Source organism: Carassius carassius, chromosome 21, assembly GCF_963082965.1.
Source record: "Carassius carassius chromosome 21, fCarCar2.1, whole genome shotgun sequence".
Taxonomy (NCBI): Eukaryota; Metazoa; Chordata; class Actinopteri; order Cypriniformes; family Cyprinidae; genus Carassius; species Carassius carassius.
Window position 1 is genome coordinate 14,829,171 of NC_081775.1, and position 144,179 is coordinate 14,973,349.

Sequence of the window (144,179 nt, forward strand, 5' to 3'; positions counted from 1 at the left end):
ATCTGTATCTTAGATGAAATGGGCAAAATCACCACTTTGAGTCTTTAGGGAACAAAATTGTTAGAAAGAACCTTTTCAGATATTAAAACTGCAATTGTTATTTCAGCTGTTTTGGGTAGTAATTTTAGTTGTCTTTTTGAAATGTCTTTTTAGTGACCTACTGTAATACAGAATAATGCAGTTGATAATGTTGATAACCCTTTACAGTTATATCCTATGTTAACTTTAGCTACTGCAATAAAAATGAATACTTCTACACCATTTTTAATTTTGGTTAATACTAGTGTTAAAGTTTAAGTTGCAATGATAATTGAACCATTAATAAAAGTGTATTTATAAACTACAGTAACATATTATGTAGTACTATTATATTATATTATATTATATTATATTATATTATATTATATTACCCTTTTCACTTACTGTGATAAGTTTCCACATTTATTAATATTGTAAATTTAGCATTTATAAAATAATAATCATTATTTAAATATGTTATATTTGTGTTATATTACCTTGACATTAAATTTCAGAAAACTAATCAGTGCTGTCTGGGTCTTTGAGGGAGTGATGTCACTTTTGACATATTTCTTGCTTCTAACCACTGTAATCAATCTCTCCATATTTTTTCCTCCTTTGGAAAGTCAAATGCTATCGTAGATTTTTTTTTTCTTTTGCTATTGGAGCAAATGGAGAACGCTGAGAACCCTGCAGTTGGAAAAGGGGTCCATTACAGTATATATTATATTATATTATAATGTAAAAAGTAGATTATATAGTACTCAGAAATGTTTTGATAACACATTATTGTAAAGGGTTACCATGAAATTTATATATAAGTTTATGTCAGTTTGAGATATTATTTTTAAAAGAGAGCGTTTTCGGTAAGCCCGTCCCCTCGAACGCAGATAAGCCAATGGCAGTTGAGCATCAGTTGCACGGGGAGCAATACTCAGACATCTGTAGGTTTCAGCACCATAGAGAAACATTGGAAGATCGGAAGCTTGCATCGGTTTGATGGTGTTTATGCTACAAAAATGATAAAACGATGTATCAACTTGTAACAATGATTCCAGGTATCCTGAGAGGATAGGCAATATCATTTTTTCTATTACATTTTCTAAACCCAAACAAAATAGAGCAAAATGTCCCTAAGCATTCAACCCCAATCCCAATTAAGACAAATTTTATTGTTGTCATACTCTCATTAAGTTACAGTTTTCATCTGCTCAAGCAGAACGTTAATGTCATCTTGTGCTTCAGTAAGGTATCTGTGGCTAAAACTGAGTAGGGAACGAGACACTGCGTCCTCTAGGGGGCGCTTTGGGGAACACCTCGTCGTGACCCGTTTCTGAAGCATACATTGAAAAAACACCAACTTGTTGGCCGGCGACAGCCTCCGACGTCACTACCAGCGCGACTATAAATCAGCACCGGGAGAGCATGTCATTATCTTCTTCATCTGAAGCTTGCGTCCGAAGCATGGCAGGGAGCTAGAGGACGAAGTGTCTCGTTCCCTACTCAGGGAACTATGGTTACACACGTAACCTAAGACAGTTCCCTTTCGAGGGAACTTCGAACTGCATCCTCTAGGGGGCGCTTTGGGGAACAGTATACCCATGCCGCCATGCTGAGGGGAGTGCAGGCCAGAATCATGGCGAGCACTAAGTACCAACTCTACCATTTCCATGGGAGTTGCCCCTGGGACGTTTAGATGGCTGTCTGTGACAGTACCCCTTACGGCCAAAAGGCCTAAGCTACACACCCAACTTAATTGTTAGGGCCTCGGCCCAGGGTAGAGCTGAAGGCTTGGAATCAGGAAAGATTCCTTTAAAAGGATACGGCTAAGAACCTAGCATTTCTACCAAGTCTTGCCTGTCACACAGGGGCTAACGCTGGCTTACGCATAAGCTTGCTGAAAGAGCTGTCTCGACAGTTCTCTAGTAGCAACACCCTGTTTAGATAGGTATCCGAGGATACATAGGTGGAGTGGCGCCCAAGATGAATGGGGCTTTTACCAACTCAAGAAAGGGCACGAAGCAACCGCGCAAACCTCTCACCATATAGGATTTTAGAAAGAACGCAGAATACTAGCGTGCGAACTTACCACAGTGTGGATTTCAGAAAGTGTGCAAAGATTTCACGTGCACACTTACCATAGCATGGATTTTCAAATACTGTTCTAAGGAGGGGCTCTCGTGACACTCTGATAGAGCAGCTCATAAATGGAATGTTGCATCTCAAAACGGTATGATTGAGAGTCATCAACTTGATCTATGTCTCATATGACAGGAGAACTCAGAGTAGCGCGCTCATAGGCGACCCTTTTTTGGAAAAAGGGGAGCGCTGCTAAATTACCACGAGAATCACCCAAATAGCTCCTCATGTTGAGGGAAGCGATGCTTGAGGTGTATAAACAAATACACACTGGCTGAATGGAGCCCAAGGAACCAAGGTCTAATCATCTCAAGAAAGGGAACAAAGCGGAGCGCATAACCCTTATCGTAAAAGATTTCAGAAAGTTTGCAGAGTCTTGCGTGCAAACTTACCACTTGTGGATTTTTAGAAAGTGCGCAAAGTGTTCACGTGCACACTGACCACCATGTGGTTTTGAGAAAGTACACAAAGCTTAGCGTGTGTACTTAGAGGTTCCTAAGCATCGCAGAGGCGCTGAATCTCACGGGAGAGGTAAGCTCAATTTTACAAACCTCGGGCGAGGGGAGCATCACCTGAGGTAGCATATACAAGAAGACTTCTGTAACTGCCACCTCCACTTCCCGGTAGATGCGACAGCACCCCTAAGCGGCCAGGAGACCCCTCGGGGTGACCTGGCCGGACATCCATGAAATTCCCTGCAGTGTTGTGCCAGGCCTGATGATCAAGGAGGCTCCCACAGAAACCTGTGATCTCAGCCGCCTAATACCGGAACATGAAGCCGGATGGCTGGTGCTGGCGAGTGTTTAGTAAACACTGTAACTGAGCACTGCAAAGGAAACTCACAGAGTTTATTAGTAGACACGCAACCACCAGCAATTAAATACACATAAGTATATACAGAGAGGGTTACTCACCCATCCTCCTGCGCCGGAACCCCGCTCAAAGGGCGCCTCCTTTTAGTCTGGACCATCCGTCAGGTGGTTGCTATGAACATAGAACCATAAAAACATTATAGGTCCAGCATAGGAGACTGTTATGCGAGAGGTTTCAACCTAACCTCGATCAGGTGGAGAGCTGGTGGTTACAGGGGAATTAGGAAGGGGAGGATAAAAGCAGAAGTTAACCCTCTAAAGTTGATTAACGCATATACGCATTATGAGGCTATTTTCTCCTGATAACCCCTTAGACTCCAGAGGGTTAAAAATCCCCAAAGGGAATGAGTAGATACCTCGGTATCACTCCGATTCGGACGAGGACGCTGCCTCGTCTAGATCATACCCCTTAGGTTCTGCTTACCTCCTCGTGACCCACGATTCCGCAGGTGGGGGAGGAGCGCGAGTTGCGACACTAACCTTCTGTGCCCATCTTTGATCCTCAGATCGAGACAGGCCAGGACCCCTATGTTGTTCGGGCTCAGACCTGGATCTTCGTGAAACAAAGGATCTGAAAGCAGCAGAGTGTGCCTTCGTCTCCCTGAACTTCACAAATTGCCGTCTCAACGGAAAAACCGAAAAGTTCAGAAGGTGAAACCTGAGCATCGAGCAAAAAGCATTTTCTTTCCTCCCGATGTCTGCCATGTTCATCCACAGATGTCTCTCCACTGCCACCATGGCCGCCATAATCCTGCCCATGGCGGAGGCGGCCTGCTTGGTAGCATGGAGAGAGATCCGTGGTCCGGCGCAGCTCAGCTACCTTATCAGAAAAAGGTCCCTGTCTCTATCCAGGTCTCTTAGCAGATCAGTCTGATATGCTTGAAGCATCAGCATTGTGCTGTAATAAAGCCACAGCCTGACCTGCTACTGCGTATGCCTTGACATTTAAGCGAGATGATTTTCTAAAGGGGCTTAGATGGCAATGAGGGAGATTAAGAGAGGATGTTTCCCCTGCAGAAAGAAAAAATTTCCACAGATAAAAATACTTTATAAATTATTTATTAAAATTTTAGCTCTTTCTACACGGGGCATTCCCTTATAGCCGCTTTCGCGCATCACCTCGATGTCGGCAGATTACTTTCATGCCAAAACCGATGGATGCGAGAAGAAAACGGCATCTTTCATTTCTTTTTAATCTCTGTATGGAAATCATGCACAAATGAAAGGCTCACCTGAGCTGGAGGGCTATGGTCAAAAGGTAATTTTCATCAATAACCTCCAACAGCTCTACATACGCAGGGCAGGAGAATTGAGAAGGCTCAGCCTCAGCTTCTTTATCATCCTCAAATATCTCCTGCTTTTCCTGGGTAAAAACCAAGAAGAGCACTAACCTCAGTATCAGAAAGTGTTAAAGATATAACATCATCCTCCCGAGGCTCTCTCTCGTCCGTCGCCCTTTTTTTTTTTTTTGAGTGCGACAGGGAAAGTCCCTCTTTAAACCATTCAGACAGATCCACCTGTATTCTCACAAGCTCATTCCCTTCCACGCCTCAGCGCGGACAGGTCCTGAACCGCGGGAAGCAGATGGCTGCCTTTTTTTCCCTTTTCTTTCAGAAGAGAGACGAACGAGAGCGGAGCTTTTTCCATTGAAAAAACGCTCACAATGACATCGCGTGCGTTCTCTTCACCCAAACAAATGACGCAAAGATCACGTGTGTCATCGAGTGTCAAATAATGCCGACATGGATGCACACATCGTCTAAATGCTTGCTAGTTGTCGCCATGATAAACAGAGAAACAAAGAACCCTTACCGGTTCTTTCAGATGCACGCTTCAAACAAAACAGTCAGTGAAGATGAAGAAGATAATGACGTGCTCTCCCGGTGCTGATTTATAGTCGCGCCGGTAGTGACGTCGGAGGCTGTCACTGGCCAACAAGTTGGTGTTTTTTCAATGTATGCTTCAGACAAGAGTCACGACGAGGTGTTCCCCAAAGCGCCCCCTAGAGGACGCAGTTCGAAGTTCCCTCGAAAGGGAACTAACGTTACAGGGTACATAACATACACAGTTTCACCTAATCTCATGTTAATCTTGAGTACCTATAGACTAGTACTGCATCCTTCATATATCCAAAAAGTCTTTAGGTTTATCTTATGTGTAAGAAAAAAATACAGCTTTCCGAATCTTTCTGGAAAAAGTTGACCACCTGGAGGCGTGCGGTGGGCGGAGCTATAATACTGATGTTTCGTGTTGTTTCCATTAACATATATTCACTTATGTGCTGATTTCCAAAAAAATACAGAAATCTGATGCAATTGTACTTACACGAATGGGGTCTTTTATCACAGGGACGGCTCCATGTTTTAATAGCAAACGTTGTGCAAATCCAGCGTCGACTTGGGCCTTGTTTATAAAACATTCTTCACTCAAATGACAAAGGCACTTGCTACACTCCGTTGCTGCCCTGGAAAAAAAAAAACTAACTGCATCCACTGTTCATGTAACGCTGGGTTCTTGGGGAAGCTGAACACGGTAAACTTTCCCTCACATCCAAAAACGCACTTATTTGGAGGCATTCTCGAATAAATCCTACGCAGCGCTGCCGACAATTTTGAAGCATGTTGATGTGCGCGGTCTCGCTCTCCTCTGGCCAATGTGTGCTCGGGCACGCTTTTCCGACAGAAATGCTCATATAAGGAGTTCCGCTCTATGTTCCGCTCTTGTCTACGTCATTAGATCCACAATCTAAAAAAAACAGCCGAAACTTGTACAAACCCGGAAGTAAGATTTTCGGCACATAAATTTTCAGTCATTCTACTAAATTATTTTTTTTAACTTTGGCCATGTTTAGCATGAGAATCCATCTCTTTAACACTGTGAACAACTCTGAATACACGAAACACCATTGTACCACCCCCCCCCCCCCTTTTTAAAGTTAGTGAGTCCATGCTTAAGTACAAACATAAATAGCGGACTGTTCTCACATCATGTATAGAGTAAGTCAAAAACACAAATTTCAGTGCTTCTCCATATAAAACTGATTAAATATGCACAATAATTTAATCGTACCCTGCGATACATGAACAGTGTTGATCCTGCATATTTCTCCTGCTTGCATTGTGATCTGTAAACTCTGGCTTCAAGTTACCCACCATATTTATTTTCAAATATTTTATTTATCCCTCCATGGAATATTTAATTTCCACTTGAATGGTGGCCTTTCTATGTCCCAAATTTTTTAAAAACATTGTGGGACAAGGTTTTCACGCTGACAGCTTTCACTGTAGGAGAGTGAGCAGCTCTGTTTGTTTGTCCGAGGGAGCAAGGGTGCATCAAAAATGCAGAAGCAGTTTCAGTGGGAATTCTGTAGTTTCTCTCCACTTCCAGGCAGAGAGTACGTCACTGTGCTGGTCCTGGTCCAGCTGTCATGCATCTGGATCCGGGCCAGGTTCAAGAAGTTCTTCATGGTCATACTTTTCACTTCAGTGTGGGTCAGAGGGAGCTGGAGACACTTAGAGATGCAGCATGATGGAGTATGGATCTCTCTGTTCTGTGTATGTCAGAGATGTAATGTATCTAAGACCTTCTCAGGACACTCATTAAATGTTGTTAGATGTTTCTCCAAAGGTAGCACCTGTTTCCGATTTTTCTTCAGGTGATGAGTTGAATATTTTGCTTTTATTTTCTTCAGAATGTCCATCTTCCAACTTGTTGGTGTTCTATGACTGAGCGTGATAAAGCTCCTGTTCTTCTGCCAGGATCAGGCCCCATTGGCTGTTATGCTGATTCAACCGGGTCTGTGTAGAAGCCAGTTGGAAGCTGTCAGTATTGTAGTAGTACTCTGTGTCTAAGGTTTTCCCCACACAGCGGGCGCCCATTTCCTTGAGGCAATGCTCTGTCTGTTCTCCCAGCTCATACTCCTTTACTGATGTCTTCAAAAACTCATTGCATTTAGAATCATCTGTTTGAATTTAGTTTGTCATTTTCACTAGTGCCAGTCAGAATCTGACATTTTTAATTGTATTTGTCTGACTGGCTTGCAGTATGACGGTGTACTGTATGTGAAAAACAGCAATCAAATTCTGTTATCTAGAGGAATAATTACAGAGAAAAAAATAGAGCTCCTGAATTACATTTCAGTAATTCAGAATTACAGTAACTCCACCATTATACTTTGCTCTAGTTATTTTAGTCTTATACTTATGTGACAATAGAGGGGTAAAAATGATATATTTGCACATTGTCCATACTGGTAATGGGCTTTTAGGTTAGCAGAAGCTTAAAGCTAATCAAATATGATTGGAATAGAACAATTTCAACTCAACAAGTTAAATTAAGTAAATAATAAAAATCATTATTATTTTCATTTTCAAAATAAACCCCCTTCAGACTGATGTAATACTCCTCTGTAGTTTATGTCAAGGTACAAATATTATTGTCAGGATTTGTTTTATGAGTATGACTGGTTGATTTATATTATGCCTTACCTGAAGCAAAATTTAAGCACATTAAATCTACTGTAGTGTTAAATGCAGTGTTTATTGTATCAAGCAAGTTACCTTACCTTACCTTACCTTTGTACAACCAAACAACAATCCACAATGTTTTGTAGGTTACAGTTTGGCTGAAGTTTTGCTTTTTTTACTGTATGTTGTAGTTACAGTTTGTGTGTATGGTTACTAGGGTTGTGATGGTGAGGCAATCTTCCCAACGGTTAATCGACATGTGACATCACTGGTAATACCGGTATCAGCATGGGGGCAGGGGCATGCCCTCTTTTCCTCGCTTTCCTTCGTTACGAAATAGCTTGTAAAAGCGGCATATGCATTTTACTTTCACTTCCAAATAGCGGCAAACAACGTGTAACCAATTAAATGAGAAACAAATCTTTTTTCTACATTGAGCAGCCACATTCAGTTTTTAATTGTAGTGTCTGTTCTTTTACTGAACTAAATGATTTTTATTGCTAAAAAAAATCTAAACAACGGTGGGGTCAGTGCCGCTGTGGGCTGGTGTTGCAGCTTAACACCGGTATCACCGTTAGCACCGTCTATCACGGCAAGCCTAATGGTTACAATGCACAATGCATTGGAACTTAAAAACACTAACTTTTTAACTTTCTATTCATCTTAAGAATACTGAAAACATGTATCACTGATCACTGGTTCCAATAGATTTGAATACAGCATTGATAAGAAATATTTCATGAGACAAAATCAGCATATTCTAATGATTTCTGAAGGATCATGTGACACTGAAGACTGGAGCAATGATGCTGAAAGGTCAGCTTTGTTATCACAGGAATCAATTGCCTTTTAAAATATTAATACAAAAAAAGCTATTTTAAATTGTAATAATGTTTCACAATATTTCAAACAAATGCAGCCTTGGTGAGCATCGAAGTCTTTTACGGAAATAAAAGTTTATTTTAGAAACATTAAAATAAATATTTGGCATTCAGAAGCAAGCCGTATAGACAAGTACAGCCAAATAAAGAAATGCTGTCATGCCTGTGCAGGGCTCTAGACTAACATTTGTGAGCAGTGGCACTAGCACCAGTAGGTTCTACAGATGGTGGCACAAGAAGCAGATTTGGTAACGCTGGGGGGTGATGGTGGGGGTATTAAAAACACACAGTCATAAACATACTATACTATTGGATTGCATTAACAAGTGCATTTACTAAAGAATATTACACATTTATTTTTTGGTAATACACATTTGACAGTAAAGCACTGAGCTTGAGTTGGGAAGTGTACAAAATGTACTTTTATTTAAAACAGTAAAGTGCAAAATCTATTTTTATATGAAAAAATAATATATTGTACGCTCATTACCTGTACTATTATTCTTTTATAGTAGCCTTTTATATCGAACTGACAGAAAAATTCAGCGATTTTTAAAGGAAGTATTGTGATATGGATAGATTATAGTGATTTGAGTGAGTCAGTTGCAAACTGAACAAGTTTGTTTTTCAAACCAAGGCACTTAGGGACTTTTCTTACTTCATACACATGAAAAGTGCATAACTTTGACAAAATTAGATTTCTTGATTAATATTTTATAATAGAAATATATGAATAGTAAGCCAGTAAGTGCTCCTCTGTTGCCATCTACTGGTTATAGTGGTAATTTGATGTCTTTTTTTAAATGTTATTTTAAATAAAAATATATATATATTTTTTGTACAAACCCTGAAATGAATGACGTAACATAATTCGACTATTTCTGCCACAACGGCATGGTGTAGTTATCATTACTAGTTCAGATTTTGTTGCATCAGCTCTGTTTGATCTGTTTATAACAGAACTCTGTGAAGAAATTAAACACTTCTCAGTAGATCTTACAGCAATGGCAAGTTAAAACACTTCACACTGGATCTCGCAGCGCTGTGCTGTAACAGTGTCGCGAAATCAACATTTGGTTGCAGTCTGGAGCCCTGCCGTGGATAGCAAACATCAGTGCTAACAGTATTGACTGAATTCTTCACACTCAATTACACTAGTTAAATGCTGCTGCTCTCAGGTAAACAGTGAGTTTATCTTTAAAACAGTATAGAATAATATTTCATCCATGTTAACAATTGTTTAATAAATCATGAAGTATAAAAACCTCTCAATTTATATATGTCATTGTGAAAATGGGGAAACTAACATTGATGATCTGCTGATGATAAACTTTGTGGTATAGTCACAACTACAGTACAGACCAAAAGTTTGGACACACCTTCTCATTCAAAGAGTTTTCTTTATTTTCATGACTATGAAAATTGTAGAGTCACACTGAAGGCATCAAGGGCTATTTGACCAAGAAGGAGAGTGATGGGGTGCTGCGCCAGATGACCTGGCCTCCACAGTCACCAGACCTGAACCCAATCGAGATGGTTTAGGGGTGAGCTGGACCGCAGACAGAAGGCAAAAGGGCCAACAAGTGCTAAGCATCTCTCGGGGAACTCCTTCAAGACTGTTGGAAGACCATTTCAGGTGACTACCTCTTGAAGCTCATCAAGAGAATGCCAAGAGTGTGCAAAGCAGTAATCAAAGCAAAAGGTGGCTACTTTGAAGAACCTAGAATATGACATATTTTCAGTTGTTTCACACTTTTTTGTTATGTATATAATTCCATATATAATTCCACATGTGTTAATTCATAGTTTTGATGCCTTCAGTGTGAATCTACAATTTTCATAGTCATGAAAATAAAGAAAACTCTTTGAATGAGAAGGTGTGTCCAAACTTTTGGTCTGTACTGTACACCCTGATGAATGGTTTGTATTTTAATAATAAAATCAGAGTTTATTGAGATAATAATGACCATAGTGTCTTTCTTCCTGTTATCTCTCTTTCTTTTTCAGTATTACTAAAGAACCACTGCTTGGGATGGCCTTCACCAACCCTACCATGCAGATATTAGCCATGTGAAAGATCTGGAAAAACAAAAACAAAATGGGTATGCAAATCTATACATATTGTATTTAAGTTATTGTTTTTATTAGTTGTTGTGCAAATAAATGTTTGCTAATTGGGTCATATAACGAAATACCATTTTGATATTTGATGAATTTTGTGTGAAGTTTTAAAATACTAATTTATTATTTATTACTAATTTATAAAAAATCTTATAGCTGAAACTGCTCTTTCATAACTTGAGCTGAATATGCTGAGGTCATCTCTTCTAGTTTGTTGTTGCTTTACACAATTTTCTCTGAATGAACACAAAGGGTGGCACAGTGTTATTTTATTATCATTGAGATACTGTTATAGTTTTTATTAATAATTTGAATTAGTTTTTAGTTTTATATTTTCATTTGAAAGTTTTAACAATTTTGTGAGTTTTTTTCATTTTATTATTATTATCTTTTTATATTTCTATTTTTTTTTTTCACTTTTAGTTCTTTTATTTGAGTACAGCAAGTAAAAAATAAAATGCTGCTTTGGCAAGTAGTAACAATTATTTTATTTAAGCATTTTTTTTACACCAATAATAACCCTGGGGTGATGAGTCATACTTGGGGAAATAAAAATAAAATCCTACAAATAATAAGCTACATCTGCAAGTCTCCCTTTTATCTGAACAGGCTATGATGTTAGCTTCTCCTGTTCATTTCAGAATACTGCTGGCCCTGTGCTTTTTTGGTAAAAGTAATACATTTGAGTGCTTTATTTTAATGACATGGTTATTTAACATTGTACAGTAAACAATGTTTGAAAATGTTGGATGGCCATTTACTATCAAACTGAAAATTTGGATCCTAAAGCTCCACTGTTTTTGAAGGTAATAATCTGCAGTTATTCCCTCTGTTATTCATGCAGTTCAGTTCTGGACTGAATTAGGCCATACTGAAATAGTTAATAGAACAGTACATTGTAGAGATGCTCTGCAGGGTCTTTTCATGAAATAGCTATGATGGATATGATTTCAACAAATAATGGCTGGCAGAATGTAGGGCAGAAGCAGGAGTCATGTTGAGGGGAGAGATGCTGCAATTTATAGTGAAGACCTCCCTCTGCTGGCAATATTATACATTACTCCTTAGAATGAGTACCGGTAGATCCCAAATACAGCAGCACAGCGTGTTAAACAATAATGATGATAATAAAAAGACAGTATTTTATTTGAAGTCATCATTTCTATTTAATAGGTTTAATAAAACAAAAATCTAAGTTGCCAAATACACCAATTTGGACATAAATTGTGAACCTGGACCACAAAACCATATTTGTAGCAATAGCCAAAAATACATTGTATGGGTCAAAATTATTGATTTTTTTTTAATGAAAAAAATAATTAGGATATTAAGTAAAGATCACGTTCCATGAAGATATTTTGTAAACTTCCTATTGTAAATATATCAAAACTTAATTTTTGAGAAGTAATATGCATTGCTAAGAACTTCATTTGGACAACTTTAAATGTGATTCTCTCAGTATTTAGATTTTTTTACACCCTCAGATTCCAGATTCAAATAGTTGTATCTCAGCCAAATGTTGTCCTAACAAACCATACATCAATGGGAAGTTTATTTATTCAGCTTTCAGATGATGTCTAAATGACTGGTTTTGTGGTCCAAATTCTCAAGTAAGGTGTAATGTGTGTGTGCTTGTGTGTTCCAGGGTTGGCTGAGAGGTCGTGTGTGGCGGTGAGCAGCTGAGGTCGGCTGTGATCTGGGTCTTCTCTTCTGGCTGAGAGCATGTACAGGAGGAATGGACTCCCTGCCAGCGTCAGCATCACCTCCCGCCACACACAGGTACTAAAACACATCCCACATCCAAAGAAATAGGGATATTGAATAATGAATATTTATTTAACAAAATATATAAAATGTCAGGCCTTGCTTAAAGAAACCATTTATGTCCCAAAAGTGGAATGTGCTAATAATTTGTAACATTAAAGAACAAGAAAGAGAAAGCCTACCCATGAAGCCATCCACTCTTGCATTCATGATACAGACACTGTGTATTTAAGCTTGATAATTAAAACCCATTACCATTTAATGGTTTGGGGTTGGTAAAAATTGTATTTATTTATTTATTTGGAAAAATAAAAATAATAAAAACAACAGTAATGTTATCTTTTTGAAACAGAAATCTTTAGTAACATCATACAATTCTTTACTGTCACTGTTGATCAATTTAATGCATCCTTGCTGAATAAAAGTATTTATTTCTATAAAAAAATATAATAAAGATAATAATCTTATCTCACTGACTTCATACTTTTCATTGGTTGTGTACACATTGAATAGTAATAGTCTGAAATGAGGGCATGAATAAATCTTCCAGCAATTAAGAGTGCACACAGAGCAGATAAGACATTGAGAAGATAAGACTGAGATTCTGCATCAGTACGGATATTACGCTGGATGGAATTGGGGAACTTCAAAGGGGATCTGTCAGGATAATTTGCTGAGAAGAAACCTCTCTTTTCATCGTGACTGAATCTTTCCTTCTCTGGCCTTTGTTATGTGATGTGTTTTTGTCTGGCTTTAATTAGAGTATGTGCTGGATTGGCACATTGCCTGTTAAAAGTGATTTGGTTGCATTCTGATCCATTTTTACCATCTGTGCTGAATAATCAAATGGAATGATATAATTCAAATGGTCTATGGTAATTAAACTGATTAAATTTCCACAGGAAGAGTGCAACTGGCCATGGCTCTTTGGCAAGTCCATATGGATTTTATAGGTGTTTGAAATATCAACCCTGATTTTATGTTGAGTTTTTATCTTTCCAGCCTAACTGTCTTCCTTATGTGTCTGCAGGACAGCAGTAGTTCAGAGTCCCTGGATGGACGGAGTTTGGACTCTGCCAAGAGCTTTGACGCGGTGGTGTTTGACATGCTCAAAGTGACACCCGAGGAGTTTGCTGTAAGTTTATAAATGCTCCACTGCTCCAGAGTCAAAATGTGATACTGCATTCATTTATATATATATATATATATATATATATATATATATATATATATATATATATATATATATATATATATATATATATGTTAATGCAAGTACGAATTGCTTCAGTTGTATAAATGACCAGGAGTTGTGATAAAACCCCTACACTTTTATGCACCCAAAAATATGCAAAAATGCTGCAGGGCTGTGAACTCCATGAATCGGTGCTATTTGAATGCAGAATTCTTTTATATCATCAAAAACTCAACAATCCAAGGCAAATTTTAGTTTGACATATACAACAAATATTAGAGGGGAAGTTTAGCAGTTAATAGAAACATGAACTTAAGTCTTTTTCTCACATAAAACTTGTCTCTTCTGAATTCTCTTCTGAATTTTGAATTAAAAATCTAATTTAAAATCCACATTTGAGTGATGGTTTAAGGTTTTTAAAATTAGTTGATTATAGAACATTAATATTTTAATAATGCCTCATCTGTATTGGTAAAAAAAAGTAATTATTTTCTAGTGCCACTCAGTGAGGGTTTGGCATGGAAACTGCAGTGATTTAAAACTAGGAAAAAACATATTTCAGGTGTTTTTTTTTTGTTGTTGTTGTTTTTTTTTTTGTTTTTTTACAAATGGATCACTTTTAAATAAAATGCGCACAATGGCCTAATTATGAAATTTCATCTTTCCATCTCACAAATGTAAAATGCCAGCTTAAGGGAAGCATTTAATTACCTATTCATTAGATATGGCTTTTTTATATTTATAGAAAGCCACTATGCTCTATTAAAGATGCATTAAATAACTTCTTCCACTGTAAAAAAAAAAAAAGAAAAAAGAAAACATACAAAAAAAAAATTTCACCCCACAAGAAATCAATAGCACTTTTATAAAGTCTATTTAAAACTCCCAGAAACAAAAAATCTACATAAATGAAAATTACTTACTGTGCCTTTAAAGTGCCACATTTAAATATGTTAATGTAATAGTTCACCCAAAAAAATGTGTTCTATGCATGAAAAAACATCATACAGGTTTGGAATGAGATGAGGTTATTAAATGATGATCTTTTATTTTGCAGAGTCAGATCACTTTGATGGACGCTCCTGTATTCAAAGTGATACAGCCCGAGGTGAGACAAATATCCATGGCAACTAAATACACACCCTCTGTTTTTATCAAGCCACACAGAAACCCACGGCTGATCTCATGTGCTCTCTGGTACTACAGATTAATGTGACGTGGCAGTATAGCAGTGCATCAATGACACACACACACACACACCACGGTACCCACAGCATCTAGCTCCACATTTTTCCATTACTTTAACCAGAGCCTCTCCTCTGCTCTGAGTTACAGAGCCCTCAGTACTTTCCTTAATTAATGTTTTATGTGAAAACGACAATGGAAAGGCGCTCATAATAGATATGATAGGTTTGGACAAGGATCAGTGATCAGAGAATTGCTGGGTTTTTCCACTGATAATGAAAACAGGTCTGCCAAGGCATTTAGCAGTTTATCGTAGGTTTTGTGTAGACCGCTTTCAGTGTGATAAATGTTCATTGACGTTAACTTTTGGCCATGTTAGCTGTTATCCAGATCTTGCGCAAGTGTTTAGTTTCGACGTTATCTTGCCATGATCAAAAGATGGTCGTCTGGCAGGTTCAGGATCCTTTAAAGCAAAGAGAGAGCCACTATCAATATAACATGTAGCAAATTATAAATATGATTTTTTAAACCACCCAGATGAACTGATTTCATCACAAGACACATTAATCAAATGAAAAGAATACATAACATGAAAAATTGGGAAAATATGACAGTTTTGTCTCACATTTTAGGGTTAATATGAGTGTGGTGAGAAAACAATTTTGGTGTCCCCATTTTATCATGAAGAAATATTAACCAGGCTTCTTCCAGGTCTCTCCAGACATTCTACCCAGTGATGGCGTAATGCTTGAGCAGAAAATTGTTTGGCAGTCTGTTTGGCAATTACTCTTAACCAAGCTACTTTTCTTAACGCTTCACGTCTGGAATCGTTTGATTCCATTCATGGTGACCTTGGTGTGAATTTCTGGCTTTTTTCAAAGATATGAGCAAATCAATCTTTACATTTAGTAAGAGTCAGGATTGTTTGAACTTTATCCAGAGTATATGTGAGCATAAGTGAAGTGAGTGCCATTATGATGATGTCCATTGACCTACATCTTTGTGGTCCTTCGTTAACATGAGATCACCGGCTCTGTGAGCTGTGTGCACTAATGAGTCATTGTGGATTTGAAGTCATCATTTCTCAGTGACAGCCACAGACATTCTAGATTGGATTTGTTTAGAAAGTCCATGGGTTTATTTTTATGTATTGATTTTCCACGTGGCAGCATTAATAGTTAGCATTATGAGAGTTTCAAGCATTGCTGTGTGATTGATTCTGGTGAACCTAGCTTTCCATGAATAAAGGCCTGAGAAATCAGTGAAAGAACGTGCTTAATCAAAATCTGATTTATTTTATATATTTAATTATACACTACCATTTAAAAGTTTACAGGCAGTAAGAAATTATTCAGCAGGGATGCATTAAATGTATTGAAAGGAACAGTAAAGAAGATTTATTAATACATAAATGTTGTTCTTTTGAACTTTCTAACCATAAAATAATTTGTATCACAGTTTCTATAAAAATATTAAGTAGGACAATTGTTTTCAACACCAAATCAGCATATTAGAATGATTTCTGACACTGAAGACTGAAGTAATAACTGCTGAAAATTCAGCTTTGCCATCACAGGAATAAATTACAGTTCAAAGCATGAGATGTTTTTAATTATAATAATATTATTATAATAAAACCGTTAACTATATTTTTGATCTTATAAATGAAGCCTTGGTAAGCAAAAGAGACTTCATACAATGTAGATCCTCTTTAGGAACTCGAGCTGTGTCGAAGGACGCTTTGAACACCCTTCAGCATGACCGCCTCTGAACCATGTGTGTAAACAGTCCAATGTATGGGCGAGACGTCACGGACGGGTGACATAGCGACTAGGAAGCTTAAAAGCACGTGCTGTGAAACCGGTGTCAGCTTCTGTCAATCAGCAAGCGCTCTCTGTGTTTGTGAGTCGCTGTCTTTTTGTGAGTCTTGTTTAGTGTTGTTTATCCACTTCAGTGCAGTCCTTTCACCCCAGAGAAAGGGCGCGATGCTCTGCCTGTCTTTCTCAGAGGAGAATGTGTATATTACATCATTTCGGTTTTTGATGTGAATCTTTATACACCAGACCATGTTTACTCATCTGATTGTTTGACTCAATTTAATTCTGAGGAATAAAATGAAATATTTATCTGACTATGAGAAGTTAAATATACAGGGGCTCTTGGGATAAACATTTCTTGAGTAGAGCACATTTTTATCCCTTTTCCTCTGAGGAGGTTGAGGCGTTTAGCAAGGGCTGCTGGGCCGGAGCAGTCCCAACCCTACCGTGTTCCAGCCCCTTATGTGTCATTCTCGCTGGAGAGACTTCATCGTAAACGTCCTGATGCCTAAGGCTGAGGACTTTTTGAGGGCCAGCTCCCTCTGGGGAAGAGCAGTGTACACCACATTACATGGTGCCCGTCTCTTCTCAGTGCCCTCAGGAGATCAGTCTGTCAACCCTGCTGGTGTTTCAGGCCGCAGCGGGCTCCGGTGAGTGCTTCCATCAGTTACCGCCCTAGAACAGCTAGTACAGTCATGCCCTGGTAGTCCACCAGGAGCACCAGAGGCCAGTCTAGGGAGACTGGTTGCCTTAGGAGATCACGTTGTGGTGTGGGAGCTTCTGCCAAGTGTGCTTCATTGGGTCCTGTCCCGAGCAAGCAGGCTTATAAAAAAAAAAAAAAAAACCCTGATAAAAAATTCTCAGCTCTTTTCAACATTAATAATAATAATAATAATAATAATAATAATAATAATAATAATGCTTAATGATTTTTTTTTTAATCAGTGTGTGACTGGAGTAATGATGCTAAAAATTTCAACTTTGAAAGTCAGCTTTGATTGTTCCTAATAAACTGTTTAACTGCACTCGCAAGTCAATACTAAATTATTTTGTGGGATAATTAAATATATTCTAAATAAACTACAAGCATAAAAATATATACATTTATTTTGTCCTCACATTTTTTCTTGTAACTCTTCCCTCTCATTCACAAACCTGACTGAACGGCTCATTATGCAGCTCCATTATGCAGCTCATTATGCGGGTCTTTGTCTTCTCAGGTGTAAATCACAACATAAAGAATGATAGTTCACGCCCTCTCGCATAGACCCTTTGTACACAAAAAGTGTCATAGAAAATTTAAATGTAATTTTATTAATAAGATTCGGGAGGAGCGCGTCAGATACTTAGCCTAATCAACACAGGTGGACCATAATCAAGTAATCAATCCCATAGTATAAATATCGCTGACTTACCTCTATCCATTGACGGTTTATCAGCATGCTGGTTCGCTTCGTCTGTCACCTTACCACAGACCCAATTTTCGTACCAACGAAGAGAGCTACACAGGAGATTTATAAGACCTGCTGCTTTTGCCGGACCCGAGATCATTTGTACCCAGCCAAACACGGCCGTTGAGCAGCATTAAGCGTCATCGTGACAGCTGCTCTCATCGCCAAGCCACACGTCTTGGCCAATAGACCGTGCAAGCTCCAAGCTCGCCTTGCTCGACACAACGATCGTGCCGCCCGAGACCGAGCTCTCCCCGAGCGCTGGATTGCAGCAGAAAGAACCCAACCAACCCGGGTCGAACCCCAGTTCTCACCGCGGCTCAGCCTTTCACCCCGGCGTTCCGGCCGAGTGGCAGTTTGAGGCCGCTTCCTCTAGCGGCGCAGACCGCGCAACGTTAAACAATACATTTTCAGGCGAAGACGCTAAAAAACAGGTTCTTCTTTTTCTTCATTGGATTTTTACGGCAGTTAGCATCCAAGTGTTGCATCTAAAAGCAGGTTCGCGGCTAAAGTTTGTTAAACGACGTCATGACGCAGTTCCGTCTTCTTCTGCGGTTTTGGCAAACCAGCGTAAAGGTGCATTACCGCCACCTGCTGATCTGGAGTGTGGATTGCGCATAGATTTGGACTACAGATACAAACGTTCCGTCGGATGATGATGCCACTTTTAACCACGAAGCAAAGGCATTACATTCGCCTTACCGCGCACGTTTAAACCTCACGGAAATGATACAGACTTAAGTTCCATGAAGGAAAGAGAAAAAAAAAAAAACGCTCGTAAGTCTCTGGATAAAAGAGTCTCTGCTAAATGCTTAATTTTAATTTTAAATTTTAACTTCTATGCAAGTTTTCTGGTAGGAAGAAATAATTTAGGGACCTATTTCACCATTCACCGGTGTGATCACTCAAAATTCATCTAAAACGCATCCGCCATAGTGTTTCAACGCAGGATAGCAAGTGTGAGTAAAATAACTGCCGCCTTTTAAAGTCCACATGAAATCAAAATTTACTATATTTACTTTGTTTGCCTAAATTTGATCGTTTTGTGCTGAACAATTCATCCATGCGAGCCAATCCACTCAAAAAAAAAAAAAAAAGTTTGCCTTCATAATCTTTAATCAAAATCTGAAAATGCCCCTCCCCTCTGCATTGGAGGACCTTCACCTATGACGTAGGCTTGAGGAATTTGGTGTCTGCTTAATCTGTAACCACGCCCCTCAAACTGACACTGACAGTAGACAGGCTGCCTGTGTGCGGCGAGCATTGACAGCGCGTGAAAGGAGAGATGGCAAGGAGGTGCATTTTTGTAAATGATCCTCCGTGTGTTCCTGTTCTCATCTTCCTCCTTTTCCTGCTGAAAACTAAATTGCGGTGATTGAGGTGGCGAGTAATCCTCAACAACCGATTGTAAACTTGCATTTAGATCTGCCTCCATTTTTTGAATTAAACACCTACTTATCTAAATCCAATCAGGTGCTAGTTGGAAAATAAGCCACGCCCACTACTTTCCTCATTTATTATTCCGTTTCTCTCGGAAATACGTCACAACACTGGAGAAAAGTCGTTTGCAACTTCCGTTTCACGGGGACTTTAAGGACCGTAATACAAAAAAAAACAAAAAAAAAAACTGGCAAGTAAACATCTTTAGAAACCACTTGTAAGCGAATATCACATAACTGCCATTAACCCATTTGCTTGCAAGCATCGCCAACCGCCCCAGTTTATTATCGTTCATTTTCACAGCACGTTAAACATCACTCTCTTACTTGATCTGGATAAACCCTGCATCAATTGAAAGCCAATTGACCAATATTTCGATAAAACATCATTTCAGTGACAGTTATTCAGTAATTATGCCAGGAAAACGATTCCTATTCCTGAACGGTAAACGTCGAAGTGTTAGCTCGTGGACAAACGTTGATCATGGATCTAGTCAGAAAGAATCATGAGCAGAAACTTCTTTATTTTGGGTATGTAATTTCTGTCTCCATGCCAAAAAATGGGGGGTGACTGGTAAGGGGTTAACGTTACTGCTGTAATCATGTCTTTCGGTACAACGTCCTACAAGACTAAACATGCCTCATCATTTCCAAAAGCCTCTGTTTCCACAGTCCATACTACAACGTGAAAACAGCGTTCCAAACGTATCCGCTCGGGAGACCGTCTAAAGAGCCCGGAGGCCAAACGAGAGGAAAGATGCTTTTCCAACAGGAACCTAATAACGTGGACAAGGCTTGAGGAATTGTCAAATCAGGCAACCAATTGCTGAGCTGGTGACACAGTAGGCTACCCATTCATTTTTAGCTTGCCCCATCAAATGTTACTAACCCTTTTTTACTCTTCCCACAGCCAACATCTACAGCAGCCGAAGCAAGTAGCCTTGCACGTACCTCCTCACTGCCGCAGCAGTGTCTGCTCCCGCAGGAGCCTTTCCTATACCTCATCACTGCCGCAGCAGTGTCTGCTCCCGCAGGAGCCTTTCCTATACCTCATCGCTGCCGCAGCAGTGTCTGCTCCCGCAGGAGCCTTTCCCGTATCTCCCCACTGCCGCAGCAGTGTCTGCTCCCGCAGGAGCCTTTCCTATACCTCCTCACTGCCGCAGCAGTGTCTGCTCCCGCAGGAGCCTTTCCTATACCTCCCCACTGCCGCAGTAGTGTCTGCTCCCACAGGAGCCTTTCCTGTACCTCCTCACTGCCGCAGCAGTGTCTGCTCCCGCAGGAGCCTTTCCCGTATCTCCCCACTGCCGCAGCAGCGTCTGCTCCCGCAGGAGCCTTTCCTATACCTCCTCACTGTCGCAGCAGTGTCTGCTCCTGCAGGAGCCTTTCCCGTATCTCCCCACTGCCACAGCAGCGTCTGTTCACACGCACAAAAAAAAAAAAAAAATTCCGCTTATAGGTATGCCATGCATCCTAGGTTGCGGTGACAGCATCATGTATCGACAATAGCCAAGACGATATTAGGCCCATTCTCCAATCAACGTTTTTTATTATAATTATTAGGCGGCCTACCATAATATGGCTATCAAACCGCTCCGTTATCCCATCTCAGCACTGCACTTCACGCTCGCCCATGCTCTCAAAGGATGACGTGAGCCTACAGGTGGCAAAGAAGTCTCCATCCACAAATAGACATGCATCGTTTGCAGATATAAGGTATTCCATCGTACTTTAACAGGTAAATCCGATACGTGCCATATTTTAAAGGAGCTCTCACTAACGGAGTTTAATGCCACAGTTACATTAGAATGCATCTCATTCTGGTCTCAGGGGCGGCGCGTCGGTCCCATCATGAGGCATGTGGTCTGGAGCGCGTATGACCAAGGCATCATTTCAACCGAACTCACTTCAAATATATGAACTTACCGGTTTTTGAATACCTTATATTTAAGGCATTTGTTTACGTCCATATTAGGGTTAAATCGTTGGACTTTAAATGGAATCTACTATAGTTAAAAAAAAAAAAACAGGACAAGCGAGATGACAGTAGTGCCGACTACATGAACTAGCAGTTTTAAATATAGTATTTTATATTTAATGCCAGTTTGTCAGTACGTCCGAAAAATATATATATATATTTTTTTTTTCGATTATCGGTGATTCCATAGGCTTTTTCGTGCACCTGCATGGTTAAAATGGCAAAAAGTAAGCTCAGACAAGTGTAAAGTATCTTTCTCTTACTCCACCCATGCACGATTACATCGTCGATATGTACCATCGATCTCATGTGCTGACAATACGACAATTCGACAACGACCACATCGCCGATACATGGCACCTATTTGGGGTACACTGGCACAGGAAATCCAATTTATTTTTGCACGCTTAATTTCGAATACAATGACTGCACCAAGATTTTTCGGACTCATTATCGGAAGCAGCTTATTGGATTTGCTAAACAATTATTCAAGTAAGCCTCACAGCGTCTACCCTCGTAGACAACCAAATCCTCCTTAGTATCGAACTCCCTGTCAGGCGCTGCCAGAGTGCTCCCGTTTGAGCCAACCTTTGCCTTCTCCGTTCAACTATCAGCAAAGCTTAGTCGTATGACATCGTCCCATGGTTTCACAGACAAGGCTTAAGCTAGTCCCAGACTAAAATACATGTTTGAGCTGTCTCAACTGAAAATATCTTGCTCCGACACATCTTAAAATATGCCAGTGTCATTGTTCTGTGTCAAGATGCACACCTGTAAAATTTTCCTCTAAGGCATTTCTGTAAAAGTTGCTTAAATATCTTAATTTAACTTAGGCCTAGTCCTGGCTTAAGCATAACCCCGTTTGTGAAACCAGGCCCGTGAGTATTAAACTCCTGTCAGATGCTTCCCCGCTTAAGCAATCTTGGACTTTCCATCCGACCACCAGCGAAGCTTACCCGATTAAAAAGCCAGATTAACACCGGATGCCGGCCATAGCCTCCCGGCCAGATAACCTTACCTTTTTTCTATCCTATGGCCGGCAAGGCTTCTCTCTTCGATGCCAGGAGTTTGAGCTCCCATCGGATGCCGACGAAAGCCTCCCGGCCAGACAACCTCACCTTTTCCATTCTGCGGCCAGCAAGGCTTATCCGTTCGTTGCCAGGAGCTCACACTCCCATCGGACGTAGGTGAAAGCCCCCGGCTACCCTTTTGCCATTCTGTCTTACGTACGGAGAGGTTTACCCATCCAATGCATGGAGTCAAGGCTCCCATTGGACGTAGGTGAGAGCTTCCCGGCTAGACAACCTTACCTTTTCCGTCCTTTGGCCAGCGAGGCTTAACCGTTCGATTCTGGGAGCTAAGCTCCTGTCGGCCGAAGGTAAGAGCCTCCCGGCTGGACAACCTTTCCATCCTTGGCCAGCGAGGCTCACCCGTTCGATGAGAGTGCTCCCATCGGACGCTGGCGAGAGCCTCCTGGCCAGCCAACCACGACCATTCCACGTGGTTTAGGTTACAAAACCTACAAGACGCCGTCGACAGCCTAACGACCACACAAACTTACCTTTTCCATCCTACGGCTTGCGAGGCTCACCCAGTTGTTTTTGGGGAACAGGAAGTCCCCGTTGGATGCTGGCAAGAGCCTCCTGGCCACCTATCGTTACCTTTTCTGTCACACATCCGGAGAGGCTTACCCGTTCGATGCGTGTGCTCCCTTCGGACGCCGGCGAGAGCCTCCCGGTTAGACAACCTTACCTTTTTCCTTTTCTATGGTCAGCGAGGCTTACCCGTTCGATGCGTGTGCTCCCTTCGGACGCCGGCGAGAGCCTCCTGGACAGACTTGCTTTACGTTTCCATTCTACGGTCGGCGAGGCTTACCCGTTCGATGCGTGTGCTCCCTTCGGACGTCGGTAACAGTCTCTCGGCCACGCAACTTCCCTTTCCATTTGACGATAGGCGAGGCTTAACCGTCCGGCGCTACGAGTCTCGTCCTCTCGCCAAATCCTGCAAAAAAAATAAATAAAAAATAATAATAATAACTCGGCTACCCTCAGCTACCCTCACATCTTTTAACCCCGCCTGGCGAGGCTTACCCGTTCGATGTTCTGGGTCTAATGCCCCATCGGACGGGTTTTCCTTTCCACTTTCCCCGTCCGGCGAGGCTTACCCGTCTGATGCGTGCGCTCCCTTCAGACGTCTGGCGAGAGTTCTCCCGGGCGGGCCTATGCTTGCCGGCCGCAAGTGAGTCTCATCCATCTAATGCCGTGAGTCGGGATCTCCCATCAGATGTCGCCAGAGTCCTCCTTGTCGGCCAGAGAAGACCGAGAAGACCCAAACGTCCGTCATTCTGAGTCTCAATCTCCTGTCGGAGGCTTCATGGGCCCTCTCGGTCAGCACTAGGCCCTTCACCCACTGAATAGCAGGGGCTATCAGCCAGTAGGGCCCGTACGCCGACACTGTGACCTATTCCGGTCGAGGCAACTCGGGTCCTCCCGGTCGGGCACCACAACCACGCTGCTCCTCCTCATCGGCCGGTAGGGCTCACCGTTCCAACGCCAAAAAGCTCCAGTTGAGCATCGGCTCGAGCCCTACCGACCGGGCGCCAACAACCACGTAGTTCACTAGCTGCAGCCGGTAGGGCCTACTCTCCAAACGCCCAAGTCGCTCCCTCCGGAGTACGTAGGCCCTTCCAACCTGCCTACGAGACGACTTCTCAGAAACCAAATCAGCCCCCGCCAGTACTCTATGCTTTTGGGGGGGCATTCTCTAAACTGGCGGCTTTCCTCCTGTATATTTGCTTTTTGGGGAGTACTCTAGGTTCGGGCCATTCCCAAGCTCGGAGCCCTTCCCCGGACAGCATGCCAAATACGCATTCCATACCTCAGCTAATTATATGTAAGCGTGAACTATTGAAATGTAATTTTATTAATAACATTCGGGAGGAGCGCGTCAGATACTTAGCCTAATCAACACAGGTGGACCATAATCAAGTAATCAATCCCATAGTATAAATATCGCTGACTTACCTCTATCCATTGACGGTTTATCAGCATCCCTCCTCCACCCCATCTCCTCACTTCAAGTTCACTTTATAAATAGACGGGGAAGGGGGGGTACTCTAGGTTCGGGCCATTCCCGAGCTCGGAGCCCTTCCCCGGACAGCACGCCAAATACGCATTCCATACCTCAGCTAATTATATGTAAGCGTGAACTATTGAAATCAATATATTGTTTTCTGTGAGTGAGTAAACAAGATGATTTTCACATAATTTAGAAAGAAAAATTCTAGGCGACAAGATCCAGTTCTCAAAAGTCCCGGGAACCAATGTTCTGTATGTGTTTTATGCCCTTATTCAAGTGTTTTACCATTTTTTTTGTTTTTCACTAACCACGCATAAACATTGTTTTCTCAAAAACACAATCATGTACATACATGCTGCTCACATATTACTATAGCCCAGTTTGTGCTGATTACAGTGATATTAGACTTTAGCCATTTAGATGTTTATAAGTAACTGAAAAAAGCACAAATGTCAGGGCATGACAAAACTTCTCCAGTGGATGACAGTTCGACATCGAGATGTCATTCTCGCTCACATGAAAGACCTTGGGTTAAGACTTAACACCAAGAAAAGTGTGCTTTCTCCAGTACAGAAAATGACTTGTCTGGGCGTGGTGTGGGATTCAACCACAAAGCAGGCACATATGTCTCCTGCCTGGAACGAGTCGATATTCACCAATAGTCACAAGAGTCAGAGAAGGCCAGTCACTCACTGTTGAGCAGTTCCAGACTGCTGGGTCTGATGGCAGCTGCGTCCAACGTGATAACTCTTGGCCTGCTGTTCATAAGACCCCTGTAGTGGTGGCTAAAGACCAAGGGGTTCTCCATGAGGGGAAACCCGCTTCGCATGCTCAAGGTCACCTGGAGGTGCCTACGTGCCTTAGACATGTGGAGGAAATTTTGGTTCTTTTCTCAGGGCCCAGTGCTGGGTGCTCCTTGTTGCTGCGTAATGCATCCCTCACCGGTTGGGGTGCGGCCATGAGTGGCCCCCTGCCCGCGTTCTGTGGAGTGGTCGCCATCTGACATGGCATATAAACTGCCTGGAGATGCTGGCCGTGCCTCGAGCAATAAAACCCTTTCTCCCAGACCTAAGAGGTCACCATGTGTTGGTGCGCACAGACAACACAGCAGTGGTCTCTTATATCAACCACCAAGGGGGTTTGCACTCACGGCGTTTGTTCAAACTAGCGTACCAGATCCTTGTGTGGTCCCATGGCAAACTCCTCTCGCACGTTCCTGGGCATCTGAATATGGGAGCAGACATCCTGTTGAAGCAGGGACCGAGGCCCGGGGAATGGATGCTTCACCCAGAGGATGTGAAGCAGATATGGCGAATTTTTGACCAGGCTCAGGTGAAGTGTTCTGCTCCCGTGAGTTATGAAGAGAGTTCGCCAGGATGGGGTTCGTCTGCTGTTAGTAGCCCCATTCTGTCCAGGCAAGTATGGTTCTCGGACCTGAGACGGCTCTCCAGGGGAAATTCCCATCAGGAGGGACCTCCTCTTACAGGCGGAGGGCGTGCTGCCACTCAGATTTGGAAGTTACGGGTATGGCCCCTTAGGGGGCACAGCTCGTAGCTAACGGTCTCTAAAGCGAGGTTGTTGAGACCATCCTCCAATCCAGAACTCCCTCACGAGGAAACTGTTTGCCTTGAAGTGGAAACTGTTAGGCCCAATCCCAATCCTACCCCTTAGCCCTTCCCCTTTCCCCTGTCTCGATTCTCTTTTGGTTGGAGGGGTAGGGGTAAGGGGAAGGGCCAGATAGCCCTTCAAACTAAGATTTTTTGGGACCACACTTAAAACGAAGGAGTATGAATTATCTTGGCAACATAACTGCTACAGCGAACAAAAAGACACATAAATGTAAACTTTTTTGGCATAAATAAAGATTTTAATGAAAAGTAATCATTTGTTTTATGTTACATTTAATTGTGAGTTCATATTAACGGTCATGTTACTCAAATAAATGTCTGCAAAAAATTGCTAATATTTGCTAACGTCATATCATTACAGACTGCATGATAGTGCCACAGCATATGTCTGATCAGAGCGATAACTACCCTCTTGGTAGCCAGTCAGTGGGCAGACACCCTCTGGTTACATGTTTCTCCTGCGGTGCGCTGAGGCCTACTGCCAGAAGAAGCTTATGCTAAGGGGTGGATCAGGATTAGTGGTCGACCGATATATCGGCCGATATTTGTGATTTTTCAATTATCACATCGGCTGATAAGTTTTTCTGCTTGGCTGATGTGTTCGTGGTGGTACTTTTATTCTGATGGCGCGCCTGACGTATTTTGACGGCTGGGTGTACACAGCTCACATTCTCCCTCTTGTTCGCCGTCACCATTAACAGTTTTGTCTAATATGGATAGAAGTCTGTCTAATAATCAGATAGAATGGTTAAACAAAGGAATTAATGTATACAAAAAGTATAATAACGATTGCTTTTATATTATTAGTAGTAGAAAGGCAAACATTATAATACTTTCTCGTTTACCATCAGCATTAAGCAAATACGCATTTATATATTTTAAACAAATCTATAAATTACTAATGAACTTTTAATTTCACAAACCTTGCAAACTTAGTCAATACAGCTGTGAGATCTTGTGAAGTGTACATTTTTATTCAGCATGATTGTGTTCTCTGTGTGATAATCGGTCCGTATGAATTGAATGCATTAAACATTAAACTCCTGATTTCAAATTATGCTGCGCTTTATGCATTCACCCGCTGTCATATTCATGTCAATTTCTCTGTGTGCTGTATGTAAATATATATATCGTCTATCGGCCACCCTTTCTTTTTCTTCAGCTGTGCTTTTCCACACTAGGCAGAGATTTGAATGTCTGGCGGTGTGGGCATAGTCGTTCCCAAAGTGTCCTCTGATGCAGCTCGAGTTCCTAAAGTTTTCTATATATATAGAATGAGGGAAAATTATTCATTAACATGATTTTTAAAACTGTTATTGCTCTTCTCCCAAAACATCTAAATGAAAGGATATGCCCTTCAAACTGCAAAAAAGCAATGCAGTTAGACCCTTGTGTAGTTGTTTGACATTTCTAAAACAAGGTCTGGATTAGGTGAAGGAAACAGCAGAGAAGCATATTACCTCTTCCTTCCCTGGAGTCTCTTTAGTCACAGGTGAAAATTAAATCTCCATACAGCTGACAGTGCTGTCATGTTGATCTGTTTATACTCAAGGTGTTGCCAATGGTTTTATCGCTAAAAATGCCAGTTTTTTGACTCAGAGCAATTTTAATTGATGTTAAGGGGAAATTATCTGATTTGTGGTGCATGAACTTGTTTTATGTCAAGATAAATCTTCCATCTTTATTCCTTTAGACATGTTTGCATCTCAGCAGCTCTGCGCGCATAAATTGTTAAGCTGATTGGTTTTATAAAAAGTAGCAAAACATCTCCCATGTTATCCCTTCTCTGATGAAGACTAGAGTGTGAAACACATTGAATTAATTTGCTTACAGCAGAAGTTCCCACTGGAAAAGAGCTAATTTTAAAAATGCTGAGTTTGACCTCCTCAGCCACTAATTCACGATTTGTTCATTACACACAGTCTTTCCAACCCTGACATATTTGACAACGAAAGTGGGTTTGTTATTGTTGAGGCCTTTGCCTGTAAGTTTCACTGGCCTGTGGAATAACTATTATAAGTAAATTTTTGCGTTTGACCACATGCACATACATTCATTCATCAATATTTCAGCAGCATGCTTCAGGAATTATTGCGGATTCTAAAAGGAGATGTTCCTGAAGTTGACACGGGCAACTTGATTAATAGATTTCAGATGTACATTGGTTCTATAACAACTGCTAAATTGTTAGTGCTGTGTGAGTTATGTGAGCAGACAGTGTCTCTTTGTATAAAGTAGTGTTTTGTACAGTTGTTTTTGGATACAGACCTTTTGCAGAAATTGATTAGAGTCAGAATGAAAGATAAAATGTGAAAGTTTGTATGCTTTTGTCATGTGGAATCAAATTATACTTAAAAATACTTTGTTACAGTACTTAAGTATTTTTTGGGAGTATCTGTACTTTACTTGAGTTTTTATATTTCAGGCAACTTTTACTTTTACTCCACTACAATTCCTAATTAAAATGTATACTTTTACTTCGATACATTTCCCCAAAGTATTCGTTACTTACTACAAAATAGTCAGAAGAACACAGACTCCAGGAAAGCAGGTTTGACGAATCCGTGTCTGGCGTTTACAAGTTAAACTCCTATAAATAGCTTTGCTCACATGCAAACAAGTGCATGCCGCACACAACTGCGGATGATTTAACTTTTCCACTCAAGTCGAGGCTGGGGTGTGCGATATACAGTACGTTTGCGATAATATGGTAAGTGTTGTAATTATGTGCAACCTGACGTTATCATGTAAGCTATATCACCGAATCACACTCAGAGTGCACTCACATTAATTTATTAGTCTATTAAAACTCAATATTCCAGGCATTCTAAATTGTAGACGGCAGTAATTCTTCTGTATGCTTTTTATATTTATAGAATTGAATGTAGTCCTAGTTAACCGTTTTCTGCAGACGCATAATAACATCCATGTCCCCTCTGAGATACATAAACTGTTGGCTAAATGCTATTTCAGATGCAGATTCCAGAAATGTTTTCTTATGTTTGAATAAAAGACACTAAGCACCGGATGAAGTGCTTCTTATTATGTATCTTATTATATATGTACTTTTACTTTCAATACTTAAGTACGAAAAGTATTTTTTAAATCTTAAACATACTTAAGTACAATAAATCTAAAATACTTTAAGACTTTTACTCAAATAATATTCTAAACGGTGACTTCAACTTTTACTTGAGTATGACTTTCAGGTACTTTATACACCACTGAACATATTGTAACTTATAATAGTCAAATAAAAGTAAAATGAAGTTAAACCTTGCGCTGCACTTGGCTGTGCACACTAGAGGTCTTCACAGTGCACCCGAGACCCGTCGACCCCGGACCCGACCCGGGACCCGTACGGGTTCGGTAATAAAAAATTGTAATAAAAAACTGAAATATGACTCTTTTGGGTGCAAAAAACTAGTAATAAAAATGTATAACCCTGTTAAACTGAACTGTACTGCAAATATACACTATTATTCAAAAGTTTGGAGTCTGTAAGATTTTTTTAATATTCTTGAAAAAAATATCTTATGCTCATCAAGGCTGCATTTAATCAAAATACAAGAAATGTAATACAGTTAATACATACTTGCTGAATAAAAGTATTATTTTCTTTAAAAAAATAAAACATTGCTGACCCCAAACATTTGAATGGTGATGTATAACCAAACAAGTCCTCTTGCATTATAGCTATGCTGTGTCCCTGACGAAATGTGTGGCTTAAAGTGATGACTTAGCAAACAAACCTAAAATATTTTGGTAAGGTGCTGTACCCAGAATGAACTGCTTATTCACATGGAAAATCCACTCCACTCTGTCCATGTGGAAACTGAAATGCCTTCGAATGTTTCCATCTGCTTTTAGTCTGCACAATACTATAAAAGTGCTAATATTCATGGCTCTGTGAACCTGAGGAGGCTTAGAACCATATAAAGTCCCCATGCAAAGCTGTTCTGTTGATGAGATGAAAGCAACAGATGTGTTGTTTGTTCTTTGCATACTTTTCTCACTTTATTCCTATAGTTCATTTAGAAATGATTTCTAAATTCAGTCAATACAAGGATGGTGTATACTACTATAGGTCAGTAACAAATACAGTATAGTGAAATATGTAGGAATTCTCAGTAAATGCTAAAGTGGAAAATAGTGTGGCGTGTTTTGGGTTTTTTATTATGTGGGTATGCTAATTTTTTATATGAAGGAATGGTGTAAGGCAATGTGTAATAAAGAGCCGTTCAGTGTGATTTCATTAATATCAGTGTAGTACACCACTATTCAAAAGTTAAAGAAATTAGTACTATTAGTAAGCAAATGCATTAGATTGATCAAAATGCAGTTTTTTACATTTTATATTCATTATATACAAAAATATTAAGCAGCACTACTGTTTTCAATGTTGATAATAATAAGACATGCAAATCAGCTTAGAATGATTTCTGAAGGATCATGTGACACTGAAGATTGGAGTAACGATGCTGAAAATTGACAGGAATAAATTAATTTTAAAATACAGTAGTCTACATTTGAAGTGGAGTGCGTTCTTGTCTTAGGACAACTTTGATGAACGTTTTTTTATCCATTTCAAATGTAGACTACAGTATATTCAAATATATTTGAATTGGAGTGCGTTCTTGTCTTGGGACAACTTTGATGAACTTTTTTTTGATCCATTTCAAATGTTGACTACAGTATATTCAAATATATTTGTCATTTTAAATAATACTACGACTTCGCAATATTATTGTATTAAGTTTTACTGTATTTTTATAAATGGAATCTTTTTCAAAAACATTAAAAAAAAAAACACCAAACATTTGAATTGTAGTGTAGATAAAATGCAAGCATTAGACTTAAAGTATTAGATTTAAAAAAAACACTGTTGAAAAGTTGAATTTGATTATTTGGTTGTTTAGGAGCTGGCAAGCTGTGGATGGAACAAGAAGGAGAAGCATAGCCTGTCACCCAACGTTGTGGCCTTCACACGGAGATTTAACCAGGTAAGCAATATTGTGCTAGTCAGTGTAGCCAACAGGTACGCTTTAAAATCATTTATTAAAAGCTTAATGCTGCGGTTCAAGACCTAGGTCCATTAGCACCACCAGAAATAACTCTTATAATAGAGGTCAGTGATGTTATTATACTGAAAGAGGAACATTGACACTGTTTTAGTCCCGAATGCACTGGTAATTTGACACATGGTCAGCTAGAAACCTCACTATATAGCTGATAAAGTATATTTTATGTAGACTATTTTAGAGCCTGCCACTAGGCTCTGTGTTTAACACATGAGTCTATTAGAGTGAAACAGAACTCCATTAGGTGTCCACTTTTACAAGCGCAAATGGATGCATGTTGCTTCAAATCACACAAAATGTATCTTTTTACTGGATATTACAGTTTTTGTAGCACAAACAGGCACCTCAGATAAAAGACAAATCCATCATGCTTGTCCATTTAGCTATTTTAACTAACAGCTGCATTAACTCCTTTAGATAAATGAATACACTGCACTGGACACATCCAACGAAACATTTTTTTCTCCCTTTTTTCCAGACTAATGCCAGCCACTCTTCTTTGTGTACTTCAGTTTTTATATGTGGCATTAAAGGCATTTGAAATGGTCAATGAAGTATATTATATATGGTACTTACACATACAGAACTGATGTTTTACAACAGTGGATTGTAAACTTTCAGACAAAGCACCGATTTTGACAAATGAAAACATCCAAGTACCACCTAGTCAAAAAAATGTTCCTTGAGTCCCTGCATGCTCTTTCTGCACCACACACACATCCTTACACACATTATAATGACCTGACCAATTCACACAATTTTATTGAAAATCCACAACACTTCCTTTATTCCCATTTCTGAAAATACGCCTATAAATATCCACTTAAGAAGGTCAGTGTGCAGTAGGAATGAATATGATTTTTATTTAAATGGCATTTGATTTTGGCAGAGCTTAAATGTCTTGGAATGTTGATGTAAGTGGTCATTTGAGGTCTGCAATTAAACTTGTCATTTCAGTCTTTTTAATGTCATAATCAACAACCAATTTCTTCTATTTCCTGAGTGAATAAAGGAAAGATTCAGTTTTGCTTCTTAGATTCATTTGACTGATGTTCTGGCACTTGTACGTAAGAGAAGACAGCCTTTCTGGGAAAAAAATTAATAAAATTCAAATACAGTTTTTCTCATAAATCGATGATTTCCAGTATTTTTTTTTCATTCATCTGTTTAAGTTCATTTTTAGGAGTCTATTAAAGTTTTATTTTGAGATCTAGTGTGTGCTGCACATTTTTTGTCATTGTGGCTGAGAACGTTTTTTTTTTTTTTTTTTTGTCATCACAGCAATTACTTAACATATAGCCATAAATGATATGTGTCCATGTAGTTAAAAAAAATCATAAAACAAAAAACAATTAATTAATCATAATTTTAAATCTAAACTCTTATTCTGCAGAGATAACCATGATAACAGTGCATTGTGGGACTCATTTTATTCACCTACTATATTTTCCTCTCTTAGGTCAGTTTCTGGGCAGTGAGGGAGATATTGACGGCTCAAACATTGAAAATCCGAGCAGAAATATTGGGCCACTTCATCAAAATTGCCAAGGTGAGACATTCTTTGTTTTTTTACTGTTCCTTCAGCCAGTGCAGCTTGTTTCCTTTATTTACCGTTAGTTGTTTTTTCTTTGTCTGTGTTGCCATGGCAGAAATATAACTGACCCTATAACTTCCAAGTTCAAGTACAGTCATTTCTAATTATTTGTATTCACATCTGAATTGCGTTTGGTATCCTAGTAATTATCCTTGGCACTGGCGTTACTATAACTGATGGTGTTTTATTAGAAATTCAAGCAAGACCAGTTTTCATGGGCACTTTCAAGATTTTTCCTTTAACAATGGGCAATTTTAATGACGTTATACAAGCCTTGATGGATTTAAGCCTTCTGTTTTAAGTCAGTAAGAATGGTTAGAGACATTGCAAAGGAGTGGTGAGTATTTATGGCATAAAATAAGGATGAGAACATCATATAAATGACTTCATCTGACTGTGATCCATCTTAGACTCAGTTTAACTTATAAATCTGTAAAGTGATAGTAACATGGAATTTAATGCTTTTGACTTTTGTTTTTATTTTTAAATCAAAATAACACCTTATGTGTTCAAAATTAAAGGGATACCCCTCCCCAAAATGAACATTTAGAAAATGTTGTCATTAATCACGACCCCCATGTCGTTCCAAACCCGTAAAAGCTCCTTTCATCTTAGGAATACAATTTAAGATATTTTGGATGAAAACCTGGAGGCTTAAGACTTTCCTGTAGACTGCCAAGTAAGTTACATTGTAAAGGTCCAGATAAGTATGAAACACGTCTTCAGAATAGTCCATCTGCCATCAGTGGTTCAACCTTAACGTTATGAAGTGACAAGAATACTTTTTGTAAGCGACGAAAACAAAGATTACAACTTTATTTAACAATTTCTTCGTCAACAGTCTCTCCATAACACAGTATTCTGCGTATGTGCTTCTGTATCAGCCGCGCCACAAGGATGTGCTGTTTTCTTTCAAATCAAAGCTAGATACAAGTAGAAACGGTGCATCCTTGTGGCATGGCTGATACAGAGATTTTTTTTTAAGCTTTAATTTTATAAATTTAAATATATATATATATATATATGTATATATATATATATATCTATATATATTTCTTTTGAAATAATACTTCAAAAACTTTCCAAACAATCATATGGTTATCTAGATGCTTTACTTGTCGTTCGTGCCAACAGTATCTCACACACACACAGAGCCACAGGCTGCTGTGAATTCATTCAGTCTACATGCTCTCCTGAAACTCAATGTACCATGACACAGGAAAACCCGCTGAACGACTTCTTATGTTTAAACACTCACCCTGCACTACCTGCCAAACCTGAAAGAGCTGTGTGCCCTGCTACCCCTACATGCCCCAGTAAGCCTGAGTGGGCTACACTAACGGTTATGCTGATGGATAAAAAACCGAAGCAGCATTGCTTTTTCTCCTACTTTCCATAAAGGTGGTTGACATATAATAGTTTACAGAGGTCAGCCTAGTGGAAAAAAAAAGAATGACAACAGACCAGAAAACACACTGGAACAAACAAGTAAAGGTCTACATTGGTGTCTTACATGAGGCATGCAACTAATTGATGTTTATTAAGATTGTGTGTCTTGTGTCTTTATAGAAACTCCTGGAGCTGAATAACCTGCACTCTCTGGTGTCGGTGGTCTCTGCTCTTCAAAGCGCACCTATCTTCAGATTGAGCAAGACCTGGGCAGTAAGCAAAACTGCAGATTTGTTTTATTTTATTATTTTAATCATGATCTATTTATGACTTTTGTTTATGACTTTCTATTTTATGTACATTCTATTTAGTCAATAGTTAGGACTGTTCATTTTTTTTTATATATTTATCCATATGTATTCCAGTTGAAATAACATGAGCCATATGTTTATACTGTAAAATAATATCTATGTAATAAATAGCAATACATTGTCATAAAAATAAGTTTTTAAGATCATTATAAATATGATTTGTATGGGTATTTACTGTTTAGTTATGACATCATCCCTAATTATTATCATAAATTCTGAATTTGTAATATAGTATCAGAGCATAGCCTGTACAGCAGAAGAATTGTCCATATCTTATTTAGGAAGACACAAGGAAAAAACTTCTCATTTGATATTCTGTTCCCTTACAGGGGATTTATTGTGCATAACCACCAAATGCTAGCTGTTTTGCTGCTTTATAATTTAGCTGACAATGCAGTGCTTGTGTTTATTTCTCTAGAGAGCCCCAGTGCTCTTGGATTTCCATTGATCTTATTTGCAGAGATGTAGATGAGAAGGTCGTCTGAATGCATGGGGACAGTGAAAGAATGAGCCCATTGGATCCCGTTCTGAACATTTAAGTGGCTTGGAAAATTTTGAAAGAGCTGTTTCTGAGACCTTGTTTAATGTTGCCAAAGCTTTAAATCTATTTATAAGTATATGCATCACCACAGTTTGAGGTCCAAAACCTCTTGGCCTCTCTTCTCAAGGAAAAAGGAGAAAGACTAAACTATATATGCTGTACAGACAACACTTACAACCAGCCCTCAGTGAGCACAACTGAATAAGCTGGGTATGCCAAGATACTTGTAAAAAGCAATGTGCATCTTATCCACACTTACAGTATAAAGAATGTTCTATGATCATGGATTAATATCTCATCCTCTTTCTAAGTATTTTTCTGTGTAGTCAAAATGTTATGGCAGATATGCCATTCCTTTCATATTATGCATAAAATCATGTTCCATACTTAAAAGGGCTGACTACCTAACATGAATGTTACTTTGAGAAGCATGCTATTAAAAATAGGTGTAAACAGATAAAAGTCCCAAAAAGCTGAATCCAGGAGTTTTTAAGGTAGTAAATGACTCTCTAAAAGTCAAATGACGCAGTTTATGTATTCACAGTACTTATTTTGTTGAGCGATGTCGGTGGTAGTGTTTAGGCTCACTTGGGGCCCTTAATGATTTGGGATGCAAGCGGGCTCCAGAGTTGACATTCCACATTGAGCCACAGCACTTCTGCAAATTGAGAAAAGATGGAAAAAGAGGGAGCATGTTGTTTATAAGTAATTGTGGCTGGACCGTTTGTCTGATACCACAAGCCCAGCTCTCTTGCCATACGTTTAGCTTTGCCCTAAGGGAATTTTGACAATTACATTATTAAATAGAATATTATGTATCATTTTAAATTATGTACTTAGTTCTATTTACATTTAACAACAAATTTTATTCAATTTGTTAGTGTAATTCATTGATGCTATGTATATCACAACACCCAATTTAAAAATAATATGCCAATATTTATGCATATATTTTAGATGATCAGTATAATTTTTTTTGGTTTATGCGAGACAGAGAAACTGACATACAGTTGACAAACCGACAAAGTGCAAGTCATCTTTAAAAAGCCACAGAATATAGTCAGGGTTCTTAGCATTCCAAAATGCTTCAGGTCTAACTAGAAAGATTGAAATGTCACATGGCCAGACACTGTGTGCATGCACGAGTTACGGGGGTAAATTCTGATTCATTGCAGTCCTGTTTTAAGGTTCTAGGACGTATGGAAAAGCAACCATACGTCCTAAAACCCTGAAGCTTGAATTGGACAAAATGTGCACACTGACCTGTGGTCCTGGTTTTAATTATAGATTGGAGCATTTCATTTGTTGTACTTATCATAATGAAAATGCACTTGCGTGTATTTGCTGACAGTTTTGCCTGACTATAATGACTGTTTTCGGTCTTTCTCTGCAAATGGTTTCTGTTTCACTGCTCATGGCACAGACTGGATTGAGTAATTCTTTATGTCATTTGTTCCAGCCAATTTCTGAACCGCTTGACTTCGAGGCCTTGTTTCCACTTATTTGAAGATTAACTGCTGATTTCCCAGTGGGCATGCAATGAATTAGGAGGAATATGGTGCTCACTGGTACACATTTTGGAACAGATTATGTACAAAGATATAGATTTGATATGCCTTTATCATATATTCAGCAATTTTAGGTTTATTGGTTTGTTCTGCTTTATACATGGAAGCAGTGGGGTCTGTCAGTCTGAGATCACTTTAAAAAATGACTTTTTAAACCTACAATAACCGAAGGATTAAATACTAATCATTAATAAATAAATAGAGGAAAGGTAAAGTTGTGACATTAAATGTAAAAATAATAATAATAATACAATTCTGCAATTTGTTGTTCCCTAATCAAATAATTTAGTGTCATTGATATGATTCTGTCAATTGTACTTCTTTTGAAACTCAAGAAACTCTAGTTAACGGTTTGGACTTTCCACATTTTAGAATACATTAGTAGTCAAAAAAAGAATTGTAATAACACAAACACTATATATACACACAAACATACACACAGTAAGATATATGTACATTTAAGTCAGAAGGTTTGTGAGAAATATGGCTTGCATACATTTTTTGTATTTTTATCACATACCTGATTATGATAATCAGTTATGAACATTTATTGATTTTTGTAATTATTAATTGATTGATTTTGATATAGTATCAGATTATAGCCTTGACACCACAAATTATTGTATTGTATTTAGGAAGATTTGGAATCTTTATTTGATTTTGATTTGATTTGATTTTATATTTTAAAAAAAAGAAAGACAATTTATTATTCATTCACTTTATTTTGGTATTTTTGATTTCTAATTCATAAGTAATGCATGATAAAAAAAAATCATTGTGGGAGTATGAAGTCAAAAGAAAGTATTAAAAGAGCTGGAGGGCTTGTTCACAAAAAGAAGTAAAGATGTAAAGCTATTGGCAGAGAGATAGACTGGATTGGTTGACAGTCAGACAGATGGTCTCTTGATTAAAGTGTGTATCTCAGCATTTTCTCTGTCACAAAATTAATACTTAAAAACTGTCAAATGCAAGAAAAAAAATTGGCTTTGGCAATTAAATAAAACCAGTTGGCCAGTCATTTTATAGGGAATTGCAACAAAGCACATAGTGCTCCTTTTCTATTGCATGGTTCATTCTCCTACTTCCATTTACTATTAGCTGATCCTCTATTCTGCCCTTTCTCCCATCCTAAGTTACACACAAGAGACAAATTACAAATCCAGCTCTTAATATTGCACCTATTGCTGAGAAGCTCATCTCCATCAAATTCAGTCTAAGTGGAAAGTTGCTCAGTGGTGCTCAATCATTGCAGCTGCTGATGTATGGAGGCTTTCACTGCTATCTGGAACGGCTACAGAGCACAGGGCTGACCTCCATGAACTGTGCTGTAATCAAAGTCAGCCATGTGTTACTGCAAAATAAAATAAAGATGTTAGTAGTTTAAGGAATCCCTTCACTTTTATCGCCCTCAAAGGGATTGTTTAGCACTGTGTATGTGACTATAGGAATGAGTAATGCCACTGTGGCAGACGCTCAAGTCCTGCACTCAAGGAAGGCCGGCTGCTGCTGTGGTCGTGGTGGCGGGTGATGGAGGCTTGATAAAGGAGATCAGAAAAGACTTTTGTTTTGGCATTTGATTGCTCTAAATCAGGCAGAAAATCACTAGTCTTGTTGCCGAGATGGTACACACACACACGCACATGGAAATCACATTCAAACATGTCAGTGGAGTTACAATTTACCCTGTTCATAATTTGTAATTGCTTTGTAATTAGTTTTTCCTTAAAATATCATAAGCAGTCTCCCTTAGTACTTCTTCAAATCTTTGTCATAATATTATCATATCCACATCAGGCTCTCCTCGCGATTCTTACTTTCCTGCCATGGATGATCTCAGCACCGTTTAAAATTAACTGCAGTTCTTACCACTTCCTTTGTTGAATAAAACGGGGGGGAAATCAGTTTACTGTTCCTCTGTTGCAAGTCCAAATGAGAAAAATCCAAGTTGTGGTTCATTAAATTCTTCAGGTTCATTTTAGGCCAACATCTAAATGATGAATGATGAATCCTGTCAAATCAGCTTTCCACTCCCTAACTATTGTCTGAGTATAAATGTATCCACAAATCGGGCTCATTGGAGTAACTTGGCTGGCAAATGACTAATATAATCTAATTATTACAGTCTTTCAGTTTCTTGCAGATGCATGACATTTGAATGTGGCATTCAGTTTCTTTCACTTCATTCAGTTTCCAAATGCCTCCCTATCAGCTGAAAACTTAAAATCTTAAAATTCATGCTTTAAAACCCATTTTAAAATCAGACATTGCATTACCATAGAAATGGAACATCATTATCATGTTATAAAATGTTTTCGATCACAAATTATAAAAAATGTAGTTTGGATTGTGCACTTTCAAGTCTATGTTCAAAAATGTGAATGACAGTTAAGGGGTTAAGGAAATATTTCACCAAGAAATCATCATTACTTCACTCTATTTTTTGTTTGTTTTGTTTTATGTTTTATTTTTGTGTCTTTTAGCTTTGCTTTATTTATTTATTTATTTATTTATGCTTTGCTTTGCTTTGCTTTGCTTTGTTTTTGCTTTTTGTTTGCTTTGCTTTGCTTTTTGCTTTGCTTTGTTGTTTTTTTTTTTGTTTAACTTTGCTTTAGTTTGTTTTGCTTTGCTTTTTGTTTTGCTTGTTTTTGTTTAGTTTTCTTAGTTTTTTGCTTTGCTTTGCCTTGTTTTGGAATAGTTCACTCAAAAAAAAAATGTGCAAGACACAGAGAGCATTATACACACAGAGTTAAACAATATCTGAACATTAATAAGGGAAAAACAGTACTGTGTGATTACATCTCTGGAGACTGTTGAAAAGTCATCTGCCAACAGTGTGGTTTCATGGACCGTTACTTGGATTGTTGGACAAAATCTCTCACCAAACCTACAAAAGAGTGAACTTCAATATGTGTATCTGTCTAAAACAAGAAGAGCATGTTGAAGTACTTTGTTGAAATTTACTTCAGCATTTGATGTGATAAATCCATGTGTGATGGAATTCTTCAGTTAATGAGCTTTTTCTTAATCCTATAACAGGAGTTTTGCACATGGTCATCCCCACCGCTTCAATATCACAAGTGCTGTAAAGAAGCATTGGGTGAAATTATGCCACTCATAAAGGCATTCTAGACACTGAGCCTATTTATTGTGGTCATGTGCTTTCTATAAATGAGAAATATACCCAGGGCCTGGAGTTTGGGTGCTGAGTTCTGGGAAGTGATCCTTTAATACAATTCTATTAGTCTTTCAATGGGTTGTGTCTTGTTTTTCACATTTGCAGACAGCTTTATTTAGATCAGAAGTCTTAGTGGTGCTCCCCTCTGACAAAATTTACAAAACGGCGCCTCCACAAGTCCCCCATTCTAAAGTTAGTTGCCAATTGGGAGTAACTCTGTTTATTTTACATAGGCAGTATACTACTGAATTCGTTATACTGAGTATACAGTATAATAAATAAACAAAGGCAGAGCTGAGATGAAAAATATGTTCTATTATTAATCCATTATGAAAAGTTCACCAAGTTAAAACAAGAATATTATTATATAGACTTTAAAAGACATAACTAGAACAGTTTTGTCTGCTTGTATTCAATTGTATATGTTTATTTGATATTTTCATTTTTAAATATTTTTTTCTTGTTCCTATCATATATATATATATATATATATATATATTAGTGGTTTAATCTAGATTAATCTCACTGTGATCTTGAAATTAATCTAGATTAAAATGGCTCATTCGAATTCTGCCGAAGGCATTCAGAATATGTGTGCTCCCCAAATAAAATTGACAAACAGTAAGTCTTTGAGAAGGGGTTTATCAAGCTAGGTGGTGCAATAGAAAAGGGGCTCATCTCCTGTTTCCAAAATGCATCACAAAGTGCTTGAAAAAGCTGTAAACTAATTCCACATTGCACAAGGTGCAAACAACCTTACGCCTGTTTCACACATACTCCGTTCACAGTGCGTATGCGTTGCATATTTTTTTACGCACCCATGTTAACGGATTCCAGTTGTGTACCAGGAGAGTTGCGTCTGCAGCAGTGCAGCGATCGTTTACGTACCGAGTAGCGAACTGCAAACGCGTCCTGTGTGAAAGCACATCGAGTCCGTGCTGCACCACATACGCACTGCAGACGGACTGCATACGCACTGCAGACAGAGTATGTGTGAAACAGGCGTGAGGAGGGCCGTAGCTGGGGTCAGCGGGGACTGGTGAAGGTTGTACCAGTGGACCCTGTTTGAAATTGTTTAATTTGTATGTTCGTTTATTTTTATTTATTTGTGCTATTTACACAATGTTTCAGTTTTTTTCAAGTTTGTAAGTGTCAAGGTACAGAAACCAAATAATTAAATGTAAAATAGCACTGGATAGTCTTCAATGTAAAGATGAAATCTACAAGCAAACCTACATTTATTCACACACCTTCAACATTTCTCACATTACAGTTTTGCAATATATATATAAAATAATATCTGGTGTCTGAATAATTTTTGGTTTGACTGTTAAAACTACAAAGTAATTCAGTCAAGAGCAGTGAGTGATTTTCATTTTCATGTTCTTGGATTAACATTACAGCAGCCAGTAGCTAAATTAGGCGTGGTCACTTTAAGAGACGATGAACGTATCCAATATAATACACATCCCATTTTTTTCTTTAACTGTTTACTTTCACTTAAGAAATAACTGACAGTTTTTTCTTGTATAATTTCCAAGGTGGATATTTTGACATATTTTGTATGTATTTGTCGGCACAAGAGCAAAAAGAAGCAAATTCGGTGTTCGAGTGTTTTGAGACGCCTTTCTCTGCGTGAGCCCTGAACACCAGAACACCGCGAGTACTGAATTGGGCTCTTTCACATCTTTTTGTTTGTTCAAACTGCGATTTGTATTTGTTCGTTCAGGTGCAGGAGGGACTTCGAGGAGAACTTCGCAGAAGAGAGCTCGGTTCAGTGTTGCTGTCCGTGATACGCGGCTCTCTCTCTGCGCACCGAACACAGCGCACGAGTAACCAGCTACTCTGTTCAGCTTTTCTGCGTCTTGTGTTTGGATGCTTTAATGTTTAAATCGACAAGCGGTAAGGCTTAAAACACGTGAAAAAGATAAGCTTTCGTGACGATGCGCAGCAGTGGCCCGTCAACTGTCTTGAGCATCTTTTTTAGGCTGGCCTCAGCCAGTCGGTTATATAAAATATCAAGGTGCAAGTCATCATAGCTTGCTTAATATAGACCCAGCTCCCAACCCAAATTTGAGAATAGATTAACGGCGATATTTTTTTTATCGCCCGATAAGAGTCTCCCGTTAACGCAGCATGTTAACGCCGAAAAAAGACCCACCACTAATATATATATATATATATATATATATATATATATATATATATATATATATATATATATATATATATATATATATATATTTTTTTTTTTTTTACTAAGCACTTTGAATGCCTATTGATTTAGATGTTTTAGATTTAGACATCCATTAGCTGTTCCTTATTTTCTTAATAAATTAAAGGTTCATTCCTTATGTGCTTTCTGTTCTGAACAGCTGATCAGTCGAAAGGACAAGGCCACCTTTGAGAAGCTCGACTTCCTGACGTCAAAAGAAGAGAATTACAACCGCATGAGAGAGTACACCAGGTCCCTCAAAATGGCCCCCTGCATCCCCTACCTAGGTAAGTGTTATAAAAAAGATCACATCTGTACTTGGGTTAATGGTATTTTTTAGACTCCATTCCCTCATATCATGACAACATCCAGCCAGAAATGTCTTGAGAGATTTACTGTATTTATAAATTATTTTTTATTGTGGGGTTGTTATAAATAAGACTGTAAATAAAGCTGAAGATGCTTCATTTGAACAGAAGAATAATTTGGGTCAGGGAAAGGAATGAGTCATGGCCCACTGAGCTTAGCCAGGCTTATAATGTTGACTCATTCAATTACTTCATAATAGCTTTTACTTGTGATGAGGTTATTTTAAGTTGTGTGAGCAGCTCATTATATTTTTTTTGGCCTTGTCTCAATTGCACTTTCTTTGGTGACCAGCAGAGGGTGTTTCAGTATACCACTCTGGTTCACTGATGATTGAGAAATGTGCCATTTCCTGTTTTAGGTGTCAGCACAGAAAAAAAAAAAACCTTCATCAAATCATTTCAGGGTTTATTAGGATTCCTGTTTAATCTCAAATATCTTATAGCTTATGAAAGTCAAATAGCTCTTTGACTTTCTCTCTAGCCACTTCAGTGGCTTTACATGGAATGTAGAGATGGAAAATACAATGAAATCATATTGTAGCATTTATTTCCAAATTGGTAGCCCCCTTTTCTCTCTTATGAATAGATGTCTGTCAGAGACTCTCACTGGATGTTGCAGAAGCCCAGTGAACGATTAGTTACACACACATCAGTCTCCTCTAAAGGCACTGACAGCACTTGAAATGGATGTCTCCCTCAGGATTGTGACTCACGTGGGAAACAGGATCCAGATTCTTCACTCAATTACGCTCTTCTGTCTTAGTCATCTGAAGCATGGTCCGTATTACTAATCCAGCTGTTAACCGAGAACTAGACTTTATCAGAAAGGGATCTGGAGGCTTTACCTTTAGGAGGCTTTTTGGATATTTGGCTATCTTTTTTTGATTAGATGATAAATTTAAGGTGTGAAAGTTTGATTTTAAACCACGTAACAGACAGTTCAGTATCTCATTGCCACATTTTTGTGTCCCAAGCTCATGGTCACAGAGTTTTCCAGGTGCTCTTGTGTCATTGTGTTATGTGAAGAACTAAAAGACCAGTCAGGAATAACTTCAGACGGCTGTAACTCAAATTGTCTCTTGGTCTGTAAATTGTGGGCTGGATCTTTTCTAGAGGTCTGAAATGCACAAACAGACTGTCACTGTCATTTCTAAGAAGGTAAACATGCGGATAGAGCTGACGCATGCAGTCTCGCTTCTCTCAGCCGCACACATCTTTCTCATTAACTGATTTTCCTTTACATAACACACATTGAGAGTCTGCTTCCACTTGGGCAGTGTGTCAGAAAACTGCGTCCCACTCAACAGAGGGCTTTCTCAGACGTCACTCAGCAGAAACCACTGTACCTGGTGCCGGTAGCTTGTGGTTTAGTTGCAGTGTAACATATTCCTATTTCTGAGCAGCAGGCAGCTGAAACCGCAGGGACGGAAAGACTGTCTGACGTGGCTGAGGTTGTGCAGGCTGTCACTTCAAATCTGTCAGTTTTCACTGTACTTCTCCAGTGGCCCTTTCCATTTCCCACTGGGACAAAGGAAAAAGGAAATGAAATGGTTTGGGGTTTTGTCAAACACTATTTTAATTATTTTTGATTTAGTAGAACTTGCATTATTGATTTTACTTAAAAAAAATAATAATAAATAAAAAAAGATTGATTCACAGAGTTGCAAACTTTTAAGTTCAGCTTGGAGTGAGATTTTTTTTGGGGGGGGGGGGGGGGGGGGGTGAATTACTTTTAGCACCATTCTGAACTTTGGTTAAATTTAGTATTTGCTTGCATTCATTGTGTGTACTTAAACGAGTCTCATTAAAATAAAGGATGTAAGTTATTAACTTTTTTTTAATTACACATATATAAATCTAATGTTTAATCATGTCTAACTATTTATTTTAATGAAATACTTAAAAATAAGTAAGCAGGTATGACCTGCAATATTCTAGATACATGTATCCACAAAATGACTATAATTTGCTTCTTTGCTTTGGAATTTAAAACTCTTTTCTCTATGTTAACCTTAAATAATACACTAATTGTAATATAAGTAATAGAAATATTTGAAAAGGAGGCATTAATGGACCATCATTATTGCACAAATAGTATTTAGTGCCAAAAGATCTTCTTAAAAAATTAAATAAATATTATTGACCTAAAATATAGAACACCTATTTAACTAAAAAATTGTTAAGCAGTATGGTCACATTATAAGTAAGCAAAACCTGAGGGTTAAGAAAATCAGATTAATGTTGCCTCTCCATCAGTCTCCAGAATAAAATTATACTGAAATGTCATCTACGTGATAATCAATGCATAATATGCTGTAATGTTTACCCCAAAAATTCTGAATGTACCTGTTTAGTGAAGCTGCCATCTATCCAACTTAAGCCCATTCAAATGCACTGTCAACACTGGTTTGTTTGGAGAGCTCCACGAACCACGTGACCACGCGGCAACGCCGGCGAGATCAATGCTTGACGCAATTCTGTTTCTCAATGGCTTTGGCTTTAACTGAAGAGCTACATTTTATGATTTACTCCACATTAAGTGCGCCAAAACGGTATTTATTGTTTGAATTTAGTCTTAAAGCTTACAACATTTGAAAGCTGAGACTTTGTTCCATATCGCAAGTTGGGTTGCCACTTTGGCGTGAGATTTACATGGACAGAGTGAGAGCACGAGACAGTGCCTAAAAGCATGTGTCTCAAGCCAAATGCGTGGAAGTTGGCAACACTGGATACAATTGGTTTGTACTAAAATAACTCCTGAAAAGACGCATCCTGTTTTACACTTGGAATAGAAGTGTATGGGGAAATTGCACAGCATCACATGTTGAATAATCACACCTTATTGTTTGAAAAATGTATCATGATACTGTTTCGAAAGTACTAAAACCATAACTTACCAGCTTCACTAAAAACAGAAATTTAGAGTTTAAAAGCTGTTAGCCTTAAAGGGATAGTTAATCGAAAAATGAAAATTCTGTCATTCTGTCATATTTTTTGATGAAATCTGAGAGCTTTCTGACCCTGCATTTCTGATATTTTTGCAAATGTGATCTAAATCATTAAAAAAAAATGCAATCATGTCACACATATCTAATGACCTGGAGATTAAATAACTAACAAAACCAAATTCATTAATTATTATTTTTATTAATTTAAATCGAAATGTTAAATTTTTTATTTCTCCGGTACAATCAAATTCCAACCATAGACGGGACAAATTAAAATGAGTAATTCAGCAGCAAGCCACAGATACTCAGTGTAGCTTGTTATATTTAAATTTGTATACATTTATCTAGTCAAAGAGCAAATTTGGTGTATGTAGCATTTTTGAATGAATTGCTTGTGCTTTTCACTTTTTACTTTGGCTCATAAACTTGTCAGGTCAATATGCAGCAGAACAGCTACAGCTATAGTAGACCGATGTTCACTCCATTCACAGACAAAACCTGTAGCTGTACATCCTTTATTGCATCAGTTTGACAGTGCTTGGGGAAATCAGTTACACTTACAGTATATTACAAATGACACATTATTTTCAACAATATTACGTTTATATGTACATAAACATGTTGGATCTTCATTTGACACCAACAGCTAATTTACACAGTAAATACAATTTAGATGGAGCAATTGATGACTGTTTTAAGATGTATTTTTATGTTTAATTATGCATTAACTACAGCATTATATGAATTTTAAACATGATATTCCTGAAATAACTTATGAGTCATTCATCTCATCAGGAAATATGTTATCATAGCTTTGAATAAACTAGAAAAGCATAAGCTATTTATCACTGGATTGGATGTCCTGTGTCTTAGTTGTAACAATGAATGAGTACTGATCAATTATTTATATATATATATATATATATATATATATATATATATATATATATATATATATATATATTATGGCCTATTTAACAAAATAATTCTAAACATCAGACATCAGATTCGCAATTGCACTGTATATTTAAAGATGAACAGGTTTCACTTGATTTGATCGAACAAGAGTGAAAAAGAACATCATGTTCGTGACTTCCTAGTGACAAACATTGTAAGGGAAACTGGCCAATTTATCCCACTGCAATTTCTGTGTTGTAAATAGCTTTCTTTTGTAGTCCATGTCAATTTGGTGCTCCTTCTCAATTACATCAACCAAGACACTGTTTGTTGCTTTGCCACATATCTTATTTAACTATGTTACATAGGAAGCTAAACCACAATCTTAAGTGAACTGCACTTTATAGGGTGAATGGCAACCGTTGGGGAGCAGTTATCTGTTCATTCCCTGTGTTTATGCGCTGCTCAGTGGAAGGTGTTGGGGTTGGGTCGTATCATCATCACAACCTTCTTGAGAGAGTAGGCGCCTCCTCTGAATTCAGCCCAGTACACGCCGTCCTGATAGCGGCTGCGGTAGTGACCTCCTCTGTACCACACACCATTCAGATTTGAATGGGCACAGGCATTATACCACCAGCCTCCCTTTTGATAGTGGGCACAGTTGCCTGAAAAAATCAATAAATAAATCACATTTTTTGGTAAGATGGGTCAATACATAAATTATAAAATCTAATAGTTAAATTTTACTGATACCTGTGTATACATCATGATCTCTGTCCAGAGTGGTGAACTGCTTTCCGTTGTGCCAAGTTAGGGAGTCACCGGCATTGCCATGGTAGCGGCCCACCCTGAGCCTATAGAAGTCGCTTTCAGGTTCAAGGCGGAAACTTGCGTACTCTGCAAATGTCTTGCGTCCAGACCAGTCCTCTAAGGTGACCAGCAGCTTGTAGTTCCCTTGACTAGTTATCCAGTATATGTTCTCCAGACCCAGCCAATACTCTCCATCGATGTTTCCAAAGCCTTGCTGTAATAAAACAGAGGAGGGCCTGCCATTGAGTATTTGATGGACCAAGTAAAATATTTATTTTAGTGTATATTACTTAGTCTATGTTATTTTGTTGTGTCCTTGAGGCTGAAAAATGACATTTGCTTAAGGGTTTGTTCTTCTCTAGCTCTATTGCTTTACTGGTAGGCCTTTCATTAGCAGGCACATTCTTTGCACTAATAAGCATCTTTTTGAGCCACTGAAGCACTTGTAATTCCAGCTTTCCTTGTGTTTAATACTGTATCTGCAGGGCTTTGAAGACCTGTTTGTTTTGTACTTGGCAAGGATTCAAATGTATTTTTTTTTTTCAAATACCCTAAACGTACATTGATTCTGTTGCATACATAAAGCATACATATTAATGTTAAGAGATCAAGTAAGTACGTTTTTATTTGCATTGAGGCATTTCTGCATGGTGTGGTAGTTTCTGCTTGGCATACGCTCCTCATTAAACCTCTTTAAGTGCGTGGCTCTGTATGTTCACTGCCATACGACTTAGTTTATGTGTAGAGTTAAAGGTGTAAAAGGTAAAACATAAGCAAGTTGTTACCACAGAAACATTAATTTACTTGTTTGTTGAATTTACCACCATTGGTAAAGGAAGGCATGTATCACATCTCTGTATGTTCAATTGTACTGCTCATTTACCCTATTTTTACATTTATCGACCAAAACGTCATAAACATAGTAATTTATTATCCGAATTGGCTCACCTTATATGTCTCCCAGTTTCTGAAGAAGTTGACAGAGCCATCCATTCTTCTCTGGATGACGGTCCAGCCGCCAGGATCCTGTCTTTGATCGCACCACACCTGCATCAGCTTGTTGGTATTCTCCGGCTTCACCAGGTGCATGCCACTGTTAGTGTGACTGTCCTCAAGAGCCTCCAGACAATCCTTCCAGGGACCTTGACAAAAAAATAATTGAAAATTTACACCATACAAGATGTATCCCCTGATACTACATTCTTAGAGATGCTGTATCTTTTTATATAGAAATCCTCCTGTCTGTTGCTGGCAGATTTAATATTTGGAATATGACACTGTGATGGACAGGAATACTCTTTGGCTTGAAGGGAAATTCAGGTGCAAAGCTTAAGCAGTTGAATAATCAAAGGAAGTCATACTCAGGATCCCCTTGTATGCTTTTCTCAGTTGCATCTACTCCCGCTAAGTCTCTTGTTCTTCTGTGGCACAGCTGGAAAAGCTCTTAACGTAAGAAGAGGATTGACCTTGGCTGCCATTCTGGACTTGGAAATTGCCTCTGCTGTTCCAGCCAAACATAACGCTGGCACGGATGCCAAAGAAAGGCCCATTTGATAAATAATGCAGTAGCAAGTAGATTAGCAAGCACTTCCAAAGTTCCCTGGGCATAGAGCAGTGTTTTTATAGGGACGTGTCAAAAATGGCTCCAATTTTCATAGTTTTCCAATGAGAACCAGAAGAACATCCATAATTTAGCTGTCTTCAAAATCATTCCCTGATCCAGATTTTTTTTTCTCTGATCTTCTTTTTTAAACTGTAAACACAGGTTGATACTCACCCTAGTTGGGGGGGGGGGGGGTCATCTTAAACCAGACTAAGCTGGTCGTCTCCTAGCCTGGGCACTAAACCAGCTGCGAGGAAGACCAGCTAAGGAGAACTTCCCATGCTAGTCTAAGCTGGTTTGGTGTTTGTCTACCAAATGGAGCAGCACAAGTATGCTATTAATGCAAAACCTTACTAGTGAAGCTGATTAAAACCATTAAATTGGCTTTATATGATGATCTTTTCAGATGGAAAATCAGTCAAACTTAAACAAAAGCTGAGACAGATGATCTCGCTTGTTCCATTATTTTTTGTGTATTTTAACCATGCTTTCTTTACTGTCAGATCTGGCAGACAACCTTTAAGTTATCTGACATCTCAGCCTCAAAGCACGTCTGAGGCCATCTGGTTTACTTACAGTAGTCTGTAATATTTTAGTGTTTACTCTCATCTTGTAGCTTATAAAAAGTAGGCCTCATGCCCAACGGCTGGCCCTCACTCACAGCCACTCCAACCCCTTCAGGACTCTGGATGGTACACTTACAAATGAGATGGCTGGCAAGACTTTGTTCCAGTCACTTTCACTTGTAACATACTTCACACTCTTATAATTTAGATATTTTTGGCTGCATTTCTGATAACAGACCCCAGACAGCTGGTTACATAGCCTCCAGTACACAGTCCACTAAGCCGTTTTGTGTCTGTGTTTCTGAAATCTCTCTGGCTGGCTGATTTTCACTGCATGCCAGAATAGGAGCCATCACACTACCTGACAAATTTAAGATAACAACACAGACGGGGCTCATTAGCCTCTTACCGTGAATAAAACTGAATCCGTTCCAACATTCCCTATCCCAGGAACATATAAAATAGCTATTTTTATTGGGTCATTAGGTTTTTTTTTTTGTTTTTTTTTCATCTCAAGGGACAGATGTCTAAATGTGTTTAGTCTATGTAATGCTTGTTATTACAGTATATTGTTTCATATGTGTTTATTTATTTATTATTATCAGTAGTAGTAGTAGTAGTAATCATATTATTAATAACAATAAATAAGTAAATAAAGAATAATATTTACATTTTTCAGGATTCTTTGATGAACAGAAAGAAATTATAGAATAGGAAGAAATTATTGAAATTAATATTAATAAAATGTTTTAAATTAATCAAAAGTAATGATAAAGACATTTATAATGTTATAAAAGATTTCTATTTCAGATAAGTTCTGTTCATCAAATTCTACTCCGCTGTTTTCAGCATAATTATAATAATAATTATGGTTTTTATTTTTTTCATTTTAATTGTTTAGCAGCAAATCAGAATATTCAAATGATTTCTGAAGGATCATGACTGGAGTAAGGATGCTAAAAATTCAGCTTTGGAATCACAGGAATAAAATACATTTTAAAATGTAGAAAACAGTTATGTTAAATAGTAAAAATAATTAAAACTTTGACTGTTTTTGCTGTATAAATGCAGGCTTGGTGAGTAGAAGATACTTATTTAAAAAAATCTTACAGTTCAAAAACTTTTGACTGGTAGTGCATATAAAATATCTTAACATTTGGTATTAATTATTGATTTAGAAAAAGTTTACTGTTTCTGTCAGACCTTTGACCCTCACTCTATTTCTATTATGCAAATGTAGTTTTTATTCTGTATTAGAGGATGTATCAGTGTTTTGTACTAAATTCCAGGCACATTTTGATTGACTGTACATGAAAAGCACCTCACTCCACATTCTTTGCCTCATTATCTTGGAGCCACCAGTGTCTTGCTCTCCCTTGGAGAAGTCTGCTTGTCAGCAAATTAGAAACTCCTTTTAAGCTCCCTTCTGTTTAATTGGTTGTAGAACATTTTACACCATGGAAACTTGCCACTTAATGCAAAATCAGTGCCAAAACAACTATTTAAAAAGAAAAAAGTAAACAAAAGAAACTGAGACAGGAACAAAACAGAATAGCTGAAAACAGGTTCAAAGGTACATTATTTGATTCATTTATTTCTAATTAGAACAGTGATATTAATGAGTAGATGACTCATTTTTAAATTCCTGTCACATTTTCTGTTTTACAGTGACAATATTTTGGTTTACTTGTTCAGGGGGCTTTATGGAGAGACGTTTAGACAAAGGCAGGACAAAGGCACAAGTGGACAAAGTTTAGATTAGGTGTATATGAGAGATGGAATAAGAGACTTTCTGAACAAAAACATTCTAATGGCCAACTGTGGAAAGAAAATCGGCTTCACTTAAAATATTGTAGCTAACATTCACAGAGATGAACGAGGTGTTGAACTGGAGATGAACACGAATCCATCAAGTGAAGTGAACTTTAGAGGAGATATGGTAGGAAGAAGGGAGGAAGAGGAAACCGATTTTCAGTGGTGTGGGTCGTGTTAAAACAACTTGGCACATCCGTCAGCAGAACATTTCTCAGGAAGCCCCAGACCTGATAGAGCTCAGTGTTTGTGTGGGATGTCTGGGTCGCGCATGTCTGGTAAAACTGGAATAAATGACTTCATTTCAACATAGTCCTGCTTCCCTCCCTCCCATGTTCTTTCTCCAGTTATCTTATCTTCTTTTTCATCACTGGAGCTTTACTATCACAAACCAATTCTGTTTTTGTCAGATCAAGTGTATTTGTGCAAACAGCAAAAAACACACACAAAAATTTTTATCTTTTAACATCCACTTACAACTACTTTCATATACATCTATGGTTCTAAAATTGGATCCTGTGGCTCATTCCTTATCCCATTTCCAAACTTAGTCACTGTCAACTTTTCCTGACAGTCTTCTTTCCTTTACTTTTTTTTACTTTTTTTGTCTTCTATTCCAGAATCTCTCTATTGCCTTCCAGAGCTCTTTTTCGTACTGTAGTCCTATTGTAAAAGCTTGACTCTCATTGAGGAGAATTTGTGTAACCTTTCTCTATTAATGCAGGCAGACCTAGCCAGGAAATTGCTCATGTCACCAGATGGAGTGGAAATATATCAACTGAAAGATGCCTTTTTCATTTTCGCTGTCTCAGTTTAAATAATAAATAGACCAAATATATATGTTGGTTTTGGGGTGGATGATATAAGCAAATCATTATGATATTTTTATAATATTGCAATTCATTATGTTAAACACATCGAAGAAAAGTTTTTAAAAACTGCTGAAAATAATAAGGAAAGTTCATTTGGATTGAGATAAAGAACAGTCATGTTCATTGCAATGAAGTATGGGTTTTCATTAAAAACCAGTAAAAATCAGTATTTTGGGGAAAATAAAGCTTTTCTGCATTATTTATCTAAAAAAATTAGGCTTTTGATTTATTTCTCATTTAGATCATTAAAATCATGTAAAATGAAATGTAATATTCAGTCTGAAATTGATGAATTTTATTAAGTCAGTCATAAGTTTTTGTTGTCCATGTTTAACAATGCCACCCATGGGCATGACTCAACACAAAATATTGTTTATGATATTCATCATGACCAGATTAACAAACTAGATGTTGGCATTTCAAAGCTGAGACAACAACAGATTCTTTATTGTCACATATCTGTGTGGGAGCTGCTATCCAGAGAGAATTCGAGATTAATTACTTTTGATAGGCAGTGCTTAATAATGATGACTGTAAGAGAAAATTGGCACTGAAAACCACACACGAATAAGAGTCATCAAATGGAAATATCACGCTTTGAATTATTTAATGTCAATAACTGTTAATGTTACTTCTGACATTTCTGCACAAATGTTTCTATTTTAAGGTCTTTTTAGGCCTCATTATAAATGTCTGTCATTTTCGATCAATTTAATCTGTCTTTGCTGAATGAAAGTATTTACCCCTTTTACAGAAAATTTTACTGAGCTCAGACTTTTGAAGGGTACACTTGGTGTATGTTGGCTTTGTTTTCTTTAGGAAAGTTTTGTAAAGCCTATACTCCATTTCCTCAAAATGCAAGCATTTTATTCTCATTTCAGTTTTTCCCTTCAAATAGTACATGCAACACTGGAGAAATGAAGCTGAGACTCACCGGAGGGTTTATTTGTGGTGGACGGGCTGTGAGTTCCTCCTGGCATGGTGGGAAGAGGAGCAGGAGGCACTTTGAGGTTCTGATCGCTCTGGATCTCGTTGGTGATCTGGTTGTTACGGTTAAAGGTTGTTGGCTGGAAGGGTTTATTGAGGGGTGGTGAGGGTCTGGGTTGCGGTTGAGGTTGTGGTTGGGGCTGAGGTTGGACTGGTACCCTGGGTACTGCAACCGGCGGTCCCCTCTGACACTGCGCCTCAAGAAGGGCAATGAGCGCTGACTGGTTATTGGCAAGTGAGGCGAGGTGCTGATACTTATGCTCCAGATCTTTATAGCGGTTTGTAAGCTGCAGCATCTCGGAGGTCTGGTTGAGGATCTTGTTCTCCAGTTGAGAGAGCTCCAGCGCGTTGTCCCTCTTGCGGATGATCTCATGCAGCAGCTGCATGTATAACTGCGTCACTCTGGAATTCATATTACGGGATTCCTTGCGCAAAAGCTTCACCTCATTGACGATGCCGCCGTCGACTTCTACAAGCTGCTGTAGAGTCTCGATTTGTCTCTTCTGCTTGTGCAGCTCAGAATTGAGGAGTTCCAGCTCCTGCTTATTGACACGGTTCTCCAGCACGGCCTCAGGCTCCTTGGAGTTCACACAAATGGCTCCCGTAACCTTTTTCTGGGGTACGATGAAGGTGTAGGAGCACTTGTCCTGCACTGGAGGCTCTGGAGCTCGTCGTGTGCGAGAGGTAGACAGGAATTCAACCTCTGGACCTTCATCACTGCTGTCAAACTGCTGAGTGCTGCCCTCCGTCCCAGGAAACCCTCCACTCGCCAAGAGCAACACCAGCCATACTAGCGCAGGGACATCCATGACCACACGCACCTGTGAATTATATGAGTGGAGAATTTTTTATATTTTTTTTATTAATTTATAAATATTTTTTAAACAATTTCCCAGTGCATTTTGCAATGAGTTTGCCACTTCAACCAACAGAAAGCTGCTCGGCTTTAAATTGACGTCTGTGTGAGTTGTGCTCCAAATATCACTACACTATTGACAACAGATAATGGATTTATTTAATTTTTATTTATTTTTTTGCCAGAGAAACTGAAATTTTAACCGTACCTTAAGAAACTTACCCATGTCTTTTAAACTACATTTAAAAAATGTTTTTTGTGGACATTCTTGTTTCATTAAACCTTAGGTCAAGCATATATCATTCACATCACAACAATCAAAGTTGCCTTTGTGCATACAATTCCCTTAAATCGTTTTGGAAGAGTCAGAACTTTAATCCTTAATATATTTACTTTGATATATTTTCCCATCTTTGAGGCCTATGGGAGCCATGAGGCTAATTTTCCCCTCTATCTGTCTGAACATGCCTAGCTTATCCAAACTAACACAACCCCAGCTGATCTAGACAGGAGATCTGGCACCTCACTCAACATCTGTCACACCAGAGAACTCATTACAACAGGAGTCAGTGAGCTACCCCCGTTTCTAACCCAGCCATGGAAGCTCTTGATCTCTTGGGACAGATTAGTTTTCACTGGGAGTAATGATCTGGTGTTCCTCCAGCACTGATGGAGAAGCAAACAGGAGTGTGGCTGACCCTCACAGCAGGGAAATTATGAGGCTCAGTAGACCCATATTCTGTAAGTTTTTGGCCCCACTAGAGCTTCTAGACTTGAATCTCACTCAAAGACTTTCACAGCATCGTCTCCCTCATATGTTGTCTTGGCAAAATGTATTTATTCTAGTTATTCAGGATATCATAAATGTTTCTCTCTGAGATGTTGTGTTAAATTGTCTGATTCATTGTTTTAAATCAGTCTATTCAGGAAGTTCATATAAATGAACATATTCCAGAAATTCACTGCTTTGTTCAACTTGTGTGTGTGTGTAAGATATTTGTATTTAAAAACTGTAATAATATTAATATTTTGACATAACTTTGATTTAATTTTTGTTTTTATTTTAAATTTTTAGTAATTCTGTTGCACTTTTGTTTTAATTACCAAAAACATGTTTTGAATAATTTTAGTAAACAACACTGTTGCCATAATCAGGCCCGTTTTGACCACCCACACCTCATACAAAAACCATATATCCCGTTGAACAATGGAGCTGCCCCAGTTGCAGGGTGACAAAGAGTCTTTAATTCTGCTGAATGCATTGTTTGGTCATCATGGGTGTCCTGGCTGGACTCTGCTTTGGTAAGCTGCCAAATGAATGAGTTCTCAATGACAGCACTTGGTTATCTAAACATTGCCACAGGCTTGAACATCACAGAGGGAGAATGGAAAATCTGATGTAGCTCTAGTTTATACAAGCACTGGGATTTCACTCTGATTATAAGCAAGTATTATATAAAATGCATTGTGCAAGGCATGCATAAACCGTGCCCCAAAAAAAAAAAAACATTTTGATTGAATACGTTAATTACTCTCTTATAAAGACAGTTGTTTTGTTCTTGAAAAAATCATATTTTTGAATGAATTAAGTAGGTGATTCAGTGACTCACTTATAAAGACTGTCACTTGTTTTGTTCATTAATGAATTAGAAGGTGTGAACAAATCATTTGAAACAGTGTTTCTGAATGAATCAATTGAGTGAATGATTCAGTAATTCACTCATTACTAAAAAGAGTCACCGCTAATGCACAAACTGAAAATCTGTCTGTTGTATAATAGAGCAGTTTCATGAGCTCTAATTATTAATGACCCAGTTTAGAAGAACGATTTAGCATCTTACATTTCATAGATCTCTTTTACTCCAAAAACATGTCCACCATTCTGTTCTTCCAGCCTGTTATCATCATGGCAAAAGCTGACAGCAGAGTTTTTTGGGGGAATTATCTGGAGAAAAGGGGATTGCAGTTCTCATTAGTTGAATTTTATAACATATTCTGGGAGGACAGCCACAGGGGGGTTTGGTTCAGTGTTAGCGCTAATGGATGGATTTTGACTGGATGAAACATTTTTACCACTAGTATTAACATCTCTGCTTGTCAAGCTGACTCTCTGAGAAGGATCGATGTGAACAAACTTTGTGTTGTTTATTATATTGTGTTTGTTTATGCACAGTAAACACAATAACAGACATTTGCAGATGAAGTCAGCAAATGCACAGAAACCTGCAATCTGTCTGTCCACATCATGACTTCACCAGTGTGTCAGCATGGAAATATTCATCTAATAGCCAGCTTGCATTGCAAGTCTGGTTGTCTCTTTCTATTCATCCCCTTCTTTCTCCTAAATGTAACGGGACCCTTCATGTTCTTACTGTTTAAATACATGAAAGATGATCTAAGATCTGTTTACACAGTATCAGTCTTATTTGTGCTGCCAAACTATTTTTGTGTTTCCTGCCACTGATATTAAGTTACATACTCTTCACAGAAAAAAAAATAATAATATGTAAGACATAAACCTCCTGCAGTTTTCTGTCCCATGGAAAACTTGTCATTCTCATGTCCCGGTTCTACTATCTGGACATGTTTGATTAAGACTCTTCAGCTGTGTTCCACTCATCACAAACTGCTTTTGTCTCTCTAATCTTACTGACAGATTAAATAAACAGACAGAAATTTTAAAAGCTGTTGACTGACAAGAAGTATCTATAGACATCTATTGAAAAATCAATTTAAGCCAGTTGCTGTGTTTTGAAACACAGTAGCTGGTTTCTAGGTAGTCTAAAGTCAATATCAGATAACCTCCAAGCAGGTTATTGATGTTTCACAAACAATTCTGACAACTTAAAACTGCTGTGACTAATAGCTTGACTAGTAGCTGGTCCAGAATGATTCACAATCTAATGACCAGCTAGAAGTAGAAACCAGTTTCCATGTTCCAAAACACAGCTACCATTATAAGTTGGATTTTCCAGGAAAGGCAGTAAATCAATCAGATTGTATTTGTTTCTTGTTTATTTAAATGATCTGGAATACTCTATTCTGATTGGTCAATCACTGTGTTCATTGTCAGATATCTCCTAATACCCACCATTGTCCAAAGCAATGCTGTATAAAATCTGCAATTCACAATTCTGACTGACCAGTTGCTGCATACAGTGTTAGATATTTCTTAATATGTTTCTCATATTACAATATGGACTAGCTCTCTCTTGTTTGTTGTGATTGTAGCATGATTTTTGTTATCAACTGTAGTACAATTTAAAATATATTAAAAATAGAACAGTTGTTTTAAATTGTAACTTTATTTTAAGGTCCAAATCTCACTATTAACAAACCATTAACTGACTTTTGCCTCAAAAAACTCCTAATTTGCTGCTTATAAATAGTTAGTAAGGTAGCTGTTAAGTTTAGGTATAGTGTCGGATTAGAAATGTAGAATATGGTCATGCAGAATATGTGCTTCATACTGTAAGTACTAATAAACAGCCAATCTGTTGATAATAGGCATGCTAAGTTAATAGTGAGAATTGCTGCCTGTACTGTAATAATATTTCTGTTTTCACTGTATTTTTGATCAGATAAATGCACCCTCGTTGGGCATATAAGACTATTTTCAAAAATGTTTTAAAAAGTCTTACGACTTCAAACTTTTGAACTGTAGTGCATCAATCTTGTGTGAAAAACATAGTTTTTCTTTCTTTTTCCTGAAAGGAAAAAATAATGATGGTTTCCACTAAAGAGTGTATTTCATGTGAGGCTGAGGAACCCCCTCCTGCCGCTGTAACAGACCAATAATGATAGGTTAGACTTGCAACTTGTTGGATGTACTGACAGAGTGTCAGACGGACGGGGCATTGCAGCAGGCAGCATCTCGTGTGAGCTAATGCTGCGGGCGGCATGCGGTTTCACTGTGGTGTGTGAGCATGTGCCTCTGTGTGTGTCTGGATTCATGTGTCTGTGTGTGTCTAGGAAGGGGAATATCTGTGGTTGCTCTGAGTGGAACATAAGATGTGTTTGAGAACATGTGATTCAATGGAGTCCCTAAGTCTAAGAACTAGGACTCCCCAACCAGCATAAAGACACAATAGAAATGCTTTTGTCTGTGGTGAAATGTCTATGTGAGTAGCAGGACAAGGGAAAGCACATTTGCCTAATCCACAGAGCTGTCATTACCCCTTTGGTGGGAACAAAACCCTCCAGAGTCTGTCCTTCTGACACGTACCTCAAGAAGTGTCCTGACAGGCCAAAGTGAAGTTTACCTCGTCCAGTGTTCCATTACAGATGTGGCATGACTCACAAGCTACAGCATGACTGAACTGCTTTTGAACTATTCCACATATTCCTCATAAAAGATAAAGAAACACCTTTTAAAAGGGAAAGAACAATAACAGATGGAAACAAGTTCTGCCTTGTTGTGCGCCATTAACAAAATACCTTGGAATGGTAGCAAACAGGATGCAGAATTGTCCTTTATAATTTGATTTTGAATGTAATTTTATTTTTATGTTATTCAGAATTACCTATTAAACATGTCGTCATATTCTCAGTGTATTGTGTTTCCAGGTATGATATTAATAATCAGAGTTTGAAACTACTTCGTTTCCATGTATGCTCTGTTTACTTACAGCGGACAAATAAGTGTTGAGCACATCACCATTTTTCTCAGTAAATATATTTGTAAAGGTGCTGTAATCCGTCCATACAAAAAATAAAAAATAAAATAAGTTCAGAAATTAAGTTGTGTGTAATAAAATGGAATTACCCAGGGAAAAGGTATTGCTTACTGAAATGTATTTAATACTTTGAGCTAGAGCTGAAACAACGAATCGATTTAATCGATTAAAATCGATTATTAAAATAGTTGTCAACTAATTTAGTCATCGATTCGTTGCTAAATAATTTATTTGCCGTAAGCGGCTTATTTCGTGCATATTTCAAATCTGCGGTGACCAAAGTGTGGCAGTAATGAGCCACCGGAGGTTTTACTCAGCCAGTACAACAGGAGAAGTAGCGAATAGCCAATAGCTGGCCTCGTTTTATGTCACGTGCTTCCCGAACGGCGTCTCTGTAGCATTCAGCAGGATGTGGAAGTACTTTATTTTGAGCCTTCAAAAAAGAAGATTAACCTGTAAACTCTGCACTACTGAACTGTTTAAGGGACCGTTCACATATCGCGTCTTTTGCGCGCTCATGTTCGTTAATTCCAATGTAGGCGCGCAGTATGCGCGCTCATAATGGAAGCGACGCGGTCGCGACGCGCCCGTTTTTCCGATACTATTGGGCGCGTGCGCACCGCATCGAGTTAAAACATTTCAACTTTTCAGAATGCAGCAAGCGCACCGCGGGTCATGTGACAAGAACTAAATAATCAGCTTAATCCTTTCCCGTAACAACGTTAAAAGCTCAGCCAAGATGAAGGAACAGCTGATCATAGCTGTATATGGATTCCCATTTTGAAATAAATTTAGTAGCAGAGCTACTGCAAGCGATTTTTAGTGCTGCAAATCCATTTATCCTTTGCTGAAATTTCCGCGTCTTCAAGGAGAGAGCACGTCATGGTTGCTTAGCAAAGGCAGACGCCTCAGGGGCGCTTCTGCACGAGCGCTTTGGAAAGGAGGAGAAAGCGATGCGCACAGTCTATGGGTGCGCCTAGCGTTTTAGGCGCGATATGTGAACGGCCCCTAAGCCTTTTATTTGTGCAGATTCTCCAGTACAATGTTGTTTGCAAATGTTTAGTCGTAAAAGCTGATAACATTGCTTTTTAACAGTTAACATTTAAAGCTTTACAAACATGTTCTGTGATCAGTTTGTCGTTTACCAGTTCAAAATTCAGTCGTGCAGCCTAATTATGACTGAATGAGAGAGGTAAATGTTTAAAGATATTTGAAATGCACTTTTATTTCTAACTATTCACTGCTCTTTTTCACACAGTAGGTTTTTTGTGTGTCCGTTTTTTCTGGACAACCTTCTGATGGATTTTACTTTAAATTGTGAGTTCCATTCAGGTTTCATGCCATTGGCACTTTATTCGAAGGATTGTTTACAATTTCACAGCATAAGCTATAAAGCTGTTTCCCAGTAAATAATAAAATACAATGCACTACAATTTTATTCAGTTTTATCCTTATTCTTCGTGAAAATATGTTCTGAAAGATTCCTTAATAAGCTTTGTTCGGGATGTTAAACTACTTTAGGAGCTCTAAGGACTGCCATGGTGAAAACATTATTTGAAATCTCCTTGTGAAATTTGCTAGAGTATGGGTCAGTGTGGAAAGAGTGGAAGAGTTTGACAAGGGATCACTAACACATAATAAAACAACTCCAGGTATATTTGTGATGAGGATATGACAATGCAAAATTATTAAAATCTCTTAAAAATCTATGCTGAATGATAAAGACCCTTTATTAATAATTTACTTTGGGGGAAAAATGGAAAAACTAAAATATAAGTACATTAACCGATTAATCGATTAATCGTAAAAATAATCAACAGATTAATCGATTATCAAAATAATCGTTAGTTGCAGCCCTACTTTGAGCAACAGCCTTCGTTGCTACTGACAGCTTTAAGACGACTTTTTTATGAAGAAACTGGTCACATACATTGCTAAGGGGTGATTTTGGCCCTTTTATTCCACACTAACGGTCTTCAAATCTCGAAGAGTCCATGATACTCTTCTATGAACTCTAATCTTTAGTTCTTTCCATAGATTTTCTATTGGATTCAAGTTAGGTGATTGGCTGGGCCATTATATCAGCTTTACTTTCTTTCTCTGAAACCAATTGAAAGTTTCCTTGGCTGTGTGTTTGTGATCATTGTCTCGTTGGAATGTCCACCCTCATTTCATCTTCATCATCCTGGTAGATGGCAGCAGATTCTTGTCAAGAATGTCTCAGTACATTTTTCTATTCATCCTTCCTTCAGTTATATGAATTTTGCCAGTGCTACACCATGATGTTTTGGGGTGATGTGCAGTGCCATTTGACCTCCAAACATGGTGTGTATTATGGCATCCAAAGAGTTGAATTTTGGTCTCATCTGACCAGACTATTTTCTCCCATTATTTCACAGGCTTGTCTAAATGATGTGCAGCAAATGTTTAATGAGCTTCAACATTTTTTTTTCTTCAGCAATAAAGCCTTGCGTTGTGAGCGAGCATACAGGCCACAGCAGCTGAGTGCATTATTTATTGTACTTATTATTTTATTTAAAATATATGTACATGCTGGCCTTTTTAAAGCTCTCCACAAATGATCCTTGGCTCTTGGACAACTCTTCTGATAATTATTTTCACTCCTCTGTCATAAATCTTGCGAGGAGTACCTGTTCGTTGCCGGTTTATGGTGAAATGATGTTCTTTTCACTTCTGGATTATGGTCCCAACAGTGCTCACTGGAACATTCAGAAGAATATAAATCCTTCTTTAACCAATGCCATCAGTACGTTTTGCAACAAAATGGTTCATGTATTTATTTTACATGAATATGAATCATGAGTAAGGGATCAAATGTATTCATCAAGAAATAAATAGGAATAAGTATTACATTATCTACTTGATTAAAATAATAATTTATCGATTATTAATAGATTGATAGGTCATCAGCTAACTAATAAACTACAATTTCTCTAAAAAGAATTTCACATCCGGTAAGTTGCTTTTCCTGTCATTCAAATTCAAAATGTTGTGTGTTGCGGCCAATTCATTTCTAATTCCAACTCATGAATTGAAAGAGAGCCCACTCTTAAATTCTGATCTAAACCCATAGCATTAGTGCAGCGTGCAGTGATTTACATCAGCTGTCATTACTCTTATTAGGTCTGACTGTTGCACAATCACAGTTTTTGAGTCATTGATTAGGGGCTGAGGGAACACAGCTGCTTGATGTCTTCTTTCAGTCTTTCCCTCTCGCTCCATCATTCCCTTGTTTTCTCGCCTGGCCTTCTCATTTCAACCTTAGCGTGGCATTCCTTGAATTCCACCCCTCCTCATTAGAGCCAAGCTGCCATACACTCTCTCTCACACACACACACACACACACACAGAGGCTGGTGAAGGCTGATGAAGTCTTCACCTTACATTTGTGCCTGTGTGCCCCTACAAATTATTTCCCGACTACAGAGTAACAGTATATAGGTTAGCGGAGCACACAGAGTAATGAGACCTTTCACATGTTTTAACAATGGACCTGCTTGTGAATCATTTGTGAAATGATGTTCCACAGTGTCAAGTTCTGTTTTAAAGGTATAGTTCACCCAAAAATGATGCTATTGTATATGTACTTAGCAGTAGGGATGTAACGATTAACCGTGAGCCAGCTGAAAATTGATTCAAATATGTGACGATTCAAATGGGTTGAGATGCTAAACAAATGGCGATAGAATTAGGGTTTAGGAGTTTATATGAATATGTCTGAGGGGAACTTACTGTCTTTAGAAAAAGTTTGTATTGTGTTTTTTCTTTTCATCTTGCCTCTGTATAATGCATATTAGAGTTCATAAGTGCAGCACTGCTTTATTTACAGCGGAAGCCAAGGAAATGCTTTAAGCGCCACCTGCTGGAAGAGAGTGAATCTGAGAGTGAATCTTCAAATTTTGAAATTATATAATCTAATTTAGATTAAAAACTGCTCATGTTGCATGTTTGCGCCATCTTTGTTTGGATCATGATTAAAATTTAGTGGTTGCCTATTTTAAAGAGCAATAATATGCAAGTGCTATATTAGTATATTTTTATAGTGTTATATTTCAATTTCACAAAGAATCGTGCAACTTTTTGTTCAAGAAATAATAAAGGGACACATTTAATTTAAAATTTGTCTTAAATCTCATTTTGTTAAAAAAAAAAAAAAATTGAATTGAAAAATCTGAATCGTGAATCAAATCATGACTTGAGTGAAACGTTACATCCCTACTTAGCAGAAAGTCGCCCTTTCCCATAAAAGTATTTAGTGACTTAAACTTTCAAGCTAAAAGTTATCTGCCAAGTAATCTGAAGTTTTCTGTAGGATTTGTGTGAGGAGCACACCTAAATTGGAGTGATAATTTACCAGAACGTTTTATCAGCTCTTATTTATTTTTTAGGTATTTTATTTTTTAGGTAGTTTTTGTGATCTCGTTATTATTATTATTATTTTTATTTATTTATTTATTTATTTATTTATTTATTTGTATAATTTATTTATTTAAGTGTCTTGTGCTCACCAAGGCTGCATTTAGTTTAACAAAAACACAATAAAGCATAATAATGCATTTAATTTTAATTTTGTTTTTTAAGTTTGAAAAGTATACAGTACAGTATATTATAATGTACTGGGAACATCTTAAATAAGCATTGTATATAAGGAAACTTTAAGCATGTGTAAATATATGCAAATACTTTAAGATTAATTGAATATTGAATTCCTGTGATTTAATAAATTGATTTTATTGTAATCATTACATGCAATTTAATAAAGGAATTAAGTGTAATAATAAAAATAACAAATATCAAAATGTGAAACTTTGTAAAGTTGTGCATATGTTAATACTTATACATTTTAGGTAGCATAAATACATCAACATTGTACCATTCAGCCTAAACGCACTTAAATATATTTGCAAACTTTACGTATGAATACCTGCAGATAGTAATGAGATCAGCCTACTAGACAGACCCTGCACCCAGACGGACCCCCAGTATGAGAAAAATAGATTGGTTTAGGTAAGAATCTATGATTTCTTTCATTAAAACATTTTCATTAATATAATAAAAAATATAAGTAGTTGCTAGTAAGAGAATACAATCAAATCCTAAATATGTTATCCTCTCTGCGAACCCTTGGAATACCTTCAAGGACCCCTAGTTAAAAATCAATTGTAGAAACAATCCTGAGGGCTTTGTATACAGTTGCAGTTATGAGCTTTGTGCATTTTGTTGCCATGGCATGCCCATCAATAAAGAGAGCACTAAAGACTAGTCATATTTTGAAAACATCTTCACCCATAAACTCTCTCTTGTTCAAACAGAATTGGGGCTGAACAAAGCCCGATTCAGAAGTCTGCCTCCGTTCCGATTACTACAAATGGAAAAAAGCTTCCTGGGGAATGAAACAGAGTCACACTAACAGTCAGCTCTCTAGCATCCTGTCCCAGCAAATCATTTTCCTCTGGGATTGGGATGTGTAGCTTACTTTACCTCCCTCCATCCGTCTTGCATCCCTCTTCTTTTCCTTTCTTAAATTCTAAAATGAAAAATTAATTCATAAAACTAAAAAAACTCCTTTCGTGCTGTTTTAAACCACTTTTTTATTTCTTTGTCTATCATTCACACCTCAGCGTGTTCGTAAACCTGTCTAGACTCTCTTAGAGCACACGGGGAATGACTCTTTTGGTCTGAATGCCCGCAGACGTCATTATTCGCGTGGCTGCTTTGTAGTCTCCGATTGTGTCTGGGACCCTCATTGATAACAATCATTGTGTGTTTATTACCAATTAACTGCCTGTTGCCACTAAAATACCCCATCTCCAAATCTTTTACTTCTGTTGTCCTCATCAAGCCCAGCAAAGATTATCTCTCAGAATTAAATGTCACCTGAGGCGACAGATGTTATCCATACAATCATGACAACAGCGGAGTGGGAGCTTAAAAACGATTACCCAAGCACATAGAACAACCCCTGATCTCAGCATGTTACAAAAAGGCAAGATTAAAAAGATTCCAAGATTAGCACATGCATTGTGGTGAGCCGGATGCAATTACACATGTTTAGAGAGCGAGCTGAGCCTCAGGGCTCACCTTAGCCTTACCAGATGATTCCAGTCTATTGCACAGCACCCTCTTGAAATCCGTCAATGTCCAGGAGAAACCGAATGAAGTGCCTCTGTGGAAATAGTCATCACAACTTGCAGAAATTGCTCTGTGGGGTTTCCTCTCGCTCGGTCTGTCGTAATCCCCCACTGTCTCACTTTTGTTAGTATGTCCTCGGTATCAGTGGAAAGGTCTTCAGTCTATAAGCCCTCAGTCAAACACATCTGTCTGTGTGGTGATGCAAAGCCTGCGAATCCTTTCTCAAGAACTCTGAAAAGAACTACTTCAAGCCTTCTTCTCCGGGAGACAGGAGTGAAATGTTAAATACATATTAAACAAACTGAAAAGTTCAATCAAAGCGTGACTGATAGCAAGTCCTTTTAAAATGTTTACGGTCAAGTATTTCAAGGAGATGTTAGAGAGGGCTTTGAAGACCTCAGAAGATCAGCAGATATGTATGTTAGGTGCTGTAGGTTTCTCTGGGTTTTGAAGGCAATTAAAGTCCACCAGCATGTTCTTCTAGCCCTCTGAAGAGTTTGTGTGTTCCCTGTCACTCTTACTGGACTAAGTCCATCACCTCTGTTGCACTAACTTTTTCTGCTCCTCTCTCTCTCCCTCTTTTCTTTACAACAGGCAGTGGATTTGGGGTTGGTCCACCCCCTCTCCACTCTCTCCTCCCCTTGGCACAAAGGGATCTGAAAGCATGAGCTTCTAATCCCCCACCCGTATTCCAGTATCCCAGCCCTGCTATTCAGTTCTCCCTTTCTGTGTCTATTTCCGGCTGGTCGGCTAACAGCTGCAACTGTTGTCTGGAGTTCAGTGATGTCACAGCAATCAGGTCCTAATTGGGCACGGATATAGGGTTAAGAACTTGGCTAGAATGAGGGGTGGAAAGATCAAAATGAGAGGAAAAGAGAAAGGGAGCATGGCAATTCTGTCTTTTTTTGGCTTTTAATTGAGATAATGAACTTCTTTCTTGGATTTATGTTGGAGTTGGTTTATAAAAAGTAATAATAACAGTGATTGACCTGTGCATCTCTGTTATTGCTGGAAATAAATCACAAAGCTACTTTTTATGTGCGGAAGTTTGGTGATGCAGTTATTTATACTGACAACAGCTTGTTTATTTCGTTGCACTACCACTGTTTTGTAGTTGTTGTTGCGGAGTAGGTCTGGCTTTGTTTTGTTTTATTGGTAACATCCCGTTTCATTTTCAGGGGCCAGTGGGTTGTGGTTTTGAATTTGTGAACAGCACATGCACTGTGGTTTGACCTGGTGGACCGGTTACCTGAAATGTATTTCAAAACATTTAAAACTTATATTTTAAATGAAGTAAATTAAGAAAAATGCTAAAAATGTTCAAAACCATTATTATTATTTATTAATTTCACATTTCCCTGCATTTAAAAGCATTTCTCCACAGTGGTCTATGGACTTTAATGAAAGCTCTAGCATGCTTTGGTGGTCCTGTTAATTGTCTTAATTTCCCCAAACAGAAAATCAGTTTGAGGGTATTTACAAGCTGTCTGATGTGGGACATTTCTCTATGGAACGTTCACTCTCTGTACGACTCACGAGGTGTTCTTAGAGCAAATGTTGAACAGAAACTGTGATTCTTATAAGGTCAGAGCTCACCTGGTTTTAGGATCTCATCTGAGATCTTTGGGGAGTTGTAATCCACACTGACTGACTGTGTATCCCATTATCATCTGTCTCTGATCAATCAAGATCCATTTACTTTAGACTGTGAACAGGCTTTCATCTTCTTTTCAGTAGGGGAAGTATAAAAAGAGTTAGCAATGAAACTTGAGAAAAATCTTGGAGCTCTGAACCAAAAGACAAATGTTCTTGAACAATTCACCACTCTTTATTTTATTTTTATTTTTAAATAAAAAGCAGTTATGTAAATGATCCTACTGTAATGTCGATGTAAGCAAATGCTGAAAGCATTGTCCAGATATATGGTATGTAGTGTAGCTTATATGTATACATATAATGGAATATATATATATGGAAATAATGTATTTTCAGTGGCTTAACAGCATTTTAAACCAGGTAATAATTCATTTTGAGCATATGAAAAAGAAAGACATTGGAAAATGCTGACAAAAGGGTAAAGTCATCCATAAATCTTTCCTTGGATTTTTTCAGCACTCTCTGAAGCAGTTTTGTTGGTGCTAGGTACAGTGTCTTGCTTTGCTTGGCAGAAACGTTCCTCTGGAACACAGCTCAGAGAATCAAACTTTATGCCTGATATCCCAAAAGTCTTGGAAATAAACAACTTTATCCTGATGTGATTTGCCGTGAAGAAGCAGTAACGGTTTGATTTTAAAGGCAGAATTGAAACATTCTATCCATATTTTATATTATTGTATCTAAGCATATTTTATTTAATTATCAACCTATCAATATATCCTTCTATTGTTCTATAATTCTATCATTCGCTTTATTGTTCATCTGTTCATTTTATCTATTTATCTGTCTTTCTCTCTGTCGCTCGTTTGCTCGCTCGTTGTATCATTTGTTCTGTCAATTGTTTGTTCATTCATTCATTCATTCTTTCATTCATTCTGTCTCTCTGTCTGTCTATCGTTCTATCATTCGTTCTTTCATTTTATCACCTAGTACACCAAACGTGAAATCTGAGTAAATGAATGTAATGAGCAGCTGCTAGATATTTTAGTTAGATGTTCAGAAATCCACAGTTACTATGGAAGCATTTATTTCTATCAGAGACACATGGAGTGGTGTAAGACCAAAAGACTTTATAAGGTAACCTCTTGAAAGTGATCTTTGATCAGAAGTGCTATTAGATGTGAACATCAGTTTTCCACATGCGAGTGGTGGGAAAAACTTCACCATGTGTTTGGGTTTTTGCATTCGTTTTGTCTTATTCACAATGCCAGTCTGCACTGTGGTCTGTATCGAGCTCTCTAATCTGTGTCATAGACTCAGTTAACTGTGTCAAATTCTTTCCTGAGGACCGTGTGCTTGGAATTCACCCAAAACCAGCATGTAACTGTGGGTTGCTTCTCTTTCCATTGCTAATCCAAAACACATACAGCAATGAAAGTAAAACATTCTTTCTATGTAACTAATCAATGCTTTTCAAAGCCAAAATTTGAGAGGAAAATCAAGAGATTCTCACTAGATTTCTGCCGAAGTACACCTGCCTAGCAAAGATATTAGATTGTTAGCGATTTCCCTTCAGGTGAGGAAAGGAAAAGACAAAGTGATCTCAAATGAATAGCTCCCAGACTACATCTCACTTCAGAAAGAAATCATCAGACTAGCATCTGTTGCTGAACACAGTGGTTCCAGTGGAGAAATAATGATGTGAAACAGGGGTTGTAATCGGGTTCAAATTCATGTCCACCCTCTGCGAATCATCCCATGATGTAAATGACATCACTTTACTAACAGATGTGTTTAATTGATACATATATGTGATATTTCCGAGCATTAGCTCATAGCCTTCCATGTTAACTAGTTAATTGTTGCTCGCTTTTAGCTCAAGCTGCAAGTATGTTTTATTAAGTATACATTTTGTAATTCAATAAATATTTTTACCAGATAATTTGGTCATAACTAAATTGCTAAGAATATTTTATTAGTTCTTAATGTCTATATAGTTTAAATTTGTTATCGGGTTATAAATAAAGGACAGGAGTCATACCATCTTCATTTTAAACTACCGTTATAGAAGGTTTATAAGCTGTTTAATACCTACAGAGTCAAGAAGAATTCATTGGATAATGTCAATTCACTTAATAATGTTTTCTGGAATACTGCAATATAGCAAACAAAACATTGTATTTTATTGCATTTCTCAACTGGAGTGTTATATCAAAATTATAAATAATGTTTGTCCTTCTAGATAATGAAATGCCTGCTGACAGCACGTTTATCTATGCAGTTACACAGAATTATATACTAAAACTGTGATTGTCCGCGGCGATAATAAATAATTTGCATAGAGTTGTATTTATTTAGATGTTCATTAGCAAAATAATGATTATATAGTAAATGTTAATACAATTTAGGGTGTTTTAAACAAGTGAATCTTGTTAAAAGTTACATGCGGTGGCCTTGCTGGAGCATTTCCTGAGCATCAACCATGTCAACCCACTGAGTGAACAGCGACATGAAAGCGGCTTCACGAGACTAATGATGGAGCAATTTTACAACAGAGAGAGAATTAAATTCAGCGCTTCTTTTTCCCAACATGCGCTCATTAATGCTGTATGCATGTTTTGCATGTCTCTTTTTTTTAATACACCTGATTCAAATAGCCAGTCAAATATTCCTTACAAACTTGTGATTAAAAAAGATAAATAATGCATAAACTAAAATGTTGATGAGGTATATATTAAAATAGCTTGAGTTGCAAGATATGCTCAACTTTTTACATAACTTAAGTGGATGAGGAGCAAAAAAGCTACAAAACAACTGATGAGAAAAGAAAGAGACAAAACAAAATATCTCAATGCTGAAGTCATTGCTATGGAGATGACCGTGACTGTCACTATAAATCAAAAATGTTTGAAATCTGTGTCCAACATGAAAGTTCTTGCCCTGTTTGCAAGCATAAGCATCTCATAAATGCAAATAAATATTGGTTTCAAGCTGTCTGGCATTTTAAAGTGGTTAGTTCATTGCATCCCTATCAAAACTAGCACTTTCTTTAATTTCCCTTTCTTTTCATCCCTGTACTTTCCATCTGTCTTTTGTTTTGTCCACTTTTGTCCATTAAATGTTTTTGGTAACAAGGCACTGTTGTACACGCCTGGGCTTTGAGCCACTTAATAGCACAAAGAGAGCAGTTTGGGATATCTTTCTTCTTTCGGTTGTGACTGGGAAACACAGAGAGTGTTAACTTAAGATAGTCAGCGGGTGGAAACACAGTTCAAAGGAAACAGGAATGATAGTACTGTAGTTTATCTTGAGGATTTGTTGCTGATATGGCCTTTTGCTATACCTGATGCAGTGTACCTTGTTCAGCAGGCACAAACACAAGGAGTGTGATGTCATCTATCTGCTAATGCCAGGTTTTGTATTTCTTCAGAAGTCAAAAGCCTGTGTGTGATGATCCGTGTTATCCAGCATGATATGAGTGTTTTAAAGAGCATGTTGTGTGCTTCAGTGGAAGTAAGGAAATCTGACCTTTTATCTAAGAAGTTCACATGGTCACTGATTTGCTAACAATTGATCAGTGACCTAACAAAATGCTTCGAAAGGAATTTCTTTTTTATTTTATATTGGCAGTTTTAGTAACACTTCAATATAGGCACCAATTCTCTTATTATAGCATTTCTCTATTATTAACATACTGGCTGTTTATTAGTGTATATAAAGCATGACCATATTCTATATCCCTAATCTTACCCAATATCTAAACTTAACAACTACCTTACTAATAAGCAGGGAAATAAGAGTTTATTGAGACCAACATCATAGTTAATAGTTTGTTAATGGCGAGAATCAGACCTTAAAATAAAGTGTGACTGCATTTTCTTTTCTCTAATATTTTAAATAAAACTTTTCAAAATCCTGAAATTGTGATCACAGGCTTTTTTTTAATTTGTTATTAGTATTCACATCTGGTGTTCTTTTTTGCTGTTGTTGTTGTTGTTGTTTTTTTAATCCTACCCCATGCCTTCATTTAAGAATTTGCAAACTATGGCAAATTAGAATTTTATTGATAACAAAAGTTAAAAGTTAATAGTTAGTTAGTAGTGACAATTAATTCAGTGAAAAAGAAAAGAAAAAACCTGTTGGTCTTGGTAATCTTTAATCAAAATCTGAACATTTTGCTTTAAAATAAAGTATTTATTTTAACAGATTTTTATATATATATATATTTTTTTTTTATAAATTGACCAAGTGATAGTAAAGACTTTATAATAGTATTACAAAAGATTACGGTTTCAAATAAATGATGTTCTTTTAAACTATCTGTTCATCAAATAATCCTGGAAGGAATAAAGAGACAGAATCTTTCTTGAACAGCAAATGAACATATTAGAATGATTTCTAAAGGATCGTGTGACACTGAAGACTGCAGTAATGATGCTGAACATTTAGCTTTGCTATCACAGGAATCATTTACATTTCCAAAAATATTTTAGTTATTTTAAATTGAAACATTTCACAATTTTTCAGTTTTTTACTGTATTTCTAATCAAATAAATGCAGCATTGGTGAGCATAAAATGCTTTTTTTCAAAATCATTAAAAAGTGTGAAACCGATCCCAAACTTTTGAACGGTATCATCTCAATATCTTCACACATATTCTGCAGAACATATTATCTAATTATTTTGACTGTTAAAGGTTGTCAGTAAGAGTTCAAAAGTTTATGGAAAAACAACTCAAAAGATGGGAAATATACAACAACTTTTAAATCCTGAATTGACCTCAGATTAGAAAAGGATCTTTGATCTGCTGTGATCATGCATGAAGGCCAATGTGCTCAAGTTTTCCAGACATGGAAAAAGTGAGCATCTGAGGTCATGGACAGTTCCTCTGAGCTCACTGGTTCTGAATACACATACATTTGTATCGTTTTTGTCAAAAAGCTTTGTTTGTTTGGGTGGTTGCAAATGATTGCAGGGCAGCAATAATTAATTCATTGTTTGACACAGATCTTGTCTTGGTTTGTTCGTGCCTGTGAAGATAGAAAGGGCTTGCAGGGTGAAAGTCTAATTATAGCGGAGGTGGACCAAACCAAGAAAATGATCCGTGACATCATCCCAGCTGCAAGAATCCAGAATCATGGGGGATGTGTATGTAGGAGTAACTTTCATGTATTTAGGCTGTAAAAAGTGCATTCATCCCATTGAAGTCTTGTCAAGCGGAGGTTGACAGGAACTGCATTTGTTCAGGGTGAACTTTTTCCATAAAAGCATTGACTTTTCATTTGCGCCATTCTGCACACATTTTACAAATGAAAGAGGTGAGGAACCACACAGATTCTGCTGGGTAAACATTAGTCAGAACAAGGCTGAAGTGTTCTCCTGTCCCTGTCACCATTGATGATGGATGTGCTTGCATTGACCTCAGGTGACTCTTTCACCCCAAGGCCTCAGAGTACTCATCCTTTTCACTCTCAAATAACTAACAACACCACCATGAAAAAAGGGTTGTTTTCAGCAACAGCAAATTGACCATGAAACTGACCTTTTCATGAAATTGTGAAAAAGATTATAATATATGTTTCCCACTTATGAAGTCGTGATTACGAGCACGTTGCATTCTTTTCTGTTAAAAATAACAGTGAACAGTGGCTTGTGAATGTAGATGATTAGTCTAAATTATTTAATCGGGAGCATTCTTGTGAGCACTGCTGCAGTCTTAGGTCCACCCCAAATGCTCTCATTGGTTGAGATGCATGATGACACCCATCCCAAGCCAGTACTTATCAACATCCCACCCCTCCTGTGACCCATAGTTTTTCTGTATGTGTATTCAGAACCAGTGAGCAACTTTCATAATAATAAAAAAACGAATGCATTAATGCAGTAATAACACGTTAACTTGCCCAGCACTAATATTTTTATTTATATATTTTTTTTTCATTTAATTTAATATTTTATTTTATTAAATTTTTTTACCCACATTGACACATTATTCCATTTGATAATATAATTTATTCTGGTCTTTGTGATTTCAAAAAACTGCTTAAAGCTATGTATCATGCACACTAAAACATGTGATACAGGGAATTTTTTAAAATGTATAAATCAGTTCATTTATAATTCAGTCCCTATCAAACAAGTAATTCAGACTTTTTTTTATGATGGCTTTTGATATATATTTTTTTTATGCAACAACAACTAAAAAACACTTGCATTTCAAAGTTTTTTGGGAAGTATCATAAGAAACAAAAAATCAGTTGTTGTTTTTTTTTGCAAGTGAGACAAGCAAGCAGAGCTGTTGCAGAAGTTTGTGTCAAAATGCTGAAGATAATAATTACACAAAGCACTACTGTTAATTAGTTTTCTTTTCTTAAACAGGAACGCATTAATGGCACAAAATTGAGATTATGTACAGTTAAATATTGATAGATGTGATTGACAGCCCTAATTATAAGTGGAGGGAAATTGCACAAATTTGCCACTCAATGCATACTTCATTCTCCCATTCACTGTAAGCTTCCAATTACATGTAACCGGCCATGCAGTGAAAATGTGATTTTAGTAGTTTATTTTGGATCAGTTTTGACTGGTATTTCTGTACATGCAGCTAAATGTCTCCATGGCTGCTTTATTAGTCTGGCTTCATTCTGAGCTGACTCAGAGCTGTCTGCCTCACCTGTGAGTAATATTTGAACACAGACCTTCCTTGACACTGACACGTTCACGCATGTAACAGTAGCCCTACCCTAAGTCTTTTTCCATAGTCTCATAGTGGGCCGGAGCACATGTGCTTTGCTTGAGATCAGGCTATTGATTCCACACCTGGCCGTCTGGCATTGAGTGGATAGAAAAGCAGGCTGGTTTGTGTGCTTGATAGTGTGCGATGATAATGGTGTGTGTTTGTGTAAGGGAAACAGCTGCAGTCATTGAGTGGCACATTCTTTTTTTAGGTTATCTATAAGGTCATAAATTTGTGTTGACTCTCCAGTGGTAATTGGAGACAAATTGCTGCTCTTAAATTCTTCTAAAATCTCTAAAAATGCATCTTAAGTGTTAAGCTTAAATGGTTTTATGTGTTCCAGTTCCCCATACAAAGTCTCTTTCACCATCATTAATTTCCTTCCTAAAGTATGCTGGCGTTTTCCTTATTTCCTAAGTTTTATTTTCCTGCTGTGCCTAACATGTTTTTTTTCCTCAAGCCACATGTGGCTGGTGCGATTTACAGTTATTTTAGCAGGCTACCCCACAGACTCCACTCCACAAAAATTGGTGAAAAAAACAACATGAGTGATATGAATCTTACATCCACTTTCCACAGTTTGAAAGTCCTGTACGGCCGTAAAATTGTCTACCTCATAATGTCTTTGTGATTGCCTCGGGGAGTCAGAAAGTTGTCCAAGTGAACATTATTGTGAAATTGTCATCACGTCTCAGGCTTCCTTAAGTCTCATAAATTTGCAATTGAGAGGAATAGCAGACTCTTGATTTTATTCAGAAGTCAAAAAAAGTCCCTGAAGATCTGAACTTTCCATATTTCGACATTTGACATCCATTTGAGGGCCCATCAGTTATATTTACATAAAGGATCCAGTGCTGGAATGTGCATTAAATGCTGATTATCTCTATTTTACTTGCAGTTTTTCCACTTCCATGCCGATGCGTCTTCACTTCGCAGCTGTCAGTTTTATACTTAAAATGGCACGCTCTTGTCACATCAACTTTACAACTTAAACATTCATGGTCTTTTATGTGTACTTCATGTAAAAATCTTGACTTACAGCTTCCATATGGATTTGTTTTTTACAAGACAGTCCTCTATACATCACAAGGAAGGAATCTATGGAAGGAAAGTATAGTGAAGCTTTTAACAGATGCCTTGCATTAAAGTCCCCAGTGACACATGCTGAGCCCACTGAGCACAAATATAAGGGGCAAAACCACTCCTGAGATAATGCAGGATAAACAGAGAGGGATTCAAAGGCGAAGGCAGATGTTTCCAGTAATTATCCAACTAAGGATATTTCCTCAGGCATTCTCTCAAAGACATCATTTTACAATGAGCTGAACATATGGAAAAATTCCATCTGCTAGGAATTGTCACTCAGGACTGTCGCTCAACATAAACGTTGTGCTTGTGGTTAAAAATCATCTAGTTTCACTGTTGAGGAAGATCGAACGTGCAAGATAAACCTCATTCATTTCAAGCCGTTGATACACTGCCAGAGCACTTTAGATGGTTTCCCTTTTCTGTAAAAATAACTTTCAGCTGCCAATAACAACCAGATCAGATTTATTTTATAGGAGGAGTTGAAGCATCAGCTATGAAAGTATATCTGAAGATATTTTCCTTTTTGTGATTGAAAAGTTTCCTTTTGACCTTTTGTGGAAAATTTAGAAATTGAAACCATGCGCTTTGAATGTGCTTGATCCATTAACAAAACACAGAACTGTTTAAGTGGTTCTGGATTTTGCCTGCTTAAGAGCACATCTGATTTATGATATTTTCTGAATATTAATTTTAATAGTGCATTAAAAGCCTGAGTTGTGTAGCAATTTTAAAGGAATAGTTCACCCAAAAATGAAAATTGGCTTAAAATGCTTTGAAGAAGTGTAGCATTACATCACTTGTTTACCAATGGATCCTCTGTTGTGAATGGGTGCCGTCAGGGGGAGAATTCAAACAGCTGATAAAAGCATCACAGCAATCCACAAGTAATCCCTACAACTCCAGTCCATCAATTAACATATTGTGAAACTAAAAGTTGTTTTTGAAAAAAAAAAATGTACCCATAATTAAGATGTATATAACTTCAACCAAAACACAGGCCAAAACAGTTGAATAATTTGGTGGACTTTGGTATGAGAGGACAAAAATGAATTATGGACTTTTCATGGTGATGGTTTAAAAATGCCTTAATAATGGAATTGTTTTCTACATACACACAATTGATTAATTTATGTAATGGAGTTTTATGGATTATTTGTGGATTATTGTGATGTTTTTTTATTTTTTATCAGCTGTTTAGACTCTCATTCTGACAGCACTGATTCACTGCAGAGGATTCATTGGTGAGCAAGTGATTTAATGCTACATTTCTCCAAATCAAAATAAATACTTCTACATTTTGGACGGCATTTTTCAAAAGTTTGTTCTATGAAACACACACATACACACACACACACACACACACACACACACAAATTATATTTGTACAAATGTCTGCAAGTGTGGTATTGGTTCCCATTGCCTTTCATTCACATTGGAAGCAATCTTTTGTAATCCACATAAAAAGGAGCTCATACAAGTTTGGAAAATATATGAACATTTGTGCTACATGGTCCTTAAATTTGAAGTGTCTATAAAAATTTGTGAGTGACATGGTCTTGATGTCTTGCGTTGATTTCTAACAGCAGACGCTTTCCTGCTTAAGTCACATCCGTGTGCTCTGTTAATGCCTGCTTGGGTTCAGGTCTGCTAGTTTTAATGCTCACTGCTGCCGGGAGCGGAGCAAGAGTGATGTGGCAGCACTGCAGGTGACATTATGCGTAACGTCATGCTTAAGATATTGCCTTGTTTGCTTGTTAACTGAAGAGGGAGGTGAATTTTAGTCAGTGACCCTCTATAGGCTAGAGTGTGGACGTCAACTATCAGCACCTCTGGATATTTAGAGGAGTTTAGTGAAAAGTGCTGATTGTTTTAGAACATGAATATTTCACAATATTTGTTTCCTAGGTTTAGTTAGGCCATTTTGATTTCATCAGGTCTTTAAGCATCATCTTTGTTCAGATTAGTTCATCTACAGTCGAAATAACGCCAGTCGGGTCCGTGCCAGTCGTCAGCTTTTCTGTTAAACAGAGTTCCATTCTGTCATGCTCTCACTCAGAACAGAAGATCCTGTGAAATATGAGCAACATGCGTGCAATGAGAACTAGCATGGTACATGTCATTTTCCTGCTGAGTGGATGACTTATTTCTGTGAGTCTTTTTAGATTTTTTTTTTTCTCTATTTGATGACAGCAAGCCAGTATCACAGTAGAGGGGTCCAAGTGTCTTGTCCCATCGCAGACAGACCAGATTATGGGACCATGTCAGTTACATACAGTAAAGATGATTTTTGGGGAATACATTTTAATATAAAAAAAATTGATTGCAGAAGTTTGGTGGCATATCTTTAGTTTAGTTTTAAGCATCAGATGTTTTTAGTAGTTGTAAGCACAGTACAGTGCAACATGGGGTTTTTCAATTGTCCTCTGTTGTCCTTTTGTTCTTTGGTGATGCAGCTTGAATATGTCAGCTTAAGCTTTGCCTGTTTTTCTGATTTCAAGCCAGGCCAAAAATTTGTGTGAGATAATTTCCTGTCTGCAGGAGAAGTCCATGGGAAAGAGATACAGATTCACAAACTTCTGGAACAAACACAGAAATCCAAAAACACATCCCATACAAAACCACAAAAATCATTAATTGTAAATCGGCTTCCTCATAGATACTGTTGAAGCTGTTATTTAAAGGGCGAGTAAATGATTTAAGAATTTTTATTTCTGAGTCAACTACACTACGGGGTTGTATACAGTACGTATTGTTTTTTTGTTTTTTTTCTCTTTCTCTCTCTAAAATAAATCTATGCTCACCAGTGCAGTCTTTAAAAAAAAAAAACAACAACAACTGTAGAAATGGTTAAATTGTAAAATTTATTTATTGTAAACATTTTCTATTTTAATATATTTCAAATTTCATATTTCAAACTTTCACCAGCCATTATTCCAGTCTTCAGAGTCATGATCCTTCAGAAACCATTCTCATATAGTGATGTGTCGTTCTTGAACGATTCGTTCATTTTGAACGAATCTTTAATGTGACTCGAGAAGAACGAGTCGTCTCGGGGAGTGATTAGTTCAGTCGCGCATGCACATTATTCTATAGGTTCTGTTCTGCTAGTAGTAATTCACCTGTCAGTCAATGCAGTCTTGAGCCGGAAAGAGAATTGATTAGTTCATAGTTCGAGTCTATCGGGTTTTTGACTTGTTCCTTAATCACGTGACAGCCACATACGCTAAACCCAATGCAGTCTGAGCCGGAAAGAGAATTGATTAGTTCATCTCATGAGTCTTCGGGTCGAGTCATTCCTTAATCACGTGACAGACCCATACGCTAAAAACATAGACAGTAAAAGAATGCAGTATATTGAGTGGGAAAGAGAATTGATTAGTTCATCTTTCTGTTCTTCGGGTTGTTCGTTCTTTTGTCCCGTGATGTGACAACATTGGCTAGAGTAATTAGTTAATTTACAACTTTCCTTACAAATGGGTGCGTAGTACTTATTATTATTATTATTATTATTATTTATTATTATTAACTCTTACAGTTACGTGATGCATTTCTGGTTTCAAATTGTTGCTTTTAATTTCTGTAATGATGGTACAACCCGAATTCCGGAAAAGTTGGGACGTTTTTTAAATTTTAATAAAATGAAAACTAAAAGACTTTCAAATCACATGAGCCAATATTTTATTCACAATAGAACATAGATAACGTAGCAAATGTTTAAACTGAAAAAGTTAACAATTTTATGCACAAAATGAGCTCATTTCAATTTTGATTTCTGCTACAGGTTTCAAAATAGTTGGGACGGGGCATGTTTACCATGGTGTAGCATCTCCTTTTCTTTTCAAAACAGTATGAAGACGTCTGGGCATTGAGGCTATGAGTTGCTGGAGTTTTGCTGTTGGAATTTGGTCCCATTCTTGCCTTATATAGATTTCCAGCTGCTGAAGAGTTTGTGGTCGTCTTTGACGTATTTTTCGTTTAATGATGCGCCAAATGTTCTCTATAGGTGAAAGATCTGTACTGCAGGCAGGCCAGGTTAGCACCCGGACTCTTCTACGACGAAGCCATGCTGTTGTTATAGCTGCAGTATGTGGTTTTGCATTGTCCTGCTGAAATAAACAAGGCCTTCCCTGAAATAAACGTTGTTTGAAGGGAAGCATATGTTGCTCTAAAACCTTTATATACCTTTCAGCATTCACAGAGCCTTCCAAAACATGCAAGCTGCCCATACCGTATGCACTTATGCACCCCCATACCATCAGAGATGCTGGCTTTTGAACTGAACGCTGATAACATGCTGGATGGTCTCCCTCCTCTTTAGCCCGGAGGACACGGCGTCCGTGATTTCCAACAAGAATGTCAAATTTGGACTCGTCTGACCATAAAACACTATTCCACTTTGAAATAGTCCATTTTAAATGAGCCTTGGCCCACAGGACACGACGGCGCTTCTGGACCATGTTCACATATGGCTTCCTTTTTGCATGATAGAGCTTTAGTTGGCATCTGCTGATGGCACGGCGGATTGTGTTTACCGACAGTGGTTTCTGAAAGTATTCCTGGGCCCATTTAGTAATGTCATTGACACAATCATGCCGATGAGTGATGCAGTGTCGTCTGAGAGCCCGAAGACCACGGGCATCCAATAAAGGTCTCCGGCCTTGTCCCTTACGCACAGAGATTTCTCCAGTTTCTCTGAATCTTTTGATGATGTTATGCACTGTAGATGATGAGATTTGCAAAGCTTTTGCAATTTGACGTTGAGGAACATTGTTTTTAAAGTTTTCCACAATTTTTTTACGCAGTCTTTCACAGATTGGAGAGCCTCTGCCCATCTTTACTTCTGAGAGACTCTGCTTCTCTAAGACAAAGCTTTTATAGCTAATCATGTTACAGACCTGATATCAATTAACTTAATTAATCACTAGATGTTCTCCCAGCTGAATCTTTTCAAAACTGCTTGCTTTTTTAGCCATTTGTTGCCCCCGTGCCAACTTTTTTGAGACCTGTAGCAGGCATTACATTTTAAATGAGCTAATTAAGTGGATAAAAGTGTAAAATTTCTCAGTTTAAACATTTGCTACGTTATCTATGTTCTATTGTGAATAAAATATTGGCTCATGTGATTCGAAATTCCTTTAGTTTTCATTTTATTAAAATTTAAAAAACGTCCCAACTTTTCCGGAATTCGGGTTGTACTTTTCCATAACACTGAATGTGGAAATAAAGAGATGGTTATGCTTAAATTGTTGATTTTTTTTCTGTCTGTTTGTTTGTTTGTTTTTGTTTAATTGTGCAGTTATTAAATCAGATTGTCTGTGAAAAACATACTTTCGTAACATATGACACTTTATAAACATTAAAAAACACTGTGTAAATACTTTTGAATTGTTGTTTATTGTTTATTTTTGTGCCAGAAAAGCTTTGTAACAAAGAGGACAACTATTCCCAAAATAATTCTTAACCATTTAAATAAAAAATTTTATGCACAAAATGAGCTCATTTCAATTTTGATTTCTGCTACAGGTTTCAAAATAGTTGGGACGGGGCATGTTTACCATGGTGTAGCATCTCCTTTTCTTTTCAAAACAGTATGAAGACGTCTGGGCATTGAGGCTATGAGTTGCTGGAGTTTTGCTGTTGGAATTTGGTCCCATTCTTGCCTTATATAGATTTCCAGCTGCTGAAGAGTTTGTGGTCGTCTTTGACGTATTTTTCGTTTAATGATGCGCCAAATGTTCTCTATAGGTGAAAGATCTGGACTGCAGGCAGGCCAGGTTAGCACCCGGACTCTTCTACGACGAAGCCATGCTGTTGTTATAGCTGCAGTATGTGGTTTTGCATTGTCCTGCTGAAATAAACAAGGCCTTCCCTGAAATAAACGTTGTTTGAAGGGAAGCATATGTTGCTCTAAAACCTTTATATACCTTTCAGCATTCACAGAGCCTTCCAAAACATGCAAGCTGCCCATACCGTATGCACTTATGCACCCCCATACCATCAGAGATGCTGGCTTTTGAACTGAACGCTGATAACATGCTGGAAGGTCTCCCTCCTCTTTAGCCCGGAGGACACGGCGTCCGTGATTTCCAACAAGAATGTCAAATTTGGACTCGTCTGACCATAAAACACTATTCCACTTTGAAATAGTCCATTTTAAATGAGCCTTGGCCCACAGGACACGACGGCGCTTCTGGACCATGTTCACATATGGCTTCCTTTTTGCATGATAGAGCTTTAGTTGGCATCTGCTGATGGCACGGCGGATTGTGTTTACCGACAGTGGTTTCTGAAAGTATTCCTGGGCCCATTTAGTAATGTCATTGACACAATCATGCCGATGAGTGATGCAGTGTCGTCTGAGAGCCCGAAGACCACGGGCATCCAATAAAGGTCTCCGGCCTTGTCCCTTACGCACAGAGATTTCTCCAGTTTCTCTGAATCTTTTGATGATGTTATGCACTGTAGATGATGAGATTTGCAAAGCTTTTGCAATTTGACGTTGAGGAACATTGTTTTTAAAGTTTTCCACAATTTTTTTACGCAGTCTTTCACAGATTGGAGAGCCTCTGCCCATCTTTACTTCTGAGAGACTCTGCTTCTCTAAGACAAAGCTTTTATAGCTAATCATGTTACAGACCTGATATCAATTAACTTAATTAATCACTAGATGTTCTCCCAGCTGAATCTTTTCAAAACTGCTTGCTTTTTTAGCCATTTGTTGCCCCCGTGCCAACTTTTTTGAGACCTGTAGCAGGCATTACATTTTAAATGAGCTAATTAAGTGGATAAAAGTGTAAAATTTCTCAGTTTAAACATTTGCTACGTTATCTATGTTCTATTGTGAATAAAATATTGGCTCATGTGATTCGAAATTCATTTAGTTTTCATTTTATTAAAATTTAAAAAACGTCCCAACTTTTCCGGAATTCGGGTTGTACTTTTCCATAACACTGAATGTGGAAATAAAGAGATGGTTATGCTTAAATTGTTGATTTTTTTTCTGTCTGTTTGTTTGTTTGTTTTTGTTTAATTGTGCAGTTATTAAATCAGATTGTCTGTGAAAAACATACTTTCGTAACATATGACACTTTATAAACATTAAAAAACACTGTGTAAATACTTTTGAATTGTTGTTTATTGTTTATTTTTGTGCCAGAAAAGCTTTGTAACAAAGAGGACAACTATTCCCAAAATAATTCTTAACCATTTAAATAAAAAATAAATGAAAATTAAGAGATACTAAAGCTACGGAGTCTAATAACCTTAACAAATGAACTTTAAAAGTACAATATAAAAAAAGAAAAACTAAATATTGCACAACAAGCTTTGCTTTTTTTAATATAATAATTTAAAATGAATATGTTTTAAAATAAATAACACTTTTGTGCCAAAATAACTTTATATCAAAGAGGATAACTATTCCCAAAATAATTCTTAGCCATTTAAATAAAAAATTAATGAAAATTAAGAGATACTAAAGCTACGGAGCCTTATAACAATAACAAATTACCTTGAAAATCACAACAACAACAAAACTATTGCACAACAAGCTAGTCTTTTTCTAAATAAATACAAATAAATAAGCTTTAAAATAAATAACACACTGTAGCTATATTTTTAGGACTTGCTTTAAGGCATGTTTGCATTAAAAAAAAAACAAGCTCCCTGACCTTGGATGGGCTGAGTCTGTTTCTTCTATCTGAGATAATCTTCCCAGTTTTGGAAAAAATTATTTCAGATGGCACAGATGTGGCCACAATGCAAAGTCTTGTCTTTGTGACTTCAGAAAGGCTTTTGTATACTGGTGAACATCTCCTCCACCAGGCCAGAGGGTCTGATGTGCGGGGTAAGAGTGGCTCTGCAAGGTAGGCCTGCACCTTTATAGCATCTGAGGTCTTAGAAGAGGGAGCAGAAGGCCTCAAGCTTGCTACCCTCTTGTCAAAGTCTTCCCAAAACATGGCCCCTGCACTGGCAGTAGCACCAGGATCTGAAGTATCCTCCTCACTCTGAGCTGGGTTAAAACTGTTAAAGCTGAAGTTATCATAACCTTAATGTTTTAAACTAACATTAATAATTCAAATTCAAAATTTTATTTGCTTTTAATGTATGTCATTATGTCCTTTTTTGAGCAATCTTCTTATACATATATTACACCAATATGTCAAGTCTGCTTAGTAAAAGCAATTATTATACCAGCAAACTCAAAATTGGAGTAAAAATGAACAAACTAGTCTATAAATACTTTTTATTGTAAGCTTGGATTATTATATAGCCTAGTGTTTATTTACCGATAGACAGTCAAAAAGACAAATTAATCAATATTTTATTTACTTATTTATTTATTTATTTATAAAATAATAACAAACCACAGAACAAACACAGAACAAACAGTAACAAAAACACAGTGACAGAAAATGTCAGAAATAGCGTATCTGTCACGTGATTAAGGAACGACTCGACCCGAAAGACTCATGAGATGAACTAATCAATTCTCTTTCCGGCTAAAGACTGCTTTGGTTTTGCGTATGGGCTGTCACATGATTAAGGAATGACTTAAACCCGAAGACTTCTTGTCAGATAAGAGATGAGGTGAGCTAATCACAGACTAAAGACGCAGGTAAAGAATGAATATTTATTTCTGTATCTTATAGCATTTTAGTTTCGTATTGTTTGTAGTGTGATCAACGTTTGCGTAAGTACTACATGTGTTGGGGAAGTAACACATAACATGTTAATTACATTTTGCTAAAATTAACGAAATGACTTGAAAAAAGATTCGTTCATTTTGCTGAACGAGACTCAAAAGTCAGAGTCGGTAAAATGATCCGAACTTCCCATCACTATTCTCATATGCCTATATGCTACTCAGAAAACATTTTCTATTATTATCAATGTTGAAAACAGTTTTGCTTATTATCTGCATCTTTTTGTGGAAATTTAAAAGGAAATAAAAAAATAGCAAAACAAAATTCTTACTGACCTCAACCTTTGATAGTGTATAGCTTATAAAGTGTAAACCTTATAAAGTTAAACTGTAAACCTCTATTACCTTTCTAAAGCCATAATTATGTTCCTTAATATATTAAAATGAATTCATTGTAAGACAACACTACAATTTATGAACTGGAAAAAAAGGTTTATGCTTTGTAGAATGACCAGTGTTTACTCAACAAGAAGAAAGTAGTTTATGAACTCTATCTTTATATGAAGGGCACTGAAGACTTCTGCCTATAGGAGGCTTTGGGCCTCAACTTATTATTGAGCTATAGCCTGTGTTCAGATACGCACCATTAGCTCCTCTGTACTGATGTTTGGGGGACATTGCTCAAGACCTTTGGGCTGATGAGAGCAGGGTGAGGTGATAGGAGCGAGGTGCTCAGTATTCCAATACTGCACTTGAAAGAGAGCCCTTGTTTGTTTTGGACCGGTGTAGCCTTGCACACATAGAAAGGGACTGTTCTCTATCTTTAGGGCTCTTGGCTGAAGATTCAACCTTGGGGCAAAATACTCCATTCACCTTCTGTTCTCTCTCTCTCTCTCTCTTCTGTTTCTACGCCCCCTTTTTAGATGATTCCCATCCTTATACAGAGCGGGATAATTGGGGCATTAATAGATGGATGAGACTCTTTGAGGGTACTTTATTTTCAAGAGCAGCTACTTGAGTCTCCTGGAGCGCAGTCTTTGTTTTCTTTCAGTTACTTTGTTTTGGCTTTTTATTTTTGATCCAAATGAGCTTAGAGAAAATTAATTCCAATGATCTAGCATTATAGAGGCACGAATAGCCAAAACACAATCGCTTTGTGTGTGTGTGAATGCAGGGAAATAATGTAAAAGTTCTAAAACATTTGTGAATATTATTAAGACTTGTTATCTTTGTTATTACGAGTTACTGTTTAGACTCTCTGTAATAGTTTCAGTGAAGCATATTAATCATTTTGATATCCATTGCAAAAACAGCACTTAAAATGACAAATGTGAAGGGCTCCTGTTCTGAATGAGAAAACCAGAGAGGTGTTTTCAACCACAGAGGCGAATGGAAAAGGAAGCAATTCGTGACCCTGTGACCTCTAACTCTTCATTTTATTTCCATGTTAAGCTTTTGGGGTTTTATGCCTTTGGGTGGCTTTCCAAAAGCTCCTTATTTTTCTGAAAGTGTGGTCTCTCTAGGTGTAAACTGCTCCCTTTGTCACCAGTCCTGTACGTTTTATGAGAGTTATGAATCAGTTCTTGTCATTAATTCTTCCATCGGGGGATAAAAATGTGGAATTCTTTTACAGAAGAGAGAACTCCAGAGGTATTTCCACTCACTGGCAGAGTATGAGCTGTGTGACATTGTCAACTTTTTATTTTGATATTTAGTAATAAATTATTAGAAAAAATCATGGTCTGTGCAAAATCCATGTATTTGTTTGACAGAATAAAAATATAAAAACTCACTGACTCAGAGCTTTGACAGATTTAACAGATTTAAAGTGTTTTTTTTTTTTTGAGTCAGTCTACACCAGTTTTTAGACTTTTCAGATTTTAGACTTACTATACATGGTTTCATACTGTGGTTTTCTTTAACTGAAGGACTTTCTTATGGACTCCTTCAGATGTGTTGTTTCAGCATGTTTTTAATTTTAAGCGTTTAAACACACATACATAATCACAAGTTCTGACTCTTTTTGGACAATGTTTGAATAGACAAACACAGTTTGAATGTGCTTGTCAAAGTGAAATCACTTGTTTATTAATTGTTAGATTTTTTTATTAATATTAATGCATATTTTTTATAAGTATACTATGTCAGTCTATGCCTTAATCCATATTTCTTCATCTGTTTTTAAGATAAGATTAGATCCATGGAATTTATGACTGAATCTGATCATATGTGTGTTTTTTTTCTTGCTGATTTTGAAAGCTAGGTAACTTCCACGTCCCTTCAGACAACTCTCTGTTCTCTCTTTCCATCCCTTCCAATTACTGATACTAGATAAACAATAGCTTTATATTACAACCCTGAGCCCTACGGAAAAATCCAGAAGTTGGAAACCTTGGAGAGTCGTGGTGTGGTGAGACGAGGCTCCAAGCAAAGCACATACTGTACCACGTTTCTCTGTGTGAGGGACTCACCATTTGTTATTATTTCCCATGTTCAGCAAGTATGGTAATACCTTGCAGATTAAAAGAAGGGCCTCAATCAACCGCAGCTTGCTTCTGCTGCCAATTTTGGGGGGTAACCAATTAATGGGGCTTTTCCATTTTCCACTATACATGACATTTTTTTAATTACTTGAATTTAGTACTTATTCAAACTCAATATTCTGCTGTCAAAATGAGACAACATTGGGACAGTTCTGTGGGACGGGAAAAACATTTTTTGAGCATTTTTGGCCACACAATGAAAGTCAATGGGGTCCAAAACAACAGTGTTGTTTCTTAAAAGGCTTAGGCTCCAGTTTGGTTATCAATATCAATATATGTTTATAATGTAATATAAGTCACCAAAGATTTAACTTAACCTCCTTTTTTCTTGCAATTTCTTTCCAACACTAAATATTTTATACTTAACTGCTGGGGAATAACCATATAGGCTTAAAGATTTACATTTGTTACAGTACATTTAGCTACATAATTTCTTAATTGGATAATTACAGTTAAATTCATCACAGAAGCTGTAATCTTATCAGGGTATCTCACAGATCTACTGTAAGTACCTCATTCATCTTGTCATGTTTGATTATATATCAAAAAGACATGTTTTGTCTGTTTTATTTAATACAAAAGGATGAAAGTTCACCTCAGGCTTGTGATGCTGATGAGTAAAGCAAAATCTCTTGACATGAATCAGAAGGGAGTTAGGAGGTTTTCTCTTTAGCGGCTTTGACACCCACCGCCGTTCTTCACACAAGGTCTGTAATGAGCCACCTCAGAGACAAGAATCTGAGAGCGCTTGGAAGAGCAAAGGGATGGAAAATACACCCCAGCCCTGCACTGTGGTCCCTGCAGAAACTCATGAGCTCATCGCTTGGCTAGACATCTGCAACCCCTTTGAACAGTAGCCTGACCACATCCTCAGGGCTCCACCATTCTTTCGCTTCTTGTAGGTCTTTGCCGCTATCGCTTTACTTCACTTCTTATAGAGGGAATGAAGTATCACTGCCTTGACAGCAGCTGAATAGTGATGCACAGCTATTGATGAGATTTTCTGATGGTTTACAAACAGGTTTCCTGGTGACTCCGCCTATCCTTGCCATTGGCCAGGCTTCCAGATGGCCAAACCCTCAAATGCACATTATTGGTTTAGCCACTGTTGCTATGTCATCATGGTTGGTATTCTTAAACAAACAAAGTAATGTTCGGATAGCACCCCAGTGTTTACACTTTTCTGGGGAATCAAACGAATGGCTTTCTTAAAAAGACACTGTACACAGTATTTTTGCAATTTTATATTATGTATATTATCGGATCATTATGGATCCTCCTTAGTAACCCGTCATCTGCACTGGTTTTAGACAATATGGTGTTTTTAGTTCACTGTAGTTTTTTTCTTTGTGCATTTGAGTTTGTAAGACAGACAGTGTCCTTATTGTTAAAGAGGCAAAAGTTTGGGGTAGGTAAGATTTTTAAATGCTTTTGAAAGACTTGCACTCATTAAGGCTGCATATTGTGTAATATATTGTGTAATTATTATATTGTATTATTATTACTATTGGATATATATATATATATATATATATATATATATATATAATATTTGTAAATCCAATTTCGACTTCAGTGTCACATTATCCTTCAGAAATCATTATCATATGTTAATTTGATGCTCAGGAAACATTATTATTATTATTGTTGTTATTATTATTATTATTATTATTATCATCAATGTATAAATTGTAGAATACTGTCTACACTTATAAATTGGTTCTTATTACTACATTTGTGGAAACTGAAAAAAATAATAATAATAAAAAATACTTTTAATAAATATATATATATATATATATATATATATATATATATATATATATATATATATATATATATTCAACCTCCTTTGATAAACAGAATGTTAAAAAGAACAGCATTAATTAATTCTAAATCCAACAAAATTTGAGGTTGTCTCAACTCAACATTTAAAGCGATAGTTCACCCAAAAATGTCATTAATCATCATTTACTCACCCTCATGTCGTTTCAAACCTGATAAATAGAAGATATTCTATTTACCATAAAAGAAGATATTCTGAATAATGTTGGTAATCAAACTGTTGATGGTCCCCGCTGACTTCCATAGTATTTCTTTCCCTACTATAGAAGTCAGTGGGGACCAACAACTATTTGGTTCTTCAAAATATATTTTTTGTTCAACATAAGAACTTTGCTAAGCTACATTTCCTAATTAATTTTGATGTGTTATAGTTTTATGAGAGATATCTTTAGATCTAAATGATGGATTATAGTGAGTTTGTGCTCTGTTTAATCAGGACATTTTTCTGCAAATAATGACGTGCCATTTTCTATGTTTCATGAAGTTACAAGCTAAATGACAGCTACATTCAATTTTTTAGCTAAGCTACATGCTTAGTTGCTGTGCAGTTTTTTGTGTGTTATGAATTCATGAGGAATACCTATAGATATAAATCAGGAGAATCTGCTCTAAAAAATGGTGTCTATTTTTCCACGATCTGAGCATGTTTTATGAAGTTACAAGCAAAATGGTGACAACAATATTTTATTTTCATATGGATGTGGGGGTGACTTCTTTTACAAAAACTTGATCAAGTTTATTTAAATCACCACACAAAAATGCTTGTTTTATTCTACTCTATGAGACCTTTCAAAAGACATGACACATGACTATCTGAGCTGTATGATGTTTCTGACAATTACATGGCACACACACACACACACACAAAAAACATATTTTGTAAATTATGAAAATGTTTTTTGCCATTTATCAGCAAATAACTCTGCACTACTTGGGAGTTAATCAAAATCTACATGCATCGTAAGGCTCAGACTCCATCCATTGTTTTGTTGCTCAAGGCGGTGGTTTGAATAATATGATTAGTAGGGAGTGTTAATAGTTGATCAAAATAAATACATTAATAAAAAGCTGAGATTTTAAGCTTTAAATTTATACCTATTTTGTGTTATTCCATTCAGGGGTTGCTTAGTAATTTGATTATGAACCCAGAGGAATTATGCGACTGTCTCTGCCACATCAAAAGGCCGAACAGCGGCAGTTGCGTAAGACTTTCATTTATAACTTCCATGAAGTGTTTTTCCCATCTGTGCGTGTGCAAGTTACGTGTTCTATTTTGCTCAGTGCATACTTGTTAATACACTTAGTATTTTTCCAGTCTCTCCGGCTGTTTCACCAAACAAAAGACTCTTTTATCTCATTATGCAATATATAAAGCTTCCTGGCCTGCGTGGCAATTTCCATAAACTCTGTATTGAAATCTCCAGACATGCCAACATAATGAGTTAGTTTGCTGGTAAGAGGCATTGTAAGCGATGTCTGCACTAGGTAGCAGTATTCTGCCTTGGAAAGCTTGTGTTTCAGGTAGTAATAGACAGTGTAATTGTCTTCGGTTGTCATCACTGTCTGTATACATTTTACACTTGGGTGAGCAGATTAAGAAGATACCAGAGTATTTTCCTGGCTCTGAAGTTGCCTGCAAGAGCCAAACCTATTATTTCTCTCTGCGCATTCACCTTGTGCAACAGTAATATGTGTTTATTTAAAATATGCTTTTGGCTGCTCCCAGTGTTACACTCTGTTCTGGATTGGTAATAGCACCATACTTGGCTGTGTAGCTCATGATAAGTGTTTTGGGATTTATTGGCCATGAATCCTGATGCGAACAAATCCAGATGCTCTTAATAAAACATAAAAGCTAACCGCACATCATCAAATGCATTAATCAATATTGTATTTCGTACAGGTCCCTCAGCAATCTGTCTAATGTTGTTGAGTTCCGGATGGCAGGTGTCAGCACTTCCTTTCTCAGTCGTCCCAGTTGTTCCTGCTCTCTGGAAATCCCCTGATGGGAAAACCATATCCCTTGAGAAAGCCGCTACATAGCACCCCGTAGCCCCACTATCACATGTGAACTCACACCTCTGGAATGTTTCTCTGCCTCTGGCCAGGCCGCAGTCTCAACACCCTTCAAACTGTTTGCTTGAAGACATGCACATTTAGTTTGTTTCCATAGCCTGCTATGAAAGCAGACAGCTTTGTAATTAAAGGCCCTGAACCACTGTGGCAAAGTGTCACACAAAATACATTTTTCCACAATTATACACATTTAGATGTTCATTCCATCACTGTGCAGATATGAGAATCTAGGAATAACATTGCTTTGATTATAATTAAACATTTTCAGAAAGGTGCATGATTGATTTTGCTGCCTGATACAACAGAGATATTGGACTTTATACTGACACCTATCGGTGTGGATGCAGCATCAAGTTCAGGACCCTATTCACAGTCTGTGATGATGCGTTAACATTGTAAATATAACACAGTTTCTGTTGGTTATTATTGATTTCATTTTACAGTAGGTTTAATTTGGTTAACATTAGTTAATGCGTTAAATAGTTCCTCCGCAGACAGTTTTTAATGTTTATCAGACAATAATTACTCAAGATTTTGCTTTAGTATAATACTCGGGACAATTAAGGCCAGATTCGGGATTCAGGACAACAGTTTAGATTTCGGGACTGTCCCAAATTTTTACTTTTTACCGAGCTGAGTGTGCGCATTTCACACATCCTCTCCGGCCTCGTTGAGTTGTTGACACTGAGAGCGGCAAAAGCGACGCATACGCTTTTCACTTGTAAAACTCAAGGTTGTATGGGTAATGTAGTCTCTGCAGCGACAGCGCAGGCAAAAGATTAAAACCTCTATTAAAACAGATGTCCAAATGAGCGTACCGGTACGCTAAAAGCACGTTCTGGGCGGACGGAAAGGTGGCGGTACGCTCAAGAGCTATATTTGGAAGTGGCGGTACTGAGTACTGGTGCGTACCGGCCCACTTAAAGCACTGGTTAACAGACTATGTTACATAATGCAAATGCTGGTGACACTGTCGTTTTTAACTTGGCTGACTGTCATAAGCCGCAAACATGATTCCTCTACACTGTCCCAGATTATATCTGGCACCACCACCTTTGTTCACTTTGTTCTGAACGTATACTACTGACTTCTGATCAAACTTTTCTTGCTTTTGCAAAAAAAAAAAAACTTGTTCTCATATTGTGTCACTGAGTTAACACAAGTCAAGTCTGCTCATTGTCATGTTCTTTATTTAAGTTTTCCAAACAGTCTGGTTCTCCTCAGGGTTTTGCAATGGGGCTTGTTTACCTGGTGAATAATACTTGACCGTAAAAGTGGCAAAGAAACAGCTGGCATTAGCAGTATTTTACCTGTCTTCTAGTAGCTTTTGGCCTCTAAATCTCCAATATCTAAGCAAAAGATATGATTTTTTAAATAGAGTTCTTTTCTAATATAATCCATCTAAGTTCTTGGAGTCGAATGGATAATAACCAGACTTTTCACGGAACCAGGTTTAACCAGAGATTTTTCATTTTTTTTGCTGCTTAAAAGTTTATTTTTGACTAAGAAAAAAGCTATTTTGATGGCACAAGAGCATGAACCACATTTGTTAGCCCTATCCAACCAAACATTTTTGCAGTGTAACATTGCCAGTCATTACCAACAAATCAGCCCTCAGCTGCTTTATAGGCACACAAGTCATTTTGCCAGTGTACGTTATGCACCAATTACTAGTGTGGTTAAGAGCACATGAAACCAGCTGCTCTGAAATGCAGTGACTGCCATATATTTATAACTTCGTATGATGTATTTTGTAATGTAAAATTGCTTTTTGAACATGTCATTGTCATGTGTAATGTGGTTTAAAGCATTGTTATTTTAGTATTATTTATATGCTATTATAGTATTTATCAATATTTTGCATTAGCCTTGAATTAGATTTTGCATAGCCTTTTTAAATTTGTATATAAAAATTTTTGTTTAAGTTTGTCATAAAGTTTGTGGGCTTTTCAAAGTGCATATTAATTTTATCCACACTCTGTATGGCTCATGTAATATGAACAGCACTGCATTCATTTCTATATTGATTATAATTACATTTATTTTTATCATGGAATTATGTATTTGTGGATTCCGCTTTTAAAATATATAGTCAAAGTTCGTGACTGGGCATTCAGCCTGATCAGTGTCCTAAATGCTTTCGATATTTATAGACCAAATCTTTGAGTCTCCCATTTGAGGATTCACTGTGGTTAACTCGCATGTGATCATATTTACTTATTATTAGTAATATGTCACAGGTGATGCATATCAATCATTGATCATCTGGGACATGTCAGCATTTATTTTAATCACCAAGGTTTTTGGTGTTTTCAGTGAAACATTTCCTCAGCCATTGTGATTTACATCATGCTTCTCTGTGAAAGTCACTTTATGTCCTTAAATTCTTGGCTTGAGAGAAACATGTGAGTATTATATTTCAAGGAGCATAAACACTGAAGTCTGTAAATGTCTTTGGCTGTAATGGTCCCTGGTTTTAGGAGCCTTAGCGCTGCGCCAAACGGGAAGAACACACTCTAGCCACACTCCCTGTTCTATTCATGGACATCAGCATATATCGGGCGACTGCTCCTGAAATCCACGGGTGTTCCATTAACACCTGCTCACCTTTAGGTCCTCTTGATAGAGATAGTTAGGGAATGAAGAGACATTGTTGTACTCTTGACAGATCACTTGGGCTTTCTTGTCTCTTTCAGGAATCGCTAAATACTCCTAAACTTTTTTGATAACCTGAGAGGTTGACAGCACTAAAATTAGTGATTGACCGCAAAGAATAACCAGCAAACCATGTGCCTCTTTCCATCAATGAGTGACAGATAAGACTATGGTTCCTTTCATGCAGCACATAGTGTATGCATTAATCGATCTCTATATATTTGGTTGTGAGTCCCGAAAAGGTACTTCAGATATAGAATGAGATTGTCAATCTCTTTTATTGCTGAACAGTGTATAAACAGAACATTTTCAGCACTCTATATTTGACTGATGTGATATCTATAATCTGCTGGTATATGAAAATTTTTCTTAGACCTTTCTGTCTTTTCTCATTCTAACACTGGCAGTCACTACAACTCTAATTTCCAGGAAATCTTACTCACTCTTCTTCACTGTGTCCCATAAAGTATTGAAATAGATTCAGAAGCCTAGAATAGACCTGGATGAAGACAAATATATAATTATTTGTAATTAGAATATATTTCATGCTAAATAAAACCATCTTGATTTTTCCCCTTTTGTTTTGTCAAGCAAACATTCTCAACATACTCTTTTTAAAGGTCCCGTTCTTCGTGATCCCATGTTTTAAACTTTAGTTAGTGTGTAAAGTGGTTGTTAGGGTATAAATAATATCTGTAAAATTCTAATGCTCAAAGTTCAATGCCAAGCGAGATATTTTATTTAACAAAATTCACCTACAAAAAACGACCCGTTTGGACTACATCCCTGTAGTTCCTGCAGTAATGACGTCACTAAAACAGTTTTTTGACTAACCTCCGCCCACAGGAATACACAAAAAAGGGGGCATGGCCTTGTTGCGCTCCGACGGAAAAGAGGAAGAGCTGCGTTTGTGTTTGTCGCCATGTCATCGAAACGCTGTTATTTTCATCTCGGAGTCCAATCACCTTTGTTTGGGCTTCCCAGGGATGCTGTACTTGGAGATTAATGGTTACAATTTATGTTTAACTCTGTTCCCGAAAATTATAATCCACATGTAAAACTATGTGCAGCACATTTTGCTGAGGACAGCTTCCTCAATCTCAATCAGTTTAATGCCGGATTTGCACAAAGATTATTCTTGAAAAATGGAGCAGTTCCCTCTTTGTCTGGAGAAGGCATTGTTTATGGACCACAACCGGTAAATGTATTTTATTATTTAAGTTGGCGTGTTTAACAGTTTCTGTAATTTATTACACTAAGGGCAACGCTGTTTAGCTTTGTTAACTAGATGTTAGGGCTGTGCAAAAAAATCAAATGCGATTTTCATGCGCATCTCGTCAGTAAAAACGCTCCTGTCATTATAAGTACATCTTCAGCACGTGTGTTCTTTTACTGTCTATGGTTCAGATCAGGATTGCCAGGTTTTCAAAACAAATCCTGCCCGTTTTTATGACTGTGAAAACAGCGGTATACCGATAGGTGAATTGTGTGAAAAATACTGTGTTTTGTCTTTGCTGACTGAAAGAAATGGTTTTTAATTATAAGTTTGTGAAAATTACTTCAAGGTAAAAAATACGTAACATTGTTTATACTATCTGCTTAATTTTGTGTACAATAAAAAAGAAGCTTTATTTAACATATTGAACATTTAAATTTTTTATTGGAGATTATCAGATAATTTTTCTATGCTTTCTTTGCATATGTAAAATCATAATTGTAGTTGACCAATAGATGCCAGCTGAAGTAGTGGTCATGAACTTCATTTCCAATTTGTTTTTACTGTTGTAATAGATTAATAGATTTGTCACTTTTTTTTCTGCATTCATTTAGAAAAACAATTATTTGCACAAATTTTTGAATAGTGATGTTGTATTCCAGAAATAGAATTCCATTTAACACTTTTTTTTTCCAACTGAAATAGAGTGCTAATCATGCTAATGACAAACTCATAAAATATTTAATTCAGTCATCAGAAAGAGGTAGTAATACACATCGGATCTGAATAATAAGGGCTGTCAACCGCAGAGATGAGCTGTTTATTCCAACACAGAACTAGGTGTCAAGATTATCCACTCCTGACCCTTTGAGCAGAACATTGACAATGTTGTACAAGTGTATGATTACAATGTGAACATGTGTGGCATCAGGTTTAGCGATGGAGTGGCAGAGCAGTTATGTATCTATTGAAGGATTTCAGTTGCACAGATTCACTTTTCAGCCAGTCAGTTTACTGATGTAACATATTACACTTGCTTCACTCACAGAGAGCATCCACCCTCACCTTCCTGTAATTTAGTACTAGTTAAGTCTTAAGGCTTGGCGTGAGAAAGCAGATACACCCCCTTGCCCGTGTAAATCACATCTTCACTCTTCAGCTATTGACTAATTGCACTCATTAACAGACTTGTAACCTCTACCTGCTGATTAACAAGTTGCTCTGTGAATCCTGTTAAGGAAACAGAATTCTAACAAACAAGCAAGCAAGAGCATTTGGGCAATGGCTCCAGGCCACCGTTTTCAGGCCAGACACTTATTGCCATTAAGTTGTGTCCCTGTCACCTGGCAATTACAGAGTTCAGGGCCCAGATGTATAATACAGTATGCCTCAAAGTACTGTAGGACATCTGTTTGAAAGTGATAAATGAGTTTGTGGAAAATGGTATGTGGATTTTGTTATTATTTCATTTTTTATGTTTTTTGTAAAGGCATCCTTAAGGGATAGTTCACCTAAAAAAACATTTGGTCATGTTTTTTTAAACCCATGTGATTTTTGTCTTCTTTGAAACATGAATGGTGAATTTATTTATTTATTTTTTATGGTTTTTTCAAGAAGTTTCTTATGCGATCTGAGGCTGCATTATTTAAAGAGTTCATATGACGTTGCTAAAAAGAACATTATTTTGTGTATTTGGTGTAATGCAGTGTTAATGCGGTTTAAGGAAAAAAATCTATATATTTTTCCATATAATGTACATTATTTTTCTCCTCTATGCCCCACCTTTCTGAAACGTGTCGATTTTTACAAAGCTCATCGTTTTAAACAATGAGGTGTGCTGTGATTGGCCAGCTATCCCGTGCATTGTGATTGGCCGAATGCCTCAAGCATGTGTCAGAAATGTTATGCCCCTTAACAAATTGTTATGCCATCTTCCGGCAGGACGAGACTCAGTCCAGCTGCTTTGCTCGTGCACGTCCCATCATCGGTTCTCTTTAGCAGTTCAGTCAATGTACTTTGGTCAGGCCGTCTTCTCCGTAAGAGCAGTTCAGCAATGGAAGACAGTGCCGGCAACCATTAGAGAGTCCTAATCATTCTTTTCATTCAAAAAGAATGCAAAAAATGGCTTGTAGAGAGCCAAACTTGTGGGCACTAATTCTTTTATGTGTGTATTTAAATATCATATCATTTTTATATGAATTGTATTTATTAACCATAATGTGTTGTGTGCAATTTTTTTTGTGTGTGTGATTTTGTACTTGTGATTATTTTTAAAGGTTGCCTTGTTTAAATCTGGCTGGGGGACTACCGATGAAAATTAGCACTTTTGAGCTAACTCGGGTACATTTACATTGTTTTAATGTTTATTAATGTACACTGTCCCCTTTCAAACAAAGAAATAACATAACATAACATACTATTAGGAGTAACTGAATAACATCGGATATTGGTTTATTTTGTGTCAGAAGGAGTGCCGGGCACGTTTATAAACTGAATAACTCAAGTAATTTGTGGATTAGTGTGTACTGGAGACGTGAACCATTTTAAACGGTTCAGTTCAATTTGGTGAACTGGTTTGATCCGGGTTAAATAGAAAGATTTGTTCACTATCCGGACATAACTTGACGAGACAAAACCAATAAAACCCATTACAAACGAGGCATTTGTTGCATCCAGTAGGGACATAATTACTGATTATAATGACTTATAATGTCTTTTTACACGTTGTGTTGCATATCGAGCTGCGTAAACATAAAACCATGTCTGCATTTGTGATCGGAGAAACAACAAGCCTACTCTACACTGCTCAAAACTCACGTTTGAATCATCAGTGGCAAATTATTTAAATATAAAAAATGTAACGTTACTTACAAGCTGTAAGTCAGAAGCGCCAGACTGACCTTGCAAAGTTGGAACTGCCTTCTACTGAAAACATTCCAAAATATGTTGATTTGGTGCTCAAGAAAGCAATTTTATTATTAATGTTAAAAACTGTTTTCCATCTCTCTCTCTCTCTCTCTCTCTCTCTCTCTCTCTCTATATATATATATATATATATATATATATATATATATATAATGTTTATGTACACACACCGATCAAGCATAATATAATGACCACCTTCCTAATATTTTGTTGGTCCCCCTTTTGCTGCAAAAACAGCCTTGACCCATCAAGGCATGGACTCCACTATACTCCTGAAGGTGTGTTGTGGTATCTGGCACCAAGATGTTAGCAGCAGATCCTTTAAAGGGTTAGTTCACCCAAAAATGAAAGTAGTGTCATTAATTACTCACCCTCATGTCATTCCAAACCCATGAGACCTTCATTCATCTTTGGAATTCAAATTAAGATATTTTTTATTGAATCTGAGAGTACTGTAATGTTACAAAGCTACGACAATACTTTTTGTGCACAAAGAAAACAATAATAACATAATTTATTCAGCAGTTCTTCTCCCTTATTTACCCTCTTCCACCATTTTGAAGAGTACCCAAGAACATAATGTAATGAGCATACATGCACGCACTGTCTACTGAACGTAAACAACGTTGATTTCATTCAGCGAAAACGCTATTTTACCGATATCCTTGCTACGTTCCGGTGCGTTGATCGTCTTCCCTAATAGACAGCAATGATATTATCACGATGACACCATCCATCGCTGATGGCTGATAGACATCATAATGTTGCGCCTGCATTGTGACCCCCCCTCCCCTTTTAATGCATGACCGATTTTTATTTTCACTATCACTTTCGAGATTTGCGATTTCGCGTACTTTGTTTATACTGTGGAGCAGCAGTACTTACCATTCATTCACTAATATATCCCACCCGCTAAAAGCTGTCATAATGAAGAGATAATCAGTGTTATACACTCGTCTGGTAGTGGTCACTATTTTATGCCAGATTGGTGTATCTATATATTTTCAAAAGAACAGCATTTATATATAAAATATTAAATAGAAATATTGTAACAATGTTAAAGTCTTTACTGTCTTTTTGGAAAGAAAAAAAAATGCTTCTAATTGATACCAAGTAATGTAGTTGTTGTGCTTAGGATTAAGGGATCTAGATGGTCTTGTAGAATAAGGCTAATATGTGCTTCATAAGTACTAATAAACAGCCATTATGCTAGTAATATGCTCATTAATAAGCAACTTGTTAATAGTTAATGGTTAATGGTGTTCCCTAATCTAAAGTGTCCTGAAACTGATAAAACAACACTATAAGTGTCATACAAGTCCATACGTCTCATGCACAATATTTATGAACAATTATTTCAGATTTTTTTTTTGTCCTGATCATCTTTAACACACTGAATAAACATACAGCTTACTGGAGAGGAATAATTAATTTGGAATCTTGGAATGTTATGCACAAGCTTTATTGACTACATTTGTTATACTTTTTTTTTTTTTTGGTCCTTTAGCATAATTTTAAAGTTTAAAAGCGACCTGAAAAGTATTTAAAGCTTCACCTTTTGTGTTATAATTTTAATTATGAAATGATCTCCCTCTCTACCCGTGTCTATAAACACTTTTTCTTGTCTGTTTACATTAGGAATTTACCTGTTTGACATGACTTACATTGACTCCGCCTACCCTGCTTCTGACAGCATCATCGAGACTGAGCAAAGAACCAATCAGATGAACAATCTACTTCGCATCATCTCCGATCTACAGGTGTCCTGTAACTATGGTAAGTTGCTTTCAGAAACCATATTCATTTTCATTTTATGTACATGTATATGTACAGTTGCATATTAATGTTCAGATCTTATTAAAAGAAAAAAAGAAATCCAAATAATAAACCTGCACACAGTGTATTGATGTGAGAATTTGAATTGCATTTTCACATTTCTTCGCCCCACAGATCATTTAGTCATGTTACCACACGTGCAGAAGTATTTGATGTCAGTGCGCTACATCGAGGAGCTCCAAAAGTTTGTGGAGGATGACAATTACACGTAAGTTACCCAAACACATTGCAATGCTCAGTAGCCTTTATTTAGCTGAACTGATTGTTTTGTGTGATTTTAGCTTTGTGTTCTGCCCTGCAATTTATTGCACTTCATAAACGTCTATGCCAGCTTTCACTTTAAACTACCCACATCTGTAAGACCCCCGTAAATCAAGACCCTCCCTGGTTTTAACACTTCATTTTGCACAGCTGCCTATACTATTTATTAAAACATGTGCTGTCTGTGGAGTTTATGTCTTCTTGGTTTGGATAAATGGCCCCCAGGCCAACCAAACACCTAATTTACCGGAGACAGCTGCACCAGCTCGGCATGACTTTATACTACAATATAATCCCTGTTTCCTTTACCTCAGGCTTCATAAACATGTGAAGCCCATAATGTATTTTCCTAGTACAGTCTTATATAATATGGTTTTCTGAAAATTGTGCTATGTGGTGAGGTATGACAAATGAATTTTATGAATGAGATTTCGAAAACAGAATTTTAAAAGTATAATTTTTTTAAAATGTTACATGCTGCGCATGTTATGAATTATGCATACATGTGGCTTTCTGCCTCTACAAAGACAAGCATAGCATTGATGTTTTCATTATTATTAAATGAGTTTTCCCTGTTTCCTCCGGAGCTTTCTTCACTCCTACTGTGTGGTCCTGTCTGTCTGTCTCACAGAAAGGGCAGGTGGTTTTATTGCGGTCCAACTTCTTGCCGTCTAGACACTTATAAAACGCAACATCAGGAATTGCAAAACTCTGGATCCCCATATTTTTTCCCCCATATATTTCCATGTCGAAATGTCAGAGTTAATTTTCAGTTAGGTGGCTCTTACAAGTGGTGTGTTGAAGTGTTGTTGAAAACATTCATAAGATATTTTATAATATTCTTTTTTACTTATAATTGTTTAACAATTATAATTGTATAAAAGTGCATAAATAATTTAACCTACAGTCTTTTAAACGGCTGTTTTGGCACCAAGTGTTGGTTTGTAATTACTCACAAATTACAAAAAAAAATTCTAAACTAGGTTTATATATACATATTGTACAATAACTTGTACAATATACAGTACATATCAAATGGTTAAGCTTCCCATGTGTCACAAGATTTTATGCTTTATATCAATTATTATATTATCAAAGTATTATTTTAATAGTTGGATACATTCAAAAAGGTCATGACCTCTGAAATGTAACAGGCCCAAATCACCATTTTAATGGGGAATGCAGATATCCTATCTTTTTTTTTTTTCAATGTCACGTTAAAGGAAAAAAAAATGTACCACTTTTGTGACAAGTGTGATGTTTTTATTCTAATCTGATTTATGCAGACAGATAAAAGACTGGACTCAGTAGAGACTGTGATATATATCAAGATCTTGAGTCGTCTCATTTTAGAAAAGCTGGATTATTTTGCCTTGGTGTAATTTTCCTCACTGAATCATTTCTGTAGCACCATTCTGACTGGCAACAGTAATGAGTTAAAGCTGTTGCTCTGGTAAAACTTTCAAACACGTTTCCATATGAGAAAATAAAGAAAGGCACATTTTTGGCAAAGCGACATAATTCACGCATCTTTTCCATGCTTCGTTAAAAAATGACTTTCCTGGTTTACTTCAGTATCAGGTGAAACTTCTCAAGTGAAACGAGGCCATGCAGAGATAAACGTTTACATAGAGTCTGTACCATAATGAAAAACATGTCATATCAAGGGGAAGCTATTCGGTCATGGTGTAAATAAAGATATTTGTAATTATTATTTTTTTTTTAATCTTCATCTGGTTCTCCAACTTCAGTTGTTTAAATATAGTTTGTCTAGTTATAAGATCACTAAAATAAAGTATTGTACAAAAGACAACTCAACAACCCAACAAAGTTACTATTTATGAAAGTGTATTTATTGTACCATATTATTAAGAACTCATATTTAGACATTCAGACAGTGACTGAGCTCCATGTGAAACTGTCTCAGACACTTTCAACACCAAAGGACACATGGCTGCCAGAGGAGGATGGGTTTGGTGGAATAGATGGGATTGCAGTATAATAGTTGTGTTTGGGGGAAGGACATCATCGTCTGGCAGTCTGTGGGGTTGGAAAACCTCAGCGATCCTGGGTCACAGTCTTAAAATCTTTAGTTCATGCTTGCAGCATGTCCTGCCATCTGGCACCGCTGTTACAAAGAGCTCTGTGGAGCTGGGCTCGAGTAGAGAGGTCTTTTTCTGAAAGCAGTACCGGTTATGTCTAATTTTTTGTTGCTAAAACCTCAAATTTTGGACAGTCACACATTAACTTAATTAGTTATGAAAAATAACATATTTCAATGCAGTTAATGCACTGACTTCACCCACAGACCTATACTGTACATCCTCTTACATTTCATACAGATGACTGTTGACAAATATAATGCAAAATCTCCATAAATGCTATTATGGCCTACAAATTAAGATATTGTGGCAAAAAATGCCCATGAATTTTTGTCTCATATTTATTACATATGATAAGCAATATCACATGAGCAGCGAGAGCAGTATCACACAAGTCCAAATGTGATTTTGTACATTTAAAGTAATATTAATATTAGCAAGTTGGTGAACTCATTCTCTAAAATGACTCGGGTATGCAGAGCATTAGCATCTATATGAACTACGCACCGTAATATTTGTGCAGACACACACACACATTACCCAGTTTAAGGTAATGTTTTAGGTTGAAGCTCAGTGCAAAAATGGAAAATCACAGCCTAAATAGCTAATGCTAACCTTAACTGGCAATTTTCACGACCCTATGTCATTTTACAGTTATCGTTGTTGCGCTTTGTTCTTTATATATATATGTTATTATTATTATTATTATAGTGTCCTTTTTAAACACAATTATTCAACTCTATGTGTGAGCATAATGAGAGAAACTTACTAAGTTTAAACCATCTTGTCAAAAATGGTGACCCTGTCCCAACTCTTTTGTACAGACTATCATTGAAGATTGAGCCTGGGAACAGCTCACCTCGGCTGGTATCCTCCAAAGAAGACATTGGAGGTAAAGTTTTTATCCCTTCATCCTTTCAGTTTACTTTCCCAAAAAAATTCCTCCTGGAAGTGGTTAACTCTGCTCTTTTTTTCTGAGTTTTGATTACCAGTGGAAAAATGGAGGATCATCAGTAATTCAGCTAAAGTACCTCAGCTGTACCTGACTGGGGAGGTGCTGCAAGGACTGCATTACGTCTGGAAGTCATTGATAGTTAGAGAGATTCTGCAGATGTGAAAGTTGGAGGGGCAATGAAAGAGTGAGACCCATGTAACCTAGCATTTTCAGGATGATGTAGATCAGCCCTCAGACGCTTGTTTAAACAGAGTGACTTTTCTTCAATTATTCCATGAGCTTATTCTTCTCAGTCTGGCAGATCAAAACCATCTGCTGTCAGAAGAGTGGCTCTGGAGTAGCCGTCTTTCTGGATCATTGTGGTCTTTGGTAACTTTCAGAAAGTCCTTTGAAGGTTAAAGTTAACTGTTGACTTAAAATGCAGAAGCTTAAGTCTTTTTCTCACAAACACTGAAGTTTGTGGCTGTGGTTCTTTCCAAGTATACATAAACATTCAAAATATAAAACACAAATTATGTGTAAAATATATGGGTAAAATATATCAGTGCCTGGAAATTACATGTTTACTGCTTCAAGAACAAGTTATTATTTTATTACTGTAACTTGGTTAAATTGTACATTAAATGTAAAATAACATAAAAAAATGTCCTAGCTAACATGAACAGTGTTTCAGTTTTATGCAGTAATGTCAGAAATTGGGCTTATGGATGAACGCCAGAGCAGTATAGAGTAGAAATAGGTTTTAAAAGTGTTTGGTCCTTGTACCTCAAGACAAGCATCTGAGGTTAATTGAGAGTTGGAATGAGATCATGGTATATGTCAGTTCCTCTCATAAGAGGCAGAGCAATTAGGATGTTTCCTGTTTCTGACTATCAGATGCTGGAGTGGGAAATTGAACTGCACTGAGCATTTTATGGTTGTAACAGCTGTGGCAGAACTAGACAAACACATCTAGGTGGAAATTGGTTATGGATTTCTTTTTTTTTTTTGTGCAACTGCAGTTTTTATGTATAATTTGTACGATGAAATCATTGTCTTTCTCATAGACTCAGAAAGCATTGTGAAAATGAACGTATATATATATATATATATATATATATATATATATATATATATATATATATATATATATTTATTTATTTATATTTATTTATTTATTTATTTTTTATTTTTGGTAACACTTTAGTATAGGAACCAATTCTCACTATTTATTAGTTGCTTATTAGCATGCCTATTATTAACATATGGCCTGTTTATTAGAACTTATAAAGCATTATTAATCCTACCCAATACCTAAACCAAACAATTAACGTACTAACTATTAATAAGAACCAAATTATTAATTGATTGAGGCAAAAGTCATAATTAATGATTTGTTAATAGTGATAATTTAATCTTAAAATAAAGAAAGTTGAAATAAGCTTTCCATTGATGTATGTTTCGTTAGGATAGGACGATATTTGGCCGATATACAAATTTTTGAATAAAAATCTAAATATTTAGAAAATCACCTTTAAATTTGTCCAAATGTGTTCCTTAGCAATGCATTTTACTAATCAAGAATTAAGTTTTGATATATTTAAAGTAGGACACTTACAAAATATCTTCATGGAACATGATCTTTATACCCTAATGATTTTCGGCTTAAAATAAAAATGTATAAATTTGACCCAAACAATGTTATGTTGGCCAACGATACTTAAGACTGCTCCAAGGTCACATTTTATTTAAGAATTACAATATTATATATTGCGTGTACTAAAACCATGTGAAACAGAATACAGTATCATCTGATTATAATTTATTAATTTGTGCATTTATTACATTTATACATCTTCGCTTATCTTTCTAAGGTGAAATGTAGAGTCAGCTGATCATAAAATAGCCCCTGACAGGTTAATCAGGTCCCCATCCCAGTAAAATCAAGAAATCACATACTAGAATTGCTAATACTAGAAACATTAACTTGAGATATCACCCACTTAGATTACATTTGGTCTGGTTGTGCAGATCATTTAATTTCATTTCACATTCATTTGAATACTAATGAAAAATTGATTAAATATTAAAATTGGATTAACATAAAATATATTGAGGTTGCCAGAGTAATCATATCTATCATATAAATGTAATTAGGATTTTCTGTTGCTAAACATTGCACTCTTGCTGTTGAATGTGTAAATAGTCTTTGGTATATTTCAGAAGATATTCATGCTGGTATTAATTTCTTTTGACACTCTTGTAAATTCTCTGTTTGGAACTTAACTGTTTGGTTTTTTGGGCCCAGATATGTTTTAAAAGCTCTAATCTGTGCGATATTTACAGCCATCTCTTAAAACTAGTCACTTCTGATTGTTTGTTTAGAACAAAGTCTGTTCTCATTTAGGTTAAGGCTGCTCTTACCCATTATGAGACTTATTAACCTACTATAAAAGACAGTGGGGCACGTCATAATTAACATACTCCTAATAATAATCCAAAGCCATTTCCAGCATTGCCACACATCCTCTTCTGGTCTGATTTTACATTGGAAAAGGCCTGCAGGGAACATTTTCACTGGCTGTCCACTTATTTATTTATTTTTTGCTACTTTGGAGTGGTATTCTTGTTTACCAGGCCGGTAATACTGTGGCTGAGTTGAGAAACTGAGCCATCCTTTTTGATACAATGCCTAAGTTTCTGCTGTGGAACTATGGGACTGTTTTTTAAATGTTAGCCTTCTGAAAGCCATAATTATCCACATGCAGCTTTAATAGGTGCTAGTAAGTATTTTATGGTTGTTAGTTTTGAATAGCACAGGAATCGGCTTTTATGATTGCAACTACATATAACTTTTTCAATAAGCAAGTAGATCTATGACTATTAGTATGTGAGTTTGTGTATCTTACTTGGAGGTGTAAGTGCTGTCAATAGTTTTAATTCTATGTGTGTTTGTGTGTGTACAGGACCCTCAGAAGAGTCTGTCTCAGTGCGGTATAACAGACGACCAACCTGTCCTGATACATCAGTGGTTGCCCACCTTCCAACACCCTCTCTTGCCCGACACAGGAAGAGCCACAGTCTGGGGAACAAGTAGGTATCACACTACATTATAATTAAAGTTCACTCCTCACAACACATATGACAACTGTAAAAAAGTACACTTTAACATATGTTTAAAAAGAGTGCTTATTTCAAAAATAGTATACATGTAATATACAAACCCGATTCCAAAATAGTTGGGACACTGTACAAATTGTGAATAAAAACAGAATGGAATGATGTGGAAGTTTCAAATTTCAATATTTGATTCAGAATACAACATAGATGACATATCAAATGTTTAAACTGAGAAAATGTATCATTTTAAGAGAAAAATAAGTTGTTTTTAAATTTCATGGCATCAACACAAGTTGGGACAAGCCCATGTTTACCACTGTGTGGCATCTCCTCTTCTTTTTATAACAGTCTCCAAACGTCTGGGGACTGAGGAGACAAGTTGCTCAAGTTCAGGAATAGGAATGTTGTCCCATTCTTTTTAATACAGGTTGCTCAACTGTCTTACAGTAGGTCTTCTTTGTCGCATCTTCCTCTTTATGATGCGCCAAATGTTTTCTATGGGTGAAAGATCTGGACTGCAGGCTGGCCATTTCAGTACCCGGATCCTTCTTCTACGCAGCCATGATGTTGTTATTGATGCAGTATGTGGTCTGGCATTATCATGTTGGAAAATGCAAGGTCTTCCCTGAAAGAGACGACGTCTGGATGGGAGCACATGTTGTTCTAGGACTTGGATATACCTTTCAGCATTGATGGTGCCTTTCCAGATGTGTTAGCTGCCCATGCTACACACATTCATGCAACCCCATACCATCAGAGATGCAGGTTTCTGAACTGAGCGCTGATAACAACTTGGGTTGTCCTTGTCCTCTTTAGTCCAGGTGGAATGGTGTCCCAGTTTTCCAAAAAGAACTTCAAATTTTGATTTGTCTGACCACCGAACAGTTTTCCACTTTGCCACAGTACATTTTTAATAAACCTTGGCCCAGAGAAAATGCCGGCATTTTCTGGATCATGTTTAAATATGGCTTCTTTTTTGACCTATAGAGTTTGAGCTGGCAACGGCGAATGGCACGGTGGATTATGTAGTGTTCACCGACAATGTTTTCTGGAAGTATTCCTGAGCCCATTTTGTGATTTCCATTACAGAAACATTCCTGTATGTGTTGCAGTGCCGTCTAAGGGCCTGAAGATCAAGGGCATCCAGTATGGTTTTCCGGCCTTGACCCTTACACACAGAGATTGTTCCAGATTCTCTAAATCTTTGGATGATATTATGCACTGTAGATGATGATAACTTCAAACTCTTTGCAATTTTTCTCTAAGAAACTCCTTTCTGATATTGCTCCACTATTTTTCATCGCAGTATTGGGGGAATTGGTTATCCTCTGCCCATCTTGACTTCTGAGAAACACTTCTTTTTATACCCAATCATGTTGCCAATTGACCTAATAAGTAGCAAATTGGTCCTCCAGCTGTTCCTTATATGTACATTTAACTTATCCGGCTTCTTATTGCTACCTGTCCCAAAATTTTTGGAATGTGTAGCTCTCATGAAATCCAAAATGAGCCAATATTTGGCATGACATTTCAAAATGTTTCACTTTCAACATTTGATATGTTATCTATATTCTATTGTGAATAAAATATACGTTTATGAGATTTGTAAATTATTCCATTTCTTTTTTACTCACAATTTGTACAGTGTCCCAACTTTTTTGGAATCGGGTTTGTACATAAGTGTGAACTGAACAGACATATTGTATATTAATAGAAATGTGAAAATGTATGTATTATAGTTTACATTTATGTTAAATGCAATTAGCTGAACTGTAGTGTGCTTTATTGACCCACTTAATTAGGCCCTACATTAAGAACTTTTTTAAAAATAAATAATTTCATAATTATTTCACTTATCTTTGAAACATGGTTAAAGGTATAGTTCACACACAAGAATGCAGATTCTGACATCATTTACTCATCCTCAGGCTATAAACCTATGAAAATCTTTCTTCTGCTGAGCACAAAATAAAATATTTTGATGAATGTAACCAAACAGTGGCTGGTGCCCTTTGACTTCTATAGTATTTTTGTCCATACTCTGGAAGTCAGCGGGGACCAGCAACTGTTTGGAGACCAACATTCTTTAAAATATTTTTTTTTTTTAATGTTTTTTTTTTATTTTTATGATCTACAGAAGAAATAAACTCATACAGGTTTGGAACAACTTGAGGATGAATACATGACTTAAAAAAAATGTATATATATATTAAATATATTTGTAATTAGAAAGTTGTAATAATGATTTTGCAGTTTAGTGCTTTTAAAATATATTAACTTCAAATGTATTATCTAACATTGTGCTTTGGTATGCTAGTCAACACATCAAAAATCAATTTACTTTAAAGAATGACAAAAGCATAATGAAATTAAAGCATAATGATTTAAAATGTACTTACTTAAAGTAAATCTTTAAATTTTATATTATTACAAAGTACACTTTGTGTGAAGTGAATGTGTGCTCTATTTAGGTTCTAAGAGGCCTTTTATTTCATAAAAGTTCCATATTTCATATTCCATAATCCATATTTCATCTGGAAGTAGAAATATACTTTAAACATCTGAAGTACACTACAAGTACATATTCAGTGCAGCTAATAGCACTTCTTTTTCACAAGGGAACATGATGCCTAATCTGATTGACTGTCTTTGTGTTTCAATTCTGTCGTCTTTTCTCAGTATGATGTGCCAGTATGGTGTGGTGGAGAGTAAAAGTGGGACATTCCCTGCAAAAGAAAAAGCTCGACACCTACTGGACGACAGCTTCTTAGAGTCTCACAGCCCTGTCAGAAACCACACACACGATTCAGTATTTACCAACGGCATCACAGTTGGTACTACAGTTTATTCCTGTTGTACACACCCTCATATCGCAGTCTTTGTCCCACTGACACAAGATTAATGTGTTAATATATCTGCGTCCTAATTCAAAGGTGTTCTCTTTCACCACCATAAAATATGACTGCTGTGTTGAAACTTGTTTGTAGTTATGATTTTTCTCCACTAGATGACAGTAGTGTTCAAGCTTTTGTTATTTAGGTGGCATATTGTCCTTTGCAAACACAATATTGGTTTATTTCTAAATATCTTTGACATCTTCACCATGGAATATTTCTGCCATTACCTTTTATTCATTTATTTTAAGAGAAAGAAAAAGATTTTGTTTTGTCCTGACCTTCATATTTTTCGGTCTGTCTGCAGGTAGTAGAGAGAGCTCTTTTAGTGATGAATTATCAAGTACAGTTGAGAGGTAAGGCAAATTATAAATCATGATTATAAAGTGGAATAGAAAAAATTGCATTCATTATATATATACACACACACACATACACACACACACACATTCTTAAATCATAACACATTAACAACATTTGCAGTTTTAATCTCAGCTGTTAACATGTTTCTTATTTATTTGTGACGCCTTTGTTTTCTTAATACAAATGAGAAACACATTCCTCTTCCTGTCCACTTTCAGAGGACGTATGTATGCCACACTTGGTCCAAACTGGCGAGTCCCAGTCTGTAACTCTCCCAGAAGTAGAAGTTATATTTATAGGTAGGAATATAGCTTTTACTTTTGTCCCTAAAGTTAATGCTGTTGTCTTTCTTAAATAATTATTTTGAACTTCTTATCTTTGTTTCCTTCTTGATTTACTGTACAAAGCCTTATCACATACTAGAGTTGTTCTGCTGCAGTGTTTTATATGACCTGAGGAAAAAATGATTTTCTTGCTTCCCCAGCACCACAGGGGCAGTTTCCAGCTATGAATGCAGTTCTCTGAGCAGTATAACCATTGAAGGACCCCTGCGAAGAAAAACACTGCTGAAGGAGGGGAAAAAACCCACTGTATGAGTGCATTTAAATTGACCTGAAAAATGTTTCATGTTAAACATAACCCAGTATTTTTGCAGCCCACTTATGATCAATAGGTTAACTTGGATGAATTTATTTGATTAGATATGGCTTTGATGCATTTATACATCACTCATTTGTATAAAGTTAAGTTTATTGTCAGTATAAACATGAAATGTATTTTAAATTTTATCTAGATTTATTTCTAGTTTGTTGAGGCTTTTACCTACTACTCTTTGTCTTTATCAAACATGCAGGTTTGATAAGTAACTTATTGAAACAAGTTTAAGTTTATATAGTTAAAGGGATAGTTCACCCAAACATCTAAATTATGTCTCATTTGGAACGACATGAGGGTGAGTTATTAATGACATAATTTTGATTTTTGGGTGAACTATCCCTTTAATCTCTATTTAAACTGCAAGAGTGTGTCTGTCTCCCGAATAATGTTTTTGATATCTGATTTTGATATTCTAGGTATTATCAAACTGCCTGAGTTTTGAGTTAGGGTTGGCAGTATGGTTATGTTCTGGGCAACACTCCACACAACTGTCCATGCAGTCATGCTTGGACAGAGCGGGGAGGGCAGCAAGACAAACCCCCCTGGGGTACAGGACAGAAACATTATATGCATACATAATTACAATTCACAATTACATTGTTGTAAACTAAACATGCCTCCAATGAAGTGACTGTAAAGAAAGAATAAAGTTAGATCGGATTACAGGTTCAGTTGGTGGAGTTGGGGTTGGAGGAGGGAGTTAATTGCAAGCAGCGATGGGATGGAAGAGACGCTGAAGAATGGGAATTTAAATAGACCACATGTGATAGGTGTCAACACTGGATTGGTACGCGTCAGGAACAGCTGACTGCCGGCTAATGCAAGCGTGACTAATGTGGCCTGACTGAACTAACGCAATGCTGAATTAATGAAAATTAGCATACATTTCTCACTAGCTAGGTAATAGTGCTGTGAGACGCACAGAGATAGCCTAATTCACACAAGCTCTTTCTTTCTTTCTCTGTGTCTCTGTCTCTCTCGCACTCTTTATAAAAACTTCATTAATAACTGCATTCGAACCATCAACGGCTCAAGCCTCCATTACCAGCGTTAAAATAACTTTTTGAAAATAGCAAAAGAGGCATTAATGATTCCTTCTACATTAATGTTCTGTTTACCCTAGTATTTATATACCTAGGGTATTTATGCTCTCCTTGCTCCTATCTAGGCAGGCTGCATGGATGGGCAGTGAGTGTTGCCCAGAACAGAACCATAACCCCAGTCTAAACTGTATGCTAATTGTAAGTCATCTTTGACATAGTGGTCCTGACAGTGAGGGACAGACAGGTAAGGAGGATCAACTAATGAGGAGGACACAGGTGAACTGACTAACATAATCAAACACAGGGAAAAACAAGGTCACAGAACACGTGAGGAATGAAAACAACAAAAGTTCATGAGAACTAAAAAGAACAGAATAAGTGTGACATGAAAGGGGAAGATGTAAAATATGTCTCTGATGTCCCCAGAGTGTGTGTATGTGAATTTTTATCTCCAAATACCCCACAGATGATGACGTTCAAAACCATTTGTAGTGCTGCCAGTCTTGGCCAGGTCTTCTTTGTTGGAAGTCTAAATTTCAGTGTGACTACCCCAGTTGATAGTTAATAAAGAAATTAAGATGGGTATTAAGTCCATAAAATAGTCACGTCTGTTTGAGTTTTTAGAGAAGAGAACTAAGTATGTCTCTTAAGCTGATTTGCACTCATATTTTCTTCATATCAGCTCTCATCCTGGAAGCGCTACTGGATTGTCCTGTCTGGCTCCATTCTCATCTATTTTGGTTCTAAAGCTCTAAGAGCAAATGAGCGAAGACATGTAAGTGATGAATTATTCTCTCAATTCAATTTGAAAGCACTTTTTTTTTTTTACTTCTGAAGTGCCATCTAAACTAGTATTCAGACTTTAACTGGTCTAATATTAAAAATAAAAAGTGTTGCTTATGATTATGCTAATTAAAATGATTAAATTATTTCAACCAAGCTACTAGGGGAAATTTCAATACTCTTTTGTAATCAAGCTTCTTGGCTTAAACTCTTTGTAATTCTGCATTTTTGTCTCAAGTATAAATCCAGGCCATGTAAAAAGATCACGCTCACAGGTTGGATGGTGGTTCTTCCAGAAAACCCTGAACATCCAAACATTTTCCAGCTCACTGATCCTGAAAGAGGTACCGTTTTCTCATGTACATTTAATTTATGTCACTATTTCATCTTGTGATAGAATAGCTACAAAATGATGTTTATGGCTATTTTTCATTTATTACTTCATACGACATGCATATGTTTGACATAAAAATGTCTTTGTGCTTTCTACTTTATATTTTGATTCAAAACAAACATTAGTTTCGCAATCAGAAAAGCTTGCATTAATTGTGTGGCATTTTAAAACTTTCACCAACTATCACTGAAATGTCATGCCACTGGTGTGAATAAGAAACTTTTGTAGTCCTTTCAACTAGTATAGCATTGTAAGCGTCAGAAATGAAAGAAAACTGGAACATTGTGAAAGATCATCTAAAAGTTGTTCCACCAGCTGTTGTTGTTTTGTTTTTTTTATTTAAATGAAGAGTAACACATGTCATGATGAAGTTTCAGGAAAAAGTTTGAATCAAACAGCATTATCTTGATGTGTTAGCACTGGCTTCATTTAGACCTAGATATTTTTATAATACAAATTATCTCCGACTGAAGGATGACCAAGTCCAGATGGTTTGTTTAAACGTGAAAATATTTGACATAAAAATACATAGATTTGATTCAGCAAATTACTTTTTGGCTTTATAAGTGGCAGATTTGCAATGAATAAACCCACACAAGTTCAATCTGTGGTTCAGGTAATGTTTACAAGTTCCAGACTGGATCACGTTTCTCTGCCATTATCTGGCACAGACATTTAGCCGAGGCGTGCAGGAGTACAAGACCACAGGTAAGGTGACACAAAAAATTATCAAGTAAAATAAATATGTGTAATTAACAGGGATATGGAGGAATGTCACAATGTTTTCCACAGATACCAGCGAACCTCATGTCCTTTGAATAGCTGCTTTTTGGGAATTGGCATACAGATGAAGGCAATACACTTAATGGAGAACGACATTGCAGAAGAGTTTATGCGAGGAGCCAGCATGTTGGACCTAACATAGTGTCATAAATGTGGCAGCTCTATCTTTTGAAACAGTCCAAAATTTCTTTCAGATATTGTAGATACAGCTGCACTGAGAGAGGATGGTTTTGTGTCTTCAGTTTAGTGATAATACTTTACAATAAGGTTCAATTTGTTAACATGAGAAAAGGAATAGTTCACTCAAGAATGAAATATATACACCCTCAGGCCAGTCCAAGATTTACAGTAGATAAGTTTGGTTCTTTAGAACAGATTTGGAAAAATTAGCATCACATCACTTTTTCAGCAATGCATTCTCTGTAATGAATGGGTGCTGCTTCTGGCCAAAATACCAGTTTATAATCCATAATAACACTTCCTTCAGTGAAAATGTCCTTCCCATGTTTAAAAATGTAAACAGCGCTTGATCTAAGCATAGTTCTATTCTGATTCAAAATGCTTCACTGAAAAAGCAATTTCATGGCTAGAGGACTCATATTTTAGCTGGAAGAAAGCTAATGTTTGTTTAAAAACGTCTCAGATTACGAATTTAACCATGGTTCCCTGAGTAGGGAACGAGACACTGCATCCTCTAGGGGTTGCTATGGGGAACACCTCGTCGTGACCCGTGTCTGAAGCATACATTGAAAAAACACCAACGAGTTGGCTGGGGACAACCTCTGTCGTCATTACCGGTGCGACTATAAATAGGCACAGGAGAACACGTCATTCACTTCTTCGTCTGAAGCTTGCATCCGGACTCAGTCTCTCGTTCCCTACTCAGGGAACCATGGTTACATTCATAACCTGAGACGTTTCCTTTCAAGGGAACTTCGAACTGCATCCTCTAGGGGTCGCTATGGGGCCGCCTTGCTGAGGGGAGTGCAGGCTAGAATCATGGTGAACACTAAGTAACAACTGTACAATTTCCATGGGAGTTGCCCCTGGGACCTTTAGACGGCTGTCTGTGACAGTAACCCTTATGGCCAAAGGCCTAAGCTACATACCCAACTTAATTGTTAGGGCCTCGGTCCGGGGTAGAGCTGAAGGCTTGGAATCAAGATAGATTCCTTTAAAGGGATACGGCTAATAACCTATCATTTTATTCTAAGTCTTGCCTGTCACACAGGGGCTACCACTTGCTTTTGCTTAAGCTTGCTGAAGGAGCTGTCTCAACAGATCTCTAGTAGCAACACACTGTTTAGATAGGTATCCAAGGATACATACGTGGAGTGGCGCCCAAGATTAATGGGGCTTTTATCAACTCAAGAAAGGGCACAAAGCCCTCACCATATAGGATTTTAGAAGGAACGCAGAATACTAGCGTGCAAACTTACCATAGTGTGGATTTCAGAAAGTGAGCAAAGACTTCATGTGCACACTTACCATAGCATGGATTTTAAAATACTGTTCTAAGGAGGGGCTCTCATGGCACTCTGATAGAGCAGCTCATCGATGGAATGATGCATCTCAAAAAACAACATGTTTGAGAGACATCAACTCGATCTGTGGAAATAATACTGGAGCACTCTGCGGAAAAAACAGAGAACTCCGTCTCACATGAGAGGAGAACTCTGAATTCAGAAAGAGAGTAGCGCACTCATAGGCGACCCTTCTTGGAAAAGGGGAGCACTGCTAAACTACCACGAGAATCTCCCAAATAGCCCCTCATGTTAAATACACACAAATACACACTGGCTGAATGGAGCCCAAGGAACCAACGTCTAACCATCTCAAGAAAGGGTACAAGGCAGAGCACGTAACCCTTACCATACAGGATTTCAGGAAGTGCGCAGAGTCTTACGTGCACACTGACCAACATGTGGTTTTCAGAAAGTACACAGAGCTTAGTGTGTGTACCTAAAGGTTCCTAAGCCTCGCAGAGGCACTGAACCACACGGGAGATGCAAGCTCAAATTTTACAAACTTCTGGCAAGGGAAGCATTACCTGAGGCAGCATATACAAGAAGACTTCTGTAACTCCCACCTCCACTTTCCGCTGGATGCGACAGCACAACTAAGCTGCAGTGCACAACTAAATCCCTGCAGTGCTGTGCCAGACCTGATGATCAAGGAGGCTCCCGCAGAAACCTGTGATCTCTGCCGCCTAATACTGGAACATGAAGCCGGATGGCTGGTACTGATGAGTGTTAAGTAAACACTGTAACTGAGAACTGCAAAGGAAACTCACAGAGTTTATTAGTAGACACATAACCACCAGCAATTTATTACACATAAGTTTATACAGAAAGGGTTGCATACTCACCCACCCTCCTGCGCTGTAACCCCGCTCAAGGGGCGCTTCCTTTTAGTCCAGACCATCAGTGAGGTGATTGCTATGAACATAGAACCAGCCAAAAACATCAAAGGGTGCAGTATAGGAGACTGTTATGTGAGAGGTATCCACCTAACCTCGATCAGGTGGAGAGCTGGTGGTTACAGGGGAATTAGGAAGGGGAGGATAAATGCAGAAGTTAAAAATCCCCAAAGGGTATGAGTAGATACCTAGGTATCGCTCTGATTCGGACGAGAGCGCTGCCTCATCTGAATCACATCCCTTAGGTTCTGCTTACCTCCTCATGACCCACGATTCCTGTCACCCCTGCCCGCAGGTGGGGGAGGAGCGTGAGTCGCGGCACTAGCCTTCTGTGCCCATCTCTGGTCCTCAGATCGAGACAGGATCGAAGGATCTGAAAGTAGAGGAGCCTGCCTTCGTCTCCCTGAACTTCTCGATCACTGTCTCAGAAGGCTAAGCCTGAGCATCGTTAAAAAAGCCTTTTCTTTCTTCCTGATGTCTGCCAGGTTCATCCACATGTGTCTCTCCGCTACCACCATGGCCACCATATTCCTGCCCATGGCGGAGGCGGCCTACTTGGTAGCATGGAGAGAGATCCGTGGTGCAGTGCAGCTCGGCTACCTGATCAGGAGAAAGGTCCTTTCCTCTATCCAGGTCTCTTAGCAGATCAATCTGATATGCTTGAAGCACCACCATCGTGTGTAATGAAGCCACAGCCTGACCTGCTGCTGCGTATGCCTTGCCATTTAGCAAGATGTATTTCTTGAGAGGGCTTAGATGGCAAGGAGGGAGATTAAGAGAGGATGTCTCCCCCGCAGAAAGAAAGCTCTTTCTAAAGGAGCCATCCTCTCATAGCCGATTTTGCGCATCGCCTCGATGTCGGCATAATGCTTATGCCGAAACCGATGGATGCGAGAAGAAACAGCCTCTTCCATTTCTTTTCGATATCTGTATGGAGATCAGGCAGAAATGGAAGTCTCACCTGAGCTGAAGGGCTGTGGTCAGAAAGATAATGCTCATCAAGGTGGCCTCACGGCGTCACCTTGTTAGCGCACTTTCATGACAAGTCCAACTTTGCCGTGTCGCAATCCATAACCTACAACAGCTCTAAATACACAGGGCAGGAGGATTGAGAAGGCTCATCCTCAGCTTCTTCACCATCCTCAAATATCTCACACTTTTCCTGGGTAAAAACCAAGCAGAGCTCTAACCTCAGGATCAGAAAGTGTTAAAGATATAACATAATCCTCCCAAGGCTCTCTCTTGTATGCCGCCAATGAGCGCGAAAGGGAAAGTCCCTCTCTAAACCACTCAGACAGATCCACCTGTAATTCTCACAAGCTCATACTCCTCTGTGCTTCAACGGCAGCGGGTCCTGGACTGGGAAGCAGATGGCTGCTTTTTTTTCTTTTTTTTTCCCGGAAAGAGAGGCGAACGAGAGTGGAGCTTTTTCATTGAAAAAATGCTCACAATGCAAGCAGATTGACATAAAAAGACATAACGTGCGTGCTCTTCACCCAAACAAAAGACGCAAAGATTGTGTGTGTTATCGGGTGTCAAATAACGCTGACAGTGATGCACACATCGTCTAAACACTTGCTAGTAGTCGCCATGAAAGATTGCTCTTACCAGATCTTTCAGATGCACGCTTCAAACAGAACAGTCAGTGAAGACGAAGAAGAGGATGACATGTTCTCCCGGAGCCTATTTATAGTCACGCCGGTAGTGACGTCAGAGGCTGCCAATTTGTCTTTTCAATGTATGCTTCAGAAACGGCTCACTACGAGGTGTTCCCTATAGCGACCCGTAGAGGACGCAGTTTGAAGTTCCCTTGAAAAGGAACTACTGTTAGTCCTATCCATATTTTTTTTCATAATACATTTATGTTAATTTATACACTCATATATAACTGATGTTAACAATTTGAAACCCTATTCTTAGTTTTACCTGCCAAACCTAAAGGTACATGTGAAATATGTTGTAAATAACATTTGCCAATAGATGACTTCATGTGATTAAGTGCCAAAATTACTACCTTTGTTTTATTAAATCACATAGAATTATGTTCAATTCATGTTAGAGAGCAAAAGTGAAAGCATTAAATCCCTGGATGATGAGCATGCATAAAACATTTATGATGGCACTTCATAACAGGAGGAGCCCTGTATGAAGGGAAATTTGTTACACAAAGGGAATTGCACATTGACACAATAATAGCATTTTAATGGAAAATTTGGATTAAACATTAAACTTGTAATGTCACAGGGATAAGGAGATAAGTGACAATGTTAATGTGGTGTAGTTCAACTCAACGTTCTGTAGTGTGTTTACTTTTGAGTGTATGTCTTGACATCATAAAGTGGGCAGGACCCAAAAGGTATATAGTTTTGGATGCTGATCAGGTTTTTTAAAGATACTGTTGTAAAATGTACATATACAAAGTTCCGGGAGATTGTGAAGGGAAGCAACTGTCTTTTTTTCAGAGACATGTATTCATTGGAGAAACAACAATGTTTTCGTGGATGTTCAGTATTTACATCTAATACTTCAGTTTAGTATTATTTTTGTTATTATTTCTTTCTTTATTTAAATGGAATACATAAAAATGTCTGTACAAATTAAAGTACATGGCAAAGTCTCGTATTTTGCACAGTCACACATTTTTATAAGGTGTAGGATTGAAGACTTATTCACTGATATTAAAGCACTAAATGTGAAGAGTAGAATGCTTTGTATATAGCAAATGTAAAAATGGAGATTATGCTTTGTTTGAGTTTCTGTAAATTGTCCAGAACATGCATGGATGCTTTGAACTAACAGGTTTTTTGTGTCACTTCAGTATCAGTATACATGCGTACACACTATTAACAGGAACTACTCCAGAAAAAGCTGTGAATCTGTTATCATGAAAAAAATTGATCAGGCTTTGAATCTTTAAACAGTACAGTTGGCTAACTACAAGAACCTCTTACAACAAGACTACAACATATGATAAAGATGCCTTCAAAGATTTTGTTCGATTTTGCGTCACGTAATAAGAAACCGTTCATCTGTGATTACATAGTACATCTGTAGTACATCTGTACATGCACTGATGTTATCAGCAAGTATAGTATCACTAAGTGGTAGCTACCTCTTTATTCTTTCTTTTTTAGGGGTTATGGTTACCATACTATCTGAAAGTTCACATATTTCTGTACAGTATATTTCTGTCTTCTGCTATTAACTGTGTTTTGGATCTTCTAATCGGTTCTCACAATGTGATGTCATTGAAACTTCATATGGTCTATAATGAGCCTAGACCTTTACTAACTCAATACTTTTGTGTTTTGTCTTTATGGAAATATAAGCCTAAAGAGAAAAAATTGTATGGTTTGATTTATTTCACACTTACACACAATATGACATATTTCCTTTAATGTATATTGGTTATTTACTTCGTAGCAAAATTCTTGTCTCATGGTAGTTTTGATTGTAAATATATATATATATATATATATATATATATATATATATGTGTGTGTGTGTGTGTGTGTGTGAATGTATATATATATATATATATATATATATATATATATATATATATATATATATATATATATATATATATATATATATATATATATATATATATATATGTCACAAACACGCCAGGTTCCACCTCCACACAATCACGGCCAGGGACGTACTGGGACTGAAATTTAGCCCGGGACTTTAAGATGGAGAGGCCTTTTATGCGAGTGCCCTTGGTGATTTTTTGCAGTTATTTTAATTCTAATAATTAATTAATTAATTCTAAGTTTTTATGATATAAAGATAATCAGATTACGCTGAAGACCTTCAAGAAACTTTAGGATAACTCCTGCCTCCTCAGGTTGTATAAGCAAGTCACCACTGCACTGAACACAACCAGGTCAGCAAAACCCAATCTCGAACACACAAGTCACAGTATACTGCTAACTACCAGCATGTCATGTGTACAGTCAGTTGGAGTGATAAAATAGTTACAAATACTCACACATACCCACTCAGATACTCAAAAACTACAATGCAGTCCCATAAAATAGAGATTGTGTGTGTGTGTGTGTGTGTGTGTGTGTGTGTGTGTGTGTGTGTGTGTGTGTGTGTGTGTGTGTGTGTGTGTGTGTGTGTGTGTGTGTGTGTGTGTGTGTGTGTGTGTGTGTGTGTGTGTGTGTGTGTGTGTGTGTGTGTGTGATATCTTTCAACTCTCCCTGGCTCAGCTTCCCCAGTGCTGGACCCTGCCTCTGTTGGACCCTGCCTCTGCTTACTGATTGTACAGCTACATGTGCATGAGAAGAACATCAGTAATAAATATGACTAAGAATAATACATTTTATAATTCAATCTGTGCTTTAGTCAGAACTATTGGGATTTTATCCTATATGTAAATATGTAATATTGTGCTGTATTTTTCTATTTTTGTGTGTGTCCTTTATAAAGCTTTGATTGATTGATTGATTGATATGCCTAATATGATTGCCTAGTACCCAGCCCTGCACACTGCCCCTCTACCTGTCTGTTTCCTGGTTCCTGCTCCTCATATCTTCTCCTCCTCTCTCCTTCTGCTCCTACTCCTCTCTTCTCCTGCTCTTCTCTTCTCATCCTGCTCCTCCTCCTCCTCATCTCTTCTCCTCCTCTCTTCTCCTCTCTTCTCCTGCTCCTCCTCCTCTCTTCTCATCTCTTCTCCTCCTCTCTTCTCCTGCTCCTCCTCCTCTCTTCTCATCTCTTCTCCTCCTCCTCCTCATCTCTCCTCCTGCTCCTCCTCCTCCTCTCTTCTCATCTCTTCTCCTCCTCTCTTCTCCTCTCTTCTCCTGCTCCTCCTCATCTCTCCTCCTGCTCCTCCTCCTCCTCTCTTCTCCTCCTGCTCCTCCTCTTCTCTTCTGCTCCTCCTCTCCTCTCTTCTCCTGCTCCTCCTCCTCTCTTCTCCTCTCTCCTCCTGCTCCTCCTCCTCTATTCTCCTCCTGCTCCTCCTCCTCTCTCCTCCTCCTCTCCTCTCTTCTCCTCCTCTCTCCTCCTGCTTCTCCTCCTCTCTCCTCCTGCTGCTCCTCCTCATCTCTCCTCCTGCTGCTCCTCCTCATCTCTCCTCCTCTCTCCTCCTCCTGCTGCTTCTCCTCTCTCCTACTGTTGTCACGTTTGGTGTTACTGAACACACAGGAGAGAGAACCAATTGCGGGTATGTCTTTATTAGGGGTTAATCCACAGAGAATAAACAGTCCAGGCGTGAGTCGAAAACCAGAAGAGCAATCCAAACATAAACTAAACAAGACGGCAAGGCAAGGCAAGATGACGGACAAGAATTAACGTTTAACATTAAACAAGGACTCCGTGACTAAGACTCAGACAGACCAGGTATAAATACACAAAAGGATGATGGGGAAACAGGAGACAGGTGGGGAACAATCAATTACCTAAACAAGGAGGAAGGTGACCAAATAAGGAGACAGGAAGTGATAAGGTGACAGACACCGTGAGAAAGGAGGACATCTAGTGGAAACCCAGGGACACAACCCAGACACTGTGACAGAGATCTGTCACAGTGTCTGGGTTGTGTCCCTGGGTTTCCACTAGATGTCCTCCTTTCTCACGGTGTCTGTCACGTTTGGTGTTACTGAACACACAGGAGAGAGAACCAATTGCGGGTATGTCTTTATTAGGGGTTAATCCACAGAGAATAAACAGTCCAGGCGTGAGTCGAAAACCAGAAGAGCAATCCAAACATAAACTAAACAAGACGGCAAGGCAAGGCAAGATGACGGACAAGAATTAACGTTTAACATTAAACAAGGACTCCGTGACTAAGACTCAGACAGACCAGGTATAAATACACAAAAGGATGATGGGGAAACAGGAGACAGGTGGGGAACAATCAATTACCTAAACAAGGAGGAAGGTGACCAAATAAGGAGACAGGAAGTGATAAGGTGACAGACACCGTGAGAAAGGAGGACATCTAGTGGAAACCCAGGGACACAACCCAGACACTGTGACAACTGTTGCTCCTCCTCATCTCACTTCTCCTGCTGTCCTACCTCACATCACCAGCAATCTTTGGAGGAGTTTACTCGACTCTGCAACTCTGTCTATGACTCCATCGTTGTCTAAAGTCATTAGGATCTCTTTCTCTGTGCACATTAGCATGAATGCCTCAAGATGCTCCTGTGTCAGGGTACTCCTCAGTCTGTTCTTTACAAACTTTAGCGTAGAAAATGTCCTCTCACAGGCCACTTGACTGAAAGAGAGTGTAAGCAAGAACTTGTAGGCCAGTCCAATGACATGATAGGCATCAGTGAGGAGGTTGTATTTGGAGAGGATATGATAAACACAAATTGCACAGACTTTACAGGAGGTGCAGCTGGTGTTATTCTGTTCCATGTCTCCATCCTCTGTCTCTTCTGCAGTCCAGACAGTGTATGACTCCAAATGTGGCAACTTAAGTCTCTCCCACTGGTTGGCCAGACTACAGAGCTCGGCATTGAGCCTTCCAGATGTTGCTCTTTCATCAAACCTAAGGAGGCATTTACTGAGGTGTTTGAGTGATTCAGATGGAAGCCCCCTATCTCTTAGTGTACCAAAATTCCTTGGGTCGAGGCATGCAAAAATCATCATAAAGAGCTCCATTTGCAGAATAGCGGGTCTGAATGCTCTGAGTCACTGTGTCCAAAATGACATTGTGCACCTTGATCCTGTACTGATCCTCTGTGTTCAATGAATGTTCTTCCTCTGCTACTTCCCCTGGCATGGACTTCTTCTTTCTGATTTTTTTTTCCGGTAGAGCCCCCTGAACCACCTCTTTAGATCCATTCTCGTCCAGCTCCTTGTTAGCCCATTCAACAAAGACATTTGCAGCTTTTGTGACACCATCCATGTCCCTGTTGCAGGATTTTAGGCTGTCTTGGGCCCCCATAACTAGTTGATGAGCAGTGATTAGGTCCATGCCACTGGTATGGAGGTATCTGGAGAGTGGTGAGGTAATCTCAAAGATTCTCAAGAATAGCTGCGCTGTCAGCACCGTCTCATGCTTCAATAGGGACTCCATGTACCCCTTAGCTCTTGCTCTGACATGTGCTTTGATTGACATATCTTCCACTATCCTTTTCAGTGTTATGATTAAATCAACATACAAAGCATTGTCAGGGTTACCAAAACAGCCAAATATCTTGCTTAGGGCCCGGTCCTTGGCCCACCATCTTGTCTCCCCGATAGGAGACAGCCGTCTATGTCGCTTGTCATCACTCACTTCCTCCCACATTTTCATACGCTTGTATGAGTCCTTGATAAATACAGCAACATCGTTCACTATGGAGAAAAGGGATGCACTTTCTATCACAGCACTCGTGGTGTCTCCCAGAACAAGATTAAGCACATGTGCATAGCACCAGATGTGCACTTGGTTAGGAGACTCTGATGACAGTAAAGCAGAGAACCCCTTGTACTGGCCTTGCATGTTTGCGGCTCCATCTGTTGAGTTGCCAACACAGTTCCCAAGCTCAATATCCACCTTTGCCAGAGTTTTTTTAAGTAGCTCCACAAAATACTCTCCAGTTGATGACTCACAATCAACTACACCTATGAGCTTCTCATGGACCACATCAGTCACATATCGGAGGATAACAGAACACTGGTCTGTGGAGGTAACATCTTGTGTGGTGTCAATCTGCAGAGAAAACATTCCTGCTTGCCTTACTTCCCTTGAAATGCTTTCTTTGATTAAGTGACTGATTACATCAATCACTTTGTTGACAGATGTTTTAGAGAGCAGTGTAACAAAAGATCCTCTGCCTTTAACCCCGGTCTTATTTAGGCTTTGGCTTTTTTGCACACATTCATTTACATGTTCTTGCAGAGAGACATCAAATTTGCTCAGCAGAATGATCATTTCCAAGAAGTTTCCATGATCAACAGCAATGTTGTCCCATGTGTATGCAGCTTCAAATTTGGTGCCTCTATAGCTAAGACCACACTTTCCGATGACTTTTATGACTTCTATGACACGGTCCATGACTTGGCGTTTCTTTCTGACTTGGTCACGGTGAAGAGACACTTGTTTTTCACCTAGTAAGCTTGCTATGTCTGCTTGACTGGCCATCATAAAATATGCTTCTGCACTGTCTCTGTGAACTTGGTTTCTTTCGTGCTCTTCTATTCTCTGATGTACATGCTTCCAGGCTGTCATTCCCCCCTTAATGAATGCACTTACATTTGCAGATGGCTTTGCATATGCCAAACATACTGTGCAGTACAGCGAGTTTTCTTTCTTACAGTATGTGAGCCACTTTCTCATAATACCATCTCTGGTATGATAGATACTCGTGCCTTTTCTGGTGGGTTGTTGAGGGTGGTAAGAAAAAAAAAGATCTAAATCTTTGGAGGGCGGGCGGGTATAAAAATCAAAGCTCTCATCTTCAGCTCTGTTTAGGTCTATCCCTGGCGCATCTTCACCGGTGTTGGACCCTGCCTCTGTCTGTACTGGTTGTACTGCATGAGAAGAACGTGAACGTCACTATATCTTATTCTATCTATGCATAATGTCATTGCCTATCCAGCCCTGCACAATGCCCCTGTACCTGTCACTGTTTGTGTACTGGTTCTATTCTCTTCCTGCTCCTGCTCTGCTTTCTCCTGCTGCTTTCCTTCCTCCTGCTCCTCCTCCTTCTCTCCCTCCTCATCAATATGACTGCTGCTGGGGTCATCATCCTGTCCCTCTCCATCTCTGACCTTAACAGCTAATATACATACAGACATTCCTTGCTTATAGACCTTATGTAGCTCTGCCCCTTTTCAGTGCTGCGCTCGTTGTCTTTTGACTTCCTGTCTGTATTTTCACAGCCATCTTGCATGTTTATTAATGAACTTGCATGTTTATTAATTATCCCCATGATAACTTTTGTTAACTTAACAATAAGTAAATCCACTTCAAAAGCCAATTACTCCTGGACAGCAATGCCATAGAAATATACAGAGCGACCGCAAAACAGAAGTTAAAAGAAAATATTCTAAAGATGACGGCGCCCTCGCTTCTCTGGCGCATAAGGTCTATAGAAGGATGTTGTCTGTGTGTGATGACACACTGCAAACTGCTGTTTATAATATATAATATATCTATAAATATATAATATATTACATGGCTTGGTTGAATTCTAATGTAGAATGAGGTCTGTTATTTCTTGATAACAGACCGCTGCTAAGTATAACACACCTTGTGTACTGGTTCCATTCTCTTCCTCCTCCTGCTCTGCTTTCTCCTGCTGCTTTCCTTCCTCCTGCTCCTCCTCCTTTTCTCCCTCCTCATCAATATGACTGCTGCTGGGGTCATCATCCTGTCCCTCTCCATCACTGACCTTAACAGCTAATATACATACAGACATTCCTTGCTTATAGACCTTATGTAGCTCTGCCCCTTTCCAGCGCTGCGTTGCCATGCAAAGCAGAGTGTTGCCATGGACACGCAGGATTCTAACCGATACTGGGGAATGAGTCTTGACAGGGTGCATAAGAACAGAGAGAAACCCGGCCGCGTGCGCGTGCACTCTCACCGCCTTCAAACAACGCGATGAAGGCGGTGAGAGAGTGCGCGCGGCCGGGGCTCTCTCTGTTGTGATGAAACTGCTGGGGTAAAACTGTGGCACTGCAGACAGATATTGTTGCAAACAGACCAGGGGATTTCGCCTCAGACGCGTGTCAATTTCGCTCTGGCCGCGCGAATGGATTCAAAATATTCAAGCGTCCAACTAGACGAGGTTGACGCGAATTTGACGAGCTATTCGCGTTTGGTGTGAATGCACAGTAGCGTGGTGTTTTTTAATGTTTGATTGCGTTGTGTTGTATGACGCGAGGGAGCTTTGAAGAGCTCTGAATTACGGCTTTGCAAACATTGCATTTTGCTGTCTTGGGGTGCTTCTCAATATCCCTCCTCGTCTCCTCTCTCCTCCGTCCTCTATCCTATGACCCGGAAACCGATCGAGCTCAGCCATCTTGAAGGACATCTCAATTCTCTAATTGCACCGCGAGGAGTCGAGGATCGAGGAGTGAGGAGGCTTCCAGAGGAGTCATGAGCGAGGATACACAGGTGCATCCTATGCGGAAGAGTTTTATCGACTAAAACGTGACGCATGTATAAATTCTCCTCCCCCTTCACATCGGTCACAATAATTTTGATTTCTACTTTACTTTTGCAGTTTATATAAACCACACACCTCACATATTTCAACAGGGTATCTTTCTTTATTATTATTTATTATGAATTTCTTAAATAAACAAATTTCAACAACATGAGGGCAGATCCTCTGAGCGCTGCTGATGACGCAACGAAGTGACGCTCGAGTGATCAAGGATTCCAATGAGTAAAAAAAGCTTTCATTCGATCCCTCCGTCCTCGCGTCTTTTCCTTGCAGCCTTCCCTCGCATCCTACAGGGGGCGGAGCTGAGACGCGAGGAAAGGAAGCGAGGAGAGGAAACGAGGATGCACAAATAAGAATTGAGAAGCACCCTTGCTCTGCGGTGTTGCAGTGTGAAGTATTTCCTCACAGCGGAAATGTTGGCTAGCCGCAAACTGCGGGATGGATTTCCTGAGCGGGGGCGTGTCTCATAACGCTGTGTCTCATTGAGCCGCGCCTCCGTTCAGGAAATCCATTCCGCAGTTTGCAGCCAGCTATAGCAAAATCGCCGGCAGGAATCACTTTTGGAGTCATTTCAGCTGACAACGTTAAAGCACAGACATGTCTCATGGATATCGGATATTTCAGCAGGTTGGATCGGGAAAATCCGATATGTGAATTACGCTGGTATCGGTCCCATCTCTAATTTCAGTGTATAATAAATGCATGCATCATCACTAATCGTGCACCTGTCCTGTCATTGCTGCTGGATCCTTCCTCATCTGCACTTCCTGCCACAACACCCTTTTCACTGCGAAAAAGGTCTGTTAATTTGGCGCATTTAGCTGCCTCTTGTGCCAACATTTTTTTCTTTTTCATTTTTATTTTTTCGGCCCCACCCATTTCTTTCTCTTCTTTCCTTCTTTTCGGCATTTTTACCGTCTGCCTCTGTTGCATTCACACCATAGACTGTAAAAAAGATTCACACAAACCCAAACCTAACCAAAAGTAAACTCCTTTGATCGGCGCCTTTGAGCCAATCGTATGTCAGGAAAAACGAGGATCACTCTAAGTGGGAGGGGCCGCTCGTATCCCCCCTCAAGATTGGAAGTATTGGTTTGGCCCGGTCTGTTACACACACACACACACACACAGACACAAGCGTTCCGCTCAGGTTCCGCAGCAGCTGAGCGGCCGGCCAGGCCGGGTAGCGTATCATAAAAAAATAATAATAATAACTTTTTGACCACCGACCGGTTCGGCCTGAAATGGACCGGCCATTCGCGTATCATATATATATATATATATATATATATATATATATATATAAAAACTTTATGACCCCCGGCCGGTTTGGCCTGAAATGTACCGGCCGTTCGGGATTGTTCCCGGTATTCCCGATTGCCAATCCGCCCCTGATCACGGCGCACACCCTCACCTGAATTCTAATCATTACCACCTGATCCGCATCACCTATCATCCACCACAGCACCACAAAAGCCACACACACGCACCCAGTCATTGTCCGGTCACGTTCGCGACAAGATCATTCCTGCGCTAACTATTAGGACTAACTCCTCTTTACCTTCTCTCCAAGGATAACCTCCGAAGACTCTCCTTCCATCTTCTCTCCAAGGATTACCTCCAAGATCCTCCTAAAACCCCACGGTGCGTGTGTGTGGTCCCCTCCTTCCCGGCACGGGTCCCAACACCCATCCACTCCTCACTTCCCGCTCCTCTGCTTGTGTCCATTCAATAAATAACATCTTCCATCTGTTACTCCTCTGTCTCTGAGTGATCCGTAACAGATGACCGGACCAGCACCGAGAGACACAAGACCAGAGTGGGTGCCCCATTCGTCCTCCTCGTCCCCTGGTGAGTGCCATCCTTCCTTCAAGATATTCAATGAAACCACTCACCACTGTTGTGACACTTACTGCGGCTGATGTGTCTCTTCCAGTTTCCGCCCTCCTCGATTCTGGGTCAGCCGGCAACTTCATCTCCGGCGCCGTCAACTCAGGCTTCCAACCTCGGCCACGCCGGCCGCTTACCAAATCCACACCATCACCGGCAAGCCGTTAAGCAAGAAGTATGTACGCCACTGCGTGGGTCCAATCTCCCTCCAAACTGGACTCCTTCACCATGAGGACATTCATCTGCTGGTTCTGGAGGATTCCACCGCTGACGTCATCCTAGGGCGCCCGTGGTTGGAGCAGCATAACCCGGTGATCTCCTGGAAGACCGGAGAAATCCTGAAGTGGGGCAAAGCCTGCTTTCAATCATGTATCTCCGGCTGTCCAGTTCCCGTGGAACGTCCCTCCGAATCACTACCAGTCTACACCACCTCTATTGAAAGCCCTGTCGTCAACCAGTCCATCTCCATACCCCAGTGCTACGCCCCCTTCAGTGATGTCTTCTGCCCGAAGCGGGCCTCCAAGCTGCCTCCACACTGGCCATGGGACTGTGCTATAGATCTGCTGCCGGGTGAACCAGTGCCTAGGGGACGGATCTATCCCCTATCCGTTCCCGAGGAGAAGGCCATGGAGGATTACATCAGGGAGGCGCTGGCTCAAGGCCGAACATCGACGCCATGTTGCGGAGGTCCTGCAATGCCTGAGGGACTTCCAGCTCTACCTAAAGGCAGAGAAGTGCTCATTCCATCAGCCCTGAGTGCAGTTCCTTGGCTATACCATCGACCGCAGTGGCATCTGGATGGACGAGGGGAAGGTAAGCGCCATCCGGGATTGGCCCATTCCTACCACCATCAAGGAACTACAGCGATTCCTTGGCTTCGCAAACTTCTACAGACGATTCATTCAGAACTTTAGTACCATCACCAGTCCTCTAACCAACCTCCTTCGTCAGAAGCCCAAGTCCCTGTCATGGACTCCTGCCGCCACTGAAGCCTTCCAGGCCCTGAAGCTGGCCTTTACGACCGCCCCACTCCTCGTGCATCCTAACCCTGATTTACCATTCGTCGTGGAGGTGGACGCCTCTACCACCGGAGTGGGTGCGGTCCTGTCTCAGCAGCAGGGGACGCCCAGCCGCCTCCATCCATGTGCCTTCTTCTCCAGGAAGCTCAACCTGGCGGAGGTAAACTACGACATTGGAAACAGGGAGCTACTTGCAATCAAGCTTGCCCTGGAGGAGTGGAGACATTGGCTGGAGGGAGCCAAACACCCCTTTCAAGTTCTCACTGACCATAAAAATCTGGAATACCTTAGGGCAGCCAAAAGACTCAACCCCACACAGGCCAGCTGGGCACTATTCTTCACCCGCTTCCAGTTCTCCATCACTTACCGCCCTGGGGCAAAGAATGTTAAGGCCGATGCTCTGTCCAGATGTTACTCACCCGAAGAGAGGTCTGAGAACCCCGAACCCATCCTCCCAGACAAGGTTATAGTTGCACCTATCACTTGGTCTGCTGAAACCCTACCTCCAGCCGAAACTCCTACCAACGCTCTGCCGGGTTGCCCACCAGGACACCAGTATATCCCTAGGACACGTCGCACTCCTCTCATCCACGCCACCCATACATCACTTGGCACTGGTCACCCGGGGGTCAATGAAACCCTCTCGTTGCTACGGGAACGCTTCTGGTGGCCCAACATGGCCTCGGATGTCAGAAGGTACGTGAGTGGATGTAACCGCTGCGCCATGTCCAAAAGTCCTCGCCATCTACCATCTGGCAAACCCCATCCTCTGCCCGTCCCCAACCGCCCGTGGTCACACCTGGGAGTGGATTTCATGACCGACCTTCCTCCCTCTGATAATAACACATGTATTCTGATTGTTGTGGATAGATTTTCTAAAGCATGTCGTCTTCTTCCTCTGAAGGGTCTCCCCACTGCCATGGAAACGGCAGAACTGATGTTTAACCATGTCTTCAGGTACTTCAGCATTCCAGAGGACATAGTGTCGGATCGGGGCCCCCAATTCATCTCCCGGGTATGGAAAGCATTTCACTCCCTCCTAGGTGTGGCCATCAGCCTATCCTCCGGCTACCACCCGCAGTCCAACGGGCAGACGGAAAGGAAGGTCCAGGAGATCGGACGCTTCCTCCGTACCTTCTGTCACGGCCACCAGAACTCCTGGAACCAATTCCTGGGGTGGGCCGAGTACGCACAGAACTCCCTCCGTCAATCCACCACCAGACTCACACCCTTCCAGTGCGTACTCGGCTACCAGCCACCCCTGTTTCCCTGGTCTGAAGAGCCCTCTGACGTTCTCGCGGTCGACTATTGGTTCCGGGAGAGCGAGAGGGTCTGGGACGCGGCCCATCACCAACTACAACGGGCGCTTCGTAGACGCAGGACGGCAGCCGACCTTCGCCGTTCCGAGGCTCCCCAGTACCAACCCGGTCAGAAGGTCTGGCTGTCTACCCGGGACATCCGCCTGTGTCTACCCTGCCGCAAGCTTAGTCCCAGATTCATTGCCCCGTTCACTATCACTCAGCAGATCAATCCGGTCACCTACAGACTGCAACTTCCTCCCGAGTACCGGATTCACCCCACATTCCATGTCTCACTCCTGAAACCTCACCATCCTTCTGTTCTTCCCTCCACAGAACCTGGCGAGACGGAAGCCTCTCCTCCTAGATGACGGCGCAGCCTACTCGGTCAGGAACATTATGGACTCCCGGCGGCGTGGTGGGCAGCTGGAGTACCTAGTGGACTGGGAAGGATACGGTCCAGAGGAACGCTCCTGGGTCCCACGCAACGACATCTTGGACCCCTCCTTGCTGGATACCTTCCACTCAAGACACCCCAACCGACCAGCTCCCAGGGGTAGAGGACGCCCACCACTACGTCGGGGTCCCCGGCCCTCAGGAGCGGGCCCTGGGGAGGGGGGTACTGTCACAAACACGCCAGGTTCCACCTCCACACAATCACGGCGCACACCCTCACCTGAATTCTAATCATCACCACCTGATCCGCATCACCTATCATCCACCACAGCACCACAAAAGCCACACACACGAACCCAGTCATTGTCCGGTCACGTTCGCGACAAGATCATTCCTGCGCTAACTATTAGGACTAACTCCTCTTTACCTTCTCTCCAAGGATAACCTCCAAAGACTCTCCTTCCATCTTCTCTCCAAGGATTACCTCCAAGATCCTCCTAAAACCCCACGGTGCGTGTGTGGTCCCCTCCTTCCCGGCACGGATCCCAACACCCATCCACTCCTCACTTTCCGCTCCTCTGCTTGTGTCCATTCAATAAATAACATCTTCCATCTGTTACTCCTCTGTCTCTGAGTGATCCGTAACAATATATATATATGTGTGTGTGTATATATATATATATATATATATATATATATATTTTTTTTTTTATTTTTTTTTTTATTGTCATTTCAATGACCATTGCCTTTTTAGAAATCAGAATCACATTACAGTACATTTAAATTCTTATCTCATCCGAACACATTTTACTCTTTACTAAATTTAATCCATTCTAATAAATAAAAAATCCCCTAAGAACTTAGTAAATTTAGTTTTGAAACCAGAAAAAATTAGCATACTTCCCTACTACAAACTAGGCGACAGAAAGTTAATATGTCTGTATTCACAGTATTCTTCTTAGGCAAAAGTGACCTACCCAGATGACCTACTGCTACCGGCAAGATCCTCAAGTGTATATCCAGAGGACTCTTTTTTTTTTTTTTTTTTTTTTTTTTTTTTTCTATCCCATGATGCCACAGGAGAAGAGTTGGCCGAGAACTGACACCGTAGGTTACTTGTTAATAGGAATATGGGAAATATAGTACACTGTATGTCTGCATCACATTCAGCCACATATTCAAAAGAAGTCCCTGTTCCAGGAAGTACACTCTTTCGGATGCAGCCTTTATCTAACCAATTGAATGTATTTTGTTTGTTGGTTTTAACTTTAAAGGGGTCATATGATGGTGCTAAAAATAACATTATGTTGTATATTTTGTGTAATGCAATGTGTTTATGCCGTTTAAGTTCAAAAAACACTTATTTTCCACATAATGTAGATTATTGTTGCTCCTCTATGCCCCGCCTTTCTGAAATGTGTAAATTTTTACGAAGCTCATCGGTCTGAAAAGCAAGGTGTCCTCTGATGGGTCAGCTATCCAGTGCGTTGTGATTGGCCAAACACCTCACGCGTGTGATGAAAGTGTTACACCCACAGACTGTAGTTACACCCCTTACCATACTGTGATGCTGTCTCCTGGCACGGTGAGACAAAACCAATAAAATCCAGATCTTATATTAAATCATAATTCTATTGTGTATTTGATTGGCAAAAGTGCAAAGAAAAGATTTTCAATGTTTTCACTGACCAAATAATTGGTAATTTGTAAATATAAGATAACTGGGACAGAGACATCCCAGCAACTCTCTTTTAAATTACAATGTTTAATTAGGTTTTAGGTTACTAATACTAATTAGGTTACTAATAGGTTTTTTTTTACAAGACTTCAGCTGCTCATCAGTCTGTGGTCATCATTGCCTGGATGTCCTTTTCATGATGGGTCATACATGTTCAATATAGGAGAAAGATCTGGACTGATCTAGCACATTCACTCTGTCTCTACCAAACCATGCTGTTGTAGCACATGAATGACAGAATGAGAGCTGGCGTTGTCTTGGTCTAATAACCATGGACTTCTCTTGAAAGATGTCACCTTGATGGCAGTAGATGTCTCTGTACAATGCCAATGACATGTAATGCCTCCATGTCAGTGTACCCTCACACATGCCAGTCACCCATGCCTCTTGCTCTGATAAACACCCATCCAATAACAAATGTTGGACTCTGAGCACATCACACATTTCCATTGTCTCTGACTATCTGAGAGAATCCGTGGCATCACTGCATAGAAGTGATGTATAGCTTTCTGATGTCAAACCTGATACCCTGACCTATTACCAATTTACTCTGATTATAGACAGTTTGAACCCTTTAAGCCCTGAGGCTTCACCTCAGTGAAGGTATTGTTTTTGTTTTGACATACACAAAAATAATGACTCATAACTCAAACTGTAGCAAGGAGAGTCAAAAAGATGGTATCATTTGATAGAAATCTTTCTATATTTTTATGGGAAAAAATCTTTGCCCTCTGAATATTCTCATGTGGAGAAATAGATGATAAAATGAAAGAGAAATTTGCGTGGTCAAGGGATTTTTTTTTATATCTCTCTTATTTGGCATCCAATATTTATCTCAAGATAAATCGAGCGCAGTGTTAGTTCAGTCAGGCCATGGAGGCAAGGCTGTGAAAAGCTGATGCGGTCAGCTGTCAAATTGCTCCAATCACCACCTCTCTCCTATTAGACACGGGACATATATATATATATATATATATATATATATATATATATATATATATATATATATATATACGTGGCACCACTGCTCGGTAAGTATGATCAACGGCTCACAACCCTCCCTCCCTCCCCATTATAAGCATGAGCATATTACTGTGCACCTTCTGGCTGTCATCTTCTTGGCTTCACTAAGATCACTAAGGCTTCCAAAATCTTAGCTGATATGGACCTCACTGCTGAGAGACACTCATCTTCATAACCAGGCTACAGGATAGACGTACCACTGCCACATCCACATGATTATCACTGTTTGCTTTAAAGACTTTATTAAAAGTCTTAATTGTCATGCATTTCTAAATTCATGGTTCCAGGGGTTTAATGTTAAAGCTCTTGTATGTTCAATTATTCTTGGAGCAAGAACCTCCATAAGGAACCATACCGCCAAAGATAAATTGTGTTCAATATACTCAAGTAAACTTGCCAAAGTCTTTCCTGTCTGAAATAAGGTAGGAGAAAATTTCATTTTTGGTGATGTTCTACATGATTCATTCATGTATGTGAATTACATTTTATGGTGATATCATGAAGTAATCAAAAGTTACAGCATTTGGAACCAAGGTAGCCTTTCTCTTAGTCCGTGACAGTTTAGAAATTTTTGTTTTGAATTTCAAGTCTATTCAAAGTTCTAAATAATTACACTTGTTTTATTTTACTATGAGACCTTACAAATTACAAATGACAACGACTAACTGAGCTGTATGATGTTTCTGACATATTAGGGTACATGGCACAAAAAAAAGATTTTATTTCTTATAAGTCATATAAGTTATATAAAAGATAAAATACAGAAACATTCTAGGTTTTATATTCTGCTTGCCAAGTTTTCAAAGGATATTTCCAACTGATTTCTGTAATTCATGGGTTTAGGTATTATTATTCACACGCAAGACAAAATTGGTTGTTTTGATTTTAGACTCACTTCAATTGTAAGAATCTGCTGTAAATAATGATATGACATTTTCCACAATCAGAGCATGTGTTATGACATGACCAGCATAAAAATCCACGAGAAAGTTACACAATGTGCACACTTGGAGTTTATAATTTGTTGATGAATATCTTTAAATCTATGACAGATTATGGTAAACTCTTTTTAATAAGGAGAATTTCCTGAAAATAATGACATCCAATTATGAGCATGTTTCGAGAAGTTACGAATAAAAAATTGTAGCATCGGGCCTTTTTTTCTTTGCTGCGCCATATGTGCTCCTGTGACCCCGTCCGATTTAATGTGTTGTGCTTTATGGGGAATATCTATCGATCTGGTTGACTGATCATGGTAAATTTTGGATTATTAATCGGAAGAATTTTCTGAAAAGAATGTGCCATTTTTCAAGATCTATGCATGTTTGGCAGGATTGCAACCTCTGATTTATTTTTATATATATTATTTAATTAATTTATTTATATTTTGCTCAGCTACATGTCATAATATATTTTTATGTATTATAGCTTTATGAGAGATATCTTAGGATCTCAATGATGGATTTTCTGCAAATAATGACGTGCCTTTTGATATATGATGTTTCATGAGTTACGATGTTTCATGAGTCACGAACAAAATCGCCATTACAGATACCTTTGAAGTTTTTTTTTTTTTTGCGAAGCTCCTGTGTAGTTTAATGCGTGTTATAACTTCATGAGGAATATCTATAGATAATGACGGATTATGGTGATTTTGGGCTCTTTTTAATCAGGAGAATCTAAATAATGGTGTTTATTTTATGTTTTATGAGCAAAAAATAATAAAGCCCAAAAATAATATTACTTACATTCATTAGAGCTGAGATATTCTGAGCTTTTAAATAATTTTTTGGTTATTTCATTCAGGGGTTACTTACTAATTTGATTATTTTTCATGCAGGAGGTGTTCTTTTACTTTCATTTTTATTTTATTTTTTTACATTATTATTATTGTTATTTTTTTTTTGCAGCCATCAAAATTAAAATGTGTTTATATTTACAAAATATATTTAATCTTTTAAATTCTTTTATTTGTACTTTTGTTAATTAAATAACAGTTAAATATTAAAGATTTTATTTTAAAACATTTACAAAAACTCCAGCCAATAATATATTTGTTATTAAATGATTAAACTTTCATCTGAAACATCACATGGTTTTCTTGTTGTGACTTTTACTCAAGTTTAAATATTTAATAACCATTTTTTTTTAAAAATGTGTCTATTTTGTATTTTTTAAGTCATCAAAACAGTTTGGATCATAATATGAAAGTATACTTTGATTTTTATTCTTAGTATTTTTTTCATTTATCTAGATTTCTCACAATCCAAAATTATGATTCAGTGAATTGTGATGGCTTTAAGACCTTCCCACAATATTAAATAAAGCAGCGTCAATTTTTTATACTTTGCTTTATTCCATGAGCAAGCAGAGTACGAACAATGTTTAAGTAATGAAATCGGAAAACAGCAGAAGTCAACAAATTAAAATGGGGGAAAAAATACCAGAAAATAAATTGATAAACTACTAAAGTGACAAAGTGGCACTTCTCCGGGTGTGTGTTCACTGTGCACTTTGGATGGGTTAAATGCAGAGCACGAATTCTGAGTATGGGTCATACTTGGCTGTTTATCATGTTATCTCATCTCTCTCTCTTTTTTTTTTTTAAATGAATCCATATATGATATGTTTTATAAATATTACTAGTCATGATAGTTTTTTGTAAACTTCTGTGAAATGAGCCATTGTACTTATCGGAAGCCAAAAATCATATCTTTGAGGGACATGGAAAAAGTATTGGATTATAGGAAAGTCTTAGAATAACTTTTATGTTCCACAGAAGAAATAAAATCCTGCAGGTTTGGAAAGACATGAAAATGATTAAATGATTACTCAGTGATTACTTGATTATGAAGTTCTTGATGTTGGTAAACTATCCTTTAAGTAAAATACAAATACATCACTTTAAGTAAAATCAATTTTTTTTTTTTTTTTTGGCAGACTTATCACCATAGACAGTAAAAGAAATGGACACAGCGACCCCATTGAAACTCAATTGAGACAAGTGAAGCCCAGTTTTAGCTATTTTTAGCACTTCCGTTTCTGACGCGCAGACTCAAACTAAGCTTGATGACGTCAGCAACCTGTCTGACAGATGTAAATCTTCTAGTAGCTGTGCGTGCAAACTGCCATCGTTAATCTTGCAGAGACGGCGAGCTTGAGCGGGGAGTTCTTTGGTGTGAGTGAGCATGAGTAAGTATTCTGATTAATTATTTTGTATAGTATTTTAAAATGTAACGCCAGTACGCCGTATTAAGTTAATTGCCTGCGAGCTTCTCCTCCTGTCTGTACGGTAATGCGACAGAGAGTCGAGTGGTTATGACGCAATCGTTAGCCTATTTTTTCAAAAACTGTTTCTATGGGGCCATAATGTAACATAGAAGGCAATGGAGCCCTTTATACATTGTCGTGTATCTTTAGAAATAAATAATGGACAAATGGAGTCTTTAAATGCCTCGGATGTAAAGTTATTCGCTGTCAAAGTGACGCCAAAATGAATGGGAGGTCAATGGGATGCTAACGCAAGTGAAGTTCTGCTACAAGATGGCAGCACCCGGCCGACTTCAACTTCCGGTCGGCTTCCTTGCCGCCTACTTATCACGCGTCAGTTGAGGCAACGTGCTTATCACGCGTCAGTTGAGGCGACGTGCTTATCACGCGTCAGTAAAATATGCCAACTTGCAGATGACACAGCCATCTTTTTAAGTGACCGAAACCAAATTGGGACTGCAGTAAATAGTATCAAAAAATTTAGTGATGTATCAGGGTTGGTAATGAACATTAATAAATCAGTTTTGTTCCCCCTGAAAAATTGCAATCTGGCCAGTTTTGATGGAATACCAATTAATGAAAAAGTGACTTATCTTGGAATTGTAATTTGTAAAAATAAAGAGGACCGTCATAAATTAAATTTTGATCCAATTGTTAAAAAAATACAATTTAAATTAAATTCATGGTTAATGAGAGATTTATCTCTATTTGGCAGGGTCTTAATATCAAAGGCAGAAGGTATATCACGCTCTGTATATGTTGCCTTATCACTGGATATCCCAAAAAATACAATTAAAGAATTGGATAAAATACTGTATGATTATATCTGGAGGAAAAAACCCCATTATCTAAAAAAAGATGTTATCACAGGATGTAGAGACGAAGGTGGTCTGGAAGTGCTGGATTTTCATACTATAAATAATACTTTTAAAATTAAATGGATTATAGAATTCTTGAAAAGCCCTGACAGCATCTGGAATGCTTTTCCATCATATCTGTTCAATACTCTTGGTGGCATACATTTTCTACTGAAATGTAATTTTTCTATTGATAAAATTCCCTTGAAATTAGCTGACTTCCACAAACAAGCCCTTCTATCTTGGATATTGATATATAAACACAACTTTAGTCCACATAGATACTTTATTTGGAATAATAAAGAAATTCTTTATAAAAAGAAGTCTCTGTTTTGTCAGCCATGGTTTGATAGAGGAATTCTGTTGGTAGGACAGTTATTGAACAAAGATGGTTTGCTCATGTCATATTCAGAATTTCTTCAGAACTTTAACTTCCCAGTGACACCAAAAGAATACGCAGTTGTATTTGATGCAATCCCTACAGGTTCACTTCAAATTCTAAAACACATATCATTTACAGATATTAGTGCTGAATTTAATAGAATTTTTATTGGAGATACAGACATTACAAAGAAAGAATACACCAATAAATATATTAGAAATCAAATTTCATGCTCGGTTCCACCTGCTGCAAAGTTTTTTTGGTATTCAACCATGGGTGATTTAAATTGGGAAAAGGCAAACACTACTATTTATAAATATTGTATTAATAATAAAATAAAAGAAGTTTCATTTAAAATTTTACATCAAATTTATCCTGTTAAAGATACGCTAAGAAGATTTAAAATAAACATAGAAGAGTATTGTGTCTTTTGCCAATCAAATAGGGAGACTATTTTTCATTTATTTTATCACTGTATGTACACAAAAAAATTTTGGTCTGATTTGGAAGAATTTATAATCACAAAATTGAATGTAAACGTCAGAATCAATATTTTTGATGTCATGTTATACTTTTATTTATGTGGTTTGTCCAAAAATTTAATTTTTGTTATTCAACTGTTTATTATCTTCGGAAAATACCATATTCACAAATGTAAATGGTCTAATTCACAACCTAGCTTTAATGTATTTCATCTGGACTTTAAAACATATTACAAAACAATAGAAAACATGCAAAATATGAAGGCTACAAGAACATTTCATCTCCTGAAGGAACTGAATATATTTTAATTTTCCCCTTCTATAAATTAATATGTTATTATCCTCTGGTCTGTACATTTCTTTTTTTTGTTGTTGTGCAGGTTTCACAGTATTTGTAGTGTCCTCTGTACCTATTGTCCTGTGCATTGTTCATAATAAAGTTTGAAAAAAAAAAAAAATCACGCGTCAGTTGAATAACGCGTTAAAAATCAGCGCGTATTTAACGTGTATTTCACGTGTTAAATACACGTGAAATACACGTGAAGTACGCGTTAAAAATCAGTTTGAACGGGTCAATGTCATTGGCTGCTGAGGACTTGGGTCAAACCACTTCTGTGAGCTTAGAGGGGTGTACCATTCATAGACAGGCAACCACCATTTAACATGCTATAGATCAGCTTAGCCTTATTATTTAGTCTTTTTTTGTATAGCCTATAGAAATAATATATTTAAATAGCAGTTTTATGAAATATTTATTTTTTAATAAATATTAATTAAAATTTTGTGGTCATAGTATAAAGTTTATAAAAGTTACAGTATTTTGTAATGAAACAGAACTTTTTGTTTAGCTCTTGACTCGCCGAAGTATACTATTTAAATACTGTTGCTTTCTGAGTGCCATACACAAAAATACCAACTCATAACTCCACGAATATAGCAAGGAGAGTCAAAAGTTATAGTCTGATTCTACTGTGACGATCCAAGGGGCTGTAGTACTTTATTCTGTCCAGCAGGTGTCATGGGATAACACCTTTTGTGTCTTTAGGTTAAGTGCTGTGATGCAGGTGTGGAAGATTGATTGTGATTAACCATGCTGCTTATAAGATGCTGGCTTTCTTAGGCTCGGGAGGGAAGGAGATTGGGGCTTGGTCTCTGCTGGTCTTGCCGTTTGGTGGTCAGGCGGACTTTCTCACGCTCTCCAGTACAAAGCTTCATGTTGTGTTTTTGTATCTTTATATGTTTTATGTTTTACCTTAATGTAGTTATGTCTGTTTTCTGATTAAAATACATATTTGTGCAAATTTGATTATGTTGTATGGACTCTCCACTCATGTTGCTCCTCCTTGAGCCAAGGGGTTGTAACAGAGCCGGCCAAGCCACTAAGCGACCCTTGCAATTGCAAAGGGCCCCGTAGCCAGCAGAGGGCCCCCTAGAGTCACTCTAAAAATAATTGTTTTTAGTATTCTCGTAAACACAGTCGGTTATGTTTTAAGTGAACGTATACAGTGGACTGCTGCTCAGAGAAATTCGCTGTACCGGATAAATCTCTCTCTCTCAGTCTCTCTCTGTAAAATAGACGACGTTAAAGGGGGTGTGTTTCAAGATACACAATGGAGTAGACCAAACTAAACAGGGAGGGAGGGCAAAACACTCATGCAAACAAAAAACATATTGGCCACGGCCGCGCGATCGACTCACTCATCCAGATGGCCAGTCCGCCCCTGAGCGCAACTGCCCGAGCGCTTTGGAAAGAAAGTGTGTGTGTGTGTGTGTGTGCAGGCGCGCAGATGGCGCTAGGGACGGGGGGGACATGACCCCCCCCAGATTCATAGTAACCAGATCCGTCCCCCTCACTGTCTCAATGAAAGGCTCTATTGGTAAACAGAGGATTAATCTGAGTTTCCGCTATGTACATTAGTCTAAGTAGAAGCGACCCGGCCCGCCGCTCCTTAAAGTGTACTAAACAATTTTTGAAACACGCTTTTGACCGCTGTGTCTGACCGAGTCCCAAAACACACTTGTAGCCAATCAGAGGTAAGGGGGCGTGTCTTGTCCTGATAGCGAGAAGAGAGCGCTCAATTTGAGTGCCCAGGATGCATATTACATTACATTTTCATTTAGTCATTTAGCTGACGCTTTTATTCAAAATTAGCATATTAGCAGATCGACTACAGATTGAGAGAGATGGCGGATAAACAAGAGGGTTTATAATCAGGCAAGAGGTAGGACCCACGTAAATATCGGAGCAGCTTTCCAGCAGTGGAGAGAAACTCAAGGATTGGGAAGGGCTCGAATTGGACGCCGAGGGTTCTTTGTTTCTTTTTGATAGGTGAGTAACGTTGATTTTGCGTTGTTTCACACAACTTATCCATGTTGGATTTTGTTTGAATATGCTTGTGTGTCGTCTTCGCTTGTTTCCGCGATCATCGTTGCCATGGTTGCGTATGTACGTGTGGGGTGAAGATTTCAAAATAGGGGTGAGGCACGGTGGCCGAGAGAGATCAACTTCACAAAACACATTCAAATAGAAAAAGCACCAGCAAATCAAAAAAACATCTTAACATCTTCAAAACATCAGTTTAATAGCACACGTGGTGCAAATACTCGCAACACAACAAAATACAACACAAACAAATACTGTACAGAAACGTTCTGCAAATAGTCAACACAAACAAAATTACCCCCAAAAAAGAAAATTTAAACAAGGTTTTTTTTTTAGTATTGATTACCATTTGTATAACCATAGTTGTACAAATACCATGGTTAAACTATGGTTAGAGTAGTAAATCCATGGTTAATTTGTTAATGATTAATTTGTTAATGATTCTTTTCAGAGCAAACATTGATAAATTATGTCCCAGCCATATTTGTCACTTTACGGTTCCCTTAAATACTTCCGATGTGGTCTGTGTTTTTGCAGCACATTTATTTATTTGTTTGTATTGTGATTATTTGCAGCATGTGTTGTCAAACTGATGAAGATGTTTTCATAACTTGCAGGTGTTTTTGTCATTTGCAGCGCGTTTAGCTCTCATGGCTACCATAGCAGGTCCTATGAGTGTGTTTGTTTTGGAGCTAAAGAATCGGGTAAGGGCAGACGAGACGCAGGCTGAAGCACAATAATAATCTAATCTAATAATCTAATAATAACCATTACTTTGTATCCACCTTCTCACTACATGCTGTTCTGTTGTCAAACAAACGATGGTGCTGCTACTGATGTTTATGTTCTCTGTGTGTATATGTGCTATGACTCCTGACCCGGGGTCCTACGAGGAGCTGATACCTGCCTCAATTATGCCTGTAGCGGTAACCATAGTGATCATATACAGGTGCCTCTTAAAAAATTTGAATGTAGTGGAAAAGTTCTTTATTTTTTGTAATTTAATTAAAAAAAGCAAACTTTCTTATATTCTAGATTCATTGACCACAAACTGAAATATTTCAAGAGTTTTTTTGTTTTAATTCTGATGGTGACTTACAGTTTAGAAAAATTAAAAGTAGGATTTTTTTTTAAAGAAAAATACAAATCCAAAGTAGGTTTAATTATGCACTCAATAAATACTTGGTTGGGGCTTCAGTGTGGCGTGGCACGAAGGCGATCAGCCTGTGGCACTGCTGAGGTGTTACTGAAGCCCAGGTTTCTTTGTTAGCGCCCTTCAGCTCCTCTGTATTGTTTGTCAGATGTTACTTCTCTTCCTCTTCACAATACCCCATAGGTTCTCTGTGAGGTTCAGTTCAGGTGAGTTGGCTGGCCAATCAAGGACTGTAGTATCATGGTCATCAAACCACTTGGAAGTGTTTTTTTTCCACTGTGGGCAGGTGCTAACATCCTGCTGGAAGAGGAAATCAGCATCTCCATAAAGCTTTTCAGCAGATGGAAGTGCTTCCAAAATCTCCTGGTAGATGGCTGCATTGACTTTGGACTTGATAAAACACAATGGAACAACACCAGCAGACATCACAGCACCAAAATCATCTCTGACTTCAGAAACCTCACACTGGACTTTGAATTCTGTGCCTCTCCAGTCACACTTTTTCCTTTCAGTCAACTTTCTATGAATATATTTTGATAAAGCACTCTGTGAACAGCCAGCCCTTTCAGCAATGACCTTCTGTGGCTTACCTCCTTGTGGAGGTTGTAGATGATCGTCTTCTGGACAACTGTCAAGTCTGTAGTCTTTCCCATAATTGTGGTTGCATGTTCTAAACTATCCCAGGAGGTACCCTGTATTTAAACTCAAAAATTAATCAAGTGAATCAAGCTCAAAAAAGAATATTCAAATTTTTGAGATACTGAATTTTTTATTTTCTTAAGCTGTAAGTCGTAACCATCAGAATTAAAACAAAAAAATATTAAAATATTTCAGTTTGTGTGCAATGAATCTAGAATATAAGAAAGTTTGCTTTTTTTAATTAAGTTACAAAAAATAAAGACCCTTTCTATGATATTCATTTTTTTTTAGATGCAATTGTACTGTCGTCTATGACTGTGCTGGTGATTTTTCTGGCCTGAAAAAATTTGACTGCTGGACAGCTTGGTCCCCCCCCAGTTATAAAATCCTATCTGCGCCCCTGTGTGTGTGTAGGTGTGTGTGTGTGTGTGAACTCACTGGGCGCGTTGACACCATAGACAGTAAAAGAAATGGACACAGCGACCCCATTGGATTCAATGGAGACAAGTGAAGTCGTTATCTCTTTATTCCCGGGACACAGCTTTGCCATCGGAAAGGGTGTGTCTGCCACGGGCTGTCCACAGGCTGCGCTCCAGACTGACTACACATGGTGACATGTTACATTTCTTAAATAAAAATTGCAAAAAGAAATGATCGCGGCCGAAAAAATGATCGAGCTCATTTTTTTTATAGTGCGATTAATTGATTTATTGACTATCACGACAGGTCTACTATTTACATCATTAAATTAAAGTTTACGGAAACTCGTTTTTCCTCGTCAATCATTCTCCATTCATAAACGTTATTCAAAAAGGGCGTGTCTCGTGCACGGTAAAACTCTCTCCAATATATCATATGATATATTTACATTATAATGCTTGATCTCTAGATAAAAGGCTGTGGATTTTCATAAAATGACTTTATTTTGTGTATTTGTATTTTATGTTTGTTGCTGTTTTTAAACGACTCGCTACCGTCTGCCTGTTAGATCACACACATCACAAGGACTATGAATCGGCATCAAACGCACAATAACTGGAATTTAAAACTGTGAAGAAACAAATGATCAATAAACTGTTGGACAGATATACATTAGGATTTGTGCGCTCGACATTTCTTCGCTTTGTGCCGTGAACTTTTAAATGCCCACTTGAGCAGCGCAGCGCTGCACACTGTGACTCCATGTTGCTTTGAGCACACCATTCTGCACAAATATGATTGTTTTCTAAAGACAGATATTGATTTCAATGGTTTGTATCTTAAACCTGAATTGATTGCTTACCTCCATTGTAACTATTTCCCCCACACAAATGTTAATGCTTAATGCTAACTTAAGTCTTATACTATCACCAAAACATTTGAAACAGATACACTTTAACTAACCTTATTTATGTCCTGAGATATTGAATATCAAATAAGACGTATATATATATAAATATAGATATAAATAATTTCTCTTGAACACTAAATTTTTTCTTACATTTTTATCAGTTATTTCTCAGCAGGAGAATGTCCAAATATATATAGTTTTTTTTTTTTTTTTTTACTGAAAGTCAGAGTTGAGCAGTAAGTAGTTACTAGTAATTTAGTTATTTTAATTATATTACTTTTGCATTAACTAGTAGTGTAACTAATTACTAATTATATTTCAGTAATAATTTTACAGTTACCATCCTTAAAACAGATTTGTTGCTTTACTTCTAACCCTTTAAGAGTGACCACTATTAAAGCTAAAATATCCACTAATGTGTTTATTTACAAAAAGGCATGAGTGGTAAAAAATAATTTTTTTCATAAAACTGAAACTTAAATATATTATTTCTATAGGCTATATAAAAAAAGAAAAGAAAAAAAGACTAAATAATAAGGCTGAATAAGCTGATCTATAGCATGTTAAATTGTGGTTGCCTGTCTATGAATGGTACACCCCTCTTAGCTCACAGAAGTGGTTTGACCCAAGTCCTCAGCAGCCAATGACATTGGCCCGTTCAAACTGATTTTTAACACGTACTTCACGTGTATTTCACGTGTATTTAACGTGTATTTAACACGTGAAATACACGTTAAATACGCGCTGATTTTTAACGCGTAAACGCACGTGTGAAATACACGTATTTAACGTGTTGTTGACACGTTAAAATTCACGTGAATTTGACCCTCATGGCCTTCCATAACTTATCACGCGTCAGTTGAGGCGACGTGCTTATCACGCGTCAGTTGAAGCGACGTCAGTTGAGGCGACGTACTTATCACGCGTCAGTTGAGGCGGTGTACCCTTCTCACATGTACAAGTACACGACTGCCGACTTCGGCAGCTAATCCTGTCACATTCCACTCGCCATACAAACCGGTTATTCAAGATTCTGTGCCCACTTCTCTAAGGATCCTCTTTGGCATGATGAAGCTATTGAGTTTCCCTGTGATCCATTGTTTATCATTACTGAATGATCGAAATGTCCTGGTAGGAAATTGCATTTTTGACATCAAAGTACCGTGAGAGCTATTCATTTACGTTACATTCAGTCATTTACCAGATGCTTTTATCCAAAGTGACGTACAAATGAGAACACTGGAAGCAATCAAAATCAACAAAATAGCATTGATATACAAGTGCTATAACAAGTCTCAGTTAACTTAACGCAGTACACATAGCAAGGGCTTTTAAGGGGGGTACAATGGTGTTTCATGTATTCAGAGTTGTTCACAGTGTTAAAGAGATGGATTCTCATGCTAAACATGGCCAAAGTTATAAAAAAAAAAATATTAATAAGAATGACTGAGAATTTCTGTGCCGAAAAATCTTACTTCTGGGTTGGTACAAGTTTCGGATAGTTTTTTTTTTTATCATGGAAAAGCGCTCCCGCACACGTGTTGACCAGAGGAGAGCGAGACCGCGCACATGTTGACCATAGGATTTGTTTGAGAATGGTGAGGATAAATGCAGAAGTTAAAAATCCCCAAAGGGTCTGAGTAGATACCTAGGTATCGCTCTGATTCGGAAGAGAGCGCTGCCTCATCTGGATCACATCCCTTAGGTTCTGCTTACCTCCTCATGACCCACAATTCCTGTGACCCCTGCCCGCAGTTGGGGGAGGAGCGTGAGTCGCGGCTCTAGCCTTCTGTTCCCATCTCTGGTCCTCAGATCGAGACAGGCCAGGACCCAGGACTATGTTGTTCAGGCTCAGACCTGGACCTTTGTGGAACGAAGAATCTGAAAGCAGAGGAGCACACCTTCATCTCCCTGAACTTCTCGATCACCATCTCAACGGAAATAGTGAAAAGTTCAGAAGGCTAAACCTGAGCATCAAGAAGAAAGCCTTTTCTTTCTTCCTGAAGTCTGCCAGGTTCATCCACAGATGTCTCTCCGGCTACCACCATGGCCGCCAAATGGCCTCTTCCATTTCTTTTTAAACATTAAACTTGTGATATCACATAAGCAAATAAGTGCCAATGTTAATGTGGTGTAGTTCAACACAAAGTTCTGTTGTGTATTTACATGTGAGTGTATGTCTTGACATCATAAAGTGGGCACGACCCAAAAGGTAAATAGTTTTGGATGCTGATCAGGTTTTTTAAGAATACTGTTGTAAAATGTACATATGAAGTTCCGGGGAAGCAACTGTCTTTTGGTCAGAGACATGTAACATGTATTCATTGGAGAAACAACGTTTTTGTGGATGTTCAGTATTTACATCTAATACTTCAGTGTAGTATTATTTTTGTTATTATTTCTTTCTTTATTTAAATGGAATACATCAAAATGTCTGTACAAATTAAAGTACATGGCAAAGTCTCGTATTTTGCACACTCACACATTTTTATAAGGTGTAGGAGTGAAGACTTATTCACTGATATTAAAATTAAATTCATGTTGGAGAGCAAAAGTGAAAGCATTAAATCCCTGGATGATGAGCATGCATAAAACATGTATGATGGCACTTCATAACAGGAGGAGCCCTGTATGAAGGGAAATTTGTTACACAAAGGGAATTGCACATTGACACAATAATAGCATTTTAATGGAAAATTTGGATTAAACATTAAACTTGTAATGTCACAGGGATAAGGAGATAAGTGACAATGTTAATGTGGTGTAGTTCAA

General features: G+C 38.1%; 2 protein-coding genes and 1 pseudogene across 2 annotated transcripts; 1 reads left to right on the plus strand and 2 right to left on the minus strand.

The window, feature by feature from the left end:
• Window positions 1–6,251: 6,251 nt before the first annotated feature.
• Window positions 6,252–7,785, minus strand: LOC132098220 (uncharacterized; annotated as a pseudogene).
• A 4,356-nt stretch (window positions 7,786–12,141) lies between these two features.
• LOC132097141 (ras-specific guanine nucleotide-releasing factor RalGPS1) lies at window positions 12,142–111,172 on the plus strand. The gene is made up of 19 exons (XM_059502767.1): window positions 12,142–12,276; window positions 13,292–13,396; window positions 14,514–14,564; window positions 30,949–31,032; window positions 32,570–32,659; window positions 34,274–34,366; window positions 42,124–42,250; window positions 97,479–97,616; window positions 97,791–97,884; window positions 100,864–100,931; window positions 103,940–104,066; window positions 106,773–106,927; window positions 107,295–107,343; window positions 107,569–107,649; window positions 107,835–107,940; window positions 109,733–109,825; window positions 110,072–110,177; window positions 110,844–110,935; window positions 111,020–111,172. Exons 1-19 carry the CDS (start codon window positions 12,220–12,222, stop codon window positions 111,047–111,049), a joined length of 1,746 nt encoding a protein of 581 aa, XP_059358750.1. The 5' UTR covers window positions 12,142–12,219; the 3' UTR covers window positions 111,050–111,172.
• On the minus strand, window positions 46,287–65,170 carry LOC132097604 (angiopoietin-related protein 2-like). Its single transcript, XM_059503453.1, has 5 exons — window positions 64,472–65,170; window positions 52,774–53,647; window positions 47,935–48,128; window positions 46,930–47,200; window positions 46,287–46,841 (listed from the first exon to the last, which is right to left on the minus strand). Exons 2-5 carry the CDS (start codon window positions 53,633–53,635, stop codon window positions 46,642–46,644), a joined length of 1,527 nt encoding a protein of 508 aa, XP_059359436.1. The 5' UTR covers window positions 53,636–53,647; window positions 64,472–65,170; the 3' UTR covers window positions 46,287–46,641.
• Window positions 111,173–144,179: the final 33,007 nt, after the last annotated feature.

Excerpts from the sequence above, each read along its gene's own strand:
- LOC132097141 (XM_059502767.1), top strand. The coding sequence starts at position 12,220 with ATGTACAGGAGGAATGGACTCCCTGCCAGCGTCAGCATCACCTCCCGC. Across the intron at positions 109,826-110,071 it reads GAGCAAATGAGCGAAGACAT|TATAAATCCAGGCCATGTAA; the intron begins GTAAGTGATGAA and ends TTTTGTCTCAAG. Across the intron at positions 110,178-110,843 it reads GCTCACTGATCCTGAAAGAG|GTAATGTTTACAAGTTCCAG; the intron begins GTACCGTTTTCT and ends TCTGTGGTTCAG.
- LOC132097604 (XM_059503453.1), bottom strand. The coding sequence starts at position 53,635 with ATGGATGTCCCTGCGCTAGTATGGCTGGTGTTGCTCTTGGCGAGTGGA. Across the intron at positions 48,129-52,773 it reads CACCACAAATAAACCCTCCG|GTCCCTGGAAGGATTGTCTG; the intron begins GTGAGTCTCAGC and ends TTTTTTGTCAAG. Across the intron at positions 46,842-46,929 it reads AGATCATGATGTATACACAG|GCAACTGTGCCCACTATCAA; the intron begins GTATCAGTAAAA and ends TGATTTTTTCAG.